The 143,012-nt window shown below is 44.2% G+C and overlaps 8 protein-coding genes and 1 non-coding gene across 16 annotated transcripts; 4 read left to right on the forward strand and 5 right to left on the reverse strand.

The window, feature by feature from the left end:
• The first annotated feature begins 865 nt into the window (after positions 1 to 865).
• Positions 866 to 5,958, forward strand: galr2b (galanin receptor 2b). Its single transcript, XM_056406856.1, has 2 exons — positions 866 to 1,239; positions 5,110 to 5,958. Exons 1-2 carry the CDS (start codon positions 866 to 868, stop codon positions 5,870 to 5,872), a joined length of 1,137 nt encoding a protein of 378 aa, XP_056262831.1. The 3' UTR covers positions 5,873 to 5,958.
• An 8,423-nt stretch (positions 5,959 to 14,381) lies between these two features.
• On the reverse strand, positions 14,382 to 40,151 carry axin1 (axin 1). Of its 3 annotated transcripts, none has more exons than XM_056406848.1 (11): positions 40,063 to 40,151; positions 34,581 to 35,549; positions 28,963 to 29,103; positions 27,851 to 27,947; positions 25,751 to 25,888; positions 20,939 to 21,348; positions 20,677 to 20,835; positions 20,098 to 20,292; positions 19,824 to 19,931; positions 18,724 to 18,873; positions 14,382 to 18,123 (listed from the first exon to the last, which is right to left on the reverse strand). In XM_056406848.1, exons 2-11 carry the CDS (start codon positions 35,477 to 35,479, stop codon positions 17,997 to 17,999), a joined length of 2,424 nt encoding a protein of 807 aa, XP_056262823.1. In that variant the 5' UTR covers positions 35,480 to 35,549; positions 40,063 to 40,151; the 3' UTR covers positions 14,382 to 17,996. The 3 variants fall into 3 exon arrangements, with proteins under 3 accessions (XP_056262823.1, XP_056262825.1, XP_056262824.1); XM_056406850.1 differs by lacking the exon at positions 40,063 to 40,151 and adding an exon at positions 36,430 to 36,692; XM_056406849.1 differs by lacking the exon at positions 40,063 to 40,151 and having other exon boundaries at positions 34,581 to 35,812.
• A 10,597-nt stretch (positions 40,152 to 50,748) lies between these two features.
• trnat-cgu (transfer RNA threonine (anticodon CGU)) lies at positions 50,749 to 50,820 on the forward strand. Its single transcript has one exon. It is a non-coding gene; the product is annotated as a tRNA-Thr (tRNA).
• A 5,752-nt stretch (positions 50,821 to 56,572) lies between these two features.
• On the reverse strand, positions 56,573 to 62,088 carry pla2g10 (phospholipase A2 group X). The gene is made up of 4 exons (XM_056406866.1): positions 62,025 to 62,088; positions 60,916 to 61,084; positions 60,397 to 60,503; positions 56,573 to 56,850 (listed from the first exon to the last, which is right to left on the reverse strand). Exons 1-4 carry the CDS (start codon positions 62,059 to 62,061, stop codon positions 56,702 to 56,704), a joined length of 462 nt encoding a protein of 153 aa, XP_056262841.1. The 5' UTR covers positions 62,062 to 62,088; the 3' UTR covers positions 56,573 to 56,701.
• A 2,508-nt stretch (positions 62,089 to 64,596) lies between these two features.
• Positions 64,597 to 76,744, forward strand: zc3h7a (zinc finger CCCH-type containing 7A). Of its 2 annotated transcripts, none has more exons than XM_056406846.1 (23): positions 64,597 to 64,703; positions 65,936 to 66,035; positions 67,191 to 67,230; positions 67,364 to 67,567; positions 68,754 to 68,912; positions 70,023 to 70,103; positions 70,279 to 70,332; positions 70,421 to 70,460; positions 70,553 to 70,890; positions 70,974 to 71,226; positions 71,335 to 71,363; positions 71,457 to 71,601; positions 72,517 to 72,675; positions 73,000 to 73,205; positions 73,300 to 73,400; positions 73,508 to 73,689; positions 73,813 to 73,886; positions 74,287 to 74,420; positions 74,505 to 74,610; positions 74,708 to 74,816; positions 74,893 to 75,026; positions 75,843 to 76,006; positions 76,090 to 76,744. In XM_056406846.1, exons 2-23 carry the CDS (start codon positions 65,968 to 65,970, stop codon positions 76,277 to 76,279), a joined length of 2,970 nt encoding a protein of 989 aa, XP_056262821.1. In that variant the 5' UTR covers positions 64,597 to 64,703; positions 65,936 to 65,967; the 3' UTR covers positions 76,280 to 76,744. The 2 variants fall into 2 exon arrangements, with proteins under 2 accessions (XP_056262821.1, XP_056262822.1); XM_056406847.1 differs by having other exon boundaries at positions 70,023 to 70,091.
• rmi2 (RecQ mediated genome instability 2) lies at positions 76,625 to 79,456 on the reverse strand. 3 transcript variants are annotated; one of them, XM_056406864.1, is made up of 4 exons: positions 79,106 to 79,456; positions 78,373 to 78,391; positions 77,495 to 77,620; positions 76,625 to 77,392 (listed from the first exon to the last, which is right to left on the reverse strand). In XM_056406864.1, the coding sequence occupies exons 1-4, from the start codon at positions 79,377 to 79,379 to the stop codon at positions 77,380 to 77,382; spliced, it is 432 nt and encodes a 143-aa protein (XP_056262839.1). In that variant the 5' UTR covers positions 79,380 to 79,456; the 3' UTR covers positions 76,625 to 77,379. The 3 variants fall into 3 exon arrangements, with proteins under 3 accessions (XP_056262839.1, XP_056262838.1, XP_056262840.1); XM_056406863.1 differs by having other exon boundaries at positions 76,625 to 77,620; XM_056406865.1 differs by lacking the exons at positions 76,625 to 77,392; positions 78,373 to 78,391 and having other exon boundaries at positions 77,467 to 77,816.
• A 758-nt stretch (positions 79,457 to 80,214) lies between these two features.
• Positions 80,215 to 86,174, reverse strand: ubfd1 (ubiquitin family domain containing 1). Of its 3 annotated transcripts, none has more exons than XM_056406858.1 (7): positions 86,107 to 86,174; positions 84,518 to 84,790; positions 84,201 to 84,409; positions 84,064 to 84,129; positions 83,827 to 83,932; positions 83,639 to 83,721; positions 80,215 to 80,625 (listed from the first exon to the last, which is right to left on the reverse strand). In XM_056406858.1, exons 1-7 carry the CDS (start codon positions 86,120 to 86,122, stop codon positions 80,515 to 80,517), a joined length of 864 nt encoding a protein of 287 aa, XP_056262833.1. In that variant the 5' UTR covers positions 86,123 to 86,174; the 3' UTR covers positions 80,215 to 80,514. The 3 variants fall into 3 exon arrangements, with proteins under 3 accessions (XP_056262833.1, XP_056262834.1, XP_056262832.1); XM_056406859.1 differs by lacking the exon at positions 86,107 to 86,174 and adding an exon at positions 85,031 to 86,077; XM_056406857.1 differs by lacking the exon at positions 86,107 to 86,174 and having other exon boundaries at positions 84,518 to 86,079.
• Positions 86,175 to 87,956: 1,782 nt separating this feature from the next.
• Positions 87,957 to 97,384, forward strand: LOC130188476 (UNC93-like protein MFSD11). Its single transcript, XM_056406853.1, has 13 exons — positions 87,957 to 88,323; positions 88,855 to 88,910; positions 89,022 to 89,129; positions 89,215 to 89,294; positions 90,737 to 90,833; positions 92,332 to 92,390; positions 92,564 to 92,708; positions 92,935 to 92,984; positions 94,420 to 94,485; positions 94,593 to 94,718; positions 95,677 to 95,851; positions 95,942 to 96,077; positions 96,667 to 97,384. Exons 1-13 carry the CDS (start codon positions 88,234 to 88,236, stop codon positions 96,817 to 96,819), a joined length of 1,341 nt encoding a protein of 446 aa, XP_056262828.1. The 5' UTR covers positions 87,957 to 88,233; the 3' UTR covers positions 96,820 to 97,384.
• A 1,518-nt stretch (positions 97,385 to 98,902) lies between these two features.
• On the reverse strand, positions 98,903 to 106,832 carry kdm8 (lysine (K)-specific demethylase 8). The gene is given in 9 exon segments (XM_056406855.1): positions 98,903 to 99,164; positions 99,791 to 99,883; positions 100,000 to 100,149; positions 102,040 to 102,084; positions 102,836 to 102,968; positions 103,071 to 103,243; positions 104,547 to 104,602; positions 104,605 to 105,026; positions 106,742 to 106,832. Coding segments are annotated over 8 exon segments (1,212 nt in total). The 5' UTR covers positions 105,002 to 105,026; positions 106,742 to 106,832; the 3' UTR covers positions 98,903 to 98,999.
• Between the last annotated feature and the right edge of the window lie 36,180 nt (positions 106,833 to 143,012).

Consider the following 143,012-nt stretch of genomic DNA (forward strand, 5'->3'; position numbering starts at 1 on the left):
AAACATCTCCGGGTAACGAGTATCGTCACACAACGTTCAAACAGCTCCAAATCCACAAAACCAACCTGTGAAGCGACTGAAAGCTGAAGTGATTGTTTGAAATGAGAACAGTCGGGAAGTTGTCGGACCCTGGTCATAGCTAGCTGGAGCTACGCTTTGATTGGCCGATCCAAATTTGAGGGCGGGACTTAGCAAAGGGTGCATTCACAGCCTATTTATTGCCTCCACACAGCTCTCAATATACAGCTAACAGCGCTAACAAGGCTAACAGTGTTATAGCCTACCTGAGGTTGAAACAGAGGGTGGCAGAGACAGCGTATATGTTTGAAAGGAACACATGTTTATTTTGCTGCTATATTAATACTCTGAATGTGTAATCAAGCTCCTTTCAAAGGGAATGATGCCGTTTGTTAATGTAAATATGATTGCACAGCAGTAGCCTACTGTCAGTTGATGGGATTGAAGATTTCCACCCACAAACTCTGAGATAGTGATCAGAAATTATAATCAGCAGATTACAGCTCATGTTAACCAAAGAACGGAAACATTTCTTAAGCACTGGCAAAAGTGGTGCAACTATGTCACAGATAAATGGCCTGACTGTATTTCTTTACTTGAAAGAAAATGATTTCTCCCTGCTTTATTTATTTATAGTTTTGTTACTATGGTATTGTTTTTGTTTCTTTATTTGCATATGTGTTTCTTTTTTTGTTTTTTACTTCTCTTTTAACAAAGAATCTGACATTTAAATATGTGTATGTGAGATTCTGAACACTAATAAAATAGAAATAAAAAAAAGTATTTAAAAAAATTATAATCATCACACACTCATTTTCTCTTTTTCCCCCATTTCCTTTTTCCAGAAATGTCTGACTTTGAGGACTACAGCTGGCCGGGCGGGCCGGCGAATGTCTCTGAAAGCTACCAGCTGAACCCGACCAGCGTGATCGTGTCGGTGGTCTTCTCCCTCATCTTCCTGCTGGGCACCATCGGCAACAGCCTGGTGCTCGCCGTGCTCCTGCGCAGCGGGCAGGTGGGGTACAACACCACCAATCTGTTCATACTCAACCTGAGCGTGGCCGACTTCTTCTTCATCATCTTCTGCGTTCCTTTCCAAGCCACCATCTACTCCCTGGAGGGCTGGGTGTTCGGCTCCTTCATGTGCAAAGTGGTCCACTTCCTCATCAACCTCACCATGTACGCCAGCAGCTTCACACTCGCTGCCGTCTCCGTGGACAGGTACTCATGATCCCATACGACGTGCACAATTAATACTCGGATCCATCTACCCACCAGGATAATTTTGTTGACATTTGAAACATCCATACACACTTTTCAAATTACCTTGAAATAATTGCTGGAAACAGATGAGAGAGCAGGGGGTGATTGTTACATTTCCCATGAAGCACTTTTCATCCGGTTTCAAAAGGTTGTGACTAGATTGCTGCAACTACAGCAATGATTATTTCCATTATCAGTTCATTCGTTTGAAATATTTTTTGAAAATCAACCAATTTATTGTTTCGTCTCTTTAAAATGCACCAAAATCACACGTTCCTGGTGTTTAAATGTGTGTCGGCGACCTTGAGTGCCTTGAAAGGCTCCTTGTAAATAAAATGTTTATTATTATTATACCTTTTGCAAGTAGTCCCAGTGACGTTTAGAAAAAAATGAGAATAAGTTGTTGTCATATTATTCAAACTATCACTATATTCTACTCTATATTACAAAAGACCACCTCAATGAATCAGTATGAACAATCTACATACGACCCTTTGAACAAATCTGAACATCAAGAACAAAAAGACCCCCGAGGTACGCAGTGATGTCAAAGACACATGACACCTCTCATGTGTAATCAACCGTCTGATGAGAGAATCGTGTATAATCCTTAAAATGATATCCCCCTCAGAGTCAGCGCTAAGCCGTCATTATAGCCGTCAGTCAATATGGACGTAGTGGGCAGCGGCCCCCCTGCGGTAACACCCGTTGCTTACACGGCTATATTAAGAATTTAGACAGTTCAATAGATTGTTCAGGCTGCCGGCGAGACGTTTCCTCCTCACACAGTCTGGAGAAGAGAGAGAGGGGACACCCGGGTCGGGATGTTAATGGCTTTCTGCTGTCTTCCCTCCTGAGATCCTGTGTAACCGGATTAAAAAAGAAGGCACAGCAGTTTACCGTTGCACTTTCGACCAGGAATCCCCAGCAGGAATTAAATCACAGTGCAGCCTGAATGAACAGCAGCACACACACACACACACACACACACACACACACACACACACACACACACACTTGTAATGGGAAATAGTTGCTGCTACAGTGAGCCGCCCAAAGGCAGATCATATGTTTACAGTGATTTTATGCCAGATAATAATCCCAAGTGAAAATTCTTCAACATAAAACAAAACAGTTTGCCAATATAGCTTCTAATCTTGGAGTTAATTTGCATAAATACTTGACTGGAGATAGTTTATCATTTCTGCTTCCGACTCCTAAAAATATGAAAATCGATTTCTAGATTTTCTTTCCCTCTTTGTTTGAACGAACATCAGTTGAGGCTGCGGTTACACATCATATAGCACCCCTCCATCATCATATACATCGTGTCATATGGGAATACTTTCACCATCAGCCATGGCTCAATTTCACAGACGATGTGGCGAGTTAATATTTGGTATCATAACAGGTGTTTTCCAGTCTGCTTCTCTACATATTAATTTGGTGTCTGATCATCGGTACATCTCTCAAAGCACTGAACGCTTCTTGTTCGTAATCATCAGACGGTTCATTGGCTCAGAAGTCAAACATTACATCTGAGTACCAGTTATTCAAGTCATCGAGCCTCCGAGTGCTTTTTTTAATCTCTCATATTGAAGGTGAAGTGGCTTTGGCCCCATTTCACTCAGGCTTCAAAGGCTGACGATGCCTCTGACTCTGGAGAGCCAGCTGCAGTGTGACTGTAAATGCAGATGTGGACGTCATGGATGGGCAGCGTCACCCAGAATCCTCGCTTCTGGAAAACAGAGAAGCTGCAACTTCTGAAACACTCCCACCCCCCCGAGAGAGAACCCGCGTTCGTGAAGCAGCATGTTCCTCGTCGCAAAATGATCTGCATCTCTCTTCGTGATGCGTGGCGGGATGCACGAGGCCCGGTCGTGTTCTCTGCCGGTTTCACCAGGCGACGCATGCGCCGTCCGATCCTATTGGAAAAAAATCCGACCAAAACCTTTACATGGATATTAAAGCAAACCTTGACATATTTCCCCGAGGAGTTTTTTTTATCAATAAAACCTACAAATGGCTGAGTTGCGACTGATTATCGTCCCACACAGGAGCCTCGTGTGAGCCACAGCCAGCGTGGAGGTGGCACGCTTCCTCAGTGGATATTCCTTTCGTATAATCAAATTAATGGAGGGAGTAAAACCAAAATCAATTGTCACGTTGTCTTCCGCCAGCCAATTCTCTCTGCATGCCACGTCACAATTCATTCATAATATGCCCGCTGAACCTTTGAACCCAGAACATTATTACCTTTTGAGTTTAACGATGAGAAATGTAAATACCGGAATCAACTTTCAACATTTAGTCTCAGCTTCATTTGTCCAAAATCTAATTATTACTGAGAACACACACACCTCAAAATGTTATACTCTTATTATACAGATTTTAGTGTCTTGTTAAAAGATTTTGAGGCCACGCCCCCTCTCTCCATCGACCTCTAGTTAAAACAATGAAACCAGCGGAGCCTGAACACAACTCAGTCGACGGCAGGTCAGCGGGTCCATCTTTCAATTGGCGGATCAATCTCTCCGAGTCGATGTCCCGAATTGCTCCCTGTAGCTGAGTCTACGGTGTATGGATTGATTGCGAGTCGCTTTTGTCAAGGTTGTTAAGGTTGATAAAACGATCAATGTTTGTTTTCTTTTAAATTAATAACGTTTTTTAAAAAAAAGGCGCTGTAAGCAGACTTTTTTATGCATGTTATGTAACAAGCATTAAGTCATCGTGCACTTGATCCACTCAGCTGATTAAATCATTGATTACTAACCTAGAAAAATATGTTGCTTTTTTTGCTTCTTCCGTAATATTGACAGTTATGCAAGTACAGATCGTTTGTACCGAGTTGAGCCGTAAATATGAAGCTCTGTTGCAGCCGGTGCTCGTTACCCCGCCCCACACGTGTCACGGGAGTGTTAGGGTGAACCCAATAGCATGACTCGGGAGAAAGAACTGCAAATAATGATCCTTTACTCAGAGTAACAGAACAGGCAGAAACACATGAACACGATGTGGAACGCTCGAGGGCTTGTTCGGAAAAACACAAAACAATCTGGCAGAGGACAAGTGAGGGGACCTGAGTAGACATGGACTAACGAGGGAATGGGCAACAGGTGAGATGGACAAGAGGACCAGGTGAAGGGAATGAGACAAACGAGGTGGGCGTGATCAGAGGCAGGTGAGAGAACAGGTGAAGGGAATGAGGGATTAACGAGGTGGGCGTGATCAGAGGCAGGTGAGAGAACAGGTGAAGGGAACGAGGGATTAACGAGGTGGGCGTGATCAGAGGCAGGTGAGAGAACAGGTGAAGGGAGTTGGACTGACGAGGTGGGAAGCAGGATCTGGAATGACGTGATCGAGAATTTAATAAAAACAACTAATAAAAGAAAGGTGTGAAGCTAAACTGTTCCAAACACACTTGAGAGACACAGGTTGAAGAGGAAGCTGGGAGTGGAGGAACTAAATCTAACAGATGCGTTAAATTTGGGGGCAGGACAGGTATTACAATATTTGAAAGAAACAGGATTAAGTAATAGAATTTAAAGCACTGACATTTTTGAATCTCCCTTTTGTTTTGTTTGTTTTATTGATTTTTTTTGTGGGTATTTTTTTGGGGGGGTTTGGTTTTGTTTGTTTGGTTTTATAAGGGGATAGGGTACTCTGGTCCACACTCCACTACAGCAGGTGGCGGAAATGCACCGTTCACTGGATGCCATCCGCCAAAAAAATTAAAAAGAAGAACAAGAAAGAAGAAGAAGAAACTGTTCCAACGCGGCGCTGCATCACGCCCGCGTATCACCGCGTTGTCTTCCTCTCTCTCCGCAGGTATTTGGCCATCCGCTACCCGCTGCGCTCCAGAGAGCTGCGGACTCCGTGCAACGCCGTGGTCGCCATGGTGATCATCTGGGGCCTCTCTCTGGTCTTCGCCGGCCCCTACCTCAGCTACTACGACCTGGTCGACTACGCCGACAGCACCGTGTGCATCCCCGGCTGGGATGAGCAGAACCGCAAGGTGCTGGACACGTGCACCTTCCTGGTCGGCTACGTCATCCCCGTGCTCATCGTGAGCCTCTCCTACACCCGCACCATCAAGTACCTGTGGACCGCCGTCGACCCTCTGGACGGCATGTCGGAGTCCAAGAGGGCCAAGCGCAAAGTCACCAAGATGATCATCATCGTCACGGTGCTCTTCTGCATCTGCTGGCTGCCGTACCACGTGGTGATCCTGTGCTACCTGTACGGCGACTTCCCGTTCAACCGGACCACGTACGCCTTCCGGCTGCTCTCGCACTGCATGGCCTACGCCAACTCCTGCGTCAACCCCATCGTGTACGCGCTGGTGTCCAAGCACTTCCGCAAAGGCTTCAAGAAGGTGTTCAGCTGCGTCCTCAGTAAAAACGGGAGGAACAAAGTGCACGTGGTCCACGTGGCCAACGCGGCGCCCGGGTTCGAAGCCGCGTCCACGGAGGTGTCGCAGATGCACGAGGAGAACGTGCGACAGAACGCCTGCGAGATGATCGACCGGCGGATCGGAGAGCCGAGGGACGCCACGGTGACGCTGAACTCGCCCTTTCAGCGGCAGACTTGACGAGCGATGCTCGCGGGCTCGTTAGGCGTGGGAAGGAATCCGCTTCGTGGCGGTCACGCGGGAAAAGGAGATCAAATGAAACGTGTTCACGCGGATAAATAGGAATAGCGTTGATGCAGTGAGTCAAATCTGTGTTTTCTCTCATCGTCTTTGTCAGATACTGTGCGCACTCTCATGATGTTCCACCGTACAGGCGGAAAGGTTTGCTCATAGGAACGAAGAAGGAAGAAAACTTCTCTGTTTCCACCGTTTGCCTTATTAACTGTGTTGCCTGAAGCTTCGCGATGTGTATCCAAAGGTCCAGTGTGTAGGAGGGTCTCGTCTCACAGAGACGCCGCAACCAAGTGGATGCTCGACCACAGCCGAGAAAAAACAACAACTCCGTTTGCAACCGCACAGAAATGTCGATATTCACGGCAACGGTATTAAAGTACGCGGGCATTTTGAGGACCAGCTCCAAAAGGGCTCATTCTAAACCGATAACATTCAACACGACACTTCTTCGAATCGGGTGGATTTATACGTCGATGAATACTTAGTTGTGATTACCTTTGCATTGAAAATGCGGAAGGTTATGTTTTGATCGCCGTGTATTTATTTATTTGTATGAGTGTTTGCGTGTTATTCGCATAAGTCAAAAAGTATTAAACCGAATCGCATGAAATTTGGTGGGATGATTGGTTATTGTCCGGGGACCATTTGATTAGATTTTGGGATCGATCGGGTCAAAGGTCAATGTCAAGGTCATGAAAAGGTCAAAATCTTCTTTTACCATAGCACGGTCAATTTTTATCCAATATCCAATTGGCATGCAACTAATACCAAAATGTTCATAATTCAATGCCCAATCTTGTGATATGCGAAGGTATGCGCTCTACCGAGTGCCCGTTCTAGTTCTATTATATTCCCCTCCTGCTAAAAGGTTTCCCTGAAGGCCACCCACGAGATATTGAAGTTGTTTCAGCGTTTGAGAATGAACCCAGCGACAGCAGAATGTGTCCCGGGACGTCACGGCGTGTTTCAGCTTTTCCAAAGATCGTTCAAAAGGTCGGAAACTATTTGACCTCCAGCCGGTTTAGAGACAGATTCAAGGTCATTGTCCCGCTCACGACGTCACGACATTGCAGCATGCTCGACTGGCTCTTTCGGCTCCTTTACGGAAATCTCTTCCGTCTCTTTCCTCATCTGTGGGTCTGGTCGTGTTTTAATCGCTCGCCTCTTATCGACATCGGAGGTTTCTTCTACACCGAGCAGATGTTCGCTTGAATCTTGCATGCAGATGCTGTTCCGTCTTGTTCGAGATATTACTGGAATATTGTAATTCTATCCTCTCTTCAACATTCACAACAACAAAATATGTAAATTATATTCAGATATATTTCATACCAGCCTTTTAAGAATCAGGTGTCAAATAAATCGGGTGAGACGTTTTTAGGTTTTGATGAAAAGAAAAAGACGTTTTGGACCCCCGATGAAAACTGGACACATGTTCTTGCTTAACTTGTATTTTTGCAACGATTGTAATCATGGCATGTTTCTCTATGGTGTGAAATAATATATATATTTAAATTATTATTACGTTTATCAATGAGTGCACTTAAGCAGTTTAGAGTAGCTTCTTTTAAAAGGTGTGTTCTGTGTACTTACATGCTGTGAAATGATGATCACGCTTTCCATGGTTAGTTTGGTTTCTTCTCTTTCTCTCCGTGTCTCTTTGGGAGCTTGTGTTCTACCTCCAAGCTGTACGCAGAAACTACAACGAAACATTCTCTTTTAGCCGCGTTCTGCTCAGATCGTGTAAAAAGCTATTTTACTCTTGAGAAACTTATTTTCAGACAGAAGATTCTCCTTTGTACTGACCAGTTATTGTTTGTTTGTTTGTTGTAAAGTTTAAGAATATATATATATATATTTATCAGAATGTTTTGCAAGACAATGTAATATGACTTTAAATGACCAAATAAAATATTTTCAGCTGTGAGATTTAAGTGATTTCTTATTCATCTATCGATACATATATCCATCTATCTATTTATATATCTATCCATCTAGCCATCCATCAATCTATTGATTTATCCATCTATTTATCCACCTATCCATCCAGCCAGGCACGTGCACAGACATTTTGGGGGGCAGGTGCTCAAACCCAAAAAAAGGGCACCCATTGCCAAAAAAAAATTCTGACAGAGTTGAAGCATTACACTGATGATGCTGTCCTCGACCTGCGTTTCCTCTGGGCAGCATTAGAAAGCTATCTTACATTTTCTTTATGAATAAAGATGAATTATTATATGGCCACAACAGTACAAGTGTTCTGATTGGCTAATGGGTCGTCATGCCAGCCACTATCGCCCTCCTCGCCGGTCTGATACAAATCCGTAATGCCCTCTGACGTCATTTTCAAAATGAGCGATATTGATCGTCGTCAACAGCCAAGAGGAAATTCAGAAGCAGTGAAAATGTGTTATTGAAAGTGAATACGAGAAACTATAGTTTGGATCACTTGTGATGTTACTTTACTGAAAATTTAAATGTATTTTTGCTGAGTCGTGTTGTCCATTTTCGACAAGATTGGTCGTTGTAAGACTGGAACAGACCAAGCAGAGAGATACATAACACATAAAATAATGAGGCACAAGGATAGCATGACACCGAGAGCTAGCATTGTTAGCATAGTCTAACTGCTATTTTCTAGCTGTGAATTCTCGTGACTTATAAACATACTTTCAACATACTTTCGAAATTGTCTAAACGGCATTTATACAACACAAAGAAGATGACTGGTGTGTGTATTTAAAAAAAAAAAAAATCCTGAAGGGTTATTTGGGAGTTTTTCCTGATCCGATGTGAGGTTTTGGGACAGGGATGTCTATGTGTACAGATTGTAAAGCACTCCGAGACTAATTTGTAATTTGTGAAAATAGGCTATTCAAATGAACAGAATCTCTCTCTCTCTCTCCATTAAACATGACGTCAGTAAAACGCTGCAAGGTTTTGAAATCACGGATTTCGTGAGTTTTTATTTGTTTTGGTTTTTTAGGAACCGTCGGACCAGTTGTGACGTCATGTTTTCAGCAGCGCTAATGTTGTGGTTGATTTATCACAAAACAACGTCAGGGGACAAACACCGTCATGACCTGTTGGTCTGATGCTGCTGGTCAGAGGAGAAGGAGGTGCAGCCGTTTGGTGGCGCGAGGAGCACTGCGCGGAGGAGGAAGTGGAGGAGGAGAAGGGAGGGGCGCGGCGAGGGGGGGGAGGGGGGTTGTGAGCGTCGCGGAGCATGTCGGGGCGAAATTCTCACTAGAACTCAAATAAATGCCCCGTCGGATATCAAAACACATTTGCGGGGAATTGATTACAGAGAGAGTAACTTTTATTCTTAAATACTGATGAATGAAAAAAATGTGGCTCCAGCAGAAAGGGCACCTTTCTCATCCAGGGCAAAAGGGCTGGTGCTTGAGCACCACTAGGGCTCTATCTGTGCACGTGCCTGCATCCAGCCATCTATCCATCTATCCATTTATATTTCTATCCATCTATCCATATTACATCTATCCATCTATCCATTTATATTTCTATCCATCTAGCCATCGATCTATCTATCCATCTATCCATTTATATATCTATCCATCTCACCATCTATCCACATATCCATCTATCCATCGATCTATCTATCCATCTATCCATTTATATATCTATCCATCTATCCATCTCGCCATCTATCCACATATCCATCTATCCATCTATCTATCTATCCATCTATCCATCGATCTATCTATCCATCTATCCATTTATATATCTATCCATCTCGCCATCTATCCACATATCCATCTATCCATCCATCCATCCATCTGATGATGAGCAGTCAGTTAACAGGACGCTGATGAATGAATCCTCCATTGTCCGAATACAATCGCACTAAATGACACGAAGACGTCTCGCCCCACGGGGCGAGACACGATCAATAACTTCAGCTGCCGACACGCCGACCTGAGAGATCTGTTCATAACTGACAGGTCGGAGATGAACGGCGGGTCATCACAACAACAACATCCATCACAAGATGCCGCGGCCTCTGCTCTGGTTTTCTGCCTGTTGCCCTGCTCTGATTGGTCCAGCCCGTGGGACTCAAATGTGTCTGTGTGAACTATTGAGAAGATTCACTGTAGATTTGACGAATGCGCACAAAGTTTCGAGTATCATCATTTTTCATTCGGCGACCGGAGCCCAGATCTGATTGGCTTATGAGACGACGGTCACTCTGTGATACGTGTGTGGTAGTTTTGTGTGTCGCTGTGGTTGTTTTATTTGTCTTTGTGGTTGTTTGGTGTCCCTTTGAGGTGGGTTTGCCCTTTTTTTGTAGTTGTGTCCCTTTAGGGTTGTTTTGCCATTTTGTGTAAAGATTTTACATTTCTATATAGATATGTTGCCTCTCTTAGTAGATATGTTGTGTCTCTTTGTGGTTGATTTGCTCTTTTGTGTAGATATTGTGTTTCTCTTGGGGTTGTTTTGCCATTTTGTGTAAATATGTTGTCTTTTTGTTGTTATTTTGTGTCTCTTTAAAGTTATTGTGTCTCTTGAGGTTATTTTGTGTCTTTGTTGTTATTTTGTGTCTCTTTGAGGTTATTTTGCCCTTTTGTGTATACATTTTGCATCTCTTTGAGGTTGTTTTGCTCTTTGCTGTAGATATTGTGTCTCTTTGTCGATATGTTGTGTCTCTTTCCGGCTGCTTGATGTCTTTCTGTAGTTTTCTTTTCGTGAAAGTCAGTAAATGCATCCATGAGCCATTTAAAAAAAATCTGTATTTGATTGTATTATTATTCCGATATTATGTGCTCTCTCTCTTTTGTCTATTATTGTGAAGTGCTCTGTGACGTCAGGTCTAAGAAGATGCTCAAATCAACACAACACACTTACTTTTATAACTAAGACCGTGAGCTCAAAACCTTGAGCTTGTGACCTTGGTGAGGAAGCATCCTGCACACTCAGCTCTTTACAGAGAGAAGAGCAGAACAATCACCCGGCTGTTGGAACGACAGGACTTCAGACGGCACGTTATGATGCAGGCACACAGGGTTGTTCTTCTTAAATAACAGCAGATGACACACACACACATTTCCATTATGAGAGTATAGCTCTTCTTCTGGAACACACTTATTGCAATTAGACTAAAAAATTCTACCACCAAGGTGCCGAAGGGAAATGAGGTTTCTATGTTAGGCTAAAAATGTCTGGCTGTTGCATCCGATGTGAATTGTTTTGTTTGTGTAAATAAAGGTGCGACTTCCTTGCATTTAGGCTGGCGGAGGTAAAAGATGTGAGAGGGAAAGAGAATCAGAGAAGCTCATCAGGCCAGTGGGAGGAACCCCGGAGGAGAGCAATCATTGCCTTTCAAGGACGCCTGAAGTTTCATTTGAAGTTACAGATGAAGGTTTATGAGACAGGAGCCACAACATGCTGCATTGATGTTCTCAAGGTTTTAAAAACATCTTTCCTTTTGAACATCTACAGAATAAAAGAAAGAAAAGGAGTGCACCATAGGCCGTCCAATCATTGTACCCGGGCTTAGTCGACAGGTGGCTTTGGTTTTTATAATTGTCAGAGCATTTTAATGAATTACTTCATGTGGAAGAGTCTTTGAGAAATTTCAGCAAGTATAACGACAACAAAAAGTGTCTTGAATACACGATTTAAGAGCTTTAGTCGTCGTGGCTCGTATAGCGTTAATGAATCATACACAGATTTGCACTTCAGTGGCACTTAAATAGCTCTTACTGATGGTACTTTTGTAGTTCGACGATGTTGAGGAAATGTTACTTCCTGTATTCTTGTTGTTCTTAGTTTGTACTCTAGGTTGAAATGCACTGATTGTAAGTCGCTTTGGATAAAAGCGTCTGCTAAATGACATGTAATGTAATGTGATAATCATATCATAACCAATAAACAGAGATCTCAGACATCGACAACAGCATCACTCTGAGGGTCGGGTGAGAACATCATGTTCTCTTCTCACAAACATTGTGTTCGGGAAGTCAGAGAATAACAATCTGCTGTCAGAGAAATATGCTATAAATGAACAATATTGACTCTAATGCCCAGAATGACACGCGGCTGGGGCGTTTTATTGGCGAGTGTATCTTTGACCTGACAGACATCTCCAGTAACTACACGTGTCTGTGAGGTGTGTGAGGCCACTCCTCTCACCCTGCTGCCCAGACAGCACACAGTCTATATCATACCTGCAAACTCATGAGGGGTGAAAAAGGTGACAACGGGGGGGGGGGGGGGGTGCAGGTGACTTTTTTTGTTTTGTTGTCACCACACCACATCCACGTTGTTTGAAGCCTCAAAGCTTTTAGAACCACAACTACAGTCATTTTATTGTTCTGACCACAAATCTAAATAATGATAATAAACAGTTTAAGAACAAAAGGTTCTCCGCTCTGACTCAGCCCTATAATGATAGTAATAACAAATATACATTGTCATTATATATAATATGGTTAAAGTCATTCATGAACCAACTTCCTTTCTTTTTGCCTGAACAGTCCTCATGGACTTCTCCCTGAATCTGTTCTGTCTCTACCTGTTTGTCACGATACTCATATTATAACTTCTATACATATTATATACCTGCCATAAATATCATGATACCCGATACCAGAATTCAATACACCATACAAACAATATGGTACCATAATTACGAGACTGGTATATTTATCTATAATAGTAATAAATAAAACATCTGTATGGTTCACTTTTACCAACTTTATCAACACTTAACAAATGACAGTAATATTAGTATTAATACAGCCAGATATGAATGAAACTACATGGTTCCATCATAGCATTGATTATACACTATGAGGCCGTTAGTCTCTGACCAGATGATCCACAGTTCATCAGGATGAGCAGCTGGAGAGTTACACAACTTTACAGACTGAAACATTTCACTTCTGGCATCTTTTTATTCTTTAAGCCGAAGTCTCTAAAGCTGCGCCACTTCTCTCGCTGTGAGCTGCGCAGCGCAGTGTGCGCAGACAGCTCGACACGGAGCAGCGCGTGCGCTCTGATCGCTCTCTTAATGAAGTATCGATACTAAAAATATGCTAAATCACATCGTGTTTAACGTACGGGTACTTTGTTAGCTTCGCTACACCGTGCAGCGTGACAGGAGTAGATGTAGCGGGTTAACATTCAAGCTAACCTGAACCCCCAAACGCTGTGGACATCTGAACGCTGATTGGCCGAGACGCGACACGTCCCATCAAAGATGTTTTATTGCGAAGAGCAACACTTCACACTTTTCTCCGCGTCTCACTGCAATCTCAACGGCAGCGGGCCAGGTGACCCCCCCCTCCCCCAAAACAAAAACTCTTCGGATCTCCACGATTCACGTGGATGACCTATTTTGAGTTCAAAAAGGTGAATTTCACCGAAAGGTGACAAGTTTGCAGGTATGCTATATGTTTATCCTGAACGGTGTATTTAGATGTTATTACTTTGGCTTGACTCTTAATTTGCTCATCTGAGCCTGTTAATCGATCAGCTGGTATCACATCACTGCATCCTCCTATTTGCCCTGAACAGGCGTCGTTGATGTTGGATGAGTCGAGGTGGAAGAAGCACAATTTCTGGTAATTTGCAGGAAATCATCATCGATTCTCCAATAAATGGATCGATGTGTAAACAGCCGGAGAAAGAGAGAGAGAGTAGAAGAGAGAAACAAAAAAAATCATCAACAACTCTCGTTTGAAAACCTATTGCATTCAAATATGAGGTAAACAGTGCCCTCTACAGGCCGAAAGCCAGCACTGCATACAGTATGACTGATTCTGGTTAAGTGGCAGTCTAGAGGATTTTCATTTGTGATTAATAAAAGTAAATATTCACACACACACACACAGTAAAGTTGAAGCGTGTGTATGAACAAAAAGACTGAACTCTGAAAACATTTCAATTGTTTTCACTCAAATGAAAAAATCTAAATCCACAAATAGTTTAAACAGTTCTTACACATGTTGACCAATGGATTTCCAGGACTTTTCCATGACTTTAAACCAAATTTCCACGACCAAACTGAAATCTCGGTATAAACATGAACATTTTAGTGAATGTTGCGTATTGAGAGCGTACGCCGGCTTATATTTTGAGCGTCTTTCTTTAAAAAAACATATTAATGATTTCAAACTCGGCGTAAATGATGTGATTATAACAAATTTCCATGACTTTTCTAAAACTTTTATGATTTAAGTTTTTTCCAGGACTTTTCCAGGCCTGGAAATGACCATTTAAAAATTCCATGACTTTTCCAGGTTTTCCATGACCGTACGGACCCCGTTTAAACTAGTGCAGCGATCCACAGCGTCACTTCTTGGCCTACGTTTACTCTAAAGAGAAAACCCAAAGAGCCACTTCGCATTCGGATCGACACAAAAACATTCAACAACATAACGAACTCCGTGGAGCGACTCAAAGTTTCTTCTCAATCACACTCAGAACTCCAGCGTTGGTTTTATTGCATGTATTTATTGTCCAGGCACCTCATTTTTTTTAAATGGTAACCATGCACGTGAGTGAACAGAAGCAGGTCCGTAGGGGCTGAGTGTGCTGACCTGGCTGCTGGTTGATGACGCACTTAAATTGTACATATTTACATAGAAAAGTCGGAATAGTGACAAACATTGAACAAAAAAAAGACAAAATAAAATGTGAAAAACAAAAAAATCGACACAAAAAACAACATAAAGCAAATCCTTCCGTCCCCACATCCGTCTGACCGTCACACAGCAGACAGTAGTAGCATAGTAATAAAGGCACTGATGTTTATTATTTACAGTTCATTAATCTTAAATAAGGTTCACAGTAAGAATCAGAACAGATACTCGAGAAGTATTTCAAAAAGAAACATACAATGAGAATCAAGATCGTACTTATAGCATTTAACTTGATCGCATACTCGACAAACGTATAATTTAACAAACGCAAAGGACCGCCGGAGGCAAACGCAGCAAATATATTAAAGCTAAACTAATTTAAGTTAGAAAAAAAAATGACATAAAAAATTAAGGGAACATCAAAACGCAGCATTTCGAGGAGATGCTCCGGTTTGGAGGTCCGCCGTCTCTCTGCCTCGACTTCCATCACAAAAACACTTTTGTTATGTTTCTTTTGAATCCCCTGCACAGTGAAGAGGAGGGGGGGGGGGGGGGAGACAAACATGTTCTTCTTGAATGTCAATGTTCCCCAGCTGGATTCTTTTGTTTCATTCCAGTTGGTGCTGTTCAGTGCATCCGTGTTTTCTTCTTCTCTACAATGCCAGATAGAGGGGACAGGAAGTACTCATGGCCAGGGAGCTTTAAATGAGACGCTTTCACAGCTGATGTTCACAACAACATGCATCAGAAAAAACTGATCACACACACACACACACAGAGTCCATTGCAAAGGACATTCTGCTCTTTTATGCGACGGCTTCGAATGATTTAAACCTTTTTCTTTTCTTTAAAATGAACAAAAGAGACCGAATAATAAGTGCTGCCAGCGGACCGGAGGGGCATATTCACGTAAAAGTGTCATTCAAAACAGCCGAGTCCTACTTTGTGTTTCTCTTTGGTGTCACGTGATGCTTTAGGAGTTCTGGACACGGCCTCCAGGAGGCGACAGGTGAGAGAGCAGCCCCACCCCCCCCCCCTCCTCGATCAGCTCAGTGGTTACAACTTATTATTTTGTTATTTTATAAACGTGATGAACTCAACATGTCAGTGTTTCGCCCTGTGACTGTGACATAAGAGCGTTGAACATGCCGTCATGTGACCTGCATTGCACCGACACATCAACGTGGGCTGGCCTTCTCATTCAGATGACCTCTGACCTCTGAGGAGTCGCGGGGCCTCTTCAACCCCCAGAAGCCGGAGGCGGGACGCGATTCACGACACTCGACCTCACACTGCGACACTCGGAGCTCAACGGGGAGACAATTCAAAAGGGGAATGGAGCAAACGCGGCCTCTTCAGGATAATCGTCGAAAATATTCATCGGCCCCGACTAATTTATGAAAAGTCAGATCACAGACGCGCAAACGTCTCTCATCGTGAGTGTTCAAACGTGAGCTCGTTGCCCTCGACCCAACTCGACCTGATTATAATCTCAACAAACGGCTCGATTAAGAGACGTTTAAAAGCCTTTAGAAGTCCGTTTGTTACGACACTTAGCCGCAAATAGGGCCGGGCGGCACGGAGAAGATCGAATATTGCAATATTTCTGACCATAAACCTCGATAATAATCTCGTATCTTGAACCTTTTGTGAAATATTGACATCCTTTTGATGAATAATCCTCAGTAATGAGTGGATGAAGGCAAATAACAGAACGGCTAAAGCCGCCCGCTAAGTTCAGAGGATGACATCACTTTACGGCGAGCCTGGAAAAGTCACCACTTATGTCATATTACGATATCCAAAATCTGAGAGGGGGTATCTAGTCTCATATCGATATATTGATTAAAATGGACCAAACCTTTTACAGAGTGAATAAATATAGGAGCCCTTTGCAGTGTTTTGGATTCGGGGAACCGACTTGCATAGATATTCACCTCCTGCTTTCCAATCATATCTTTAAAGAACGAAACATACATCTACTTAAGTTCCTCCTGTAGCCGATCGTCTTCACCTCCACCCCCCCCCGCCCCCCCGCAGCCATCAGCTACATTCACATGCATTCACGTGCACACTAAACATCCAGCAGCTAAACGCGGTAGTGCAACCCAATAAAAACAGCCCTATATTAATAATGACGTCGTGAAAAGTGGTTCTTGTATTCATATTATGCCGCTAAGTTTGAGCCTCCAAAAGAAAAAAAAGACCATAAAATCTTCTGCAGTGCCAACAAATGAAAAGTTCCATCTCCAGACTCTGGGCTGCAGACGGTGAACCTTTCAGGGTCGAATATTTCTGGCGCTTTAGAAATTAATGTTGCAGCCGGTGGCATTTAATAGGATGAAAGTGCAGTCTGGATGCCACGCGGTGCTACGAGCACGAAGGAGGCTCTGGAACTACAATCCAGACCTAAAAAAGGGATTTTGATCGTCTTCGACGCTCCGATAGGATTGAAAATGAGCATTTTAAATACTTAAATAGACATAAAATGTTGTTATCTTTCAACACAAACTGTACACATCTGTTACCAAGACTTATATAAAAAGAGGGAACACAAAGACAAGTGTGGTTACTTTAGAAACACTGGGATGCGTCTTATCAAAAATATGCAGCTTGAGCAGAACTTCTGTTCCTCCATTGTTCTAGAAAACATGACGATGCTACATCACACGACAAGGGAACGAGGGCTCTTCTCTTCTTGACTCCTCCCTCTTCCTCTTCACTCGCTGCACCGTCTTGACTCCTCCCTCTTCCTCTTCACTCGCTGCACCGTCTTGACTCCGTCCTCTTCCTCTTCACTCGCTGCACCGTCTTGACTCCTTCCTCATCACTCGCTGCACCGTCTTGACTCCTCCCTCTTCCTCTTCACTCGCTGCACCGTCTTGACTCCTTCCTCTTCCTCTTCACTCGCGGCACCGTCTTGACTCCTTCCTCTTCACTCGCTGCACCGTCTTGACTCCTTCCTCTTCCTCTTCACTCGCTGCACCGTCTTGACTCCTTCCTCTTCCTCTTCACTCGCTGCACCGTCTTGACTCCTTCCTCTTCCTCTTCATTCGCTGCACCGTCTTGACTCCTTCCTCTTCCTCTTCACTCGCTGCACCGTCTTGACTCCTTCCTCTTCACTCGCTGCACCGTCTTGACTCCTTCCTCTTCACTCGCTGCACCGTCTTGACTCCTTCCTCTTCCTCTTCACTCGCTGCACCGTCTTGATTACTCCCTCTTCCTCTTCACTCGCTGCACCGTCTTGACTCCTTCCTCTTCCTCTTCACTCGCTGCACCGTCTTGACTCCTCCCTCTTCCTCTTCACTCGCTGCACCGTCTTGACTCCTCCCTCTCTTCCTCTTCACTCGCTGCACCGTCTTGACTCCTCCCTCTCTTCCTCTTCACTCGCTGCACCGTCTTGACTCCTCCCTCTCTTCCTCTTCACTCGCTGCACCGTCTTGACTCCTCCCTCTTCGACGTCGCCTTCAATCGATTCTTTCGACCTTCCCGATGATCTTCTCCTCAAAGATGGGCAGGGCGGCCTCGTCTTCACGCACCTCTTCGAACACCACGCCACAGTCAAACTCGTCGCTTACCTTCTTGAAATAATATCTAGAGGAAAAAAGTAAAAAGGGGGCGAGGAGCAAAGTTCACTTTAAAGCCGTGACTTTAACTTAAACACTCTTACTGGGATATCTTCTTGTATACGGACAGAATCTACATCTGCATTTTATTTATATCAACGGTCTCAAAATAGAGGATTTAACTTAAACATTTGTTTAACGTATACTTCTTTAAAATAATTATTGTATAGAGTATTATGGTAATTTAAAGTAAATTAACACAACACTTCCACATCGAATTAGTAATAGCACCCCATGGATTTTAAATCACTACATCACGCATATTCATATCATTTTATTCGGCCTTTCAGAGGTTCAACTCAACTGCATTCACTCAAAGATGATCATGTCGTAATAAATACATGACCTTTGATCCCAATACCCTTCTACAAAGTCATCAACACATGAGTGGGATTATATGAATTATTTGAAGGCTTTAATAAAACCCAATCCTATATAAGCAGTGACATAATATTGAATACATTTTTATGTCATTTATTTTAACAGGGAGATATGCGAAAAATCCCATCTTAATCTAATCCTGGGTCCTGATGAGTGGAATAGACTCATGTTGTGGGCGTGGCCTCACCTGTAATTGCCTTTCTTGGTGAGCAGCTCTTTGAACTGGCCCAGGGTGACGAGCCGCCCTCTGACCGACGTCCTGTACGGGATCAGCTCCTCGCAGAAGTAGTACGCCACGGTGATGTTGTCACACGGCGGCTTCTTCGCGGCTCTGTGTCTGCAAATGGAAAAAAAGAGGGAAACTTAAGTACGTCTAGCCATTATTTAATCACGGTCACGAGGAAATAGAAGTCACGATTCTCAACTCCGTGACTTCCTGGCGTTAACAAGCAGCTGTCTCAAGAACTGCTGTTTACATCACCGTAATGTGAGTGAGCAACAGCTGAGGGATGATGTCGTGTCACACATCGCATCTTAAAAAGCCAAACTCTCTAATCAATACGAGCAATTACCGGCACCGGGAGGAGAGAGAAAAGCGACGGGCTGACTTCCTCTCGCCGACTAGCCGGTGAACAGAAAAACAGCGTCTACCGATAATCACTTCCGGGAAAAAAGAAACAACGGCGAGGCCCTCCGACGACAGCCGGCAGAGATCGAAAACTCAAATAACTTTGTGAACAAGGAACAGGACGAGCAGGGGAGAAAAATCCAGTCCAATCAAGTCGGTTATCGATGGAAAACACTGGTTTTTAAACAGATTTTTTAACCTTTGAGGCGCTGGTTGTCATGAGTGGCTGGCCCCACTCTGGTACTCATGGCTTCCTGTGCGGGGGAGAGGCCCCGAGATGATGACCTCACCAGCAGTGAGATAATGTTCTGCTTCGCCATGCCCAATGTTTGTAGCCCGACAACGTTTGTACCGACCGCATCACTGCATCCATTAAAGTCAATTAATCTGCGAGGACATAACTGGCTAAATGACGATTTGATCCTTTAAAGTTTCATTTATATTAGATGAGATTAGATATTCCTTTATTAGTCCCACAGTGGGGACATTTCAGGAAGTATGTGAATCTTTTTTAATTGTGTATCACTACGACGTGTGTTAAGTGATCCTGCTTCACGTCTAATATCTGACCTTTTCGTAAAAAATCTTTTTTTTCCATAAACAACGCAAAAAAAACCCAGTGTGTGAAAAGAGCTGCCGGTGAGACGCGGCGGACGTACTCGGGCTGGGAGAGCTCGCTGCCGGAGACGGCGGGCGCCGCGCCGAGCGGGGGGAACAGGGCGGGCCGGACCGCGGTGCGACCCCTCTGCATCACCTCCATCACATACCTGAGGGACAACAACAACAACAACAACAACAAGCCCAGGAGTTAGACACACAGCGGCCCCCAGGAGCTCACAGGCTGGAGAACCAAAAGGTTAAGATGGACGGATGGATCCGGCTTCTTCCTCCGCGGGTCAAGTTAAATACACTCGGTTGCTAACGACAACGTACCGCTGCTTGGGCTGCACCGTCCCAGACTTGATCTCCTCCTCCTCGAGCCGCCGGCGCACCTCCTCCAGCTGGATCAGGGGGCTGGGGGCCGGATTCGGGGGCATGGTGGGATCCTGGATGAACGGGTGCGACGGCTGCACCGTGTTCCACGGCGGCGCCTCGTGGCCGCCGGGCCTCTTGGACCCCGCGGCGCTCCTACAGGGTAAAGTCAGGGTTTAGTTTTGTTTTTAACCCTCCTGTTACCTTCACATTTACTAACATATTTTACCCTCGGGGTAAATTTGACCCCAGCAACTAAAACCTCCAGAAAATTATTAGAATTAATATTGTTTCCCAAGTTTAAGTGTGAGGTACTTTATGTTTGTTTGTTGACTCTAAATAGCCCTTTAAATATATAAACAAGTTGATATTTCTTATATGTTTGACACAGTGAAAAACAGCCTGGGGTCAAATTGACCCCAAAGAACACCGACGTTAAACATTGAATGGGGTCAAATTGACCCTAAAGGAAACAGGAGGGTTAAGAATGTCGGTAATCAAACTAAACAAAGCAAAAGCTTTTAAGGAAAGTCCGCTGACCCGTACGCGCTCCTCTTGTGCTGGACCATTTCTTTCTGTCCTTCCATCAGCCACAGCAGGATCTTCTGGTTCTTCTCCATCTCCTCCGCGGGCGCGTCACAGGGCCGCGCCTCCTCGCCTTTCTTGAACGCCCTCTTGCACTGCGGGCCCCCTTTGCTACTGTGGGCGATGGAGGGGAAACAGTTGGCGGTTAGAGGAAGACATTTTGGGGGGTGCGTTATGAGAAAGAGGAAGTGAGCGCGCGGCGCTGGCTGACCCGTACCCCGCGTGCTCCGCCGGGTTGGACCCCACGCCGTCGGCGTAGCTGCGAGACTTCGATCCGTACTGACCGGCCTCGTGTTTGTGGTGGTACAGGTGGCCGCCGTCTCCCTTGGGGCCGTGCCTGGACGGGTGCTTCCCGGGCGCCGCCGCCGCCGTCCCTTTCGACCCCGGGACGTCGTCCGGCGAGCGCGACTTGGGAGAGTGGCGGCCGGTGCCCGGCGACTGGCAGCCGGGAGTCTTCATGACCCGCCGGACGTGGTCGTCCAGGATGCTCTCGGGGTTCTCCTCGTGAGCGTCTCTCATCGGCGCCGGCCCGCCGTAGGTGTTGTCGGCGTAGCGCGAGTTGTAATTCTGCGGATAAGCGCCGGGGGGGAAGCGGTGGCTGGACGTCACTTCATCACCTTCCTCTTCCTGGAAGAAAATGGAGTCCAAGTTATAAAGACCGATGTAAATCAATTCATTACTAACAGCTAACTTCTGAACACACGCGAGTTGTTCTTCTCCTCACGAGGTGCAGCTGCTGTTTCTACTTCCACCAGCAGGGGGCAGCTTTCACCACGAGCTAAATACGCGTCCTCTGCTCCTCCTGCAGAGGTTTGGAGACGGGCGAAGGACTGCAGGTCAGATTCCAGGGAGCTGCGCACACACCGGTGTGGTTTCACGCAGCGCGCCGCTGATAGCAGCTTCGGCTCTGATTGACGAGGACGCGCTCCCGCTCTGACAGGACCGGCCCCTGGGGGCCCGCCGGGCGCTGCAGGGCTTCACAACAGTGTTTGATGAGGCTGCAGGAGCTGGAGGACGTGCAGCCATGAAATAAAACACAGCAGTGGATGGAGAGAAATATATATATATATATATATATATATACGACCTTGATATTGCCCTGTATGTTTACATGTGTGTTTGTTTACATGCATGTTTTTTATCACATATGAGTTTGTTTACATGTGTGTTTGTTTACATGTGTGTGTTGGTTACATGCATGTGTTGATAACATGTTTGTTTGTTTACATGTGTTTTTGTTTACATGTGTTTGATTACACGAGCGTGTTGTTTACATGTGTTTGTTTACATGCGTGTTTTGTCACATGTGTTTGATTACATGTGTGTTTTGTTTACATGTGTGTTTGTTTACATGCATGTTTTATCACATATGCATTTGTTTACATGTGTGTTTGTTTACATGTGTGTGTTGGTTACATGTGTGTGTTGATAACATGTGTGTTTGTTTACATGTGTTTGTTTACATGTGTGTGTTGGTTACATGCATGTGTTGATAACATGTGTGTTTGTTTACATGTGTGTGTTGGTTACATGCGTGTGTTGATAACATGTGTGTTTGTTTACATGTGTTTGTTTACATGTGTGTGTTGGTTACATGCATGTGTTGATAACATGTGTGTTTGTTTACATGTGTTTGTTTACATGTGTGTGTTGGTTACATGCATGTGTTGATAACGTGTGTTTGTTTACATGTGTGTTTGTTTACATGTGTGTGTTGTTACATGCATGTGTTGATAACGTGTGTTTGTTTACATGTGTGTTTGTTTACATGTGTGTGTTGGTTACATGCATGTGTTGATAACTTTTCGCCAACATGAAGCGAGAACGAGCAGCAGAGTTTAGCCGATCATTCAAATATTGTATTTATTGTTTTGGAGGTTATATTTTGTTTCTAATGTCCAATGTCTGAATTTTCTTTTGAAAGGCTGTATTCGCTTTATCATGCTATTATATTATCATTAAATGAGCATGAAATGGTTTTAAAATGACAACAATATAATCCATCACTATTATTTCTAGGGCAATATTTTGTCTGAATCATGGCACAAGGACCTCACACCACCCATCACTAAAATAAATAAATAAATGTCACAGTATTTTTTCTCAAAATGTCTCACTTTTGATTGAAAAAATTTGAGAAAATGATATTGGGCATTATTTCCCATCAGAAAAGAGACGAGAGAGAACAAAGGATGTGGCGGTGCAGTGGGCCGGGGGGTCGGGCTCCACTGGTATTTACTACGTCTGCCCATGCGCAGACGTGTTATGATAAAGTAAACCTCCACATGTCAAACCATAAGCCTTTTCTATTGTTCTGTGCTCGACATCCATTTCTTAACCGACTGCCGACACGACATGAACGGACCGCATTCTGAACTCCAGCTGCGACGTCAAAGACGTACGCAGACAAACATTTCCTGGCATGTTTTTAATAATTCATGCGTCTCTGTATCCCCTCGCACCAGATCCAGATATCCCCGTAAGCCGAGCCCGCCGAAAAGTTATTCATGTAACCATATTATGTCCCATTTGAGCTCGTTGTTCCCCCTCTTTTCTATCTGAAAATGGAAAATCACCGGCAAACAGCAGAAATCTGACATTACCCGAGTCGGCCGGCTGGATGGGGATTTACTGTCAATCTCCGTGAGCTCAAATCACACAAACATACGAGAATGAGTCCGTCTGGCATTGATTTTCTTTCATGAACAGCGCTGCTGCTGCTGCTGCTGCATGTGAATCATCCGGCTCATAACCGAGCCACACGCTCTATTGTTATTTTAAAAATGACGTTAAGTGAGGCTCTGTGGTCTCTGTGGGTCTCGTCCTCATACCAACATACATTTTTACCCCATTACATTTCGTGCATGATAACCACGTCATTTTATTGGCTCTGAGATTATGGTTGAAAAGCTCAAATCTGAGCCCACTCTCCTGCTCGAGGCGGACGTTTTAAAGGTTTTAATAAAATAAAACCAGGAGCTGTGTGATGGGAGCTTCTCTCTAAACCCACAGAACAGGTCTGTCTTGAGACTACGACACCCCCCTGTCTACTGAGGGATTTTTTTTTTATTTGGCAGCAGCAGCAGCAACCATTTCATCACCGCTCAAAAGCGGGCGGCGGGCCACGCCGGGCGGGGCGCATGGAAAGGGCTGGCGCTCCATCCGATTCATTTCAAAGACAATCGCCTGAATGCTCCGTTCCGTGATTCGGTTTTTTTTATTCCCCGTTCACACGGCTGGCCTCATTAATTTCATTAAACTTTAAGTTCTTTTGGTTTTGTTACACTTTTACTGACGACGGCGTCCGACGTCTCGCTTTCTGGCTCACGCGCGAGCTTCGGTGGTTCTACTAAATTCGTTCATTCTACATAAAATAAATTTATTAATTTATATTAGCCAACGGCAGAGACATCTGGTTTTTTTTCTGGTTTGGTTTTTGGGGATTATGGCTGATTATTATAAAAATGGCTTTGAAAAATAGACTGTTGGATAAATAAGTGTGATAGATATGTTAGAGAGAGAGTTCAAGAGAGTCAGAGAACACAGTGCTCTATTCATGCTTTTTACTGAATTAATTAAACACTTAGTCATTTTTCAACCACAAAACAAACATTCTCTGATTCAAGGTGGTCAACGTGTGAAGATCTGCTGCTTTTCTTTTGTTATATATCAAAGTAAAAGCAACAACTCATGTTGGTCATGAGATATAAGGAGTTTACATTTCATTTAGCGGAGGCGTTTACCCAAAACGACTAAAGGTGCGTTCGCACCAAAAGCGAAACTATTTTTTTGCGCTACCGAATCCCATGAAAAGTCAACGTACGGATGCGTGTGGCTGCGATAGACGCGATATTTTCTGGGGCGGCGCGTTTGGGCCCGAGTTGCGAGATGACCGCCTCAAAGTTGAAATATTTCATCATCTCGCAACTCGGGCCAATCAGCTCTTGAGTTCCGCTCTCGTAGCGCTGGAAGCGGAAGTCTTTCAGACGTAACAGTAACTTCATCGGTGAAAGTGACCGAGCTGAGTGAGCCTACGGGTGATGTCATGAACCCAAACACGAGGGCGTTAGTGTGTGAGACGTCCACAACAAATATAAAGCAGAACTAGTTGTTAGTTATTCTGGTGGATGAAGGAGATGATAACGGTCTTTACGGAGACGAGACACGGAGATAAGCCCCGCCCCTCGCGGGCCTCGACGCTCATGGTGAGAACACGGCGAATGGTCGAGCGAGTAAACTCACGCGTTTTGGGCGACGCGAAAAATAGTTTCGCTTTTGGTGTGAACGCACCTTAACAGACACAGACACAGCTACGCGGAGCAAGTGTCTTGCTCAAGGACACGTCGACTCGGGCGTGGAATCGAACCGCCGATCCTCTGATTGAAAGACGGACCTGGTAACCACCGACCCGCAGTCATCCGAATTAAAAGATACCGAGGACTCACAACGGGAAAGTTCCACGATGATATAATCAATCTGGAAAATAATTGGCAGACTAATTTGATGAAACTCAAATGAGTTGTTTTCCATCTAACAACTAGAACGGGCACTCGGTAGAGCGCATACCTTCGCATATCACAAGATTTGGCATTGAATTATGAACATGTTGGCATTAGTTGCATGCCAATTGGATACAAATTGACCGCGCTATGGTAAAAAGAAGATTTTGACCTTGTCATGACCTTGACCTTGACCCGATCGATCCCAAAATCTAATCAAATCGTCCCCGGATAATAACCAATCATCCCACCAAATTTCATGCGATTCGGTTTAATACTTTTTGACTTATGCGAATAACATGCATGCACGCACGGATACAAATACACGGCAATCAAAACATTACCTTCCGCATTTTCAATGCGAAGGTAATTGTGTCTTGTGAGCCAACATGGCCTCATACGACTTGATGGGGACTAAAAGCAGATTCACGACAATCGTAACACAACCGTACATTTCGACGGGTGGATCTGCTTCTGCTTTCCAGCAGAAGTCGACGGTTCGGTGAAAGAAGCGAAAACCGCCGACGTACCAATCGAACTCTCTTCAGCCGCTGCTCCAGCTCCTCCTGAGCCTCCCTCTCCCTCAGGACGCCCTCCAGTCGGCCGACCAGCTCCGCGGCGAATCTTTCCGGCTCCACGTGGATATCCTTGGGAATCCGGTTGGTGCGCTGCGGGGAAGAGATGTCAAAACTGTAAAGCCCCACCGTGTGGGCGGTGTCGTCACCCGGGCCCTGAACGCCCCGCCGGAGAGCATGAGAAGCGGGAAGCTCAAGGAGTCGTAACACATCAGAGAAGGGGAATGTTTTAATAAACCTGGAACAAGATTTCACCTAAGTATCGTGGGGCGGGGGACATTGTCATGATTCAATGTCCACGTTAGCGAGAATATCACAATACCCAGATTCTTATGTGTCTGTATCACTGAAGAGAAAAAAATATCCCTAAAAAGCAGGAATTATGTATTTAAATAACTTAAAACGATGCAATACAAAGTGGCTTAACCACTGATTTAAGCACTTTAACCTGCTGAAAATACACTTTGGTCACTGCCTTGTGTATGTATTTAGTTTACTCTGTATATTTAGTATTTTAGTCTTGTGTTTTATTTTTATCTTTTATTAATGCTCTAATGTGCACCCGCTACTGTGATCCTGCAATTTCCCCACTGTGGGACTAATAAAGGAATATCTGATCTAATCTAATCTAATCTAATTAGTCTCTCTTCAACGGCAACTTCATCATTTTAATGTTTAATAACCATAAACTGGCAAAAGGCCGAGCTGCCAAGGAGCAGAACTGTTAAATGAACTTAAAATGTTTAGAGGAATAATTCAAATCGGCGTCACAAAAAAACCCACATAAAATCTAAATAGATATCCCATCATGAGGCGTGAACGTCACGAGAAACTCATTTTGGACACATTTTGTGAAAAAGGCGAGGCCGGAGGTGCGCTTGAAGGTGAGCGGTTGCTATGGTTACCGCGCAGCGTTAGAAGTAAGCTCGGCAGATCGAGTGAGAGCGATACCTGCGAGCGCCCCGTAAGCATTTATAAATATAGAACTGGCCGGGTTATTAACTCACTCCATGTACCTGATATTGTTTTTAAGAACTGAAGGAAAATACGAACATTAGTATTTTTTTAATTTGTGTTATTTACGAGACCCAAGACTCAATTAAATAAAAAGATGGATATTCGGCGCCAGTACATCAATAACGTATCCCATGAGAAGGTGATATTATATATTATTATTATATATACAAAATATATATATATATAAAAGATTGAAATTTGCTGTTTGTGTATCGATACAATATTGCAAGGCAATAAATCGCTATACCATGAAAAAAAAGAAGGAAAAAAAAGAAAAAAAAGAGAAGGTGATATTATAAATCCCTGTTATTGTGATATGTTGTCACTGAAGCCGATCCTTTGTGATATGGAGATGTTTTTAATAATATCTTCCACAATGTGCAGTGTTCATGTTTATTAAATCACCTTGCAACATACATTGAACATAATGACATCCGCTTGAGCAAAAATAACTCAACCTAGATTTAAAGATGATTTTCTTCAGTCATTACACTGAAACCACGACGATACAAAGCGGTTAACTCCTGATTCTGAACCGGTTTATACGGAAAACAAAAAAAGGGACATGTCGACTAAACAGTAAATGTTCCTTATTGCCCAAGCGGTGGAGTCATGATTAATTTGTTGGGGCAGGGAAACCGTTGGAGTTGCGCTTGAGGGGTTTGTGCTCCGCTATCCAGTCAATCCATGCATCCTAATAGGATGCTACGAGGGGAGTTTTAATTTGACTCTTTACTCCGAGGCCCAATTAGGGCCGGGGTTTCTCCTCGCGAGAGACGGCGTAAGCTGCGGAGGGAGGCGTCGGGCTGTCAGGGGGGAGGACTCACAGCTTAGGAGGGCGCCGCGCTGCGTTTAGACAGCCTTCCCTTTCACCATCAGCTATTCTTACGCCGCCATCACAGGAGCCCGCGACGCGGCGCGGCTTAAATATGCACGTCTCCGGCGGAGAGAGAAACGAGGCAGAGACGAGACAGTCGAAGAGGAGGTTGTCGGGAGGCAGAAAGAGAAGGAGAAAAAAGGGGGGGGAGAATAACTCACCGGAATATGAGGTAGTGGCACTCGCCCGTTTGCTTTGGCGCTTTCGTGCATCTCCCGGCGATGCTGCTTGCGGTATCTGTAGGGTGGAACCCCATCTCTGGAATCAACAACAAAAGACATTTTGTTTTGCTCATGAATAAACAACAACAGACAGCTTTGAAGTTGAACCCTTTTCCACTGCATTTAGATTGTGTTGTTGTATTTGTCCGTGCCTAAAAACGACCACCTTGTAATTTCTGATGCATCGGTGCATTCTCACCGGCTTACCCCCCCCCCCCCTGCTGCACCACAAGTGGTCTGGCAGATTACGGTTACATGTTAACACGTCCATCAGTCAGGTTTTTTTTGGTCATGCTGGGTTTCACACTCTGCTACGCTGGGAGCTCCGGACCAATTAGCTGATAACGGCCTCTCATCCATTCGGCTTCAAACACTTTCTGCTTCTTCTTTTTTTTTTGGGGTCCAGTTGTGCGAGCTTTGAAGTTTATTCGGCATAAATTCCCCCGCGCCATCTTTGCACCAAGAAAAAATTATTTCTCAAATCCTAAAGCTTACCCAGCACATGCCTTGGTCTACACACAGACGCACACACACACACACAGCTGATATACAAGTGATCCCAGGTGGTACCAAACTTCACCTTCGGTCTCCTGTTTTGCGCCAAAACAAAGTTACAGTGAAAGGAGACTAACGGATCTCTGAGGCGCATTTAAAAAGGCTCGAGTGTACCATTTTTTATAAAGGAAGTCAGTAGGTGAATAGTGTAGTTTCTGTAATTTCTGAGTCTTTAGTATCACAAATGAACTTTAAAGATCAATTACGGCAGCTTAAATTCTCGGACTAATGAGCAGATGGGGCGACCGCTGCTTCTCCGATCAATTGATAAACAGATTCAACCCTTAATGTCCATTTTCTAAACAATGTTGAACACACATGGAATGCTTTACTTTTAAATAACGCCAAAGGATCCTTAGCTTAGCATTGAGTTTAGTCTTCCAAGCCAATAATGCCACCGCATGGTCTTTATGACTTGGTGTGACTACCCAAAGCCTGTATTGTGTGTACGTGTGTGTGTGTGTGTGTGTGTGTGTGCGAGGGGAGAAGATACGTACACACTGCTGTCCGTGAGCGAGGTGGTGTCGGCGTCGCTGGACATGCTCTGCTGCTCGCTGTCGTTGGCGCTGGTGGCCGGAGCCAGAGCGTATCCGGTGTTGACATAGTACGGGTTGATGGGCTCCCGACATGCAGCGTGCCTTGAGAAATAAAAGAATTGAAGAAGAAGAAGAAAAATAGAAGGAAATGCTGAGAAAGAGCAATGGATCGTTAAAAGTGATTGACGTGCTCGTTAAAACGCATTTGTAAAGAAAGGAAATTTGGGGTCACCCAGAAAATGTTGTGTTTTCCATGAAAACTCACTTTTATGAAATGAATAAAAAAATGAATAGAAAATATAGTAAAGACATTGATAAGGTTAGAAATAATGATTTTTATTAGAAATATTAATTTTGTTTTGACTTAAAGCTCAAAGGAAAAGGCCAGTTTTATAGCTTCTCTCACCAGCATAACTGTTTTCAGCTGCGCTCACATAAAAAGGTTTTCAAGGGTTTTCTAACCCTCCGGTCGTCTTCTAAGGCGATAACACAATGGACCATTAGAGCACTGGAGATGGGCCTAACAAACAAACAGTGCTTTTCTTTAAAAAATAAAAGACATTTCGACGTTTTTTTTCTTTTATTCAAAGTGACCCCAAACTTGTGAACGGTCGTGTACATCACGGTTTGTCGTGATCATTTTTGTTTAAGCGTGTCGGCGGTCGCGGGAGGTAAAAAGCCGACGTTTTGTGCTATAAACGAACCCCACGAGGCCTTTGAGGAAAACTAAACTGCATTTTTCCAACGTTTCAGCCGCTTCCCTCAGCCTCCCGCTTCCGTTTGGCGTAATCCAAAACGAACCCACGGCCAGAGAAGGAACACACGGCACCGTATTTTAATAGCATTACAGCCGCCTTTGTGAACGCACCAAATCCAATAAATAGCCGGTATTGAGCGGTGGAGGTTTTTATTCGGGAGGCAAACCCCTTGGAGAGCGCCGCCGGATGAATGGGGGAAAGCTCCATTCGTCCACCTCCTCCACCTCCTCCACTCTCAAGTCATTGACTCTAATGAACACACTTCTTGCAGGGCTTTGAACACATGAATTAAAGATGTTAGGCATCATCTCTCTTTCTTTTTTTAATTCAAATTGCAATTCCCTGCAGCTTTCTTTCTGCCTGTTTGGAATGCAGAAGCACCCAGAGTTCAAAATTAAACCTTTGTGACCAACCGGGTTTTTATTAGCATCTACATTCAGCAACGGTGAATAATTACAGCGGCGGGGGTCGGCGAGGAGCCGCGACACATACAAAAAAGAAAAGAGTGTGCGGCGCGCAGGAAGTGGGCTTTAAATGAGATTATGTGGGTGAAACAAGAAGAAGGATTTTTAAAAAAGGAAAAATTTAGATTATTCTGTTTGATGTTAGAAAACATTTATTTATCATAACCATAAATAATGAAAACAAGAGTGCAGGAAAGTTTAAAATCACAATTATTAAGAAAATTATGTAATGCTGATTCTGCATCATGTCTCTTACAAATGCTCATAATATAATACTGTGCATATATTTCTCTATTCCTACTGGTATACAATCTAACAGAAACAGAATAACAGTTTTCCAATCACCAAGAGAGCCTGAACACATCTTCCTTAAATTAACTTTGCAGTACAAATAATCTAAATAGCTGCGTTTAAGTTTAACACATTATAAAAGACACTGGCCAGGTGACATGAAAACGTCCACATGCCAACACACGCTCACTTTATGACTACACATCATGAGCAGGAACACAATCGTTGGTCCATATTTGTATTCCTCGTTCGTCTCAATTTCATTTCAGCCTCAAAAAAGTAAAACAACTTTAATTTTGATCTGACAAAGACGTTAAAGTCTCGTCTTTTGAAGTGCGCGACGTGCTGGAACGAGGACTAAACCGTGCCGTTCACATTTCAACATTAATGAGTGTTGAGGTCATTCTCTTTCAAGTCCTCCGATTGCTAAAAGTTGATCTGAGAGACTATTTAATGTCTTTTTGTCGCTCGTCTCTGACGAGATCGGCAGACACAAGTGATGTAAAATGTAGTCTCGTGAAAAACCTCACCGGGTGCTGCTAAAAGGCTTTTTTTTAAACGAAGCGTGCATTTCTGTTATTTACAGCCAAATGCTCGATTGCTGAAAAAAAATACTGGGAAAAAAATGCACAAAAAAAACATTGATCTCAAATTTAAAAAAATGTGCCTTTGGTTGTTTCTCAAAGAAAAAGAAAAAGAGGAATCAAACTCAAACAAGCATCTGGTTCATCGTGAAAATAAAGAGAAGGAGCGGGTCGTAAAGTCTGCAGCGGCCCAGTGAGCGCGGACTTCGGTTCAGTTTCAGCCGAACTGTCCTCGGGATGTTTTGGTCTCTGCGCCGTGTCCAGGGCTCCAGCCTCAGAGACGTTCTCATCTCCAACCGTCCGTCAGCGGACGGGACTTCCTGTCCCGCCTCGTGAAATATGAAAATATGACCACGCGTCTGACGGCAACTTTAGGATCTTGAATCCCTCTTTTGGGGTTCAACGATGCAACAACGACGGCACATATTAACCTCTCAGCGCCGACACCCAACATGCTATTTATTTACACTACCGTTCAAAAGTTTGGGGTCACTTAGAAATGTCTTTATTTTTCATAGAAAAGCACTGTTTTTTCAATAAAGATAACATGAATAAAAAATACACACTATACATTGTTAATGTGGTAAATGACTATTCTAGGTGGAAGTGTCTGGTTTCTAATGAAATATCTCCATAGGTGTATAGAGGCCCATTTCCATCAACGATCACTCCAGTGTTCTGATGGTACATTGTGTTTGCTAATCGCCTTAGAAGACTAATGTCTGATTAGAAAACCCTTGTGCAATTATGTTAGCACAGCTGAAAACAGTTATGCTGGTGATTTAAGCTATACAACTGGCCTTCCTTTGAACTTGAAGTTTGAAGAACAAAATTAATACTTCAACTATTAATCATTATTTCTAACCTTGTCAATGTCTTGACGATATTTTCTATTCAATTTTCAATTCATTTGATAAATAAAAGTGAGTTTTCATGGAAGACACGAAATTGTCTGGATGACCCCAAACTTTTGAACGGTCGTGTATTTATTTTCACTGCCTTAATCCTCAGTTGAAGATGTGACCGTAATATGTCATGAGCTTGAAGTTTTACATGTATATATAATGGACATTAGTTAAGTTGCGGAAGCGATCGATTACTTACGTTTTCATTTGATCCTTCGTTGTTACACTTTCATTTTTAATAGACGCTCGACCCGCATGGAACTGCTGCTAAGACCCTTTGTTTGTTTTACATGATTACAATATCTCATGCATGGATGCAAGAATGAAGCGGGATGAGCATCCAGTCAGATTACTGTGTGAGTGAGAGTGTGTGTGTGTGTGTGTGTGTGTGTCATTCTCACACTGTATGGATTAAGCTCAAATGTACCCCCAGCTCATTTTAGACTCTGCTTCCTGACAGATGGGTTGTCATGTGACGGGCAGTTTGAGGGGGGGGGGGGGGGTCACAACTCGTGATTAATTTCCACGAGAGCACGGATTTATGACATGTCGTAGATTTTTGGTCGGCCGTCTGATTTCCCGCATGGCGGCTGTCAAGAGAGCCGTTGTGATCCTTTTAACGTTATCCGAGGAGCATTCCACGCGATGAGGCTGAAACGAGAGTCTTGAGACGATAATAACAATATAAAACGATTGTCTCACACTTCCCTTCTTGCTTCAGCTGCTACCTTTGTTTCCAAACGTCAGACTCAACCAAAGTCAAGTGATACATTTAGTTTTGACATACACGGAGACAGCGTGCACAACACCAGGACCCTGAAGCTGACGCCATGCATCATTCATGTGAACGCCACATGTCCAAATATCTCCTGCGAATTTCGGCAAATGCAATAATCAGCAGAGACATTCACGTGGTTTGTGCTCGATGTCCTGAGAACGACCCGAGAGAGAAAAGCAGGGCATGTTCAGGCCAAACAAATCAAGGCTCCAATAAAAATATAACAACTCGGCATTGAATATAAAAATCAGAGTACAGGACTGTAATTATGCATCACACTGCAGATTTGGCATTGCTTAGATCATAAATCGACTTTGACCTCTCACATAAAGAATAAAAAGCATTTCAACACTGAGAGGCATCATTTCAACGCTGCTGTTACACACACACACACACACACACACACACACACAGCTGGCTGACACCCAACACAGTCACACTTTGCACTGCAGCCAATGAGTCACAGACATCCCAATGTTTCTAATTGACCTACTTGTATTGATCAGTTATTTGCTGAACCTGGGTATCGAGTTAAAGACAAATAAGCTCCACTTTTGTATCGATTCTGATCTAAAAGTGTATCAAATAAAATACAACACATGTCCACCTTAAGGAGCCCATTTGGGACTTTCACAAAGTGCATATCAATGTTCATGGATAATGTCAGAAAGAGAGCGCGCTCAATGTTAAACAACAATGTGAAGCATTTGTATGAATGAAGAATCTGAGAAACAGCTAATCAATATCCATGGCTGTGATTGGTCGACAAAACAAGTTTGGATCCTCTAGATCACAGGTGGCAAACACAAGGCCCGCGGGCCAAATGCGGCCCACCACGTCATTTTATGCGGCCCCCTGACGGCTTGAAAGACATATCATCACCTTTATATCATGTGCTTTTATTTTGAAGGTTTCAAATGAAATGGATTTGTGTTATATTAGAGAAATGTTCACGTGTAAAATATTTCTTTCTTTAAAGGGCCGGTGTAACTGAAGCCACGATGCCGATGTGGCCCACGGTGAAGATGAGTTTGAGGCCCCTGCTCTAGATCAAATAGTCAAACATAATAAATGTCATAATGTAAAAATAACTACCGGTACAACTTAACATTCAAAAGGAATAAGAACTAAATCTTGTTGAACTTTCTCCCCGCACAAAGAAAAAGAATCAAGGAGCTTCCTTCGACCTCCTCTCCCCGGTTCCCTCCTGCAGCCTCCGACATTTCCTCCCCACCTTCGGTGTAAACTCACCGCCTTCCTCTCATCTCAGCCGTCTCCCGCGCTACACACACACACCCCACGTTTATTTTTATTTTTTATATCTCGCACTTCAAGCGGCGCTCACGGTATTGTGGGGGTTTCAGGTTTATTACCTTCGCATTGAAAATGCGGAAGGTTATGTTTTGATCGCCGTGTATTTATTTATTTGTATGCGTGTTATTCGCATAACAAAAAAAGTTTTAAACCGAATCGCATGAAATTTGGTGGGATGATTGGTTATTATCCGGGAACCATTTGATTAGATTTTGGGATCAATCGGGTCAAAGGTCAAGGTCATGGATAGGTCAAAATCTTCTTTTTACCATAGCACAGTCAATTTGTATCCAATTGGCATGCAACTAATGCCAACATGTTCATAATTCAATGCCCAATCTTGTGATATGCGAAGGTATGTGCTCTACCGAGTGTCCGTTCTAGTTTCTAATTCAGTAGTTTGCAGAGAGAGAAAAAATAATAATAATTTTTTTAAAAAGTGACCTGAAGCAAAGCTTTTCTAGATTACCGGGGGGAGGATTTACCTGGACTCGTGACCGTCCTGGAACCCGGAGCTGTTGGCGACGCGCTGCGGCGCCGTCTCCATCAGCAGCTGCCGGGTAAGCCGGTTGCGCGGCACGGCGGGGTCGCACTCGGGCCGCTCCTCCGGCTCCCGGTCGCACCTCCACTCCTCGTCTTCCATTAAAGTGGGCAAATAACTCGCCGGGCCCTTTCCGGTCCCGGACACGGAGCTGTGATCGCTGTGCAGCTTCGGGCTCTCTCCCCCCGTCCGAGCGTATTCCAAATAGATGTCAGACTTCAGGAACACGGGGTAGGTGTTCTCCTCCATGGCGGTCTGTATCTCCGTCTGCGCCTGGTCGAACATCGCGGGATCCACGTGAAGCTTCGCGACGCAGTCTTTGATGAAGGACTTGGTGGCCGCTTTGATCTGCCGGGAAACAATCCCATTGTTGTCCAGGATGTATTTCTTATAGATGGCTTTCGCCAGCTTGACCTTCTTCTCCTCGTTGCCCTCGGCGGCTTCGAGTTTGCGGAAGCCGCTGCAAGCGAACCAGAAGTCCAGCACGTCGCCGCACTCCTCCTGCTTGAGGAACACCCGAAACAGGTGGATGCCCTCTTGGTCGTCCAGGAGGGAGTGGAGAGACTCCGCCCACTTCACGTAAGGCGGCGTCGGCGAGGCGCTGCCCTCCGGCTCGTAGCCGAGGTCCAAGTCCGGTCGCCGGGGCGTGGCCACCGACGCCTCGCATTTGAGGCTCTCGCTCTTCGAGGGGAAGCCCGCAACGCCGTACTGGCGTCCATCGCCGCACACCAGCTCACCCTCTTCCCCCGGGACGGGAGGTCTGGGAGCGTCCTCGGTGAAGCCGCCTCCCAGGTCTGCGGTGTAGTCCCTTTTGTCGCTTGTGCTCATGGTCCCGGCATCCATAAACCACGAGTCCGTGGCGCCCGCGCTGCACGACGATCAGACCGCTGCTCACGCCGCTGCAGAAAACGTCCTGAAATGAAAAAGGAGGAACGATATTTAATGAGACGCTTTATCGCTGACAGGTCGAGCGGCACGAGCCTCGACAGGGAAGAGATTTCAACACCCACTCAGATAAATTAAAAAAAGACATGCATGTAGCAATTTCTGAGAACCAAGTGCAAGTGCATTAACATTCGCATCTCTAGTGCTGAGAAAAGGTTGATTGATTACTTCATACCTCTCAGGGATTTACAACAACAAAAAAGATTCCACAGTGTGCATTTTAATAATGTGGCCGGTTTCCAGCTCGACGTTAAAATGAATGGAAATGTTGCGGAAATGCAGAGGAGTTGTAAATGTGGGAGGAGCTACTGGAACGCTCCAAAACCATGAGAGTCACCACCGGAGCATCTTTAAAAAAATTTAAACAATTAAATGCAGCTCAGTCTGCACAGCAGGCTGGTAATGTTTACAGTTGCCGCTCCGATATGATGAGTTCATGACTACTTTCTTGGCGGCTACAATGCAGTGAAATTGTATTTATTCATACAGGGAACCGATAAAATAGAGCAGCTGTGGAAATTAGCGACGAGAAAACAGCGAAACAGAATTCCCTGCACTCGAACGGTGACTGCAATGTCCTAAACCATTCGGCCTATGGCGTGTTTTTTTTCTCTCCATAAAGTGGTTCGACCGTCTATTATTGAGTCACATTCAGAGTTGTGCGTTATGAGTTGTAGTCATCCAAACCAAGAGTGGTGTCTTCGGTTCGGTGCCGTGAGACCCTGAAGGCAACACTCTACTGTATGAGGCATCAGTACAAATACAGTGTGGCGTTAAAGCAGTTTGCAGTAATTATCATGATTTATGTGCATAAGCATACATCATGACGGGTTCTCTCATTACATCACCGCAATAAGAGCGTTGCTGCGGCCCATGAGACTTTTTAAAATCGATCCTCGCATCGCGCTCTCTCCTCGTTTCCTTCCCTTGCCGTCCCAGCGCGGGCTCGGCTGCAGGGTAGCGGACCGACTGGTTTTGAAGGGATTTCCTATCTTCAAGGACACGTCCTTGTCCCCACCGAGTATCGTCCCCGAGCTTTCTCGCTGAGCAAAGACCCGCCGGCAGTGGCGGTGCGTCCATAGAGGGCGCCCCTCTTAAAATTTTGAGATGAAAAAAAAAAGAAGAAGAAAAAAATATTATATATCCTGTCAAAAAACATTATATCCCAAATCATTTAAATAGCAAATAAACCGTGTTGACGCGCTAAATGTGTGTGGGACACCGTAAGCCCCTGTCAACAACCACTTAAGTTAAATGTGACATAAATAATATATCGCCACTCATCCTCACGGAGAGAAGCCCCGCCCCATTTTCGGGGCTCCGGCCCAACGTGTGTGCGCGGCAGCGAGCAAACATTTCACGGTCGTTTCGGCAAGGACGGCTTCTCATTGGCGGATGAAACGTGAATCTTGGGGCGCAAACATGTGCGCCCTGGCCAATGACATCGTTTCTTATTTCACGTGACTGGACTATTCGGCCAATCAGAGACCGGTATCGTTCCCTCAGCCCAGAGAGCTCCATGGAGCTACGCGAGCAGGTTGCTAACGGAGCTGTTAGCTGGAGGCTCAGTGAGTAATGCGCTGTTTAGTTTCTCCTGTCTGTTGTTCCAAAGTCCTGGGACTGAAACTCTCTGGACTACAACGGGGGGAGGGATCTAAAGAGCTGCAGACAAGTGTAAAGCACGAATCTTGCCGCAGTTATCTAGGTAACAGCATGAAGCTAACTCGCTAACAGCATGAAGCTAACCCTGTCTGCAGAGCAGAGCAGCAGAAGGAGACTGAACGGGCATCGAAACACAACGAAGAAGTTCTGAAAAACAGACACATTCCCTCCAGAATAATGGAAACAGGCTGGTTACAGACATGATGGACTTTAACCAGAGAGTTATTGAGAAGTTTGCCAACTTTAAAGAGAGGAGGCTACTTGTCTTTACAGTAGTGGGTCTACTCTGTCAAACACCCAATGTAACATGTTGCTGCATCTCTTTCTGACTATTCTGAACTTCTTTCATGTGAGGGTGAAACTCTTTTATTTTGTAAACCTCTGAAACCCAACCCAATGTTTCTTAAAGCTGCTCTGAACCTCCCATGCCCAAAGTTACAGTGTGTTGATAGTTGTTATTGGACAGTGTTGAGCACACTGTGTTCTTGAAATAAAGCTTTGTTTTTTACAATATTCTACTCAAAACCTCTTTTCTTCTCATTGTTGAGTGCTATTTAAACCGCGTCGCCCAACTGCGCCCCCCCCCCCCCAACAAATTCACCAGCCGCCACTAGGGTTGGGTACCGAAACCCGGTGCCAATGTGGTACCGGTTCCAATACAACCGGTATTACCCGGACCGAAACGCAACGCACATTTCGGTGCTTCTTTCCGGTGCCTGAGCCGATTGAAATTGAAAAAAACTATTGTTGTGAACTTCTCTGGTGACTCCGCCCTGTCAGCAGGTTACGATAGCCTATCATTTAACTTTGACAGCGGAGGCTGCGCCGTGTGTGACTAGTGAACCCGTGTCGAGCACACCAGCGTCAGGCTGGGCGCGACGGGGAGGCCGTCACCGGTCCCCCTGAACACGTGGAGACCGATTATGACGAGCAGCCTGAACTCAGATTAGTACCGTATCGTTGATTGCAAGTCTTGCATTCATAAAAGTAGCCCAAGAAATAATAAATTAGCCATTATAACCATGTTTAAGCTAGCTCGTAGCTAGCGCTAGCTCGTAGCTAGCGCTAGCTACGAGCGTGACAGTCTGCTAGCAGATGTGTTGATGTCCAGCGGTCCCGGCTGTATACCCGGTGTTACCGGGAATATAATGACGGAGGAATAAAGACCGTGGGGCGTCACTTTGTTTCAGTGTAACTCGCTGTCAGAAGCAAAACTTTATTTGTCACGTGTCATCTTCAGTACCTCTGATTGGTTGTTCTCTTTGCCCATCAAAACAGTGACAGGATTAACCCTATAAAGTCTGCACATGACAATACATATCACATCATATAATGGAGAACATATATTGTGTATGTTAACAGTCTGATATCCGTTGTGTGTCAGTGCTCCATGATAACGGCTTCTACAGGGAATATGGCCAAAGAGGTTTTTAATGTCCTCATTGTGCGTTTTTTTTTAAAAAGTAGCGGTTCAGGCACCGTTTAGGCACCGGTATCGTTTTAAAAGTACCGGTTTGGCACCGGTATCGGAAAAAACCCAAACGATACCCATCCCTAGCCGCCACTGCCCGCCGGTGTTAGTGCGTATACATCTCCACCATTACGGACCGCTAAGCTTCCCCGGATACGGCGTCAGAAACCATTTTAGGGCCGATTCCCTCATTCAGCCACAGCTAGGAAAAAGAAAAGAGACAATTTTCTGTATTTAAATTCACACATCTGTGCAGCAGCTGATGCTTCTTGGCAGATGAGGAGGGCAGGACCGGTAACGGCCCGGACCAATCAAAACCCCTCTCTGCTGGGCACTTGTTAACATCTCATCATGATGTTGGCTGTTTTAAATAAAATACATCTATTACATCATAAAAGCCTGACAGCTCGGTTTACTCCAAACTGAGATTTCAAAAGAAATATTGTTTTAATGGTTGCCATCACGTTGCCTTCAGGGCCTCACCCACTCTCGTGTCTTTCCCAATACAGAAGACAATGGAGACTAAATTGGCCACAGTGCCTTCATCTTCCTCTTCATCGGCGCGGTCCTGGAGTGTGAGCGCCACGTGCTTAAGGACAGGTGTGCTGGACGGGGAGTGTACATTTAATACACATGTGGGCCGATTTTAATACAAAACTCACGTGCTACGCAACTAAAAATCAATCTCCCGGTCGACGAGCGGTTCGCCTCGCGAACGACGCCTGTGCGCGCGACGTGTTCGCGGTCATTGAGAACACGTAACGGGGTAACTAACGGGGCCGCGCGCGCACAGGTGTCTGCGTGTGTGTGTGTGCGCGCGCGTGGGGTTTGACAGGAATATGGAGAACGGAGCCAAAAGTCCCGAAACCGGGTCGGCGCGGTTCCGTTTTAAGTGAACCCCTCATCGCATTCATGTCTTGGCCTCTCCGGAACGAGCCGAACAGCAGCGGCGAGTGGGGGAGGGGAGGCCGAAACAAACTCCGTACACACGCACACACGCGCGCGAGCGAGCACGCACGCACACACACGCACAGGCCTTTCAGCAGCCGACCGACAAGTGCACAACTTTGTCACACTATTCACCTATTAATATCTGCACTGTCTCGGCGAACAGCTGCGAAACTAAACGGACTGAAAACAGGGCGACCGCGAACATTCCCCCCGACCGCCAGAAGACGCGGAGGGAACCCCGCACCGACTACATTTGACAAGCGGCAGCAGAAGCAGAAGCGATGGCACATATCTCTCTCTCACTCTCTCTCTCCCACCCCGACTACCGCAATCCCAATATGTGAGCTGCGCGAGGAGGAGGAGAGGACAAGAAGAATAAAAGTGACATATACTTAACCGGTGAGAATTGTCGGGCTGCTCGCGGGTCACCGCCGGCAGTGTCATAGTTGCGGAATTTGCAGGACTTTAAAAATAACAAAGGCAGCGGTCCGCCGCTCTCCACCTCTCCATGACTGCCTCTCGCGGTCTGTGCGGAGCGGAGCGCAGGCTCGCGCAGCAGAGGATGCACAGCGCCTCGCCCGTTCACTGCACACATTACCACCGGGGGGGGGGGGGGGGGGGGGTTGCATGTGGGACACGACGTTGCTCTCCCATCTTTCAATCATTTGAATATTATATCTGGAAAATGATATTCCCATTTCCCTTCCTGCTGCGTATAGCTTGCAACAATATCGATTAGTTGTATCTTATAATCATAGATATTGCCTGATGTTTATTAGTAACCCAAGTAAAACCTTTTATTTGGGGGAGAAATCAATACTTTACATAATTCATCCCCCTATTGTCAGCATTCAATGTCATTAAGTAGGTATACAGGTATCCTTTATATTTATATATATATATGAAGATGTTCATTTGTAAAATGTATTATGAATCATGATCTGCAGCACACATAACAATAAAGGTTTAGGCCACTCCAACTGTTGATAATATATTTCCATGCACTTGGTGGACCTGCAGGACAACGTTGATGCAGCAGAGGCAGAGTTTCCTGATTTGTAATCTCTAGTGTGGGTAACGCTGCAAAAATGCTGCATCCTACATTTCCCATAATGCAACTGAGCCCCTTTGATTAGATACACATATTATCATCATTAGACTTCAGAAAGCCACAGAAGACATTGTAAACGTGTTCGCTGAGACGTAAACTGAATCAATGTGTACAATACAATCCTCCAGATGGAGGAGCTAATTTCACATCATTTAACGGGTCCTTACACGATGCCATTGGCCCCAGAAATACTTCTTCCCACAGACTTTCATTGGGAAAAGAACTTCTGTAAATCCAGGGATAATCTTTAAAGGGAAATCAACTTAGTGCCAACACTTGAACATCTCTTATTAAAATCATTAGGTTCTAAAAGTTGAAGGGGGTAGAAGGGGGGGGGGGGGTTGGCCCTTGGATGCAGAAGATCGTCGAGGGGGTTGCGGGTAAATAATATTATATTTTTTGACCCTGAAGTTGAGCTTTTCTTGCTTCATGCGCCTCTGAGCAACCCTCAAAGGAACGAACGGTTCCTCGCCTCCAGGTCTCTTCAGACATCCATTGTGAACTCTGTTGAGCTTACAATGCTAACCCTAACCCCATTCAAGGTCCCACTGGTCATATAGATGCACTTTGGTTATTGGAGCGTTTCCAATGCAACGCAATGTTTCAAAGGGGAACGACTGCACCATGGTGACCTCCCTGGTTAGGTCACATGGGGGCTTTGATCAGTCCAATCAGCCACAAGTTCCACCTTGTGCATTCAGTCATGAATTACATCCCGAGGGAGTTTCCCTGGTCACATGCAGGGAACACAGGCGGTAAACTTCGGGAAGCTCCAGAGTTTGTGATATTTTACAGCAACACATGAACAGCTGGCCACAAATCAAACCACCGGTCGGTAGCACAGCAACGGCGTGATTAACAACTTTTCTTCAAACGACAAGCAAGCAGTGGGTTGAAAGAAATTTACACATTTATTGATCCCATGCAAGTTATTCTCTCCATTTGACCCATCCATAGTTACCTTCGCATTGAAAATGCGGAAGGTTATGTTTTGATCGCCGTGTAAATATTTATTTATTTATTTGTATGCGTGTTACTCGCATAACTCAAAAAGTATGAAACCGAATCGCATGAAATTTGGTGGGATGATTGGTTTTTATCCGGGGACCATTTGGTTAGATTTTGGGATCGATCGGGTCAAACGTCAAGGTCAAGGTTATGAAAAGGTCAACATCTTCTTTTTACCATTTGGCATGCAACTAATGCCAAAATGTTCATAATGCAATGCCCAATCCTGTGATATGCGAAGGTATGCGCTCTACCGAGTGCCCGTTCTAGTTATTAATGAGCAGTGGGCTGCAGTGAAGCGCCCGGGGAGCAACTGGGGGTTCAGTGTCTTGCTCATGGACATTTCAACATGCAACTAACGGGGAGGGCGAGAATCAAACCGGATACCTAGCAGTTGCAGGACGACCACTCCCCCCCATGAGCTACAGCCGACCCCAAACCATGGCTGGTTTCCAATACACACACACACACACTGCGGTGACCTTTGACCTGGTCAAATTTAAACGCCATATCTACCGGCGACACAAACACGAACGCTCGTGACGCATTGAGCGAGGTGTGTTTCCTGGCTGCAGCCTCCAGCGGAGACGTATCTATCCATCTTTTGGTGCGTTTATGAATAAAACCCAGAACATTCTCTGGGGTGAGAACCCAAACCACGCAGCGACGAAACCTCCTCCGTGCCCGACGCTTTGAAACCGACGCAGGTACGCTCGATCGTGTCATTACTCGTTACTCGTGTACAAAAGACCAAAAAAGGAACCAAGCGCAGCTGTAAGAGGCCGCTGTTAATTCCCACGCTGAGCGGTTTTACTGACTCTAAGATGAAAGGATGACGGGAGCAGGGATATGTACTTCACACCGTGTCTCATCGCATTACATGAGTTGCCTGCTCTAGCCTGTTTCCAGCGTACACAGGGCTTACAACACTTTCGCCGGCGAGATGAAACAGGAAAAAGGACCAGACGCACTTCAGCTTCCTCCAGGCTAAATTGATTTTGGGCGCCAACAATTTAAGCATCCTGATACTCACTAACACGAGCATCGATTTTTTTTCTTCCTCCGACCATCTCCTGTGTCTCTATCGTTGTTGTTATTTTCAAGAGCGTGTCAACATTCCAGCAACAGGTCCGATTTATTCCACTCGAGAGACATGCTGATGTGCGTGTCCTACCGTGAGTTTGACTGTCTTCCTCGCACGTCCTCCAGCGGTACATCCGTTTACCGAGGGTTCCATTGCGCGGCTGTCCGACGCGCGGGGCCGCGGTGACGGTGGCGTCCCGCTCGTCGTCGCCTCCGCGCGAGAAGGCCGGGCCGAAGCAGAAAGTCGCCATGGCAGTTTGTCTTTGCCATCCATTTGATCCTGAGGAAGAAGAAGAAGAAGAAGAAGAAGAAGAAGAAGAAGAAGAAGAAGAATTATTGAAAACTGATTATAGTGATTTACTCGGTGGAAAATGTTCAAATTTCTCCTCTTTTTAATCACTTTTGCAACCGCATGCTCAAATTAGGACAGAATCCACCCTGGAACAACACTCAGGGGGGTTCTATTGCATGGCAGTAAATGACCAGCACAGAGCAGGTGAATCACAAGTCACACAGCATCTAGTCCATCCCAGCTTTTCTGAAGGGCAGCACTGATCAGGAGGAATAAGGTGACGGATGTGGCTCAAAAGGCCTGATGTGACGACAGTCAGACTAATAAAGCAGACATGTATTAATACATGATCTTTTCTAAGGCCTTTATTCTGTGGCCTGTCGGGCCTTTGCTGACGTCTATAGATCCAACACCTTGAACTACAACTCGTGATCTGCACCCACTTGCTTGTTTGGTTTCAAAACTGGCACATTTCACTATTTCTTGATTAAAATATCTATTTTTTTAGGGCATTTGAGCTTTTTTCCTCATCAACCATGGAGGGAATGGTATCGATACAACACCAAGGACGATTGTAGGTCTTGTACATTTCACATCTGGTTTATCATAAATGACCTCTTCCCTCATGACAGAAACATATCGAGTACACAGACTTGAGTGACGAAACCAGCCTCGACGGTGCATAAAAAACATTCTGTAAAGCTTAGAAATGATAAATGCATTATCAAATGATAACGCATGTCTAAGCTGCTACAAAGCTCAACTTCTACTCGCATCCTATTTGAAAACTATCGAAACACATTTCTACAGAAAACTGCAGGAATGAAAAAGTTTGAGTGATGCAAGAGAAAGAGGTTGTGTGGCCAGAAATCCCTTGAACAGCTATAAAAGGACCGGGTGAGGAGGGTGAAGGAAAAATACTCTTCCTCAGAAACTACAAACAAGAAGCCCTTCAGCAACCGGCCCGAGTGGAGCAGACAAGACGAACAAAAGAAGATATTTCAGCTCTGTGACCGGGCTGATCGGCAAACTAGTATGTTGTGGCCGAAATGTTGAAGAAATGAAGTCGTTAGACACTTTCTATGAGAGTTTAATGATCAGTTATATACATTTCCGATGACTAATTCTCAAGCTTCTCAAAAGAGTTGTTATTATAATCACGGTTCCTCGAGAATGATGTTAGAAGGATTTCAGTTGCTTAAGAATCACACTGAATGCTCCGACATCCTGCTGCAGTTAAGTGTTACCAGAGGACAACTTCATGTTTCCCAATTCAGTCCTTTCACTTGTCTTTTGTTCCACCTGTCAGTGTGGATTTAGACTCCCTCGTAGGCCCGGGCTGAAATAGGCTTATCTCTGCTGAAGACCGTCTGATGAACAAAAGCCCATTAAGATGTGTAAATGAATGATCCCTTTCTGACTGCACACAATGGAGATTTTTGTTATTTCATTTCTTCTTCAAATGTGGCCGTCTTCAAAGAATTTAATAAAAGTAAAGAAGAACAAAAGAAACAACAAGCAAGCCGAGACGCGTCTTTTAAAGCCCCAGGAACTAAAAGTGGACCACGTGCACTAAATGGACTGAATTGAGACCATGTTGATACAGATAAAGAGGGTTTTAATGAAAATACGTCAGGCATAATAAAGTTATTCGCTGTCTGTTTTAAGTTCTGAAATGAAAGAGTAATATCAAAAGGCTTTTCAGAAAATGTATTCTGGGGTCCCGCTGATGTCCTTTGTCCTGGCTGAATATATCATGACTAACAAGCCTTGGAGTGGATTAGGCACAGAGGATTGAGCAATTTCAAGACGTGAGATTATTTTGCTGGATATTATAGCTCACAGAGCGCCATATTCCCACAAGAAGGGGGAAACAAATCGTATTAAAAAAAGGCCGATATTTCCCTGTGGTGATATAACACAAAGACATACATCCGTAACCATGTATCAAATGGCGAAAACAGCAAATTGCCAGACATCTGCCGGCTGGAATAAAAATTTAAAAAAATAATTTAAGCGTTCGGTCTTATCTGGGTCTTCGGTCGTCTGGTCATGGGATGCACATTGTCAAATCAAATGATGTGCTTCGGTTTTGATGAGAGGGAGGACACAACAAAAAAACCAGTGTGGCACGGACGCGAAAAAACGATAACAGACATAACGGAGCGAGAAACAACACAATGGAAAGTTACCGGTAGCCGTGGTTCTCGACGTCAGAGACTCAAAAGCAGACATCGTACCTGCTGGTTTACCTTACTGTGTGGTTCGTGGTTTCGTTGTGTTGGATCGCAGTCGACTCCCGCCGCTTTTCTATGGATCGAGGATCGTCTGCGGTGAAGACTGCCGCCATCTTTAATCACAACAGAGTCCATCTGTCGATGCCTCTTCCCTTTCTAGCCTCTCTTTCTCTGTTCCAGCCCTCTCTGTTTGTTGTGGGGGGGGGGGTTCTTATTTTCCATCCAACATCAAACCACCGTATCGACAGGCTCACGGGCCGCCCAGTAGGGGGGCAGCTCGAACATGCTGCATCGGCTGTTGTCCTTTTGCAAGCCGCAGATTAACTGACCGCTTTCATTTTTTTCTCTCAGAAGGATACGGATAGCCTGCAAAAAAAATGAAAAAAAACATTTCAGCTCTCGGGCCTTTGATTTTAACAAGCCTGGTCTCAAAGCTCCTCCACGATTGTCCCTGAACGCATCTTTGCCTCAGATGTTCTGATTGATGAGATTTGGGGGATCTCTTTGATTGAGGCCACATCTGTGTATCTAGTTCCACATTTATATGTTCATTTACGACAGATGCTGATCATTTAAAGCTAAACACTGATTCTCCTTTTTTTTCTCCTTTCCCCATCTTATACAATGTAAAAAAACAACACCTTCTTTTAAACAAAGAAGAGCTGCAAATCTTTGATCTCACCAATTGAAACTAACTGTGACCCAAGCAGCCTCGGACTACCTATATAAGTACAAGCAGACCGCCGGTTTGCATTCATCCAAATAATGCATTTCATTTAAAGTGACACTTCTTTTTGTGTTCCTCCTTGCATTCAAAGCCTGAATACAAAAGCATATCTTGTTTACTGTCCCTGTTTTGTTCCGCCAAACTCTTCCATTGAACAATAAGAGGAGTTGAATTTCAAAATGGTCGATGCTCTCACCTTCCTCTCCTGCTGTGCGGCTCGTCGGATCTCGTTTCTGTGGTCCGCCATGACTGGGCGCAGTCCCCCGCCTGCCACTCTGCAACACCTTCTCATACTCATGAACCTGTTTCTGATTCTTACTTGTGTGTTGCTGAAAGATGAGCATCTTTACTTTATATTGCTGCTTCAGCCGTGCGACCCTATTGGAGGAAACCGGGACCAGATGATTGTCTGCACAATCGTATTGTAGCTATGGTAACAGACCCAACAGGCATCAGTGGTGTGCACCTAATTGCTCCGTATACATTAAGCAGCAGAAAAAAAGAGAAACATAGATTGAGCAGGGCTTCGACATTACACATTTTAGACCCGAAGGATGTCCAATAAACTGCTTCACTTGGTGATATTTTATGACGAACTAACATCTATCTGCCGTTTGAGGTTTTGCAAATAGCCCAGTGAACGAGGAGATGAATGCAAAGAAAAGGAGGAGAAAGATGGATGAAAAGAAATTTTGGCGAGAGGGGGGAGAGATGATATTGCTTTTGTTATGTAGCTTCATCAGCTGCTTACCTTTCAACTGGATTTCACACTTGCATGTCTGGTGGTAGCCCGGGTCAGGCCCAGCAGACCCTCCTCACAATGACCAATTTTCTCCTCACACGGCACCAGCCAAGACCCTCAGTGTTTGGAAGCCACATTGTATAGGATTGTGATGCATTTAAACACATTTCATTTGCAGATTTTAACTTCTCGGCACACAAGAATGCAGGTGAATTGATATAAAAGAATATACTTTGACAAATTCAAAGAAGTTTCAAAAGACTAGCGACCGTGGGATCATAAGACACCCTGATGCCAAATGGATTAGCTCTTCATAACTTCATATAACAACTACAAATGCCTGATATGTTATTCATATGAATAAGGATTTTTTTTGTAAATTGCACAGGATGATAATACATATTTCTAACCATTTCTTTTAAATCGTATATTAAAAAAATAAATAATTTCAGTTGATAAATCCTTCATGTTCGTTAAGGAATTAGGAATTAGGAATGTAAACAGTAAATTAGCGACAGCAGCAACACTTTCCACTGACAGAATCCCAGGCTATTTAAATAATTCCCATTAAATTCAAGATGGTGTGTTAATCTTTGCCTCAGGATGGTCCAAAAAAAATGATGGTTAAGTGTCCTCCAATGCCAACATGTTGAACAAACATGTACAAATTGAGTTGTGCTAACATTAGCATTCTCTTTCTTAGCACTGCTAGCATTAGCATTGTCTTTCTTAGCACTTGAGTGACAACGGTCTTCTAACTTTCTAAAATAGTCAACAATAGTTTTTACTGTGTCGCTATGACAGTCAATGTGTGGTCGTCTGGTGTAGTCCAGGCTGTTTAGAGGAAGAACAGGTGGTAATGGAGCTAGTTACTGTATTGGTTAGCTGCTGTTACTCAATGCAGAACTAGTTAGCGAGCTAACATTAGCTACAAGTCAGGCTTATCTGTATCAAACTACATTAACCGCTGTACACATCCGGGGTCTATATACACACAAAAATATATATTAAAAGGTGTTGGTTCCACATTTTGGGGAAATACCGGTGCACGTATTTGCTTTCTCGCCGAGAGAAGATAAGCTAACGTTGTGACTTCACAGCGTTCATGTTTGTAACGTTTCGGTATATCTGACGCCAACTGACAGATGTAGCTTCACAACATCTGTTTACCAACACCCGGAAAACCAACTCACATTTTATATCTCGTAAATTAAATCTGCAAAAAAATTTAAAAAATGTAAAATCGACGATTTGCAGGTTTACTTTGGTCTTATGTGCCACATGCTCTCGGCCAAAGTCAGTTGCCATGTAATAGCCAACTGGTAAAATTGAAACTCGGGACAACTGAAACAATAATTGCTGCAATTTTAAAGTAATTTATACGATTTAGCAGCATTAGAGCGATTTCAACAGGACTACGGAGCATGTCAGGGGAGCGGCTGGTGATGTCATGTTATGAGCTATGTGGTCATTTCCATATTAGCTGACATTTGAATATGTGTGACTGTTTTAGCATATTTAACACCCCATAATCATAATCACTCAAGGGGACAGCGCTGACATGCGTAGAGAAAGCATAAAGCAGCTAGAGGAGGCTTGCTAGATAAATAAGTGCAGTATGTAATTTCCTTTTTTTCTGGTCAGTTATCAGAATTCAAACATTGAACATAATCGAGTCTCACTCTTGTTTACTTGAGAAAAGAGCAAGCAAAAAAATAAAGATATGTGTTAAACAAATCTATATTCTCACCCCTTCTGGGCACAGCGTTATTCACAAAAAAACAAGCAGATTTTTCAAAGCAATAGACCGATAAATAATTAAATAGATTGCTCCAGTAATGCTTTGTATTCTCTCAGGGAGCGGGGCTGCTTGGTGTTCCCCACATGAACACAAAATGCCCCAGATCCATGTAATCTCTGACTGGAACATATTGTATCTCTCAGTTTGTGATGTGGAAGAGGTTTATGATTTTTTTTCTTTTCTTTTTCAATAAAAAGAAAGCAGAGCTTTTCAGAAAAAAGTACTTTCATGTGACATCTTGAAATAAACAATAAGCACCGTTGGCTATTTCAAAATAATCAGATCCACTCAAGGCTGCTTATCATGGATATAACTTGCTTTTGAGACGGTTACATTTTTCTTGAAAAAGCTACGTCTCTAGGGCAGGAAGAGCCTAAATCCTTAATAACAGAGAAGAAATAAATATGCATTCCCTATAGGAATACAGCTCAACAGTCAGCATTCACACTCCTCCACCCCCCTCCCCTCCAAAAAACCTTTAGGACTTGGGAATGTAGCATGAATCAGCAAATCATCATCGCTGACTTGTGGGCGCAATAAGCATAAATGCTGTCAAAAAAATATTATTTCCGGTAGAAAGTTTCAAACAGATGGAACAATAAGCATTGGCTGAACTTTGAAAGTTAACTGTCACACTTCGAGGCGCTCTGAATTAGATCCACCTGTGCTGTTTATTCAAGAGAAGCCGCCATCTTTGTGTCTGCGCGCTGATGACTTGCTGTAAACAGGTCAAGGTGAACACTGCACATCTGTGATTTTCTCTGCTAACTCATTCCCAATGGAAATGAGTCTTATTCATTTTTCAAACAGCCTCTAGGATATCTGATTCCCCCCCCAAAAGAAAAAAAGAAAGAAAAAGAAAAGCCCCTCAGGCGAGCACTCATCTTTGATGTTTTGAAAAGAGAGACAGTGAAAAGCTGCAGTCTGGCTTCATGCATATTGTATTGTTCAGAGACAAGTTACAAGCAACCTCCTGGTTCTCATAGTTATTATCTATGCAAGTTGGTTCTCAGTCTGTTCAATACTCATTCAGAACTAAATACTTTGACATTTACATTTAGTTTGAGTTTAGTTTCAGCTTCCTGGTGATAATAGTGACCTGCTGACCTTTCCTCTCGCGCCCCTGCGAGACCACGAAATATCCCCTTGACAAAACCTTGACGTGCATTTATTGTTTTACGGTTGTGATCATAGATTACGGACGCATCATAAAAAAACGATGTAGATATCAAGTCCTCTGACATTTCCATCCTCTATCAGCCTTGTAGACGCCGCATGATGAGTGTAGATTCTCCCATGGAGATGAACTCTTCACCGAATTCTCACATTTGTCTGTTTTCCATCATGTGCAGATGACAACGGCGTTTCCTTCATTTCCTCCCTCAGGACACTACCTAAGTTTTAAAAAATAGCACAAGGGTATTCTGTCCATCCGATCCAATGTTTTGTTGTGGGTGTATTATGCAGCTGCGTCTCCGCATCTCACCACTGCATTTTATCTCTTAAACTTCACTGCAACTTTTGTTATATTTTTCGCTTTTTTACTTTTTTTAATGAATGTTTTTTAAATCTTCTTTTCTTTTGCATTATTTTTTGATGCTTTCACTTCGAATGGCCTTGTTGTTGAAATGTGCTATAGGCTACAATACTTGCCTTGTAGGAAGCGTTGCCTCCACCAGTTAGTTTCTCAATAGGTGAATTATAGGTCACTATTAATTAAAGTGTTTTTTAAAAAGCATGAAGAGTGAAGACTGCGAAGAGTTTGCTCTCACCTTCTGTATGCTTCTTTGGCGTGGACACCGGAAGCAGGAGAGCAGAGACCTCTGATTGCTGAAATCTGCACATGCTGTTCTCACACGGAAGATAGCAGCCCCCTCTTGTGGTCAAAGTGCAGTATTACATCTCAAGCCCAACAATAATCATATTTCCGCGGCACGTATGGTTCATGTGTATGTTCGGGGGACGAAGCCGAGTCTCGTGCATGTTAAAAGGAAACCGTAGTTTCCACCACATCCGCAACATGTGACATTATACATCGGCAAGGTGGTATACAAAAAAGATAGAGACTGTGGAGTCAGCGCAGGCGCGGTGGCCAAGTGGTAAGGCGTCGGTCTCGTAAACCGAAGATCGCGGGTTCGAACCCCGTCCGTGCCTTTTGTACGGTAGTCCGCTCGAGAGTAGGTTTATGTATAGATAATGTTGTGGAATTAAAGATTGCATCCGAGCTATCCTGCTGCTGGTCGCCGCCATTTCTCACTCCAAATATCTAATAGAGATCTATGTCATGTTATACATATTTTCTTCGCCGTATTTTCAACTGTAATTTTCTTTTTTCGTGCCGTTTACTTTGCAAACCAAATCAATAATAAAACAGCTTATGTGTGATTCTAATTTCGGATTCATAAATGTGTCATTAGATTTAAGACAGAACAATGAAGTTCAATTAAGTACATTTAGGTGGGCTTGATTTTTTTTTTTATGTGTGTATTAACTGTCCTATAAAGTCATGGGGATTATTACATTCAGTAATTCATGCTTAATATTTTCATAATACAATGATGATAATGATAATAATATTACAAATTGTACTTTTCCATTAAACCATTGAACCATATTTCTGTTATGTCATGAGAAGCTAAAGGACCAAATGTCAAACTGAAAAACTGTATCCTGAGCAGAGAGAGATCGGATCTTTGGATCTTTGGAATATATTTTAAACAAAGAACAGGTAAACCCACATGATTAAGTCTGCATCCATCAACAGTTTCTGTGAGCCCTTTTCAGAAAGCCATCTAATGTCATTTGATGATGTTTTTCTCGACAGATCCTGAGTCAGCAGCATCCACAGCCCTTCACTGGTGCATTATGTCCAACCTCCAATCACTATACAAGAAGTGCTGCATGTGGCACACAAATCACCACCTTTGTAAATAAGATCCAGATGTCAAAATTGCTGGTTCTGAAGTTTAATTCATAGTTATGGTGCAAAATGCTGTTTTCTTTTTTTTTACATTATAGCACAAACAAATGACTCATATACATCGTGCATTCAAGGCCATGCACCCTCGTTGACATCTAATAGTGAGCAGCTCATTTCCATGGTTACACTATAAATAGTGAGATAATCAAAGTACTTTTTTTTAATTCCCCAGGACGGTGAGCTGCCGTTGAGCTGTATCGATGACTTGATGGATTTACGGTTAAATATTGGTAAAAATCAACCAACCCTTGGCTGGTTTTAATATTTCGATAAAGTTGGTGAAACAGATCTCAGGAGAATTCAAACTTAAAGTAACATTTGATCCAGGGAAGCAATTATCCTTCTAAATAGTCTTGCTTTTCACAGCTTCTTTTTAAACTCCCAATTTATATAGGAAAAAAAACGTGTCTGCACTCCGTGTGTTTTCATGGCACATGGTGTGTGTTGGTGTGTGTGTGTGTGTGGGGGGGGGGGGGGGGGGGTGTCCTCGTTGAATCTATCTTTCTCCAAGCAGAATGGGAGCTGCCTTCCAATTAGGAAGACAACACATTGCAGTAAATGTGCCGTCCTCAGCAATAACACAACACTGTACCTGGGAAGTTGCAGCTAATTGGCCAGATGGTGTCACTACAAGCAAAAGTTTAAACTTTGCCAACTTCGTCTTCATTCTCAAAATATTTGAGTCCGTTTGACGATATTCCTCATATTTCTCATCATTTTCATGGCTGCTGATTTATTTATTTATTTTACTCATAGAAACCTGTAAATTCAGCTCCCTGGTGGAATCATAAGGTAATATACCATTCTCTATAAAACGATATTGTCCATCAGCATTGGTCTATACATCATTCATGTACATGTCAATGAGCCGCTGCGTTGATTTTGTGCAGCATATTTGTTACTGACACCAATTAAAGTGATGTGTTCAAGTGCATGTCTTCCCCTTGAAATATGCATGGTATAAAAATTGCATTATTATTCACTTCTGCATTTCCTTTGGAGAAGTAAAAAGAAGTTGGATGGGAGGGAGAGCTCCTTCACTCTCAGCTCAGATAGACATTACTTTACGACATATTTACATATGGTCGTTTGCTGCTTTATTTATGTTTCAAATGTATTTCAATACGCAGTCCTCAGGCATTCATACTCGTTGATATAGACTGTATTTGTTAATTATTATGTAATGTAACACAGAAATAGGCGCAGGAGGACAACAAAGTGTGTATGCAGTAAATAGTGGCAGCAGGTCTGGGGTCTGCTGTTGGCCGCACACACACTTCCTGGTTGTGTGGGCGGTGTATTCTGAACACAACATGGATTTTCATACAGTAAATGTGAGCGATTGTAGCCCATCAAAATCATGGAACAGCATTCATGCATAGTCGGTGCATAAGTTCACGAATATTCAATAATATGAGGCGGACTTGGGATCCAAACAGGATTTTCCCAGACCCACCTTAGGATAGCTCAACCAATGGCACACTAGCAATCAGTGGGCGGGAGAGATTTGGGGAAATGTTGGTGCTTTTTTATCCACATGCTCAATGACCTCTTTCACAGCCACTGGCAGTTGAACAGACAGTTATTTACAGTAGTTTCACGTTTTTTCCCCCAGTTCTACTCTGCCTCTGATTGGCTAATACTCATTGCTAATTACTGATGGAGATTAGGGATTATATCGTATTGATTTCTACTCAGATGTGGAAGTTTGGCTCTTATATAAAATTACGATGAATTGATTACAAGAGAGATGTGTGTGTTTTTAAAAAAAAATTGTTAATTTTTGCCCCCATATGAATGGAATAACATTAAATATATGTTACATTTCAATGTGGTGTCATACATAGATAAATAGATAGATGTTTATCTTGAAGTTGATATGTTACACGGAGAACATTTCAAAATGGCCCTTTTGCACTAGTTTAGCAACCCCAGATAGTTTATATTTATATCTCCGCATTATTTATAATCTGTATATCCTGTATTTATTACGATACTTTCTGTTGCACTTCTGGTTGGATGTACTTGTATATGTGTAATGACAATAAAGTTGAATCTAATCTAATCTTGTGAGAAAAAGGCCTAAACATCGTAGTCCGAACAGGCGTCCAGGTCTGCTGCTGGTAAGAAGTCAATCTTGGTTGTTATTACCTTCGCATTGAAAATGCGGAAGGTAATGTTTTGATCGCCGTGTATTTATTTATTTATTTGTATGCGTGTTATTCGCATAAGTAAAAAAGTATTAAACCGAATCGCATGAAATTTGGTGGGATGATTGGTTATTATCCGGGGACCATTTGATTAGATTTTGGGATCGATCGGGTCAAAGGTCAAGGTCATGAAAATGTCAAAATCTTCTTTTTACCATAGCGTGGTCAATTTGTATCCAATTGGCATGCAACTAATGCCAAAATGTTCATAATTCAATGCCCAATCTTGTGATATGCGAAGGTATGCGCTCTACCGAGTGCCCGTTCTAGTTGTTTATGTTTTGAGCTGTTTAAGCCAAAACTTCATCGTGGGCCATCTGGCTCTCGGCTGGGGAGCCAAGCAGTTGATTAAAGAACGTCTCGAAGGTTGGGAAAAGATGACCAGGACGGCAAAGTCAAATTCAAAACAAAGTGGATTTAATCAAGTGTGGTAGAACAAAAAGTCCGAAGACACAGAATATTTAACGTGCAGCACGGGCCTGGATGAAGTCAGCTAAAGGCATCGTTCGATAACAGACTCCCGTTCTCAAGGAGAACGTGACTCTTTCTAATCTTTAAGAGCCAGCGTGATTGGATAATATAGATGGAGACGTCACTCGGTTTAAACTTTGTCCGTCTCATCGTTGGAGCTCAGGGTGGTGCCACCCTCTGGGCTCACGACAGCAGCACTGGTTGGTTCAAACAGATGGAGGTGTTCCTGGTTTAGACTTTGAACACCTTCTGATGGAGCTCAGGGTGGAGCCATCCTCTGGGCTCACGATCTTCTCGCCATCGTCATCATCAGTGTGTCTGTATGTAAAGCGGTGGAAGGACTCAACAAAGACACCGTGTGTCCCACAGGGGCTCACTGGAGCGGGAACATCTGGGAGGGCTGTGTTTACTGGGCTGTGTTTACTGGGAACCTCTGGGAGGGCACTGGGAACATCCAGGAGGAGTGTAGGTACTGGCAACATCTGGGAGGGGAGTGGGAACATCTGGGAGGGCTGTGTTTACTGGGAATATCTGGGAGGGCAATAGGTACTGGGAACCTCTGGGAGGGCACTGGGAACATCCAGGAAGAGTGTAGGTACTGGCAACATCTGGGAGGGGAGTGGGAACATATGGGAGGGCTGTGTTTACTGGGAATATCTGGGAGGGCAATAGGTATTGGGAACATCTGGGAGGACTGTGTTTACTGGGAACATCTGGGAGGGCACTGGGAACATCTCGGTGGACTATATGTACTGGGAACATCTGGGAGGGCTGTGTTAACTGGGAACATCTGGGAGGGCACTGGGAACATCTGTGAGGACTATAGGTCCTGGGAACATCTGGGAGGGCTGTGTTTACTGGGAACATCTGTGAGGACTATAGGTACTGGAAACATCTGGGAGGACTGTGTTTACTGGGAACATTTGGGAGGGCACTGGGAACATCTAGGAGGACTATAGGTACTGGGAACATCTGGGAGGACTGTGTTTTCTGGGAACATCTGGGAGGGCACTGGGAACATCTCGGTGGACTATATGTACTGGGAACATCTGGGAGGGCACTGGGAACATCTCGGTGGACTATATGTACTGGGAACATCTGGGAGGGCTGTGTTTACTGGGAACATCTGTGAGGACTATAGGTACTGGGAACATCTGGGAGGGCACTGGGAACATCTGTGAGGACTATAGGTACTGGGAACATCTGGGAGGGCTGTGTTTACTGGGAACATCTGGTTGGCCTGTGTTTACTGGGCTCGCAGCCATGCCGGTGATCCCGTTCACTGGTTCTGACTTCCACTCATTCGATCTGAAGGAAGTTCCCTCGAGCCAAACCCCAAAACCAACAGCGGCGGACCCAAAATAGAGCCGTTTAACTGCATGGAAAACCTTCAGGGCCACGAAGTCAACAACAGGCCACGAGGAAACTTCAGCTCATGAAATCTGTTGTTTACGTACATCTAAATTCTAAAATCTGTTGTTTAGGCAAATCTAAATCAGTGAGTGGCAGTTCTTAAATTGTTTGGTTTTTGGCCCGTTAAAGCTCCGTTTGGTTTTGTGTGCTTCTAGTTTAGGATTTAGTGAATATGGCGCCATCTGCAGCCCAAAACGTAACATATTCAAAAAGGCCTCTCCCATTTCCCAGTCGTGTACAACGTTGTTCCTCATGAGTGACGTATATTTCATACATGCCACTCTTCATCCATGTATATGATCTATCTATACAGGCAGATTCATAGATAGCTATACAAATGGAGATAGATGAAATCAACCTCGCACCGCTTTATACTTTAGGAACACTGAATACACTTTACACTTCCTTTATTATTTAAATTCTTAAATATATTTGCTGCCCTGCTATTTTATTGTATATATATGTAAACATGTTTGATGCTGCTTCAAGAAATTACCCCCTGGGATTGAATAAAGTAATATCTTATCTTATATAAGATATTAAAGTGCCACCGCACCCTTTAAAAATGGAAAAGCAGGTTTTTTAATGACAGTGTATTTTTAAAAAACTAAACCTCAGAGTTATGAAGGTTTGTTTATACAATAAAGGATTGTTATGAGGGCTATCAGATCTTTGGAGGGAGTTTCCACTGAAGAACGCTTAAGTTCATTCCACTGCAGCTGTATACACCTTCCAGGAAGTCACCTGTGTGTGTGTGTGTGTGTCAAAATATAGGCATTGTTTTATTAGAACAATATAAAGATGTCTGCAAAAAAACTCCTCCCACAACTCGTGATTATTCCTTCACAAGTTTATTAAAAGAGCCTGATGGGGTACAAAAGAAAACACACAATACAAGTAAAAACCGTATCAACACAATTATTACTGTGACATGCTTTATTTATAAAAGGCATTTATTGTGTCAGTAAATATGACACATCGGGTGTTCGTGGCCACACAGGAAATCGGGCCACAGGGCGTATCTGGGGATGAACGGTGCTTTCCTCAAACACCTGGCGGCGTCTCGGTCACACTTGCACAGCATCTTTTCACACTTGTCCTCCAAATCATCTGAAAACACACACACAGATGCCTCGTTTCAGTGAGGATTGAGGTGTGTGTAATGTGTCTCACAAACGAGCGCAGCTTTATTCTTCATTTTGCCTCCTCGGGCTTCATTTGCTGCCGTTTCTCTGAAGATGAGAGACGTGATTGTGGTCATTACGAACTCATTTCACATCATAAGCAACCCACTGTTTGTGCTACTTAACTACGTAAACGTCTGTTGCTATGTACAGAAATGGCCGCGGGTTTACAGGGGGCTTAAAATATGATGAAATACGTGTTTGCAAACATAAATGCCTGTTTCGTGTCTTCGTGGATATTTGTAGATCCCTCAGCCCGATTGACGTCTCGCCGTCAGACCCGTAATGACGTGCTAAACGGTGCACGAAGCATCCAAGTGTGCAACCACTAAAGAAATAAACAACAACAACAACATCGCTAACATACACAGATTATGAGAGAATCCCCTCCCCCCCCATGAGACAGTAGACACACAGACTTTATAATTGTGTTCTGCGTCTTTAAATAATGACCCATCTCGACGTGGTTTTCTCTCTCTTTGCAACCTTTTTGTGTCTCTTTTTGGTCATGTTGTGTTTTAAAGTTGTCAAAGTCTTATTTTTGTATCTCTCTGTGTCTCCTCACAGCTGTTTTGCATCTCCTTGTGTTCTCTTTGTTACCTTGAGGTCGTTGTGAGTCTCTTCCCGGTTGCTTCTTGTCTCTTTGTCAACGCGGCTGGAGGTAATTGGTACTAACTTGGGCTCATAACCGGGTGGGGTTTTTTTCGCAGCTGCTGCGGCGTCGTGAGACTGGGAGGACAAGACATAGGAGTCTCCGTTGGAGTCTTCGGGGGGGTGAGCTATTATTTTATTTTTTTTTGTGTGTTGTGTTTCCATATGCGTATCTTCTCTCTACTATACGTAGTTTTATAGGACTCGCCGGAACCCTCCTCTGTTATCCTTCCCACCTACCCTACCCGTTCTCCAGCACCTGGTCACAGGAGGCACAGGAGCCTCTGTCAGCCAACCGCAAGGGCCAACATCATCTGACTTCATGCTGTGGTTTGTGACTTCCTGGCTCTCACTGAGACCTGATCACTGAGCACAAGCAGCCAACCCGGCTCACTCTCTCTCCTCTGCTCTCTCCTTCACCACACCCTCCCCACACACCCAGACCCTCAGGTTTACATGGTGTTCTGAGTTACTCATTCTCTCCTCTTTTATGCGGTGACGTTACTCATCCGGTTCAACTTCACATTGTGTTCTTCACCCCCTGGTTCTTTGGGGAGATTTCTTGGACTAGGGCTAGGCTCCCTCCTCGAACTCTCTAAACACCCCCCCGCCCATCTTCTCTGTGACTTTAACATCAGACAGAGAGTCATGTGATCTCTCTCTCTGTCTTCCTCCCTTTCTTCCTTCTCTCCTCCTCTCCTCCCACTCCTACTCCGGCAACCACCTCACAAGTACTTTTCACAATTTTCACAAGAAACTCCTCCTGACCTCTGATCTCCCTCTCCATGTCTCCTCCTCTTCTTCATTTCTCTCTCTCTCTCTCTCTGTGTCTGCACAACCCACATCCCTCTACAGACTGCACCTGTACGCACTCTCATACACCCTCCTGCCCCTCTCTGCTCTCCCTGTCCTTTTAAGACACGACGGTTAAAAATCTCTCGGCTCTCCCGTGGTGTCGGACTCGGTGGCGCGAGAGAGAGCCTCCCCAGCGGCGGCGAAAGAAAATAATCAATCAAGCGGAAGAGGGCTCTTCTTCTCTCTCTCTCTCCTCGATCCCCTGTCCCCTCCTCCTTCCACCCCTTTTTTTGAGCCACTTTGTTGTTACTTTACAAACAAGATAGACGACATACGCCTTTACATCTTCTATCACCTCACCAACACTAACTCTTCATCCCCCTCTTTCCTCTTTTCTCCCCCTTGTCTCCAAAGTTCTTTTTTTACTCCCCTCCTCGACCGACCCCCCTGCCTTGACCCGCCCGTCTCCTCCCATTCTCCAGGCTATGCTCCTGACCTTGACCTCTTCCTCACCCCCATTATCTTATTCTCTCTCAACTGGCTGTTTCCTCTCCTGAAGGAGGGAAGAGTCAACTCTCCTGAAGAAACCCACGCCCGACCCGTCTCCGTGTCATCAGCAACTAAGTCTCTCTTCTTCCTTCTTTCTCCAAAAAAACTCTGGGCGAGAGCTATCTTGAGCCCTCTCCCCCTCTCCACAGTAACACACTACCCTCTTGACCACCAGTCTGGTCTGAAAGCCCGCCGCAGAGACACCCCTCTCCCTGCTGTCTCTGATCACACTGCTAGAGCAGCCTCTCTCTCTGTCCCTTCCTTCTCTGACCTTTCTGCAGCATTGTTGACCGTGAACCACCATCAGATCCTCTCTTCTTCTCTTCAGACCTGGGGATCTCAGTCTTGCTCGCTTCTTTCTCTCTCTACTCCTTAAACCCCGCAAGGTAACTGGACTGATCTTGGATCTGTGTGTCTCGTCCTACCCTCCTCTCTCACCAACTCCTCCTCTCTCTCTCACCTCCCTCCTCTTCTCTCTCTGTCTCTATCTTCGCATGGCTTCTCCTACCATAGCTATGCTGCATGACACCCAACTGATCTTCTGATGATCTTCTCTCCAACACAGGTGGCCGTCCACAATCTCTGGCTGTCTGACTGCGATCTGACATCTCTCCTTCCAGGAAAAGGCCCCACCCCCGACCTGACTATCACCCCTCTGCTCTGTTGTGCCCCCCTACCCGGACTGCCAAAACCTGGGGTGACACACACACTCAACTCTCCTGCGGCCCAACATCGGCTGCGGCGACCAGTTCCTGGTTCCACATGCTGAATACGCCCTTTCTTACTCAGGCGGCGGCGGTTTCTGATCCAGGCCTGGTGGTTTCACACCGACCTCTGCAAACCCCTCCTGGCTGGTCTACCTGCCTAAGGCATCAGACCACGCTCGACTGGTCTTCAGCCTCCGAAAACCACACACCCACACTCCTCCGCTCCTCACTGGTTACCGTGGCTGCTCGCATCCGCTTCAAACATCTGTGGTGGCGACGTACTCTGCGCGGATCGGGCGGGGCCCATCTACATCGTGGATATGGTCACAATACCCCCACACGCACTCCGCCGGCAGCAGCCAAAAGCGACTGACTACTTGACTAGAGCTAATCACACAAAATCAGACTGTTGTGCTGTGTGGCTCCTCAGTGGTGGACGAGCTCCCCCACTGTCCCAGGGACAGCAGAGCAGCTCAGGTCTCCTTGAAAATATATCTGGATTAAAACAGATTAGCACTTCAGTGGCACACTTAGATAGCTTACTTATGGTACTTTTGTTAGTTCGACTGTGTTGAAGAAATGTTTACTTCCTGTATTTGTTGTGTTTGTTAGTTTGTACTCTGATGCACTTATTGTAAGTCGCTAGTCGCGCTTATAAAAAGCTATGAGTGATGTTTTGTCGGTGAAGGCCAGGAGGGGGGCGGGGCTTGTGTCCCCATAGGTCTATTTAGTAATCAACATGCCTACATAAGCATTTTAAAAAGCCTTACCGCAGTCCGCCTTCTTGTCCTCACACGTCCACTCGTACTGTTTTGTTTTGGTTTGGCAGCCGAGGCCTTCCGCATCTCCGTAGCAGCAATCGTGTCTGTGGCAACACCTTCATATGCAGAGAGAACGACAGCGGGGTCAATGTTGTTGTTTTTTAAATGTTCATCTCTCTACACGGTTCAGGAAGCAAGAGGCGGGCAGCCGCGGCACTGTGGGTTTGAATCCCACCGCGGCCATCTTAAACACAGGCGCCCGAGGTTTCCACAGCCCATAGTTAGAAGGTAACTGGGTTGAGGGGGTTCGGTCGCTCGCGGGGCGAAAGAGGAAAAAAGAAGGAGACGGCAATTAGGATTTGGGTGTGGAATTTTCTGGAACTATTTTGAGGCACTCTGAGCAATGCGAGAGCGCCTGAATTTGGATCTCAAACATCCCATCGCACGGCATCCGCTGTGTGTGTGTGTGTGTGTGTGTGTATACATGTACACACACACACACATTCTCGAGAGGTGATGGTGCCTCACCAGTCCGTCCGGTCCCGGGGCCAGCCTTGACCTCCCAGTCCACAGTAGCATCCGTACATCATGTAAGCAAAGGCCGATTTCCCCGTGCTGCATTTGATGACCCCCGCCAGCTCCAGTAATCCTCTCTTCGTCCGCGGGGCCCAGCGCGTGTTGACGGAGGCCACAGCCACTGAGAAGGGAAATAAAAAAACGCATGTCCATAACCTCGTCAACAATCCTCAGACTCCACACACTGACGGTCTGTTTTTGCACACAGCCTTGGTACAACATTACACTCGATTAAACTCTGAGAATTAACGAGCCACTTATGTAGAGAACATGTTATGCAGCCAAACCGGTTCAGTTCGTTTGTTTTAATTTGCATCCTTAGAATCACACACAAAGTGACACTGCACGCCTTAAAATGACTCAACATAACAGATCATACTAACTCCCCGTGCTGCATTGACCCTCATGAACAAAGCCCGGGTCCCACTGACCCTCAGACCCCGGGTCCCCCACTGACTGACTCCGTCATCCCCAGGACAATTTCCTTCCGCTCACTCCCCTGCACATCTGTGACGCTTCTCTGGCCGTCACCCGTGGGTTTCCCCCAAAAGCTCCAAGGATTATCAGAGCACAACGAGGTTCCGTTCGGAAACATATTTATTGTGCTCCACACGCAACACACAGCAGACCGCACGACAACGGGTCTGCTCACTTGCCTCCCTCCCTCCAGCTCTGCTGCCCTTTTATATGAGCAGCATCGGCTGCTGACCGATTGCCAATCAGCCAGCAGCCGAGGCCAGATTGGAGACAGCTGCCACAACATCACTTAATTATTCACTTAAATGCAATTAAATACACGTAACACGTCACTCTAAATACACTTTAAACTGATTTACACTGGTTAAAGTTCTGAAACCTGCCTGTCTGTGCACTTTATCTCATTGTTATATTCTTAATTATCACACTGTGTTGATTGTTGCTCATCTTATTGTCTATTGTCGCATCACCCGCCATGACAAATTCCGTGTATGTGAAAACATAAATGGCAATAAAAAGATTCTGGTTCTGATTCAAGAAAGTCCTCAGAGTATATGAATATTAAAATAAGAAGATCAATTTACCGGACAGCAGCAGAAGGATCCGGCAAAGAGCAGCCATGGCACGCAACAGGCAGCCGCACCAAGTGTTCCCTTCCACTCAAGGGAGGGAGGCATAGACTGGAGAGCTTTTTTTAGATGCTATTTAAATAATCTCCTGAGCATCACCATTGGCCGGCCGCAGGCTAATCCAGTGTTTCGTCAACCTGTGCGCCCCCTAGAGGACACATCCTGCAGGGCGGGGCCCGGAGGTGGAGCTGCCATAACGTCTGGTACCTTTTTTTAAATTTGTGTGTTTCCTTATGACCCTTCTTAGCCAGATGCATGGTTAATTTTTACTTTATTTTTATTTATTTTTATATTATTATGCATTCTTACTTTTCAAGGTAGTGTTTCTGTTAAAATACCTAAATAAAATAGCAAGTATAAAAAAAATAAAGAAATAATATCTGGTAGCAGATGACATTTTGAATATATGAAAATGAATCATGCAGCTATTTAAAACGCATGTTTCCATCATTTTAGACACTTTGAATAGGGTACAGACAAGATAAAGGGAAATGAATCAAACACATCCAAAACAATAGCGCTGTGTGAGTTGAGGCGCATCATTCGATGAGCTTCAGGGCTAATTGTTTAGTTTCTGTAAGCGACACAATGTGTGGTTCCACTTACTCACAACAAATACACCTTCCAGATTATGGCAAGCGCACCATAATGACAGACGTCTTCATATGATTATGGGGGACAGTGGGCCTCCCCCTGTAATCATATAAACACTCCATCCATCGTGTAGATAAACATGTCAGCGGGTGGATAGAAAAGACCTTCCTTCCATAAAACAAACGGTAGAGATCATTAGTGTCGGTATGAGTTACTGAGCCGCACTCCAAGAGTTTGAGTTAAAACAGCTGAGATTGGGTTTTTCTACACATTGCAGACCTGATCTGAAAATGCCATTAAACATGTCATATCTTTTGGGTTTCATCTTTTTTATTATGTGTTGTGAAAGTGTATTTACAGCACTGCAGACTCCATTGCCATTCATAAAGTGGTGGCATGCTGTATATCAGTGATGTCAGGGCAGATAGATCATGAGAGCCCACGCTTTTGGTTTAGATAACAGGGGACATACAAGTCAGTGTTTTGTGATTCACTTCCTCAGCCATGGGAGATAAGCGCCTCCTCCTGGCCGTCAGTGGAGCTGCCGGGGTGACCGCTCTTCATGAGAGGAGAGAGACACAGCCCTCCATCCCTGGGTATCGGATTATCGTTCAGCTCGGGATATCCATCGCCACGAAACATCCGCTGAATCCTGAGATCGTATCGAGCTATAAACACCTGAGTGGGAAGCCTGCTCGTGGGCAATGAGCCGGGCAGAGAAGCTGCTTCTTACTCTCATCCTGCCGGGAGGTTGAGGGTGAAATCCTGAAACCTGAATGAGCGATGATGAGATTATACTCAGATTAAATGAAGAAAACCATGTTGGCCACGCTGAGTTTCAGCCTTCGATCCATCCAGAGGAGGACAGTGGTGAGCATTGGGCCGTCGTCCTCCTCACACAGATCAATGGATATCTGCTAACTTGTTTTCAGAACTCTCATTGAACAACATGCAAACTCATAATTTCTACATTACAAAGTGAAAAAGAATAACAATTAATTCGGAGGAAGGAAGAGAAAAAAGAGTGTTTTTGAAAGAAGGATGATTTCTTATCTTATTCCTAATCCTGGTTTAATATTATAACACCAAACTACGTATACCTATTTTATGACTTAACTTCATCGGTGTGTTTTTATCCTTCACAAATGTGCAAATCGTATTAACAACCAAATCTACAAAGCCAGTCACAGTCTGAACTGTGACTGGCTTTGTAGATTGGGTTGAAGAGATGGACACAGGGGGTCTTAGCAGTGTCTATATTAGCAAAGGGCTTGAAGGATTTATATTTTCTTTTATTAAGAATGGATTTTCAAGGTTGCCATATTAATATATTGGCAAATGCACATAGAAAAGCGGGAAGTTATGTATAAATTAATTAATCATTATGGGATAAATCTATTGAAAAAGAATCATGGTGATTTATTGTCATATGATGGTCAACCTCTGCTGCAGCCTTATGCTTCTTAGTAAAATAAAAGGTTTATATTCCGTGAAGGCATCACTTTCAGCTCCATTTCCTTGATGTGGCAGTTCTCTGTTATTTGCCTGAAGAAAGTCATTATACATGTAAACTCACTCACCGGCAGACAACAAACCTAATGCACTCAATGTGGCTCAAAAGCCAAATTTGATCCACACATCCAAACGGACGCCAATCATATTACCCCCTCAAGGGAAATTAAAGCAATCTGCAGCTATGTAACAAATAAACATCAACGTAAATATATATTATACATGTGTTTCATATTCTGTCTTGTTATGATTACCAATAGAGACTCATTAGCTCATCGATCTATGCTTGGCGAGCTCGTGTTGTCATTTTCCATGTGGAACGTTGTCGTGTCCTTCCACTGCCTGCAGGGGGCAGCACTGCGCTGGAGTCCGTGTTCGCCCCACATTGACTCAAAGAAGAAGAAGAAGCCACGGGCGGCCTTCAGCGATACAGCACATCTAGCTAACTTATTTTGGCTAAAACGAAAACTAATTTCCCCTCTTTGGATAACCGACTCAAGGGGTTGTTTGGAATAAAGATACATTCATGTAAGTATGTTTACGGGACATTTGTTGGATAATTTATGTGACATTTACCGGGTCTCGGGCGGGAGCTAAACGTCTACTGCTCGCTATTGTTTGCGTTGGGGAACTAGTTTAACTTGACATGCCGATGCTTTGTCAGATCCAGAGGACTTCCGAGGAACTTGTCCCGGTAACGTCACGCAGCTCGGTTCGGCCGGAGGGCTCTCGGCACCGGGGGACGCTGTCGGGGTGTATCGGTTGAGGTGCTTAGTGCCGCGGGTAAAACTATGTGAGCAACATATTGCTACGAGTCGCTAGCAAACCGACGATTGCTAACGAGAAGTCTGCTTGCCCCGGCCGCGGGGGGGACACACGTGCGATGAACGCGATGCGTCCATTGTCGGACACGTCCCCTGTCCGAGGAGCTCCCTCGCTCCCCCGAAAACAACTTGAAGGATGTTTTTTCTTTCTTCCTTCCCAGTGAGCCCGCCGTCATCAAACTGACTTTGCTTTTTTTTTTTATATAGGCGGGCCACAAAAAATGTCCTGAGAACAAAGTTACTTTTCGCTTTGCTGAACAGGACATAACTTAAAGCTAAAGACTGTAAAGGAGAACTTATTTGATCAACATGCTCCTTTTTTTTTTCTTCAAGATCCACATTTGTTTAGAAAGTAGTTTTTAAAGACGTGTAAAAACAACAATGAGTCATTAAACACGGGCTTTGACGGGACTGGGTACTAATAAGGCGATAGATGACGTCATTTATGATCTAATACGACCCGATTGGGAAACCGAAGCGTCGCGTTTATTCTTCGTTTTCGTGACAGCTGAAGGATGAATCAGTGCTATCGAAGCGATGTCCGATAATGGACCTCCTGCGTTCGGATGCTCCGTTCAAACGGGCCAAAGAGTGCACCGTCCAGATGTGGACTTTTTTGTGTGTGTGTTCTACTGTTGATGAGACGGAGCTGTTAAGTTCACTTTAAGCTCACGTTATCTGCATGCAAGCTGACATGAAATATGTAGTTTTCTTTTTGACCGGAACTGCACGTGTGTCGTCATTACTAAATGCGGAAGTCATGCTCATTGCATGGAACATAATGCCTGTGAACTGTAAACCAGTTCGACAACCTGCTGGTGGGGACTTATGATGACTAAGGTGTGCTTTCGTGCTTGTCATGGTTGCTGTGTTTTTTGTTTGTTACACTAATGATTTAACCAGTAATAAAACCCCTTTTACATATCGTAATTCCAGGTGCTGACAAAGGAGCGTGTATTAATACAAACATGTCCGAAGCGTGTCAGGACAGAAGGAGTCGCTGGCAGGAGATTCAGAAAGGCCTGCAGTTCATCCAGTAAGTGTCACGATAAAGTTACGAGTCTGAAAGTGTCCCGACTTCCGAACGCCGCCGTGTCCGCGAGTCTTTCCTTTGCACAGGATGACGAGATGAAGACTCGTCTGCGGATGATTCGTCGGCCCCGCATCGCGCTTTGTTGTTCAGATTAGCCGGCTGTCGGCAAGACGGCTGATTTACGACCGGCTTCACGTGACTGTTTTTCATTGTGGGATATTCCTCCGATCTGATCTGAGCTCTGGACTCGTGCATCCGGAGTGTTTTTTAAGAGCCGTGCCAGACGGCGACGGGATGCGCTTTCTTCCGATTTGACAGCGCCTATTCATTTGTGTAACAATAGCGAGACTGAGAATGCTGCTCCGCGCGTCACCGCCGTCAACCTGAAACTTCACTGTGACGTCCTGATGCGTGAAGTTGACTTTGGACTCATGAACTAAACGTAACGATCTAAATTAAAGTGGCACACTGAGTGAACGGAACGGGGAAAGACGGCTTTCAATGCCAGGCAGCATCAAAACAACCTCTGTGATTGTTGCAACACAATGAACCAGCCACAGATCCTCCACCCACATTCACAATGCACCTCATGGTTCACAACCGTGGTTGGTCAGACACAGTAACTTTACTTTTACCCTTTTTAACAAAATCATGACGATCCGTGTTAATATCTTTTGCCTGTTTTTGTTTTTTTTGAATGCCAGCTTTATTTGCCCAGTTTTTACTATGTTTGTATAATTGGATTTTTAATGACGTCAGCACCTGCACACATAGCAACCTGTCTAACCACACACACACACACACACAAATTCAGATCTGTTTTTTTTCTTTTTTTATGACAATGCAGATCAGATTATTTCTTTATCAATGTATTTATTACTGTCGATATGACCTAATTAAACACACACTATAATTAACTTAATAAATATAATATAATTTAAAAAAAGAAATCATGCTGCTTCGCTCAATTTATTTATTTTTTATATGAAGAACAACGTGTGCAGGACGACCAGAAGAATAATTAATGTTAGTTGCACGCCGTCTGCTCTGAATGAGACTTATTCTGCTCTATTGAACTCTATTCTCATTCTAATGTATCTTCTTTTTGTTCTGCCGACACTTTAAAGGTGCGTAACATGAACTTTCTCTGGCTTTTAGGTCAACGCTTCCTTATCCTGGAAGTCAAGAGCAGTATGAGGTAAGCTATGTCACGTTTTGAAGTGGGGTTTTTCCGTCTTGCATCAACACTTGTATTGCAGCGTCTGATTGAAAAGACAAACCGGCTGTTTTCTGTTTTACTTTTGCTCTGATTTCTTACATTTTTTTTTCAGGTGTTCATTAAGGACCTCGTGTGGAATCTTTTCGGAGAAGGAAACGACGTGTTTAGAGAAGGGGAATGGACGAAATCCATCGAGATGTACACCGAAGCCTTGAGTATAGCGGAGTACGCCGACTCGGAAGACATCTGTGTCGCAATAGGTCTTCTGGAAAAGCTGTATGCAAACCGAGCGGCCGCGTACCTCAACATTGTTCCGGTAAGCGGGCGACCGTCCCGATCGCTTCCCTCTCCCAAAAACATTTTCCGCGTGCAGTTAAATAACACAAATAAAGTCCAAAATACAGCAAGCAGCTTTGTATCTCATAATATCGTCTCCAAATGTCACATTTGAGGGTCCAGGGTTCCCCAAAGCCGGGATCACTGGCTCAAATCGAGCTGTACCGAAAACACAATTCACCAAATGTCACAACAAATGTTTTTTTTAAATGTCACTGCAGCGCCAAAAGAAGAACTCTTGTTTCGTACCATTTTATTTTCCTCTGATTGAAGACTTTTTAGAAGGCTCCTCTGTTTCTGGTCCGTTAAGCAACAGTCGCCATTTGTGCTAGAATCTCCCATCACAAAGACCAAAAAGAGGAGCTTTAAATCTGCATTACTTCACAATGTCCCAGTTCTTCCTATGAAGGTATAAGGAAACACCTGAGAGGGTGAAGAGAGAAGAACATGAAGCATGTTTTTAGTTTTAGAACCCCTCACATTAAAACCCCGCTCCTCCAGATTAATGGTGTCGGTTAACCTGAGGACACGCAGGTTTTTACTAGTTAAAGAGACTAAATGGGGCGGAACTCCTTAGTGATGTTCTTTCGCAACGAGATTTGCCTTCTCTCGCTTTGAATCCACCTTGCATACGTCACAGGAGGTCTTTTCAGCTGGAGTGCATTGAACAGGACCAGCATGTGGCCGTGGCTTACAGGCCGCAACGCTAACATTTACACCTTTATGTGGCAGGATGGCGACATACATTTTTAAATGTCATATTTTGAGAAATTAAGCTGCCGTTCTGTCACATTAATAATAAAAATGTGACATAAAAGGAAAAAAAACGTTGTTTTATCTGATACGTGACATAATTTGAAACCTTAGTGTACGAAATAGCGTCTATAGCGTTAACTCTTTGGTGCTGCTTCCCACCACAGATCCACTGGCCCTTCAGAAATTGAAGTTTAGGAATGATGCTTTCAGAGAATCATTCGGGTCTCCTCTCCAGTCGCTGTCATTCTGCATTAAATGCTGTTCCATGGCAGTAAAAACCACTCGGCTGTCTTCAGGGGGAGACCACACCCACACCTGACTCGGCCCTCTGAACACGCAAAGTCGATTCCCGATCCAGCGCGATGGTTGAGTACAGCGTGTCTAACTCTGGGACTCGTCCTCTCTCTCAGGGCCTGTTTGACCAGGCGCTGGAAGACTGTGAAAAGGCTCTCCATCTGAACGAGGGCAACCACAAGGCGCTGTACAGGAAAGCGAAATCCTTGAAGGAGATGGGGAGACATCAAGAGGCCTATGAGGCGGTTGCCAAATGCTCCCTAGCAGTGCCTCAGGTGAGGTGCAGCACATGCGTGTGATACGTCGATTCATCTGAACGTGATCCAGCCCGCTTTTTATTGATTTTTTTGGTCTCGGCAAATTTGACCAAAACAAAATGAGCAAAATGGGAACGACACGCCGAGTGGACTCATGGTGGTTCTGGCGCGTTGCCCGGCCGGCACTCGGCTCACTGCCGCGTTTCTGCTACCTTTTTGTTTGAATGAAGACATTTGAGGTGACTCTGATGTCGGCCCTACTTCGGTGCAATTAGCAGCCACATTTAGTTTGAAGTGACCCCAAAAAAAACGAGGTTCAGGGTAGGAAAGTTACAACTTTTGCCCCCAGTGACTGATATCCAGGAGCATTTATTGGGGGCACTTTTTCAAACTTGTGTAATAGCATTTAACCCTTGTTCAAAAATAATAAATATAATTATTTAGGCTTATAGTATATGAACAATTGTCATGAAAATGGCAATAATAAGACTATTAAGCAGTCTACAGATTAAAAATGTTTTCTTAGATTTTTTTAACACAAAACAAACAGAAAACATGAATTATATTCAATGTTATTCTTGTTTCTTTGTCGTTATTTATTGTTATAACATTTTTTTAAACCACTATTAACGATTATAACTTATTTCTTTCTTTTTAAATTTAAAATTATATTTATTGATTTTTTTAGTGTGTACAGTACAGGCAATACAGATAGGACACACACAACAAAAACAAAAGGATATTCAATTATCATAATTATTAGAGGAGATTATGGGGGTGTTTGTTGCCCCTCTTCTAGTGATATCAGAAATTATATTTCTTAGGGGCAGTTTTGCCCTTTGCCCTGGTGTATTTCTGACGCTGCTGAGGTTTAAAGGCAATTTTCACCAAATCACAGGTCTGTAGATGTGGGCTGCACCTTAAAGGTTGCTGAAATCTGAGCATGGCTCAGTCTTGATGAATGAAAGCAACGATACAGTAAAAACGTTGAAAGCAACGATACAGTAAAAACGTTGCAGATGAGTGGAAAAAAAACCAACCTTTCCACCCCGCGTGTCCGAGAATAATTTGAAAATGAGTGTTTTGGCAGCGTGTTTGAATGAACACGGCCCGTTTGTGTCTTCCCAGGATACCAGCGTCACGGACCTGACTCAGGACCTTGCCAACATTTTGGGATTGAAAATCCGTAAAGCTTATGTAAGGAGTAAGGTATGTGTGTCTCTGAACAAGCTCACACCGTCAAAAGAAATGACGACCACAGAAAGTCCCACGAGTTCCTGATCCTCCATGTTCAGGCCAAACGTTTGAATTGATGTGCAGCGATTTCCAGCATTTCTGAAATCCATGTAGCTCTAATTCAATGACTCTCATTCCATTTCAACAGCCTGCCTTGAATGTAATGCGAGCATCAAGTTATCAAGATGCATCATGTGAGAAGGTACGCAACACAATGACCTAAATATGTATGTTTACGCTCCCAAGAAACATGTCGTTCACTGATGTTCTTCTGTTTTTTTGTTCCTTAGTTTTCCCACGGCTCGTCTTCAGTTGAAGATATAGAAATTGGTGAGTGTTGTATTAATGCAGCTTTTATTTTGTTAATTAAAACGCGAGAAAGGACTAAAGTCACCCCCCCCCCCCCTCTTGTTGTGTTTCAGAAGTGCCTCGGCTCACCCAGGAGAACAGTGTTTTGGCTCCGCCTCCAATCCAAGCTTCCGCGGCAGTGCTCCCGCCTCTAAATGACGCAATAGTGGATGAACTTCCTCCCAACAACATCATGTCGTCCGTCAGCCCGTCGGAGCCGCCGGGCTTCGAGTCCGTCTCCCTGGCGGCGGCGGCGCCCGCCTCGTCCCCCCTTCCCGTGCCCTCCTTCGTCAACGGGTGCCGACCCAGTAAGCCTTGCGCGATGCTCGAAACCAGTCAGGATTTCGACGCCGACATCATTGGGGACGACCTCGACGACCTGCTGGACCAAGCCGGCCCTGAGTCGACCATGGTCAGTGAGCAGGAGGCGAGGAGGGAGGTGTGCCGGCGCGTCCGTGTCGGAGCACCAGTGTGACTGTTTTTTTTGTCTCCCAGATCATACCCACCATGAAGGGGCCTCTTCCTCTGCCAACCAGTATTTCCTCTGGCGGCTCCATGTCCAGTCCGTTCCTGATGCCGTCTCACATCAACCCGTTCCTCCACAGCGGCGGCCAGCAGTGCACCGTCACCCTGCCCCCGCTCTACCACAAGTCGGGCTCGAGCGCGTACTTCAGGATGGACACGTTCGACGCCCTCCCCCCACCGCTGGACTCCCTGGATAGTCTCAGCATTAACGACTATAAAACAGGTGCGTTACCCGGCCCGCTCGAGTCACCCTGCGTGTCAAAATGTCCGATGAAAAATACGTAACCTGCGTCTTCAATTTTGTTTTCCTCCCCGTCTGGGATCATTTCAGATTACGCTCAGAGTCGATTCATCCCACAGGTAACTTTTGCATTATTACTCGTCTTCCATCGAGGCGTCGTCGCCGGCTTGTATTCGGTCTTGATTCCCGTTTCTGTTTCTGGTTATTTACAGATGAATAATATTGAAAGCCCGATGGGGATGGCCGTGGGGATGCCTGAAGTGAAGGGTCTTCCTGCTGCTGTGGAGTTAGCGAAGAACCCGTTGGCTGAAACGCACGAATTCAAACAAGCGTGTTCGAGCTGCTACGTCAAAACGGGTGAGGGTGTGTGTGTGTGAAAAAGGAGGTGTAGTGTGTGTGTGTGTGTGTGTGTGTGTGTGTGTGTGTGTGTGTGTGTGTGTGTGTGTGTGTGTGTGTGTGTGTGTGTGTGTGTGTGTGTGTGTGTGTGTGTGTGTGTGTGTGTGTGTGTGTGTGTGTGTGTGTGTGTGTGTGTGTGTGTGTGTGTGTGTGTGTGTGTGTGTGTGTGTGTGTGTGTGAAAAAGGAGGTGTAATGTGTGTGTGTGAAAAAGGAGGTGTAATGTGTGTGTGTGTGAAAAAGGAGGTGTTGTGTGTGTGTGTGTGTGAAAAAGGAGGTGTAATGTGTGTGTGAAAAAGGAGGTGTAATGTGTGTGTGTGTGTGTGTGAAAAAGGAGGTGTAATGTGTGTGGTTAAGGAAAAGGAGGTGTAATGTGTGTATGTGTAAGAAAAAGGAGGTGTAATGTGTGTAAGAAAAACGAGGTGTAATGTGTGTGTGGTTAAGGAAAAGGAGGTGTAATGTGTGTGTGGTTAAGGAAAAGGAGGTGTAGTGTGTGTGTGTAAGAAAAAGGAGGTGTAATGTGTGTGGTTAAGAAAAAGGAGGTGTAATGTGTGTGGTTAAGGAAAAGGAGGTGTAATGTGTGTGTGGTTAAGGAAAAGGAGGTGTAATGTGTGTGGTTAAGGAAAAGGAGGTGTAATGTGTGTGGTTAAGGAAAAGGAGGTGTAATGTGTGTGGTTAAGGAAAAGGAGGTGTAATGTGTGTGTGGTTAAGGAAAAGGAGGTGTAATGTGTGTGTGGTTAAGGAAAAGGAGGTGTAATGTGTGTGTGGTTAAGGAAAAGGAGGTGTAATGTGTGAGTGGTTAAGGAAAAGGAGGTGTAATGTGTGTGTGGTTAAGGAAAAGGAGGTGTAATGTGTGTTATTCACCTTGGCGTCCACAGGGCCCGGCGTGTTGGATTACACGCTTCATACAGAAGAGCATAAATGCAAAAAGGACGCTTTACTCGGAAGATTCAAACACTCGCTAGACAAGAAGTGGAAGCTCATTCGACCGAGACCAACAAAAACCCAATATGTTGGACCGTATTACATTTGTAAAGGTAATGTTTTTTTGACCCGACATTTCTCCATGTATGAAACCAGTTGTGTCGGTTTTTTGCGTACCTGCACAGCCGATTAGTTCGTTTCCCAGAGGGAAAAGAAAGAAATCCTAAATGTATTATTTAGTAACGCAGATTGTTAATAGAAAATAATATCCGTTCCCTCGGCATGTTGCGTTTTTCACCATTTCACTTATTTATTAGACATAAATATTGACATTATTCAATGAGCGCTTGTGGCAGCGTGTGTTTCTGTCCCTTTTCATAACGCGTATCTGTTGCCGTCCACACCGTCACGTGACCTCGTGACCTGTGTTGTTTCAGAGGTGGCTGTTGGGAAAGAGTGCCTGTACCCGGGCCACTGCACATTTGCATACTGCCAGGAAGAGATTGACGTTTGGACGCTGGAGCGGAAAGGCTTCATCTCCAGAGAGCTTCTGTTCGACCCCTACGGGCCCAACTCCAACATCCGGCTGACGGTCCCCAAGATCTTACAGGAGCATCATGGGATCTTCATGTTTCTCTGTGGGGCGAGTGTTTGCATGTCATGTTCGGAAAAAACTCGTACGAGCTCAGGGTGTCGTTCGACTCGTGTAATTTTAAATGTTTTACTTTTATTTGCAGGTGTGTTTTGACCACAAACCGCGAATAATCAGCAAAACCAACAAGGACGACCTTTCGCTTTGCTCTCATCCGGTGACGAAGCACGACTTTGAGGATCATAAGTACGTCATCGGGCCTTTCACACCGTTTGAGTGGATTTCATTCACAGTTGAGAGTTATCTGGAATTGTGCGAGGGTTCGAGACATTGTTGTCCCGTTTGTCTCGCAGGTGCCTGGTCCACATTTTGAAGGAGAATACGGTCCGTTATTCCAAAATCCGACCCTTGAGTCCTCACTGCCAGCTGGATCTTTGTCGGCATGAAGTCCGCTACGGCTGCGTGAGAGAGGACGACTGCTTCTACGCCCACAGCCTCATCGAGCTCAAGGTCTGGATGTTGCAGCACGGGCTCGGTGAGACGCCACACTTCTCCTAAAACACCTTTTGCAAAACTTGTCACAGGAAAATCTGATACAATTCAATTATTTCTCCTGATTTTCATTATATATATATTTCTTAAACCTTTTATCATGTAGGTATCACTCATGAAAGTATTGTCCAAGAGGCGAAGAAGTTTTGGAATTCAACAGCTTCGTTGCAGGGAGCCCAGGTAAGGCCAACGGAAGGACTTTGGTTGCCTTTAACACAGAGTTTTGACTTTGAGATATATATATTTATTTGTATATATATATATTTTTTATTTATATATATATTTTTTTATTTATAAATATATATATATATGTATTTATAAATATATTTATTTATAATTCTATTTATATATATATATATAATATCATGCTATTCATATATAATATATATAGCATGATATTCAAATGTAAATGGCACCATTAAACATTTGTCTGGTATTGAGTGTTTTTCTCTCATGTGATTGTAGATGTGTAACCATAGTTTCTTCCATTTCCTCGGATGATATGTACGCTTTTGGGCGTATGTTTTTGGCTCAACATATTTAGTCGCATCCCTGTTGCTTTGTGTTCCTTTCATCGCAGCTTTCCAACGCACAAAGGAGGTTTGGGCCTCCGAATCTGAAGATGATGTTTGTTTGTGGCCAGTGCTGGAGAAACGGCCAACTCAGCGAGGCTGACAAAAACAAGAAGTATTGCGCGGCGAAGGCGAGACACATGTGAGTCCTGGGAAGTGTTCCCGGCACACGGATACCTGTGGACCGCAGGCGACTCCATACGTGACTCCTGTTTCTGTCCCTCAGGTGGGCTAAAGACCGGCGGGTGGTGCTCGTAAGTTCCAACGAAAGGAAAAAGTGGACAACAGTAAGATCACTGCCAACCAAAAAACCCATTCCGTCTCAATTTGAGGTACGAGCCGAACACTTTTGACCTCTTTTGTATTTGTGATGACACCAAATCTCCCGCAAACGGTCCCCACATGTTGTTGCTTTCTCCCACTTCTTAGATTTGCATGCATGTGACTGCCGGCAAGAAGTGTCAGTACATTGGGAATTGCACGTTTGCCCACAGTCTAGAAGAGAGGGACCTTTGGACCTACATGAAGGAAAACAACAGTGAGTCCCGTCGCGATGGGATCTTTTTTATTCAATCATAAGTCACAAATACTCATTTGCCACGCCCCTCATTCAGTTCCAGACATGGATCAGCTTTATGAGCAGTGGCTCCAGTCTCAGAAGCCGGGCTGGGGGGACGAGGCCTCCAGTAACTTGGTGCGGGAGAACGGCAAACAGATCCACATGCCGACGGACTACGCCGAGGAAGTGGTGAGTTCACCGGCTGCTCGGCGGCACTCGGATTATTGTCCTCCGCGAGCAGGGAATCTCTCTTCATACAACCGTCTCCACTCATCAATTAGTTTCACACGTCTGTTGATTTTTAAATTAACCGAGTTTCGTTTCTCCGCAAAGAATCACACAAAAGCTCAACTTTAAAGTCCCAGTGGAACTGAAGTTGGTGTTTAGCTTCTGTTCTGTGAAGCATTCCTCCTGAAACGGAATATTTATATCGAATAGTATTGGGCCGCTAAAAGGGGGCGGGGCTTAGACTGCAGCACCACACACACTCACAGACACACACACTATATGTGTGTATTCTATGGCCTGCTCTTATCTTCTGTTTGTTTATGTTATTGCACCATCTTTCTACAGTGTATTGTACTTTGCTCTTTTAACTCTTTATGTTTTGGCCCCTTTTATTACCAAATTGTTTTAATTGACTGTCCTGCACTTTGACACTTTTACTTGCACACACAGACGGGAAGAAAACATTTTTTATATAAAACAATGTGATCTAAATAGATTTATAAGACTTTAACTCTCGTGTTCACCAGATATGCGTTCATACATTTCTGAGGAATATGTCATTCAGAAAAAGAAAAAAAAACAAATGTACCTAAAGAAATCCCAAACAAACTGACCAGTTATTCAACGGCCTGAGGAGCACACGGCATCTCTTGAGGGACGAGTTTTATCGAAACTCTAAATCTTAATCGAGTATTTACAGTCGTAGCTTTAAATGAATAAACGGGCGGTAATCCGTCATTCGTGTAAACGTGATCGTCTTCGTGTTTTTCTCCGCAGGCGGGAAACCACTGCTGGCTGTGTGGGAAGAACTGCAACAGCGAGAAGCAATGGCAGCAGCACATCACGTCGGAGAAGCACAAAGACCGAGTCTTCAACTCCGAGGACGATCAGAACTGCTGGCAGTACCGCTTCCCCACGGGCACCTTCAAAGTTTGCGAGAGGTAGGAACTTCCCGTACGTCGCCGGTTCGGAGTCCGGTGGATTCTGCGACGGTTGACCTTTTGACCTTTTGCGTTTCCCGTAGGTTCCTCAAAAGCTCGTGCACAGAGGACGAGCTGTGTAAGCTGGCCCACGGGGAGCAGGAACTAAAAGAGTGGATGGAGCGCCGGGAATTCCTTTTGATGAAACTTGCCAAAGCCAGAAAAGACCATCTTATAGCACCGAATGACAATGACTTTGGGAAATACAGTTTTCTGCTTAAAGACATTATTTAACGATGCGATGACGACGCTCATGACCCAGTTGCAACTAATGCAGTATTCAAACAGTCGACCCCAGGGCGACCCCTGAGGGCCCGCGAGGAAACAGCCTGATCACAGCATGATTTTAAAGGGGGCGCTCGGGACTGGCCCTCTGATTGGTGGCTGGTTTACTCTGAACTCCAGTAGTGTTATCTGAGCGGAGGCCGCGTTGCCGTGCGCCCGTTCGGCAGAACATCCGGAAAACGGCCGCGCTAACCCTCGACCCGAGACGGCACTTTCTTTTCACCCAAACAGTTTATATACGTTAACGACCTTTTACGGTTCCATGTGTTGAGAATGGGATACTTGAATCGAGAGTTCAGTTGACATTCTCTTATTTTAATCCATTACCATAGGTCATTTTCACTTTCCATTTATCTATTCATATACCAGTGTAATGGACACCACTCAAAATAAAGCTTCTTTTCGTAAACTGTTTTTAACTGCCGTGTGTTTTGTTAATCACGCGTGTATCTAGTCCTGTGAAGACGTCTTCCCATATTCTAAGAATACGTCGACAGTGTGGCGTTACTTCTATCTCAAGAAAGGCCTGGAAATTGAGAAGCAGCTAAATTAGAAATTCAGAGCATGTTTCTGAAGGTTTGATTGCCTCCTCGTGGCTCTCAGGATGACCGCTGAGCGCCGAGCCGCCAACGGGGGAAACGGCGCTCTGAAAATACTGGAGTAGATACACAGGGTTCAAACGATCATGGAAAACCTGGAAAAGTCATGGAATTTTAAAATGGTTATTTTTTTCAGGCCTGGAAAAGTTGTTGACAATTTTTTTATCCCAAAGAAATGTTAGATTTTATGTTCATTTATGCAGTTTGATTAAAGGAATAAACATTTATATATGTATTTTTTTAAATCAAACTATTGTCTCATTGAAGGGTCACTCGTGTATACGGCGAGATTTCACACTGGCCATGGGAATTTAAATTTATTGCTCAACATGTGTAAGAACCCTGAGAACAAGAACCTCATCGTTGTACGCTCCCTCACGTGTCGGCAGGCAGATTTTAAATGGATCAATATTTGCATTGAGATTTAATTTGTGGAAATCCAGATGGAATTTAATATTTCTGTCTGAAAAAAAGAAGAAAAAAAACGTCAGTCCTGTTGCAATATATAAACATCTGAATTGTGTTTCTACGAGAGGAAAAAGTAGAAGTCATCTTTATTTCGTACTCGTATGAACATCCTTGGAGTCGAGCCGAGAGGAAAAGCTTCACAAGGGAAACACTGACCGCTCCACGTTGTCCCTGCTGCATCACCTCGACATCGAGGAGCCTCCACCCTTCAGTCCATTTGAACGCCTCTCCCCCATGTGTCCAGAATCACCAGAGCGGGTTCTGCTCTCAGGCCAGCACCAGCTGCAGGTCCTCCACCTCCAGCTTCCACATCCTTCTGTGGAGCCCGGCGAGCTCCGAGAGGTCCGCCATCTTCACGGCGCGGATCACCGGCTCCGGGGAGACGGCCATGACGACGCCCATCACCATGACGTATTTGCCTGTAAAAAAAATAAATGGCTTCAAATAAAACTCAAGGACACAAGAGACGAGCCGGGCGGATGGGGTTTATTCTCAGTTAGAGATGTTCATGTGCCGTGACGACCAAAAGACAAACAACCTGCCTTTATATGGCAAACTATAGGAATGCTTCATATTCTAAGCTTGTGAATTGCAGTGTTAATATAAAGTAAGAATACAGTTAAAGCCTTAATAGACCTCCTGGCGTTGTGCATACAAGCTCAGTAATAAATATATTTTTTTGCTGTAGGAAGGGTTCAGGCGTGACGTATCTCTTGACGGTACGAAATGTACAGTTACTAAATATTATAAAAGGCTGCAGACAGAAAAAAATTTGAAATAAAAAAAGGGAATTTTCAATCGAGGCCCAATGTGATCTCAATGGAGAAAAACATTTTTAAATTTTAATTTCCTCAAACTAACTTTTTGTAACTAAATAAGATACAGAACTGTGTCTTCAATCTTACAGCCTCCATGGTCCAAAAACTGCTTTTGAAAAATCGACATGTACAGGACTCTCAGAAAATTAGAATATTGTGATGAAGTTCTTTATTTTCTGTAATGCAATTTAAAAAACAAAAATGTCATGCATTCTGGATTCATTACAAATCAACTGAAATATTGCAAGCCTTTTATTCTTTTAATATTGCTGATTATGGCTTACAGCTTAAGAAAACTCAAATATCCTATCTCTAAATATTAGAATATCATGAAAAAGTATACTAGTAGGGTATTAAACAAATCACTTGAATTGTCTAATTAACTCGAAACACCTGCAAGGGTTTCCTGAGCCTTGACAAACACTCAGCTGTTATAAATCTTTTTTTTTTACTTGGTCTGAGGAAATATTAAAATTTTATGAGATAGGATTTTAGAGTTTTCTTAAGCTGTAAGCCATAATCAGCAATATTAAAAGAATAAAAGGCTTGCAATATTTCAGTTGATTTGTAATGAATCCAGAATGCATGACATTTTTGTTTTTTTAATTGCATTACAGAAAATAAAGAACTTTATCACAATATTCTAATTTTCTGAGACAGTCCTGTATATTTGTACTCACTATTTTCTGACACTGTATATAAATGATTAATCATCGAATACTATCTATATCTACTATATGTATTACCAGAACACAGGGACATACACTGCTCCGGGCCCCGGGAGCAGTTTACATGTATATTTATGTATACATTAAGCCCTGTGAGTATTTTTTTTAAATAGAAAAGTGAAATAAACACCACCTCTGACATCAGTCACAAAGCAGCTTCACCTTGGGCCAGACACGGCTTCCCTCGCGGGATGTTGTTGACGCCGAGCACCGCGAACGTCCCCGTCTCGTCCAGCAGCATCGCGGTGCTCCTCTCCGGCTGGACCTCCAGCACCGTGCCCTGCATCCACACCAGCGACACCGGCAGAGAGCGACCCCCGCTCAGCCGGAGAGTCCAGCCGTCCCCGCTGTCGGCCGCGCCCCGGCCCTCCGCCGCCCGCAGCTGCCCGGACAGCACTTTGACCGGCGGGGGACGCTTCCTCTCCGCGGACGCCATCACCGACCGCCGCTCTGGTTTGACGGTGGCTCCCTCCACAAATTTTGCATTACCCGCGGTCCCGCCGTTCAGTCATACCGGAAGTTGCGGACGTGTTTTCCGGAAGCAACGACTTAACTTCCGGTCTGGAATCCTTCAGAGTAAAAGGCGTCTCCCGTCAACCGCTGCGCCGTAGAGATACGTCCTTTTCTGAGAATAATGATCGTATCTTGGATATATTTTGTATTGTATTATTTTACCATTTTCCTGCAAGAAAAGGCTCAACAGTTCTGTCCCTTCTGGTCATTTTACAACGTTTGCCATAAGTCAACATGTTGGCAGTTTTTCTATTAGAAATGTTATGAATTAAAATAAAAGGCTGTTTATTGATAACACACCTTCTTGAGATAATATACCAATTAATCCTGTAAGTTGTGAACATATTTATGATCTGTGAATTTGTCACATTCATTTTATTCACCACATTAAAGACCATTATAGTTTCCTCCGTGTTCTGCTAAATATAACACTTGGTAATTGGTACATGGCAACACAGATTCATGGGCTGAGACCAAGCATCTGGTCATCATAGTACAAGCTGCGTTAAATATAAGCCAAATGCCAAGAATTACCCAGCAGGACTGGAGTGGCAGAGAAACACAGAGAATCTCTTCAGGAAAATATGCCGTAGTCTGCAAAATTAACAGCTATTTGGGAGATGCATTTTTCAGTAAAAATAATAACCCTTTAAAAAAGGCCAATGTTAAAGACCTAAATCTACAACCCAAAGGAATCTCATCAAACAAGACCAAACGCAACATTTTGGATCCTAACCAAGTGAATAAAAAAACCCAAATGTATTTCATTAAATAAGTTTTATTTCTTTAAGAATAACTGAAGAAAAGTGTTAGCAATTTCTGTACAATTGTTTCATCATCTTCCCTTGGATTTGCTGAAAACCTTGAAAGATCAACAGGGCTGAGAATTGTTACGCTGCCACATAGTGCACTTTTAACCTAAAAACAATATGATTAGTCCACAGGCATCCGTCCGTTTCCTTTGGATGTATTCAAAGAAGTTCCGTAAGCCTTACTGTCGACTCCAGTTTCATTTTTTTCATTGGCTTCTCAATCCCAGTTCAAAAAAAAGAGGCACATTAGAAATACTGCCATTTTCCAAGGACTGTGTCTTTGATTGCATCGACAAACTGTGCAGGCACCCAGTAGACCCAGTATTGAGACGCTTCTGTCGGACCCAGCTGGAATGCCTGCGGAGGCGGGAAAGAGGACGGAAAGCTCGTCAAATGACACAAATGAAACTTTTAATACATACAAAGTGGTTTAGGACGCACATCTAAATGACATCTGCACATTTTAAACTAGAACGGGCACTCGGTAGAGCGCATACCTTCGCATATCAGAAGATTGGGCATTGAATTATGAACATTTTGGCATTAGTTGCATGCCAATTGGATAAAAATTGACCAAAATATGGTAAAAATACGATTTTGACCTTTTCATGACCTTGACCTTGACATTTGACCCGATGGATCCCAAAATCGAAACAAATGGTCCCCGGATAAAAACCAATCATCCCACCAAATTTAATGCGATTCGGTTTAATACTTTTTGACTTATGCGAATAACACGCACGCACACAAATGCAAAGGTAATGACATTTAAATATCTAAAATAAGATTTTCTGGAATGCACATCATTGGAGTATAATGCTTTTAACAGGGTTCATTCACATGTTGACCAATGGGTGTCCAGGACTTTCAACCAGATTCCCATGACCAAACATTTTGTGAAATATCGGAGTATAACGAGTTTATACCTTAAATGACACAAATGAATAAGAGACAATAGTTTGATTAAGAGAATACATATTTATAGAAATGTTTATTTTTCTAATCAAACTGCGGAAATGAAAATAATTTCAAGGATTATTCCAAAACTTTTGGGATTTCATTTTTTCCAACCCTGGATATAACCATTTAAAAAGATCCAAGACTTTTCCAGGTTTTCCATGACCGTACGAAGCCTGTTTAAAATAAATCAACACTCAAAGTTTGATGTCATAAACTGCCTCTCAGTTAAAGACAAATTAATATGCAGTCCTCCACTTACTCCCTCCAACAGAAACAATAATGAATGATGACTCCAGACCGCCTCCATTTAAGTAAAGAGGGCGGATCCCTAATATCAGCCACGGGCCTGGTGTTTCAGAGGGAAAGCTCCCTGCCCACTGGCATTTTAAATCCAGGGTTCTTACACATTTTGACCAATGCATTTCCTGGACTTTTCCATGACTTTAAACCAAATTTCCATGACCAAACTGAAATATCGGTATAAATATGAACAATTTAGAACATTTTGCGTATTGAGAGCGGACGCCGGCTTACATTATGATCGTCTTTCTTTAAAAAACATATTCATTATTTTTAAACTCCAATTCTCATTTCAAATTCAAACTCAAATTTCCATGACTTTTCCAAAACTTTCATGATTCATGTTTTTTCCGTGACTTTTCCAGGCCTGGAAATGACCATTTTAAAATTCCATGACTTTTCCTAGTTTTCCATGACCGCGGCGGCGGCGCGACTCCTTCTGCACTTTGAATCTCATTCTCGTGACCCGACTGTAATCCACATCATGGAATAAACACAAGGAATGAACTCCCACGCGTTTCATTGTCCGACACACGGGGACCCGAACCCACAAGGAAGTCGGGTTATCCGTAAATGACCTGAAAAGGTCACTCGCACAGCGGCCTGGACGCTTATGACTCGGGGTCGTCGCTTCAATCCGCTTGTGGCCGACTGCCAAGAAATCCCCTTTGTTTCGCCGCCAGTCGGCACCTTTAAATAAATCGCTTTTCTTGTTTACTTCCCATTAATCAAACGCATCGAGATCTAAAAGGCGTCCGCTATTCCGCTGACAGAAAGTGCGGCGCGCTGCTGAAAATGTGTCCGCTCTCCATATTGATGGCGCTCCGACATTCGGTTGCGTCGAGTCCGTCAGACCACCGGGTTCCATTAAGTTCCTCGTTCCGGGATCTCCGCCTCTCTCCGACGAAGAAGAACACGAGTGCCTTCAGAGCGAAAGGTTAATCTAGAGGAAGCGCTGACATTTCCCGCTCCGCCGCGGAGCGCCAGGCAGCGAGACGATGACCGCCGTCACTCCGATGCACACGCGCCGCCGCGTCCCCGCGTCCGCCTCGGAGCGTTTTTTGGGCGTTACGGCGTTTCGTAAAAAAAAACAGACGCCGGGATTTCAATTTTGGATGGGCCCCCCCAAAAAAATAATGTTGATTTGGGTTTGGCTCTTTTCAATTACAGACGTTAATACTCTCTGCTTCCGTTTGACGGTTTCAAGCTGGAAATCTCTCCGATGTCGCGCCGGAGGCAGAGGAGCGCGTCTGGTTGATTATGACACTTTAAAAAATAAAAAAAAAGCTGAAACAATTTCAATGCCAAGACGGCTCATGATTGACCCGGTCAGCTTGTGTTTCTCACAGGCAGCACACATCCCTCTCAAATTCAACACACTATCCCTCCTGCAGCCATCAGGTTGGCTTTTCCCTGTGGAACACCACATCCAATCATTTAAAACACTCCCATCCATTTTTTCGAGCCTGTGTCCATATTTCTCCACCTGCTCCTAATGAGAGCGTATTCGGCAGCTGGGGGGGGAAGAGGGGGGAACAAGCGCTGCACCCGGCATCGGTTTCCCTGAGCGCTCTGCATTGGTTGTTTGTTGTGAAGTGCTTCGGGTTTAAGAAAATGGGGCCGCAGCTCGGCGTGGCCACCAGATCGTCCTCCTAGCGTTACGGCTGTCAGACCCCCCCCCCCCGATGCGAGCCTATCGCGGTGGTTGGAGTGATGGCGCGTCCTCCAGATAGCGTTGTCGGAGAAACACACAGATAAACCCCGGGATGGAGCTCTTTCCAGTCAGAAACAGACGCTACATCCTATTTGAGGGAATACCATCTTGTTTGGATGATACGGCTCGGTCATCAAGTTGGTTGTAGAGAGAGAGAGAGAGAGAGAGAGAGAGAGAGAGCTCGACTGCTACTGGGTCAGCGCGGTTGACCTTTCACGAGAGAGGGAGCGGCGCACTGCGGAGATTTCACGCCCGATAGAAGCGGAATGAATACGGTTCATTTTGTCTTTGTGAATAAAGAAGAAGAAAAAGACAGAGTCATTCACGGGCGGGCGGGCCCAGGCTCGTAAGGCCCGCCCACAACGCCGGTTGGTCGGAAGCGGCGAGAACCCTTACCATCATGTAGTAGCCGTCCTGCTCTTCGATGGGTTCAGACACGACGTTTTTAATGGAGCCCATCGGGACTTTCTCCGTTCTCTCTGCGGAGACGAGCACGAAACACGGGAAACAAAAAGGACATTTAGTCACCGGCATCTTTGCGCTCCGCGTGAATTTAGAAAACGCGAGGCCGGCTGCCATCTCACCCTTTGTTCCGATCCACAACTGGTCCTGCTCCAGTTTGAACGTGAGTCTAACTTTTCCTCCGGACTTGTTGAACATCCCGGATAAAGGCACCGTCGGCAATCGTTCCTGTGAGCGCAGGAGGGGGGGGGGGGGGGGGGAGACGGTCAGTCTTTGTGTCCGGCACTTAAATCCTACAGTTCACCTGGAAGACAAGCAGCCACAGGGACCGCCCCTCCCCCCCCCGTCTTCTCTCTCACCTTTGTTCCTTTCACAGATGCCATTATGTCATCTGGTTTACCTTTGTCCAACACTTTCCTGTGTTGCTGAAATCACAGTGCCGGTTTAATAACAGAATAAAAACTCCTTAAATACTTGAGGCTGCTATTCGTCTTACCTTTTGGCTGCATAGAGGCTCCTTCTTGTCTTCCTCCGCTTTAACTTCCTGCTGGATGACCTCTTTGGGCGTATTGACAGCTAATACATCATTTATTGTAGAGCCTACCACCATTATTTTGGCACCGTTTGTAATCTTTATTTCACGTAGCGTCTTGTCCTCCGTCAGCAATCCTTTGTACATCACTTTCTGCATTGAAGGTGGAAGACCTAGGAGGACACGAGAGAGCAAGAGACGCGTTTTAGAAGATGGACGAATCCCTCTGAACAGCCACAGCAACACATGGGGGGGGGGGGGCGGGGCTACTGTGTTCCTACCGGTGAGGGAGTGGATCCTCTCTTTTAGTTGCGCTCCGGTGTTATCGACCGGAATTTTCAGATCATATTTATTCTTGTTCCAGATAATCTTCAAGTCGACCATCTCCCGGTCGCTGTCTGCGTCGTCCCCGTTGCTGATGCGAGAGTCCTGAGTTTTGGCGTCTCCCGCAACCGGGGAAGACGTGGAGTCCGTGTCACATTTTTCAGCCTCCTCAGCGACTTGCTCTGCTTCTTTTGGCTTGTCCTCAGTTTCCATTATGACTTCTTCACCTCCTAGAGGAGGAGGAAAGTATTCAGCGAAGTTCAGGAGCAGAGTTTGTCGTGCTCGATGTCGTATATCGGGCATTTTACCACATCGATGGAATGTATTCAGAAACACACAGCAGCTGTAACGTGCTACTTACCACGGAGATATTTAACATGCACGTATGTCTGGCAACAATTATATTTTAAGAGTGTATCCTACACGCAAAACAAAATCATTACTATTTTTTATTGTCTATTGGTACTCACGAGTGCTTCCTGCAGTGTTTAATACTAGAGATGGATCACCTTGTCGGAAAAAATAACCGCCTGCACTATAATGAAGAAATGCAAAATCTTTTTATGAAATAAAACAAAGTTGCTGTGCTATTTTACACAGGAAATGCCATATATTTAATGAGAGCAGCTGACGAACAAAAATACAAAATTGACCATGAGACAATATGTCTGCACCCTGATGGATAACCGAAATAAATAACTAAATAAATGACCTGGGTGGAAAACCAGCATTGCTATTGATTTCCTGTCCTGTGGGCCACATTGACATTCAAATTCATGATGTCACACATCATTATTTTTCATGATGTCACACATCATTATTTTACACATGTGTATCATTGGGAAATCTACCAAGTGACATCATAATAAACAGTGGGTTAGTTATTAATAAGTAGTTTATTTACAGCTGTCACGGTTCTCTTACTAAGTAAAAAAACAACTATACATTTGTTTCTAAATGTTTCCACAGAATAAGCAGCTATAGTGTGTCAATTTAACTAAAAAGGGTCTACTTTCGTTTCGTCTCTCTCTCATCTGAACATCCAGTCTAACTCGCCGGGTTGAAGATCAAACACAAGCCGAACCCTGGACCCGGTTCGTGACCGACATCGTGAGCCGTCCTGACCGACAGCCTGGAGCACACGGCTGGCCTTACTGGTCACTAAACTGGGAACGTGAACGCAACACCACTGTTTTGTTGCTACTTGGTCGTTACGGTTCCTAACCCGGCCACGTTCACTGAGCGTCTTGAACGCAGAAGTTATTCACTTCAAACCCAACACGAGTTAAAACCTCCCGACGTTAACTTTAGTCCTCCACACATCTAGAAACATTTGACTGCTGTTAGCGACCGTGAACGTTAGCTAGCTGCAGCACTGGACAACATTTAAAGAATGACGTTGTGGAGAGACGTACGTTTACATCACACGGCATTAACAGTGTCGCATCGTAACATGCCCGTGACTAATATATATTATTCCATAAACAATCATTAGCCTCAAAGTGAAGATATGAAGGAAATGCTGCTGTATTTTCTCAATACCCACCAGCCTGGGTCGCCATGATGATTGTGTACAATCTGTTGTACGTTGGAGCAAAGAGTACAGAGAGCAGGAGGATGTCGGATATTCGGAAAGGAAAAACTCGATCGCAACGAAAGTTGTGTCGAAGCGCGCACGCTACGCGTGACAGCTCATTAGACCGAAGAAATAGCAATATACTTGTTTAAATGACGTAACACGTGTATTTTTATGAACGGTTGCGACGTTTAAACCTTTGAGTTTGCCGGTGGACGGGAAGACGGAATGAAAATGCGCATGCGCATTCTAAAATAACTGCAAATAAAGTTGTATTGAGTCAAAAACTGTTCGATGGAAAATAATGTATCGAGCTAGAGTAGTTAAATGAATTAAGATGGTCGTAAAACAAAAAATGTCACTGCATAATATCGCAAAAAAGGCCAACGAGATTATTTTACAAACCCGGAAGTGACGGGCAGCGACGGCTCTCGCTTTGCTGAGCGTCTTTGTCTTTTGTGGCAGCAAACTGCAGACAACGAGAGGTGGCACTTCACTCAATGGCCATTGGATACTGTATTTCTTCTTCCTTCGTATTGTATGACGTTTGGTGTTTCAAATTAGGCATTATCGCCAACTATTGGAATAAATGAATAATTTTCAACTACGATAACTGAGATGTTGTTTAATTAACTGTGAAGACTTTAGTGTCACAGTGCAATAATAATAGTGTTTCCTGACATTACACACACAGTAAACAGTGGAAGATCTGCAACACTCATAATAGTGAATGCATCAAATACACTTGAAGTACCAAGAGTCATTTTAAAACTTAACAGCTCTTTTCGAAAGAATGCCTTTTTTTATTAACCTTTTGCAAGGCGGTAATTATAATACACATATTGCTTGGGACAGAATTAGTGACTCCACCTTTAATATGTACATTATGTTAATGTTTCAGCAGCAAATGTTTGACAGTATATGCATATTCTATAAAAGGTGTTTTGAAAGAGGGCAGGTGTCAAACTTGAGGACAGTTCAAACAAGAATACAAATTAATTGTGTCAAAGGCGAGTTTAGAAAATACCAATTGAGGTGCAGGGGCTTGATGGTAATCATGAAATTGGGGTTTCTGTTGTAATTTATAGATGGAAGAGATACTTTAAAGATCTTTTCTCCTGGACAGCAATACCTCAAATATTGTTGAAAGGTATTATAAGGAAGTGTGTTTCACGAAAAAAGAGAAATTACAGCTTTACATTATGGAATGAGGTATACATATTCTTTTGTATGCAGATAACTGTATTTTTATATCACCATCTGAAGAAACACTGCAACAAATGCTTTCATACACTCACACGATGATGTGGTTATAAAAAAGAAAGACAAGATAGCTGTGTTGAGATGCGTGGGGCTCACTGGTAGATATGTATAACCCGGTTATGGATTTAATTACTTATATGTATGACCTATATACTGCACATAAGTTTGGCAATTTTATCAATGGATCAATAAAGTCTTATACTAGACGAATACATCATTTTTTGTCGATGATATTTTTGCATTATCGATCTGAATCTGCTAGCAAATAAATGTATAATAATAAAAATAAGTGTAAACACGTTTAAAGTTTTAGTGAAATAGACTTATGAAGTAGCAAAGTACCTCAGTATCTGTCAGTAGAATACTGGAGTAAAAGCAGCTCAAACATCTTCACTGGGAATGTTTAGCTTTTTTCATGGGAGAATATTCCTCCTGGAAACCTCTGGAAGGCAGCAGAGCTAAACAAGTGGAAAAGACAATAATTTCCAAAGAAGAAGAAGAAGAAGAATCAGGAGAGAGAGAGAGAGGGGGGGGGGGGAGACACGGATGTAGAAGTTGGAGAACAAGGAAGACCGCAATTGAAAATGCCTACAATTAAAGTCACAAGTTGTGATGTCATAATAGGCTCCTCATGACCGAGGGAAGTGTCCTTACCAGTGCTCCCTTGTTCCTGCCCGGTCCCTCTTTCTGCGGCACACTGTTGCTAAACTGAAAAAGTGAACTTTAGTCGCGCGACTTTGTTCTAATGGATTTATCCGAGTCCGTGAGGGAGTTCACAACATTACCAGTTTAACGTTTGAAATGCGCGCGTGCTGGGACCAGTAACGACACACCATGGCGGACAGAAGGACCATCAACGTGCTGGTTTTGGGTGTCGGGTTTCTGTTCATTTTTACCGCTTTCACCACCTGTGGAAACGTTGCGGTAAGTCCCACTTTACCACGGTCCTTTAACGCACCACAACCCGGGGTCTCACGCGCGTTTGCTGCTGATGCCTCTTGACGCGCAAACAGAGGTTGGGATATCCCCACACATCTGTAACTATACGTTCAATTAGAAATACATTTTATATATCATAAATATATTATAGGCCATTTAATAAAAAAGATGTATCCCGAATAATTATTAGGTTTATGCAAATCACAATAAAACCATAAAACTAATGCTTTTGGTTTTGTACAAACATGTTCATAAAACGTTGAATCTTAATAAAAACAACTTAGAGAAAAAAAAAGAAAGACAGGTGTCTCGTGGCGGGAGGAAACCAGCTAATGTTTGGCGCACCTCGTGCTTCTAATTGTCTTCAATGTTCCGAGAATTCATCAAACCGGATGAATGAATTAGGGACATGTGACCCATCGGTCCAGTCTAACCTCACGTGACCCACCTCGGTCCAGTCTAACCTCACGTGACCCATCGGTCCAGTCTAACCTCACACTTTCATCTTATTTTCAGCAAACTGTCGTGAAAAGCCTGAGGAATGACACGTTCAGTGGGAGCGGGTACCACAGGTAGGTCACACAGGTTCACATCCTCACCTCAGGATGGAGAGAAGATAATATTATTGTTCCTCTTTTTAAAAAAAACATGTCTGTCCATCCCCCCACCTCCACCAATCACAGTCTCGGAATCATCTATGGAGTCTTTTCATTCGCCAACTTACTCGCACCGATGGTCGTTGCAGTCATCGGACCAAAGATCGCCATGTTTCTGAGCGGCCTACTCTACAGGTAAACGTCGCCACGGTAACCATACATACAGAGGAGGTCGGTGGAGACGTTGCTCATCGCCGTTCTCCACGCTGTCTCTCCCCAGCGGGTACATCGCCGTGTTCATCGTCCCGTCAACGTGGTCCTTCTACTTGACCTCGGTACTCATCGGCGTTGCAGCCGCCAGTAAGTTTTTCTTTGTGAAATGTGTTTTTTCTATTATGGTTTCAAAGGAAAACCTGGAGAAGTCATGGAATTTTTAAATGGTTATTTCCAGTCCTTGAAAAAAGTTTTGGAAAAGTCATGGAAATTGTTTACCATGGAAGTTTGATTAAAAGAATAAACATTTATAAAAATATATATTCTTTTAATCAAATTATTTTCTCTCATTTGTGTCATTTAAGGTACACATACTCGTGTCTACAGCGAGAATTCACAAAATGTTTGGTCATGTAAACTTATTTTAAGGTCCTGGAAATCCAACATGTCAACACGTGTATGAACCCTGAGTAATGAAGCTGCCATCTGTAATAATATAAAAAAATGTTTGCGTCATCATGCGGATTATAGTTGAGTCTATAAAAGGCCAGAAAATAGTGACAACATGTTCCTTAGAGTTCCCCAGAGATGTAGAAGACATCCTCAAGAGCCTCCTTTTGTCTCCTTAACCCACAAATCCTCACATTTGAGAAGTTGAATCTGGGAAATGATTTGACCATTTTTGCTTGAAGAATGACAGAAATAATCGTCACAAATTGGTTAATCAACTAATCATTTTAGTTCTCGACTACATACTGAATCACATCCTTCAAAAAAACTAGAATGGGCACTCGGTAGAGCGCATACCTTCACATATCACAAGATTGGGCATTGAATTATGAAGATTTTGGCATTAGTTGCATGCCAATTGGATAAAAATTATGGTAACTATGGTAAAAATAAGATATTGACCTTTTCATGACCTTGACCTTTGACCCGATCAATCCCAAAATCTAATCAAATGGTCCCCGGATAATAACCAATCATCCCACTAAATTTCATGCGATTCGGTTTAATACTTTTTGAGTTATGCGAGTAACACGCATACAAATAAATAAATAAATACACGGCGATCAAAACACAACCTTCCGCATTTTCAATGCGAAGGTAATAAGCCATGAATAATCAATATTACGTCACAATAAAACCTTAATACAAATGTCAAATTAAATAGCTCCGACACATTGGTTAAACCACGAATCATTTCGGTTCTAGACTACATACTAAATCACGTCCCTTTAAAACTACAAATGAATACTTCAGCTAGCGGCCTATTCAAGCTCAGTTTCTGTTTTCAATCATGCATACGGGGGATTATCATGACTGGGAATGTGTTGCAGAGGAGAAACGGTACATCCCAAATTCCACCGTAAATGGGTTTAGGAGTTTATTTTGCCGAATAAGCGAGAGCAGCTAATGTGGCTCTGTTTAGAATTCAGCCTCAAATCATCGCGCCGTGATGGATTTTGTTCTCATGTCCCGGGGCGACCGTGCGGCGAAACGCATCACTCGGCAAACAGAGAGATAATGCTTCACAAAATGAAGCGACTGGATACATGTTTCCTCACGGCGACCTCACTTCCTCACAGTGCTCTGGACGGCTCAAGGTCACTTCCTGGTGGAGAACTCGGACGCTTCCACCATCAACAGGAACACCGGGATGTTCTGGGCTCTCCTGCAGTGCAGGTATACACACGCTTTATGTTACCAATATTATGAATTATTATATCTGGATCGCACGATATGAGATTCTCTGCAAATGATCCAACGAAGGCCTTTCGCTAATTAGTTTTCTAAACATCCTCCTCCTCCTCCCCAATTGCTTCTCAAAGACACTCAAGGTTGCACATAGTGTAGCCTGCATTGTATATTTAATTCCCTTTTATTATTACATTTGTTTGCACAACGCACAATTCATCACAATGTGTCGTGTTTATTTATTCCTCTTTTAGTTTGATGCAACTAATCCAGTTGATCAGAGACGGAGTAAACGCAACTCTGCCAGTGTATTTTTAGCTTGGCGGGATATTAGCGTACGCTTTATTTCATAACACATTTATTAAATCACTTTACACATTGTCATATCTGTCAGCGAGTCATTATTTTCTCTGCACAATGTAAAAAAACAAGAACCCTGTTTAACCCGCCTGTTACCTTTACATTTACTAACATATTTTACCCTCGGGGTCAATTTGACCGCAGCAATTAAAACCTCCAGAAAATTATTAGAATTAATATTGTTTCCCAAGTTGAAGTGTGAGGTACTTTATGTTTGTTTGTTGACTACCTAAACAGCCCTTTAAATATATAAACAAGTTGATATTTCTTATATGTTTGACACAGTGAAAAACAGCCTGGGGCCAAATTGACCCCAAAGAACACCGACATTAAACATTGAATGGGGTCAAATTGACCCTAAAGGTCACAGGAGGGTCAAACAGAGTTCTGCAGGTGAGCGTTCTGGCCTCCTCCGTCTCTGGTGTTCGGCCCGCTGCTCTCGCACGCCGGAAAACTCGTTGGTGTTTGTTAAAATATGCAAATTGAATTAGTATAATAATTACATTGGCTGTCATCTGCTCCGAAGGACGCTATTCTGCCTGTTGCAGTTGTGATCCCTGCCACAGTAAACATACACACACACGCACACACACACACACACACACACACACACACACACACACACACACACACACACAATGCAGTTCCTGTTGTCTTTCATGAAGAAGCCCTGTTCTCCCTCGCTGAGGCTTTGGGACAGACTAATTGCTCATTTACATATAAAAAAAATTTGGGTAGTAATATGCAATTACAGACGGAAATAGATCACAGCATTATGCAGGACTGCCCCGTTCACCATCAAAGGCAGATCGACGGCTTAGAAAGAGAAGAAAGAAATGCAGATGATGGCGTTTAGAAAGGCAGCGTTTGAACCCCCCCCCCCCCCCAGCCCAAAAAAAAAAGTCGGGTCCCCCTTCGATCCCGTTCCCGTCCGTCAAACGTGATTTCTCAGAAGACGTTTAAATAGCAGCGTACGGCCGTTTGTCTTCTTTATTGACACTGACACCTCTTTTGTCAAATTGCCCAACTAGTTTAAAAATAGATTGAATGAGGCGGAGAACAATGGATAATTTAATATTTTTACCGTGTTGCCAACCCGCCTGCTTCACCTACTTTTCTCTTACAGCATGCTCTTTGGCAATCTTTACATCTATTTGGACTGGAATGGAAGGACAGAGATACCAGGTAGGGGTTAAAGCACTGCGGCGGATATCATAATAACACCGTGCCTGATGATGAAAGCGAGGAAGAGGATTAAATGACCGCTCGGTTATTCCGAGTACGCTCCGAGTTTAATGTTGTTCATATATCTCTTTGTGTTTTCATTAAGCTCTTTATTTTAATCTCCCGCTCTCCAGACAGCAGCAGGAGGAACATTTTTCTCAGCCTGCTGGTCGCCTCGGTCCTCGGCACGCTCAGCTTCCTCCTGTTGAGGAAGAGCCGCGACGAAGAGGAGCTGCTCTCCGAAGAGGAAGGGCAGTCGCTGCTCTCGACCGGCGTGACGTAAACCAACAGTTTTAAATCCCTCTCGTCTACTGCTCTCTCTCTCTCTCTCTCTCTCTCTGCAGTGTGTGGAGAACGTCTTACAGGAGTCGAGTTTATAAATCCTTTCTCCTGCTTGTCCCATGAAATTATGTCACAACGTTTGTGTGCAGGAAACAACTTTATGTATTTATTCATATATTTCAGCTTCGTCAAAGTGAAACTTGCTTTGTTTTCTCTTGTCCAGGTATCGGAGCCGGGCGAGCTCTGCTCTGCAGGAGGCCAAGTCAGAATGCAGTAAGTTGTATTATTCACAAATACATATGTAATATACTAATATACTCATATAAGACTATATACTAATACAATACTGTATACTAGACTCATTTTAAACCGGTGCATAGCATGTATCCCATGATGCAACACACAGATCATTGAGGAGCTGCAGTCGAGGAACACATTCAGCAAATTGTCAGGGATCAGGAGACAGAAACCTCTAGTTCTCTGACCTCTATGTCTCTGACCTCTAGCTCTCTGATTTCTATCTCTCTGACCTCTAGCTCTCTGACCTCTATGTCTCTGACCTCTAGCTCTCTGACCTCTATCTCTCTGACCTCTAGCGTTCTGACCTCTAGCTCTCTGACCTCTAGATCTGACCTCTAGCTCTCTGACCTCTAGCTCTCTGACCTCTAGCTCTCTGACCTCTAGCTCTCTGACCTCTAGCTCTCTGACCTCTATCTCTCTGACCTCTAGCACTCTGACCTGTAGCTTTCTGACTTCTAGCTCTCTGACCTCTATCTCTCTGACCTCTAGCTCTCTGACCTCTAGCTCTCTGACTTCTAGCTCTCTGACCTCTAGCACTCTGACCTCTAGCTCTCTGACCTCTAGCTCTCTAACCTCTGGCGCTGTGACCTCTAGCTCTCACTTGACTCTCGGTCTGGAACCAGGAGGCGCTTTTCCTTTTCATCTCAAAGTGTCTCTCCGCGTGGGTAGAACTCGTCCGGCGCGACGAGAGGACAGAGACATCCGGCTCGTTGCAGATTCCATCGGTTGTCGCGGCCCGGACGGTCACATCGCTCGTATCTCGTCTGCATGGAGACTCGTGTACGGCGGCCTCGAAGGCATCGGGTTTATCAAAGATGCTCACGGATTCCTGTCTAGAGGGGCATCCGGGCATAAATAAACACACGAGTGGGATTTACTCTTGAGATCTGTATTCCCCGTCACCTCTCCCGGTTAAATTCTCTCCATGGGTGTTTTTTTCTTCTCACATCTGCATTTAAATGTGAATTGTGTGGCTTAGTTTAGGAACAGAATTTCCTTTCACGTCTTTTATCTGCATTAAATGTAATTGTCAGAGGGTAATGGGGCCCTCAACGTCTGCATTTCAGAAAATATGAGCTCAATCCACTTGTCATCCTCAAGTTTCAAGGTTTTATTTGCCATTGGAAATCTAGAGCAGGGCTCTCCCAGTCAACAGTTTAGAAATAACACGATAATAAGAAAGAAAAAATATAAAATAAAACACTCCACAGGAGGCGGTAATATGGATGAGAACAAGAAGGTGCTAGTATGTACAGTTTTTAATTATAGATAGTGCACACAGTGCAATTTATAAGTGTAGCAAGGTGGTGTCGGGTTACTGCACATCACTAGAACATTCATCTATTAGCATTATTAAAAGGCGTGTGTGTGTGTGTGTGTGTGTGTGTGTGTGTGTCCTCCCGTCCAGAGACGATCCTGCAGCTCCTGAGGACCAAAACGATCCTGTTGCTGAGTCCCTGCATGGCCTACAGCGGTAAGTTCACACTCGCAAGTCGACCTCACACCTCCAGTGATGCTGAGCAGCCGCAGCGTGACCCCCCCCCCCCCCCCCCCCACACACACACACACTTTGCTCTGCAGGCCTGGAGCTGTCGTTCTACAGCGGCGTGTACGGGACGTGTCTCGGTGCCACCGCTCAGTTTGGAGATTCGGCCAAAGGCCTGATCGGGATCTCTGGCATCGTGGTCGGCATCGGAGAAATCGTGGGTGAGTTCCCCCCCTCTCTCCCAGACAGGCTTCATAAACATGTTGCCCAATGGATTTCCAGGACTTTAAACCAAATTTCCATGACAATTTTTTTGTTTTTAGCTTAAATGTCATATTTAAACTAACAATGAGAATTCCAAAGCATACAGTATAAAACCTTAAATGACACAAATGAATGAAGAAAAAAAAGAATAAACATGCATGTCTAAGCCGCCTTATATTTTTAGCGTCATTCATTTAAAAGTATATTTAAAACTCAGCGTAAATGCACATATATGAATAGATCACATTGACATGACTTTTCCAAAACTTTGGCGATTTTAGTTTTTTCCATGACTTTTCCAGGCCTGGCAATAACACGTGAGGGGGTGTACAACGTCGAGGTACTTGTACTCAGGGTTCACACACATGTTGAGCAATAGATTTAAAATGTAGTTTGATTCAAAGAATAAATATGTACAGAAATGTTTATTCCTTTAATCAAAGTGCGTGAATGAACACATGAATACAACATTTCTTTGGGATTTTAATTTGTTTTCAGGGACTTTTCCAGGCCTGGAAATATACATTTTAAAATGCCCTGACTTTTCCGGGTTTTCCATGACCGTACGAACCCTGCCAGAGGTCGTTTAGGTGATTTGAAAAGCCATGTGTATGTGTGTGTATGTATGTGTGTATATGTATATATGTGTGTGTGAATATGTATGTATATGCAGGTACATGTGTATATGTATATATGTTTATGTATATATATAGGTATCTGTATATGGTTCTCTGAAATAAGTCTTTTCGTGAATTTATAGGTTAGGGCACTTATAAGCTTGATAGCTTCAGCCTTGACCCTTTCGGTTAGCCACTTTCTTCTTTTGCTGAATTTTGATTTTTGTATATTTTGCTGATCAAAATAAACTAAACTAAACTAAACTGCATTCCTCAATCCGCTCTTCTTCCTCTCCAGGGGGGGGCTTGTTTGGTCTGCTGTGCCAGAACAACCGCTTCCGACGCACCTCCGTGGTGTTCCTGGGAATGCTCGTCCACTTTGTCGCCATCTATTTGATCTTCCTCAACATCCCGGACGACGCCCCCGTCGTCTTTCACGGCGGCACCCAGAGCCAACCCTTCCTCTCACCCAGGTCGGCCGACCCCCTCTCTCGCAAATGAACAGATGAAGAAGAGGGGGCGGGCCCCGCTGTGTCTTTAACGAGCTCCGTTTCCTCTCCCAGCGTGTCCGTCGCCCTGCTGTGCAGCTTCCTGCTGGGCCTCGGGGACAGCTGCTTCAACACGCAGCTCTACAGCGTGTTGGGCTGCGTTTACGCCGAACGCAGCACGCCCGCCTTCGCCATCTTCAAGTTCATCCAGGTGAATCCCAGAGTCGACAATTCTTCCGGGCGTTGTTAGCGGAGACGTGCGCAAAGCTGGGTTCAAATGTAGTCGAGGATGAAATAAATGCACCCGGGGCCCCGTTTAAAAAAAAAAAAAAATAAACAAAGAGAGGAAAGAACGAGACCCTCGCTCGTCTCTTAACCCCCCCACCCTCTAAATTAACCCTCGGACATCGTGTGCCATTTTATATTCAACAGGATTTAAATAGCATTTTTAAGGGTCTTTTTTTACAGTAAATCACTGTTTTATTCCAAAAGAGAGAAATTACATCTTATATCTATTGGTTTTCCTCCAAGATCTGCAATAATTTGACGGTCTACAGAGTTCTCATTTGCATACAGCCAATCAACTATATGAATAAAAACAATTAACAGTACAATTAACAGATTGACCTCATTGTTTTACTCCAAAAAGGAGGAATACATTGCGATTTCAGTCGTGAACGTAACCCGTGAATAAAGTTATTTCCAACACAAACAATGGGGTCTAATACACAGAGGAAGCCTTTGGAGAGGTCTGCACAATGACCATGTGGGCGGGGCCTAACCATCTCCTCCGCTGTCAGTCTGTCTTCGCAGCGGTGGCGTTCTTCTACAGCGGCGCCCTGCTGCTGAAGTGGCAGCTGCTCGTCATGGTGGTCCTGGGCTTCGTGGGGACGCTCTGCTTCTTCGCCGTGGAGCGCATGCAAGGCTTCATAACAGATTTGCAGGAATATTAGAACCGAGACATTTCGTCATTTGTGGGAGGAGCTTCTGTATGAAAACACTTTGCAGGGGTCGTATGTGGGTTCAAAATGGTGAACTGAAACGTTTTGATTCCACCTTGCACCGTCTGTACTCATAACCCCACACGGCATCATCATTAATCTTGATTTTATAGGGTTTTAAAATAACCACTCGCCTTATTTCGTTATTAATTGCATCGCTTCAAGCTCAGGTTGTTTTTATTAAAAGGCAGTGTTATCCGAAAAAATTGTATGTCTCAAAAAAATCAAATGTTTTATTTGAAAGCTGTTCATAGTTTTCCAGAATGATTGACAGTTTGACAATAGATGAGAGAAAATAATGCCATTTTGTTGATGTCATGTTTCAGAAAAATATTAAGCGATTAATGCCTGACAATCATTGTTCTTAACCTTTTTTGCGTGTGTAAATTATGCATCTTGTCAATGTTGTCCTCCCAATTTTTTAAATTCTTGCACGTTTTTCCAGTGCCGAGCAAAGCCGTGTCCTGTTTTGTTGCATTTTTTTCTTGTAATAAACAGGTTCAGATGATGCAACACACATCGCCTCTGGAGTGAAAGATTGGCTCAGTAAATAAATGCGACTGTGGAGGGATCTTACTGAGGTCACGCTTATTAAGTTACATTTGACCTGTGAATTGAACAAATGGAGGGATGTCACGCTGCCTGACTGAGCCCAGTTGGACAACAGATTAAATGCCCCCCCCCCCAGAAGGGAAACACAGTTAGTTTATTTCTACTCGCCGCCGCCGCCGATGTGAGTCCGGTTTATCGGAGCACCAAACAAGATAAATCTACCGGCTTCAATCCTGATTCGCCGGATTTATTTGAAACACCACGAGGCCGTTAATAAAAAAAGAAAAGAGGAGCAGCAGGACGGAGCGTCCCGGCTGGAGGAGAAGAGGCTTTATAGGCCCACATTGCTTCACTGGTAATTGAGTATTGATTACACTATAATGAGCGTAAGCAGTTTTGTGTGATCTTAAGTCTCCTTGACAACAGCAAAGAGCTGATGGGCTAAGTGAAGAAAACAGCGTTTACTCACAGAATTAAACTCCGGCAGGGTTCACGTTATTAGTTTAGATAACCTCGCCGGGAAAAGGTTGGGATAAGTCTATGACCTGAGCACTGGGTGATGCATCAGCTGGAACACACACAACCTGACACTCCTGCAGCACGACGTTAAGATGAGCACTTTATTAGCTATGTATTCTTAAAATGCATCACTGTGCTATTTACGCCCATTTGATGTTTATTTGCAGCAAATTATCGCCACTTTCTTGTTTAATATTGTACTTAATTTCTCACAATTATTTCTAAATTAGAGAACATTTTTATATAATTCATTCCATTTTCTTGAGCTATTGTTTACAATCCCCTAAATCCTTCACAACTCTGTGAGTTTGGCTGACACGTTGACGTCAAAGCCGACCTCCTTCGTTTGGCCACGCCCCTTTTGATCGGAACGACCGGGGCTCGTGAGCGATATCGGGAAAACGGTTGAAAAGAAGCGCCGGCGTCGTCATAGTTTTGTGTTTTTGAAGCTCGACTCGGGGGCCCCGGGGGGATCGATTCAGTTAATTTATTTGTTTTCTCCGTCCGCGACCTGCTTGATTGTCTGCGACTGTCGGTTCAGCCGGAGCGCCGCGCGTGTTGACGACCACGTCCGCGCACCTGCAGCTCACCGGGTTATTCCGTTCTGAAGACGTGCCTCATTTCCATGAATTATGGAAATCGCACATCTGAGGAGAGTTGTACGACGACGGTTCACAACACAATTAAATATTGCAATTTGAAGAGAGAAACGGATCCCATCGAGTGAGATGACTAGCGACTCTCCGTAATTACATGCGGGATGAGACGAGCACAAACAATCTTAACTGCTCATTTGTTTAGCACCCCCCCCGCCTCCCGCTAGCTTTCCACACAATGGATGCCGTCGCAATCATCATCACCGCAATTAAACTAATCACTCAGCGGTGAGTGTTCATTGCTCACGGATCAAAAGGTTTGTGCGATCAGCGGTTGTCCTTCGATTTATGAGAATTAGCCTCGCATTAGTTTAAAAAACAAATCCCTCCACAGAAAAACAAGCTCCACTCAAGTTAAAAACAAACCAAACTTTTTGTTGTTGTTGTTGTTGTTGTTTTCCGCAGTCACGACCACCAGAAGCTGACGGAGAAGCTGAGCTCCAAGGAGCGGACGTAGTGCCAGTGTCGGACGGGGATGAACAGCACGTCTCCGGGCTGCAGCACGCAGTCCAGGTACGGAGCGCGGGCGAACTCCGGGAAGCGCCCGGCGTCCGGATTCTCCACCTCCACCTGCGAGAGAGGGAGAGAGTCGGAGATTGGGGGGGAAATGCTGCATATACACTACCGCTCAAAAGTTTGGGGTCATCCAGACAATTTCGTGTCTTCCATGAAAACTCACTTTTATTTATCAAATGAATTGAAAATTGAATAGAAAATATAGTCAAGACATTGACAAGGTTAGAAATAATGATTAATATTTGAAGTATTAATTTTGTTCTTCAAACTTCAAGCTCAAAGGAAGGCCAGTTGTATAGCTTATATCACCAGCAGAACTGTTTTCAGCTGTGCTAACATAATTGCACAAGGGTTTTCTAATCAGACATTAGTCTTCTAAGGCGATTAGCAAACACAATGTACCATCAGAACACTGGAGTGATAGTTGATGGAAATGGGCCTCTATACACCTATGGAGATATTTCATTAGAAACCAGACGTTTCCACCTAGAATAGTCATTTACCACATTAACAATCTATAGTGTGTATTTTTGATTAATGTTATCTTTATTGAAAAAACAGTGCTTTTCTTTGAAAAATAAAGACATTTCTAAGTGACCCCAAACTTTTGAACGGTAGTGTATATACACGTTTTAGCAGGCTCCACACATGCACCGTCTCCCGAGGACCGTCGACCCCACCTGACTGGTGTTGTGAAGGAGCTTTGATTGATGAGGGTACAGCTTGTCGGTGTCCTCTGGGGAATAGAGGCGAATGTATTTGCTTCCCACCACCTGGTGAATAAAAAAATTAGTGGAGGGGAGGTGGGGGGGGGGATCCCACGTGGTAAACACACAGCGGTCCCTTTGACACTGAACCACATCCGTAAAAACAGCCTGGATACGTCCACCTGCGCCAGGAAGTTCTGCTGAGGGTCCTGGTGGAGAGGAGACACCGTCCCTCCGGGCCCGAACCACGCGTTCACCGTGATGTCGTCCTCGTCTCCTTCGCCCAGGCAGCAGTAATCCGGAAGGCGGATGTCGTCCTTCAGCTCGGGTACCTGAAGGCGACGGAGAAATAACAAAAATCACTTCGACGGGGGGTGCGTGTACCACTCGATCACTAGATTATACCGAACGTGAAAAATATAGAGGCGTCTTTTTTTCTCCACTTTCTGAAGGTTGCCCTTCATGTTACACACGCGTAGAACACATAGACACTTTCTTTGTATTAGAATAGAATAAAATGGAGAGAAAAAATATCATCCCGTATACACATATACATGTAGAGAGACTTTGTGTTTACAATTATTTAACCCTCCTGTTACCTTCACATTTACTAACATATTTTACCCGTGGGGTCAATTTGACCCCAGCAATTAAAACCTCCAGAAAATGATTAGAATTAATATTGTTTCCCAAGTTTAAGTGTGAGGTACTTTATGTTTGTTTGTTGACTACCTAAATAGCCCTTTAAATAAATAAAAAAGTTGATATTTCTTATATGTTTGACACAGTGAAAAACAGCCTGGGGTCAAATTGACCCCAAAGAACACCGACGCTAAACATTGAATGGGGTCAAATTGACCCAAAAGGTAACAGGAGGGTTAAGACCAGACTCATGACCTCGGCTGCACTTTCTGTTTTATGCTCATTAGCAAACGTTATCATGCTGACATTTTAAAACGTGCTTAATATGAACATCTAAATGGTAAATGGACCTGTGACTCCTGTGAATATGTCCTCAAAGCAAAGAGAAGCTAACATCACACACACACACACAGCGAGAGCATCTTCACTCTCTGCACGGCGACATCACTCTCTATCTTTATATACATAATAGTCGTGTGCTGCAATATTAATGCTCTGGATGTGAAGAATGGAGGGAAGATGGAGCTGGTGAGGCACCATGAAGCCAGACGTTACGGCCCCGCTGAAGTAATAACGGAGTCAAGAAATCAATACTGCAAACGATTCAGTTCACAGGACGGTGACATCATGTACTCCAAAGATGATCTGCACGTAATCATTATCATAAGTGTTTATTTGAATTGATTTGTTTAAGTACGCTGCTCATACAAGGAATATGACGGGTTGAAATATCGCTTTTTGCTCCTTATTGGTAGATCCTAAAAGTGAGACAAGATGACAAAATATAATAAAGATGTTAATTATCTGAAGGAAAACATTTTGTCTTCCTGTCAGTTTCTAGATTCATGTAATTAAGGACGAGAAAAAACCAGCGTCTGGCCTCATTCTGTTCCATCAGACGGACCAAAATACATAACTTTTAGCTTGACAAGGTGCCCTTTTTGCAAAGTTCAAACCAGACAATTTATTGACTTATTTGGTGTAATTAGGACTAAAAGTCAATAGCGTCCAGGGCGATGCGGTGGGAGGACGACAGCTGGAGAATATGGAGGATTCCATTCTTCATCGTGCCAAAAAATATACGCTGAATAATCAACTAGTGAACTGACAGAGTGAATGGGATGTTATCTGGACAATGAAAAAAGGGGTTTGTACGGTCAGGGAAAAATCTGGAAAAGTCATGGCATTATAAAATGGTTATTTCCATGCCTGGAAGAAGAAGAAAAAATGTGGAAGTTTGGGAAAAGTTATGGAATTTTTTTATATTCATATGTGCATTTACATTGAGTTTTAAAAGAATGAAGCAAAATATAAGCGGCCATACGCTCTCATACTCGAAATAAATATCCACGCTGCAAGTGAACGCACCGTAACTGAGAAGACGTGCACGTTTATTCTTTTAATCGAACTATTGTCTCTTATTCATTTGTGTCATTAATTCTCTTTGTTAGTTTAAATACGACATTTTCTCACTTTGTCATGTATGCACCGAGATTTAAAAAAAAGTTTGGTCATGGAAATTTGGTTTAAAGTCCTGGACACCCATCGACATGTGTATGAACCGTGAGAAAAGCCCATACCTGATCAAACAGCTGGTGTTGAGCGAGGTAACCCTTCACTCCCTCCTAAAAAGGAAAACAAATAAATAAAAAACTAGAATGGGCACTCGGTAGAGCGCATACCATCGCATATCACAAGATTGGGCATTGAATTATGAACATTTTGGCATTAGTTGCATGCCAATTGGACAAAAATGTATCGTGCAATGGTAAAAAAAGAGTTTGACCTTTCCATGACCTTGACCTTTGACCCGATTGATCCCAAAATCTAATCAAATGGTCCCCGGATAATAACCAATCATCCCACCAAATTTCATGCGATTCAAGAACATTTTGACCTGTTCATGACCCTTGACCTTTGACCCGATCGATCCCAAAATCGAATCAACTGGTCCCCGGATAATAAACAATCATCCCACCAAATTTCATGCGATTCGGTTCAATACTTTTTGAGTTCTGCGAAAGATTTTGACCTGTTCATGACCTTTGACCTTGACCTTTGACCCGAACGATCCCAAAATCTAATCAACTGGTCCCCGGATAATAAACAATCATCCCACCAAATTTCATGCGATTCGGTTCAATACTTTTTGAGTTTTGCGAATAACACGCATACAAATAAATAAATAAATAAATAAATACACGGCGATCAAAACATAACCTTCCGGCATTTTCAATGCGAAGGTAATAAATTCACGGCGATCAAAACATTACCTTCCGCATTTTCAATGCGAAGGTAATAACGCGTGACAAACCACACAGAGATCTTTCTTTCAGTGCATCGAGGGGGGGGGGGGGGGGGGGAGGACGCGCTCACCGTATTGGAGATGTATCGATCGATGAACTGGTCGACCGTGAGCAGCGTCTGGGACCACCCCTCGTCCGTGTACCTGGAGCCCACCTCCACGGGAACCGTCCGACAGCCGGCCACGGACCTCAAGTAGCCGATGCTTTGGAGGAAACAAATAATTACTCAACTGTAAAAACAACAACAACAACAACAACGTGAGTCACAAATGTGGTTATTTGGTAAATTGAACAAACAAACAAACCTCCAGGGGTGTTGGTTGAGGGCGGGCCAGTGCCCAATGGTCCCCTCCAGAACCACTGGTTTGAGTGGGAGCAGGTAGTTGGTTCTAAAGCTCTCCAGCGAAGGACACTTTATCCGGGGAATCGCCGTCTCCTCGTTGATCACGGGAACACGAGGGATCTCCGTCTTCATTCTCTAAATGACGCCGAAAAACAACGACGGTTCCGTCACGTCTTTTAATTCAAAGGTAAAGATAAAGAGCCTTAAGAGGGGAAACCGTCTTCGCATTTCTCTGTAAGAGCTGAAAGGATTCGTCAAGATAAAGCCGAGACGGTTGAACATGTGGTAGTTTGTGCTTGTTAGATTCTTTATGTGGTAATAAATTCGATAGAATTTGATTTTGGACTGTTGTTGGGGGCAAAAGAAGCTTTTTGAAGATATCGTCCTTCTCCGCGGGCTTTAGGAAACTGTGATGGGGATTTGTCACTCGCTTTCTTTTGAGAGAATGAATTGACTGAAGAAGAAAAGATAACGAAAGCAGCACTGCAGCTCCACTCCAGAGACCAAATAGACGTTTATATTCAATGTGGGGGATTTTATGCTTTTCGAAAAAAAGAGAAACAAACACGATGTTCAGAAAAACATCCGCTAACCTTCCTCTAAAACTCTCCTGACGTGATCTGACATGCGAGTGTTCGTCGGCTTTTATCTTCGGTGACATCTGATGGGGAGCGACACGAGAGACACGAGAGACACGAGAGAGGGCGCCGGGGGAACGCTCGTCTCGAACTTCAGAGACGCTCATCCCGAAGAGTCGCGCGCGGATTCTCGTGCGTGGCCGCAGCCCACGACGCTACTGTTCCGGGTGGGTTGCCATGACAACGGCGAATCCATTAAAGCAGCAGAACACATCGGCTTTTATCACCGTGACGATATCCTTCCTTTTATTTTTACCTTCGCATTGAAAATGCGGAAGGTGATGTTTTGATCGCCGTGTATTCATTTATTTATTTGTATGCGTGTTATTCGCATAACTCAAAAAGTATTAAACCGAATCGCATGAAATTTGGTGGGATGATTGGTTATTATCCGGGGACCATTTGATTAGATTTTGGGATCGATCGGGTCAAAGGTCAAAATCTTCTTTTTTACCATAGCACGGTCAATTTATATCCAATTGGCATGCAACTAATGCCAAAATGTTCATAATGCAATGCCCAATCTTGTGATATGCGAAGGTATGCGCTCTACCGAGTGCCCATTTTAGTTGTAAATGTGATACAACATATGCTTTAGCGGTCAGTTTTAAAGCTCAAGAATGTTAAGAGTAAAAGTTGCATTCAACTAAAATCTTACCAAAGCGTCACGTGACTATTCCCACTTCTTTGCGTGACGTCACCGCCGATGTCTTTATTGAGTGAACTAATAATTACGATGAACTAAAGTGGCACGGCTCACATGAAGCATGCGTGTTTAGAATTTAAAAAAAAGGACTGACCTTGATGTCGGCGTGTTCACTTTCTTCTTCTGATTCCGTGGGTTTCCTGACCTCCCTTGCAGGATCCGGACAATGACCTGAAGTACGTCGTCCATGATGGCCGCGCCCATGAGCAAACCCATGTCACAGGCCCTCACGGCCCGCTGGACCTCGTCCGCCGACGGGTCGTCGCGGCACAGCGCGGCCGCTTTGAACAGGCAGCCGCAGGAATAGACGCGTCTCCACTCTTTGTCCACGTGGCGCCACGTTCCCGTGTTGAGCTTCTCCCACGAAACGTCCACGACGATCTGAGCGTTGAGCGCGCGGCCGGCGGCGTCGGCGTCGCCGTAGAGCTGCCGCCGACACCGCTTCAGCATCTCCACCACGCTGGAATCCACGTTGTCGCCGAACTGCAGCGGAAACTCGTCCTCCTCGCGAGGCAGGGCGGCAGAGATCTTGGACCACAGCGTGGCCATTCGGCGAGACGGGCTCCGGGCGGCGCTGCGGGACGCACGGGGACGGTGAGTTCGGGGCTGAATCGCTCGTGATGACGCTGCGTTTACATGCACGCCGTTTGTGGAATACTTCAACAATTCAACGGAATATTCAGAGGCAACGGTTGTCAGCATTGATGACGCATCATAAGTAACGGTTAATGGGGACGAGTTTTTTTGTTTTGTTTATTGTTTTATGTAAATATGTATGTGTGTATTTATGTGTGTGTGTGTGTGTGTATATGTATATATGTGTGTGTGAATATGTATGTACACTACCGTTCAAAAGTTTGGGGTCACTTAGAAATTTCTTTATTTTTCAAAGAAAAGCACTGTTTTTTCAATAAAGATAACATTAATCAAAAATACACACTATACATTGTTAATGTGGTAAATGACTATTCTAGGTGGAAACGTCTGGTTTCTAATGAAATATCTCCATAGTTGTATAGAGGCCCATTTCCATCAACTATCACTCCAGTATTCTAATGGTACATTGTGTTTGCTAATCGCCTTAGAAGACTAATGTCTGATTAGAAAACCCTTGTGCAATTATGTTAGCACAGCTGAAAACAGTTATGCTGGTGATATAAGCTATACAACTGGCCTTCCTTTGAGCTTGAAGTTTGAAGAACAAAATTAATACTTCAAATATTAATCATTATTTCTAACCTTGTCAATGTCTTGACTATATGTTCTATGAAATGTTCAATTCATTTGATAAATAAAAGTGAGTTTTCATGGAAGACACGAAATTGTCTGGATGACCCCAAACTTTTGAACGGTAGTGGATGTGTATGTATATGTATGTACATGTGTATATATGTTTATGTATATATATAGGTATATGTATATGGTTCTCTGAAATAAGTTTTTTTTCGTGAAATCATAGGTTAGGGCACTTATAAGCTTGATAGCTTCAGCCTCGACCCTTTCGGTTCGCCACTTTCTTCTTTTGTTGAATTTTGATTTTTGTATATTTTGCTGATCGAAATAAACTAAACTAAACTATTTAATTGCTCCTTCTGTGTTCAGCTATTGGCTGAAGCTGCCCACCATCGTTACACACAAACACACACACACACGATAAACTGAAAAGTTTGAGCGATCTTTGACTTTTTTGCAATAAACATACAATAAAAGCAGTAATAATTTGGGATATTACACCCAAATAATATTATGGAAGTCATTGCAGATGAGTTAACCTCAACTTCTGTCATTATTTTCTTCAAAACCTTAGGAGTTGTACTCTCGTGGCATTTCTAGATAACCCTCGTTGGTCATCTAAAAAACCCACAACATAAAGATGAATTGATGTCAAATGCGTTGCTGCATATAGTTGGATGCAAATAAGTTATATGAGACCTAAACATGAAGATTTGTATACATGCCAATATGGCTTCATCATTACATCATTTAATTATATCGTCTATCTTATTTGGTAAAGCATCCCCAAAGTCTCCACTGTGTAAAGTTATATCAGCCTTAATGACGTAATATTATAAAATATTACACATTGTGAATAAGAGATTCAGAGACATGACTATGTAAAGCTAGGAAATACAAACTAGCTTCGCTATCGATTAAAAGTCTGACATTTAAGTTGGTTTAACTAATATGCGCGCGCACTTTAAATTCAGGAAACCGGCGCATTTTTTAACGGTAACGTTACGTTTACTTTGTCTCTGAAGAGGAACTCATCGCGCGACATAGTATATTTACCTGTAATCACGACATTTACACCGTTAATCCATTACTATCTGTCATAAGGGGATTGTAACCAGTGCACGCGCGGCTTTAACTACCGACACCCACAACTTTACTGCCTGTGCTACATCAAAAACAGACCGGATGGAAACTCGGACAGCGGGACACATTGGTTCCGCGATAAATTCAAAGTGTCTGAGACGAGAATTAAAAAGCTTTTTTAAATACTGCAAAAATACGTGCACTTTTCAAGGATGGGGACGTTTTTATTTATTATTTATTTTTCTCAGCACAAACTTTGATCTGCATACATATATGTGCTCCAGTAGAGGGGAGTAACCTCTGCACTCTAAATTTATAAAATGTAGACTATCAGACATTGATTGAACTATAATATGAGTGACCCATCTTCCCAACACACACACGGTTGCACAAACACACACAGATACACACATTGCTCCGACACTGTCACATCTGTCCACACAGTCCCTCAGCCTGGCAGCTGCACACACATCTGTATTTCTTTTTTAGATGATCAACCACCTCTAGTGTAGCTCTGTCATTTAAAATAAAAGAGTGGTCTTGTAAAGAGTCCAGTCATAAAGGTATAAAGACAACACTTCTCCCAACATAATGCAATTGTTTCACGAACATTTAGTTTCCCTCTCTTTTCATTTCTCCTGCTACTCAGAATGTAAATACAGATATTCCTAGAAGGCTGATTGAAATGTATCAGAACAAACCCGATAGGGAACCTTCTGTGGGAAAGTCTATCTATAAACACGCGGCACCATTATCAAATGTCAAACACTCTATGAAATTCAAATAATCTCAGTGCAAACCGTGAAGCCGTTCCTGTATGTAAAGCAGATGGAGACGAGAGCAAGGCAGCTCGCCTTTCTGGGAATCACAGGGGATTGTAAAATGTTTCATGCATTTCTGTTCATTCTCACTGTGTACACAGCAGACATCTCGAGGCTCGAGCTATTGTTCAAACACACACACAGACACACACACACACACACACACACGTCCATTGTTCACTTACATGCATGGAGGTGAGGAATTACTGTGGAGGCCACAGCATTGTGTTGATTTCTCTGTATTTCAAGCCTTTGCTATTGCTTTTAGAAAAAGGCACTAAAAGTAAAAAATAAGTTTTAAAAATAAGTAAAATCAAAATAAAATTTAAATGGAAGGATGGAGAGCAGACAAAGTATTAATAAACTGAAGGTTTGAAACTGAATTTGGGATAAATGGTTGATACTGATCTATTATAATACACTGTGGGGTAAACAAAAAAACAGTTCTCACCCATTGGAGCAAAAGAAGAAGCACTTTGATAACATATGTCCCTCTATAAACATATCGTGGGACTTGGGAGCCGGTCAAACACACTGTGGTCATTATTGTATGGATTGCTGTGGGATACAGACCTGAGGTGTTCCTCTGCTTGTGTGAGTGGGGAGGGGGGGCCACGTTAGATGTTTCAATGTTTTATTTGTAAACGCCATGTCTTTTTTTAAAATAATTTCTTTTTACATGAGATTTAATTCTCAACTATAAACTATGATGAAACCTGATATTAAACACTCCTGGCGTCCTCGCCAAGGACACCGCTTTGTAAAAGCAAGGTGTTTGGGGCGAGCTGAGGAAGTAAGAATAGGTTTTCTGAATATCAAACAGAATTTGAACACATCATTTAATGAGAAGTTCTCTACATCTTAAAGAAATTGTTGAGAGACATTTTGTGAAATACACTGAATTGCTTTCCTGCAAAAAAGTTGCCACTTTCAGATTAGATTATTTAAATTGAGCATAACTACAGGAAGCAGGGGCGAACCAACTAAATCCACCTTCCAACACAACTAAAGCTAACAAATAAACACATTTGATAAGAGTTTTTAATACTCTGTCAATCTGAACAAAACAGTGCTCCGGGAGCCTGTCGTCCCTGTGAGTTCTTGAGGAAGATTGTTTGTTACGATAGAAAGCTGCAGCACAGCATCTGAAAAATATACATTTGTGTTTATTTCTAATACTTTATTTATATATTACATATTTTTTCTCCAAGAAAAATAACTTGCATATTTAAATCCCTATTAATTGGACAGTTTACATATTTATATTTAATATATATTATAGCAATCAAATACATTCTAGTGCACGAATGTATAATCTCAAGATTTTAATTTCTCAATTTAAATATCGGTTATAAATGTACGGAAGTATATAAATATTACATATTTATATTTAATATATATTATAGCAATCAAATACATTCTAGTGCACAAATGTATAATCTCAAGATTTTAATTTCTCAATTTAAATATCGGTGATAAATGTGCGGAAGTATATAAATATGACATATTTATATTTAATATATATTATAGCAATCAAATACAATCTAGTGCACAAATGTATAATCTCAAGATTTCAATTTCTCACTTTATTTCTATTTCTATTTATTTCTATTCAATATATATTATAGCGATCAAATACATTCTAGTGCACGAATGTATAATCTCAAGATTTTAATTTCTCACTTTAAATATCGGTTATAAATGTGCGGAAGTGGATTTGTGAAATGTCTCCCCATCTACTCGTGTTACTACTTGCATGTAATTAGTACCACTATGAGGGATACATTCTAACATAATATTTTTCAACAAAAATAACATCAGAGGCTATCCAGACAAATGTATGCAGTTAAAAGTCTGATTTATTGCGACAAATGTTTTCCAATCCCAGGGTTTCATTAGCTCCGCTGCATTAATAAAACATGTGAGTAAATAAATGAATAAATAACACATATTGTACCCTGGGCACACGACTTAAAAAACAAGTGAAAATTAATTTTTTCAGTTCCAATTCAAAACTAAATGAAACATGAATAAACCAAATGGTGTTTAAATGTAAAATGCCATCAGCAGAGTCACAGCTCTCACAGAGAACCCTTTGGTTCAAGCCTCGCCACGTGTTGCAGGAGACGCATTTCATGAGACAATCATCACATGTGACCGTTTACCCTGAACGCACTTCGCCGACTGGCCAGAAAGTAAACATGTGAACATACTTATTCACTCAGCAGATTAGTTAAATTAGAACTTGTATGACATACACTACCGTTCAAAAGTTTGGGGTCACTTAGAAATGTCTTTATTTTTCAAAGAAAAGCACTGTTTTTTCAATAAATATAACATTAAATTAATCAAAGATACACTCTATACATTGTTAATGTGGTAAATTAATATTCAAGGTGGAAGTGTCTGGTTTCTAATGAAATATCTCCAGAGGTGTATAGAGGCCCATTTCCATCAACTATCACTCCAGTGTTCTAATGGTACATTGTGTTTGCTAATCGCCTTAGAAGACTAATGTCTGATTAGAAAACCCTTGTGCAATTATGCTAGCACAGCTGAAAACAGTTATGCTGGTGATATAAACTATACAACTGGCCTTCCTTTGAGCTTGAAGTTTGTAGAACAAAATTAATACTTCAAATATTAATCATTATTTCTAACCTTGTCAATGTCTTGACTATATTTTCTATTCAATTCTCAATTCATTTGATAAATAAAAGTGAGTTTTCATGGAAGACACGAAATTGTCTGGGTGACCCTAAACTTTTGAACGGTAGTGTATATGGCGCATCAAGAGCAATCGTGCAACAGTTTTTTTTTTACGTAGCGCCCTCTGGTGTTGGCGATATATCAAACGTGACGAGATGCTCCCTTTTACTCGAAAAAAACAAGAATGTTTCATTGCTATGATTCCCTTTGAACCTTGTCTGTTCAGTGTGACAGAGCCTCTCCGCAGCAGCAGCAGCTCGGCGTCTGCCGGCAGCCAAACGGGGCACCGGGGCAGCATGGACCGTGACTGCGTGTAGCAGCGTATATTCCCCCGGGCCTGCGAAAACCTGAACCACTGGGACACCCACAGCAGGGATGTAATCACCACCATTACGCTCCAGGTGCTGCTGAAATAATGAATATGAAAAAAAGGATGGAAACAAGTCTTCCGCCGGTGTTGCCATGGATCAGAACCCAATCAAACACTGTTTAGCTGCACACGAGCTGCCAGCCGCAGCCTGTTGACTCATGAAATGAATCTATTGTTGCGGCACAAAAGAAAGCGCCGCGACGGAGAGAGAGAGAGCGGCGTGACCCCGAGTCCGCTGCTGCGCTGCTGGCCCGCGCCCGCCGCCCCGCCCGGTCGAGAGAGAAGAGACGCGACATCGATGACGCCACAATCTGGCCAGTTTGGTTTAATCGCCATTGGTTTTGAAGGTCATCCGTGCAGTGTCAGGAAGGAAGGAAGGATGGAAGGAAGCCAGGCAAGGAAGGAAGGAAGGAAGCAAGGAAGGGAGGAAGCGAGGGGAGGAAGTGAAGGAAGGAAGGAAGTAAGGAAGAAAAGAAGCCGGGAAAGGAGGAAAGGAAGGAAAAAAGGAAATAAGCCAGGCAAGGAAGAAAGGAGGCAAGGAAGGAAGGAGGCAAGGAAGGAAGGAAGGGAGGGAGGAATTGAAGGAAGGAATGAAAGAAGGAAGGAAGAAAGGAAGAGAAGTAAGGAAGTAATGAAGGAAAGAAGCCAGGAAAGGAGGCAAGGAAGGAAAAAAGGAAATAAGCCAGGCAAAGAAAGAAGCCAGGCAAGGAAGAAAGGAGGCAAGGAAGGAAGGAAGGAAGGGAGGGAGGAAGCGAAGGAAGTGACGGAAGGAATGAAAGAAGGAAGGAAGAAAGGAGGAAGAAAGGAAGGAAGTAAGGAAGTAATGAAGGAAAGAAGCCGGGAAAGGAGGCAAGGAAGGAAAGAAGCCAGGCAAGGAGGCACGGAAGAAAGGAAGGATGCAAGGAAGGAAGGAAAGAGGCAAGGAAGGAAAGAAGGGAGGAAGCGAAGGAAGGAAAGAAGGGAGGAAGCAAAGGAAGGAAGGAAGGTATATACCTCCAAATGCAGTGTCCCATTTATCCCCCGGGCAATTTATGCATAAGCATAAAAGCCAGTGGCGGTTACGGGGTGGCCCCGTTCCCATGGTGAACCTGGTAATGGGATATGTGGAAGAGTAACGAATGAGAGGCGTAAAGTTCAATGTCCTGTGAAATCATCAGGAGATCGGAAACAAGCGCCTCGAGTCTGCAGCCCAGTTTTATCCACATAGGCAATTATCTCGAGGCACACACACACGGCCGCGGTGTGACTGCAGGTCTGCGGATGTTGCATGTGAGTCAGAGGAGTGGGACCCTCCCCTGTGACCGCCCCCCCCCCCTGGGTTTACCGCAAAGACACAGCTCGCCGTGACTGGAGCGCTCCCGAGCTCGCGCTCCAAGCCCATGCTCGGGTTCCGGTGGCTCCATGCGGGAACGCCAGAGTTCAGGCAGTCCGTCAAAACCACCTTGCATCAAATTAATGCCACCAGGTGTGCCCCCGTGCAGTTCGGGGACACACCTGGTAATTCCCTTTAATTAGAGCTCGACCAGCTGTTTGGGGTCCCCGGGTTAGACCGCCGCCTCGGCCACCAGCTCGATGCCGTCGGTCACATTGGATTCATTGGATACATAAATCAATACCTGGATGAGGGTTTTAGGTGGCGAATAAAGAAAAAGTAAAAATGACATTGAAGGCGTGAATAATCAATCCCCCCCCCCCCTCTGTACGAAGTCGCTTGCTTAAGTGAGGTGGAGATAAAAGGCGGTCTCCATCTCGTTGCTGGGAAGAATCCTCGGGGGCCGGCGAGCTCGGAGAGTGCTCCAGGTAGCTTTGATCTTTCTTGGCTGCAGTAATAAGCATCGAGCGGATGAAGAGGGAGGGCATCCATCTTGGAAACATGATTTCCCTTTGGTTCTGTAACAAGCTGATCGGAGGTGGGCGGTCAGCTCCGGGGCGCTCACGACAAGGTGAGCTCATACATATGACGGTCGGAGCTGAACAAAGTGATATTACTCCAAATGTTCGAGAGGGCCCTGCAGCCAGGGATCCTTTACCCCCACACACACACACACACACACACACACACACACACACACGTCTGTAAATCACAGCGTGGACGATCTGTGCCATGAACCTACACGAGGAGATGACAGAATATTTCTACATCCGCCTGAACACAACATGCCCAATGGGCTCCGAGGTACAGGGAAGGAAGGAAGGAAGGGAGGAAGGGAAGGAAGTGACGGAAAGAACGAGGCAAGAAAGGAAGGGAAGGAAGGAAGGAAGTGAAGGAAGGAAGAAAAGGAAGGAATGGAGAACGTGAAGGAAGGGAGAAAGTAAGGTAGGAGGTAGGAAAGGAGACAAGAAATGAAGGGAAGGGAGGAAGTGAAGGAAGGAAGCAAAGGAAGGAATGGAGAACGTGAAGGAAGGAAGGGAGGAAGTAAGGTAGGAGGTAGGAAAGGAGGCAAGAAATGAAGGGAAGGGAGGAAGTGACGGAAGGAAGAAAGCCATGGAAGGCGGGAAGGAGGCAAGGAAGGAGAGAAGAAAAGGAAGGCGGCTGGAAGGAAAGAAGGAGGCAAGAAATGAAGGAAGGGAGGAAGCAAAGGAAGGGAGGAAAGAAGGGTGGAAGCGAAGGAAGGAAGGGAGGAAGGAAGCCAGGCAAGGAGGCAGGGAAGGAAGGAAGAAAGAAAGAGAGGAAGCGAAGGAAGAAAGGGAGGAAGCAAAGGAAGGAAGGAGAGAAGGGAGGAAGCGAAGGAAGGAAGCCAGGCAAGGAGGAAAGGAAGGAAGGTATAAAAAAAACCTGAATGACACTCGTTTGATGATTGCTCTCTTCCTGCACGTGCACATATTAGAGTTTATGCACTTTAAAAAATAATATGACAAAAGTGTTCACTCATCCAGAGATTTGAATCAGAATGAAAATAAATCTTTTTTGGAGGACCGGCACAAAAAAAAAGAAATTATTTCTTTTCACGAATGGAAACCGATGTCCCACTCAGAGGCCGGTGCGCCAGCAGAGAGCAGTGTTGTGGCAGTGAAGTCGTCCCCCAGCAGAGCTCATCGTTATGCAAAGAGGAGCCACACGGGATCTCAGGCTGGCTCACAGCGCTTTGACTCCAGAGGCTTTTCATCAGGTCACAAGTGTGAATGACATCACCGGCACCACAGAGAGAGAGGCGGAACAACCCATATTAAGGCTTCAAAATTACATATTTTTGAGAGGCAGGAGCGGTAATATTAATATGTGCTCTGCAGCTTCACTCCCAGAATGTGCTTTTCTTCCCATTATGAAGCCGTTCTGATGATTACTCTGTGTGAGTACACAGCTGGAGTTAGACGTCAACAGGACACGGTGAATAGAAAAACTCCTTGTTGACAGAAAGGGACTAAAACACGCTGAATACGTGGGATGTGAGAACCCCATATTTGTTGAATAAAAAAGAGAAAAAAGTGATGTTTAAAAAAAGAAAAGAAATGGAAGAAAATCTGTTTGTGTACCGGTACAGCTCCACAGGGAAGCTGTTTTATTCTTTTCTCTGTGTTGCGCTGCTCACAAAAGGTGACAGAAGACCAGAGAGACACCCAGAATGGAAAATGAACACACACACACACACACACACACACACACACACATCCATAAGGGTGAATACATCGGAGTCCAGGATGCCTTTTGGCGGCTTTGTGAACACATAGAAGCTGTGGGTGTCTGACCTTGGCTCACGTTGCCAGCTTCAAACTGGGCCGGCAGTCACCTCCACGCTGGAGTGGAAGTCTATTCTTCACGTCGTGGGCACGTTCAGATCCGGTGCCGCGCCCGGACGCGCCCGCAGAGACGCCCGGCCCGGGATGTGTTCGCACCGGTTTGCCCTCGGAGGAGAAGAAGACGGTTATATTCGGTGGCAACTGTGACCCGCCGCCACCGCTACGCTGTCACAAACAACTGCCTCGGTGGATAAGGAGGGAGGGAGGGAGGGGAGGGAGAGAGGGAGGGTGAGAGGGAGAGAGGGAGCAAGGGAGAGAGGGAGCGAGGCAGAGAGGGAGCGAGGGAGAGAGAGAGAGGGCACGAGGGAGAGTGAGGGAGGGAGCAAGGGAGAGAGGAAGTTAGGGAGAGAGTGAGAGAGGGAGCTAGGGAGAGAGGGAGAGAGGGAGCAAGGGAGAGAGGGAGCGAGGGAGCTAGGCAGAGAGGGAGAGCGAGGGAGAGAGGGAGCGAGGGAGAGAGAGAGAGAATGAGGGAGCGAGGGAGAGAGTGAGGGAGGGAGCAAGGGAGAGAGGAAGTTAGGGAGAGAGTGAGAGAGGGAGCTAGGGAGAGAAGGAGCTATAAGTAGAGAGGGATAGAGAGAGCGAGGGAGAGGGAGCAAGGGAGAGAGGGAGAGAAGTAGAAAGGAAGAGAGGGAGAGAAAGGGAGAGAGGAAGCAAGGGAGAGAGGGAGCGAGGGAGCTAGACAGAGAGGGAGCGAGTGAGAGAGGCAGTGAGGGAGTGAGGGAGAGAGGGAGAGAGGGAGATAGGGAGAGAGTGAGGGAGCGAGGGAGAGAGGGAGCGAGGGAGAGAGGGAGCGAGGGAGAGAGAGAGAGGGCACGAGGGAGCGAGGGAGAGAGTGAGGGAGCAAGGGAGAGAGGAAGTTAGGGAGAGAGTGAGAGAGGGAGAGGGAGCAAGGGAGAGGGATAGAGGGAGAGAAGGAGAAAGGAAGAGAGGAAGCAAGGGAGAGAGGGAGCGAGGGAGCTAGGCAGAGAGGGAGCGAGTGAGAGAGGGAGAGAGAGAACGAGGGAGAGAGGAAGTTAGGGAGAGAGTGAGAGAGGGAGCTAGGGAGAGGGATAGAGGGAGAGAAGGAGCTATAAGTAGAGAGGGAGAGAGAGACGGAGAGAGGGAGAGGGAGCAAGGGAGAGAGAGAGAGGGAGCGAGGGAGAGAGGGAGCAAGGGAGAGGGATAGAGGGAGAGAAGGAGAAAGGAAGAGAGGGAGAGAGAGGGAGAGGAAGAGAGGAAGCAAGGGAGAGGGAGAGAGGGAGAGGGATAGAGGGAGAGAAGGAGCTATAAGTAGAGAGGGAGAGAGAGAGGGAGAGGGAGCAAGGGAGAGAGAGAGGGAGCGAGGGAGCAAGGGAGAGGGATAGAGGGAGAGAAGGAGAAAGGAAGAGAGGGAGAGAGAGGGAGAGAGGAAGAGAGGAAGCAAGGGAGAGAGGGAGCGAGTGAGAGAGGGAGAGAGAGAACGAGGGAGCGAGGAAGTTAGGGAGAGAGTGAGAGAGGGAGCTAGGGAGAGGGATAGAGGGAGAGAAGGAGCTATAAGTAGAGAGGGAGAGTTTGGGAGAGAGGGAGCAAGGGAGAGAGAGAGGGAGCGAGGGAGCAAGGGAGAGGGATAGAGGGAGAGAAGGAGAAAGGAAGAGAGGGAGAGAGGAAGAGAGGAAGCAAGGGAGAGAGGGAGCGAGTGAGAGAGGGAGAGAACGAGGGAGAGAGTGAGGGAGCGAGGGAGAGAGTGAGAGAGGGAGTGTAAGGTATTCTCAAAACTGGGGCACTACGCAGATGGTGGAGAAACAGGCTTCCGGACGCGCATGGATTAAGTTATCAACATTTAATGGCAGAAAGTGAATCAAACATTCAACGCGCTCTATCCTCGTGTCCAGGCTGCCGGCTCCCGGTGTTACACCCCTACTGGTTTTCAAACCTACTGGTTTCCCTACGCGTGCGTGTGTTGTGTTCTCTTCCAGTATAACACGGAGTCATGCCATCTGCAGAAGTACTCTGATGACTCTGCAGTGGTCGGGTGTATTAGGGATGGACGGGAGGAGGAGTACAGGGCAGTGGTGAGCGACTTTGTAAAGTGGGCCGATGAGAACCACCTGCGGCTGAACGTGGCCAAGACCAGAGAGATGGTGGTGGACTTCAGGAGGAAGGCGACAGCTCCTCCACCTCTGAGTGTCCTGGGAGTGGACGTGGACATGGTGGAGGAGTACAAGTACCTGGGCGTCTCCATCGACAGCCGACTGAACTGGAAGGCCAACATCAACGCTGTGTACAAGAAGGGGATGAGTCGACTTTTTCCTGAGAAAGCTTGATCCTTCAACGTGTGCAGCAAGATGCTGGAGTTATTCTACCAGTCGGTTGTGGCCAGTGTGCTGCACTTTGCCATTGTCTGCTGGGGGAGCAGCATCGGAGCCGGTGACACCAGCCGTCTCAACAAACTGGTTAGGAAGGCTGGCTCCATCATCGGCTGCCAGCTGGAGCACCTGGAACAGGTGGTGGAGAGGAGGACGTTGAAGAAACGTGTGTCCATATTGGACCACCCGGACCACCCTCTCCACCACCTCCTACAGGGACAGAGGAGGACTTTCTCCAGACGTCTCCTCACGCTCCGCTGCCACAAGGACAGAGACAGGAGAACATTCCTGCCGACGGCTATGAGGCTCTATAACAGTTCACCTCTTGCCAGATCACCCTAACCCTTCATTTCATTTGCTCTGCACTCATACACACACTTTGCTTTTTGCACTCTGTCTATATTTAATATTTTTGTATTTGATTTGTCAGTGTTGTTGTGTGTTGTGTATGCATGTGTGTTGTATATTTACATATATATTTTGTTTTGTATTTTACTTTATCTTACTTGTACACTTATATATCTTTCATCCCTGTTTCTTATATTTTGTGTTTTGTTTTTTATTCTTGTGTGTTGCTGCTACTGTCTCGACAAATTTCCCCTTGGGGATTAATAAAGTATATATCTATCTATCTATCTATCTTCACATCTGCAGCGGGGCTCTGTCTCGCTCACCAGATTCGTCATACATTCACAAACATATTGCTGGAGATCTTCAAGCCTCCGTTCATATCCATTTCGGCGATTACGATTGTATAAGTGAGCAGTGCATCACAGCCACGTAGGAAAAATACATTTAATAAAAAATAAAAATAAAAAGATCGCCCGACCTGGTTTCGATCTCTGTCACGCAAAATGAAACTGCACTCTAAGCCACGCAGTCTGTGCACTGTGCCACCAGATATTAGTTTCAACTCAAGTAATTGATATATTCAACCATTACGTCACATCTTTTGTTTCATGGGAACAGTTTGGCGGAGGGGATCTGAAACAACTGGTTACCTTGTTCGGATATTTACACTTTGAAACATGTTTAGCGATGCTTGTTCGCAACGCAACAGCCACACAATACCGACAACAACTAATTGACTTTCGTGACGAGTATATAATGACGATGGTACTGTGAACAGAGATTAGAAACATTGGGAACACTGAACAACAGGAAGAATGGAATACTAGTAATGTTCCATCTACAAAACAATGATGAACATATTGCTGGAGCTCTTGAAGCCACATGTCACATCTATTTACGATTGTACAAGTGAGCACTACACGTCACACATGAAGAAACACATATTTTTATAAAAAGATCGCAACGACCTGGTTTCGATCTCCTTCAAGCAACATTTGGCGACTCTATAGCGCAGCAGTCTATGCGCTACGCCACTAGATATTAACTGCAAGTCAAGTAATTTTGATATTCATCCATTACGTCACAACTCGTATGCGTCATGGGAACAGTTTGGTCGAGGCAACCTGAAACAATTGGTTACCTTGGGCGGATATTCAAATACTTCCAAACATGTTTTGTGATGCTTTTATAAATAATATTCAGACATCATTTTTTTGGAAATGTGAAGGGAATGCATTTGTTAGCTTGAACTGAAGCAATTCTTGCACCATAAGTGGATCCATCGAAGCTTCTTGTCTTTTTTCCCTTCCGTTTGTTTGTCTGACACAGTTTCCTTTTATACAGATGTTGCTAATTATGTCCTTGCTTGATTGGAATTGTGATTGCAAGATGTGACAGCTGTGCAGCATTTTCTAAACTCTTGAATTATGTCAATACAGTTTATCAATATTATTTTTGTATCATGATGCGATCTTTTTATAAAAATATGTGTTTCTTCATGTGTGATGTGTATACAATTATACAATCGTAATCGCCGAAATGGATATGAACAGAGGCTTGAAGATCTCCAGCAACATGTTTGTGAATGTGTGACGAATCTGGTGAGCGAGACAGAGCCCCGCTGCAGATGTGAAGAGAACACAACACACACACGCGTAGGGAAACCAGTAGGTTTGAAAACCAGTAGGGGTGTAACACCGGCACCTTCCGGGAGCACAACCTTCCCTTCGGGGCTTACCTGAGAAAAGAGCAAGTTCCCTCTACAAACACGCTGTCTCATAATCCTCTCTTGCGCCGGTCGAAACGTCACTTCCGGTTCCGACGCTTTCACAATAAGAATCCCGTCTTGTTAAAGTCACCTTCACAATAAAAGTCTCTTGTTATTGAGTCACTTCACGGATTTCAACCGGCTTCGTCAATCTATAATACTAACGTAGTCACTCTCATGCAATATACATTAATTCTTGCCATTTACATTTGCATAGAGTAAACATTACCCCTATGCTTCATAATACATTAATAACAATATCAATATTCTCCTTAATATTGTCTATTATAATATCTTTCTATATGTATTAATTTAAAACATAAGACCTCTGCAGATGTTATCAAAATAAACTATTACAACTTAACAGGAGCTAGGGAGAGGGAGAGAGGGAGAGAAGGAGCTATAAGTAGAGAGGGAGGGAGGGAGCGAGGGAGGGAGGTGCCTGGTGGCGTCAGAGTCTGGTGCCTCCTCCCGCGGCCTCCAGGCAGAGCGACCGCCTGAGTGTCATCTCGAGTATCGATTGAGGAAACCTCAGCAGCTGATTGGTGGTTTCCACTCTGAGCATTGTTCATCGCATGGGAAACAATGGCTCCATGTTGGGGGTGGAGGTGGTGCTGGGGGGTGCCACCACATCCTCCCGTTGTTTTCCATAACATTCGTCGTCATTTCAAACCTCTCAGCTACACTTTTGCTTTTCCTTTGATTTCGTCTCCCCGGCGCGCCGCCAGGACACAGAAGAAGCGGCGAGAAGTAATTCCGTCCTTCAAGCCCCCCCCCCCCCCCCCACCCGATGGAACGGATACACCGGCCCGTCCCCGAACACGCCCGGGGGCTCTCCTCTCGCGTCCTGCTGTCACACGGGGCGCTGATCCTCATCCAGAGTTCCGTGTTCACGCCGGCGACACTTTGACCTCTCGGAATAAATCTCTCATGCGTCTGAATAAGTTGGATGCTCAGTGATTCTCGGATGTACCTCCACGCTTCTTCCTTTAAGTATCCAACACACCTACTGTGCACGGTGTGTGGCTATGAGTGTGTACATGTCGGCCTTCATGCAGGTGTGTATTGTCTCGTTGAGACACACACACGGACACATCGTGGCCAGCTGGTGGCAGTTAACAAAATATATATTTTCATCCCCAGCAGACTTCCAGATTCTTCTTCTTCTTCTTCGTCTGCTGCTTCTTCTTCTTCTTTTTCTTCGTCTGATTATTCTTCTTCTTCTTTTTCTTCTTCTCCCTCTTCTTCTTCTTCTTCGTCTTCTTCTTCCTCCACATTAAACACAAATTGTGATCTATTCCCAAAGTCCCGCTAGCTAAAAACAACGAAGCCGCTTTACCGGTTACCTTGGAAACTGCAGCCATTTTTTAAAAGGCCGGAGCAGTGTCCCCCCCAAAATATCACATTATTCAACCATCATCAACAATGTACCAAATTCCCATCATTCGATTGTGTGTGTGTGTGTGTTTTTTTTACATTGACAATCGAAATATGAAACAACAACATCGTTGTAAACGGGTTTTAGAAATAATATTTCCGTTGTTCCGCGGTAACACACCGATGATTCCAACACACTTCGTGGACCATGAAGAACAGTTGAAATGTGAGTGGGAGGAGCCTTTGATTCTCTGTCTGGCCACTGAAAACATTTCCAGTCGGCATATTTTCCCCGCTGTTAAAACATCGAGATGAATCCTTTCCTCGCAGGAAGTGGACGATCCCGCTGCAGGCGGACTTGGCGAGCCTCGCGAGTCTATGCGCCGTAGCTGGTGTAATGAAATCAAGCCTCTCCTCTGGTGTGGGCCCCTCTAATCTCGAAAAGGAGGAACATGGAAATATTGTGATCCATTATGGTAATACTGAAGCGTGAGTGTGAAATCATGAAAGATAATTCAAGCTGTTACACACAGACACTCGCACTGTATATTCATACACACGTGTGCATGCTCGCACATATCACCCTATATAGAAAATCATTTAAATATAACAATACCAATAACACATATCCCCTATATAGAAAATCATTTAAACATAACAATACCCATAACACATATCCCTCTATATAGAAAATCATTTAAACATAACAATACCAATAACCAGGCACGTGCACAGATAGAGCCCTAGTGGTGCTCAAGCACCAGCCCTTTTGCCCTGGATGAGTAAAGTGCCCTTTTTGCTGGAGACACTTTTTTTTTATTCATCCGTATTTAAGAATAAAAGTTACTCTTTCTGTCATCAAGTCAGATGTGTTTTAATATCCGACGGGGCATTTATTTGAGTTCTTGTGAGAATTTCGCCCCGACATGCTCCGCGGCGCTCACGAGCCTCCCCTCCTCTCCCTCCCCCCCCGCGCCCCTCCCTCCTCCACTTCCTCCTCCACTTGGTGCTCGCGCAGTGCTCCTCGCGCCACCAAACGGCTGCACCTCCTTCTCCTCTGACGCGCAGCACCAGACAAACAGGTCATGACGGTGTTTGTCCCCTGACGTTGTTTTGTGATAAATCAACCACAACATTAGCGCTGCTGAAAACATGACGTCACAACTGGTCCGACGTTTCCTAAACAAATAAACAAACAAAAACTTCGTGATTTCAAAGCCTCGTCCAGCTGTTTACTGACGTTAGTTATGTTTCGAGAATAGAGAGAGGGAGAGAGAGAGAGAGAGAGAAGAGAGAGAAGAGAGAGAAGAGAGAGAGAGAAGAGAGAGAAAAGAGAGAGAGAAAAGAGAGAGAGGGAGAATTCTTAGGTTGGGAAGGCTGGCTCCATCATCGGCTGCAAGCTGGAGCACCTGGAACAGGTGGTGGAGAGGAGGACGTTGAAGAAACTGCTGTCCATATTGGACAACCCAGACCACCCTCTCCACCCGGACCTCCTACAGAGGAGGACTTTCTCCAGACGTCTCCTCATGCTCCGCTGCCACAAGGACAGATACAGGAGAACATTCCTGCCGGCGGCTATGAGGCTCTACAACAGATCACCTCTTGCCAGATCATAGTGCAATAACTACACACATTTCATTTATTTACACTACACACATACACACACATTTCATTTACACTACACACATACACACACTTTGTATTTTGCACACTGTCTATATTTAATATTTTTATATTTAATTTGTCATTAGTATTGTGTATTGTGTATGCATATATGTTGGATATATACATTTATATTTTACTTTGTATACTTCTTGTATATATCTATATCTTTCATCCCTGTTTTTTATATTTTGTTTTATATTTTATTTTGTATTCTTGTGTGTTTAGTTTATTGGTGCTGCTACTGCTACAACAAATTTCCCCTTGGGGATTAATAAAGTATATATCTATCTATCTATCTATCTTATTTCGTTCTATTTAACAGGGGCTAGTCTAGGATTTGCGTGGCCAGACTGAAAAAAAATCATAAGATAGATATATACTTTTATTAATCCCCAAGGGGAAATTAGTTAGTTCATGAGGCCTCTCTTGTTCAGAGGGCCGGGCCAAATGTGGAGGCGGGCCGTGTCCGGCCCGCGGGCCTTAGTTTGAGGACCACTGCTCTTGGCTGTTGATGTCTATCAATATCGCTCATTTTGAAAATGACGTAAGAGGGCAATACGGATCCGTATCAGACCGGCGAGGAGGGCGATACGTGGCTGGCATGACGACCCATGAGCCAATCAGAACGCTTGTACTGTTGTTGCTGTATAATAATTCATCTTTATTCATAAAAAAAATGTAAGCTAGCGGTCTGATGCTGCCAGAGGAAACGCAGGTCGAGGACAGCATCATCAGTGTATTGCTGCTTATGCTTCAACTCTGTCCGAATTTTTTTTTGACATTGGGTGCCCTTTTTTTGGGTTTGAGCACCTGCCCCCCAAAATCTCTGTGCACGTGCCTGCCAATAACACATATCCCTCTATATAGAAAATCATTTAAACATAACAATACCAATAACACATATCCCCCTATATAGAAAATCATTTAAACATAACAATACCTGCAGGTAATTTTAAAGGGGAATGCCACATATGAGAGAAAACAATGAAATAAATAATCAGACCCTCCAACCATATAATATAATTATATGTATTCATGTTGCTTAATCACCATTAATTTAAAATGGCTATTGACGCTGTTGTTCAACAATATCAATTTCCTAAATGATCTTGCCTGATTTGAATCTTTCCCGCTGCTTAGTTTAAAGTCATATCTTCTTTATTTCATCTCACCCCATTTTTCTTGTTTCTAGCGTGTTTTTTTCTCCTTTTGCTGCCGACGCCGTAAAAATTCATAAACTTTCCTTTATGGATCTGTGAATGTGGCGGGACGCATCGTTATACACGTGGTTATCACGCACGAGTCCAATCTTTCACAGATAAAGCCCGTGTGTTACGTTTATCAATCACGTGCACCCAGAATGCACCTGTGAAAACACCTGGAACCAATGGACGCCAAGTTCGGAGAGAGACGGCGTCTCTCAATCAGCGTACTTGTGCGTACTTGTGCGTACTTTCCTCTACTCGTGTCCTCGTGACTCGTGAAACGTCATCAGTCGCAACCCGAGGACATGTTCCAATTCAAAGTTCGCTTCTCGCAAAGCACGGACAAAATGCCCGGATGTGACTTGATCCTCCCACTTTCCGGAGGATGCATCAGAGGAGACTTGTGCGTACTCTGGCCAGCCGATATCCCAGAATGCATTTCACCAGCAACCGGAAACAGTAGCGGAGGAGAAAATAAACAACTGACAGTTGACTTTTTATAAATACTACTGTTGTTGAGTCACGGAATGTAATTTTAGGATGTTTTGTTTATTTGACTGCAAAAAATACTTTACAGTGAATAATTAGAGTAAACTCAGCAGCAAGAACAGCTGATGTGGTGACGTCATCAAGTCAGCTGCTGTTCCAATCGCAGAAAGACCGTCCTCCGGAGTCTGGACTCCCAAGACCAGACTCCCAAAGAACACAAGTCTGTAGTCGTGTACTTTGAATTGAGAAACGCCGAGAGTTACAGGACTGAAATATACAATAATATGTTCAACGGCATCTTCAGTTAAAGTATGACTCTGAGCCTGTTGGTTTTATACGAGTATTGTTTCCCCACTGCATTTCTACAACGATATTTTTTTATATTTGGTTCTTCGGGGAGCAATTAGTGAGATATGTATTTAGTGTTTGTGTGTAAAGATGTGATGCAAAAAACAACAACCACATTTTTTATCTTTTCTTTGTATTTTTTCGTGTGCGTCAAACAGAGCTCTAGTTTAATAATATATTGTGTCTTAGCAATGATTTTTTTTAAATTGTCAACAGACCCCATTAACTATTAACCGGATGAATGTTTTGCTAAATTCACATCCCCTCAGAGACTACACAAAAGATTGAGCTCAACAACAAAAATAATGGCGCTCGTCAACTTTTCAGAACATAATATCACCGATAAAAACACACGTAACATTTTCCATCCCCGCTAGTCATTTATGCCATTTTAAAACACAATGTGCTCTTCAATGACTGAAACTCACTAACCGGGTTAGTTTAAGGTTCATCGCGACACGGGATTTAGCTGAACGATGTCATGGCGGTTCTCAGATCTCCCTCTGAAGACCCGGAGCTTTACAAAGGGCTCATGAATGCATCGTTTCATAATTTAAAAGCAAGACTTCAGGCTTCCTCAAACAGCTGGGCGCCGTAATGTTCCGACCCAAACAGCAGCATTGCGTATACGAGAAGCATCGTGTGATTTGGCTTTCCTTGTTGAGGAATAATTAGCAGCGTTATCTATTTTGAATAATATATACAATGTTTACCGTACAATAAATGGTATTTTTCTCTCCTATAAGACCATTTTCTCGCATTTTCTCTCACCACAGCCGTGTTTACCCCGCTCACCATCTGCTCCACGCCACATCCTCACCTAGAATACTCCGGCCCACAGACACAAACTAGATATTATTTACGCCGCGGCGCGCTGCCCCATCTCGGCCCACAGATCTGATCACAGGCTTTTCCCGCCTCTCTTTCAATTTATAAGCTCTGGCGCCGCGCAGCCATCCATTTCTTTCTGTTTCTTTCCCAGAGTACAGTACACGGGGGCATGATTACCTCTCCACCTGCGTGATGGAGACATTTCCTCCATGACTTGGGGTCCCTCTGTGCTTTCATCACAACACAACCATACATCTTCCCCCTGGTATCTTGATGGTGTTCAGGACAGGGGGGGGGGGGGTGCAGAAGGCAACTGGGGAAGCATACAGACGTCGCAACACTGTATTATTTGTGGCAACCTATCACCGGCAACCTCACTTTAAGAAGAAAAAAAAACATAATTCTGATTTAGAGGGAGAAGCGAGCGGTCGGGGGGGCGGAAGGCGCCGACGATGCTACGCCGAGGCCACGGAAAACAAAAAGACACCGCGGAGACGCGCGAATCGTCTCCGACAAGGCTCCTCCCCCTCGAGGTGTCGCCGCCACGAATTAGCCACCTCTGTTAAGGCCTTGATCAATTAGTCGACCGCCTCAATTAACGAGGTGATTCCCAACGCCGATTGAAGCGAGCGCTCCCCCCCCCCAGTGCTCCAGAGCAACACACCACTACCCTAAGTCCACTCCAGTAGACCGTTACTTGTGTCAAGGGGACTCTGGTGCGTGAGGCTTGCTGTAATTGGAGCAATCTGCTCCCTTGGCCCTCGGAGCTGCAGAGGCTGTTACATGTTTTTTGAAGTCATAACCCTGGCAAGATGTCCCCCCCCCCCACGCCGCTGACTGTTCGAGAAGCACCGACCTCCCTCCCCGCGTGCTCTTCACTTGCACCGCGACGCCCCTTTTGACCTTTGCACTCGTGTTTTCACGCTCGGTCGATCGCGGCTCCACGTCTCCGTCTGTGAGAAAGACGATCTCAATAAAGTGCGGTCGCCGCCGCAGAGCTCGAAGCCACGTGTGTCGAGTTTATTACCGAAGCCAACGTGCGGCTTTCTTAAAGGTTAATGTTCTAGCGGTGATTTTGAATCGCTATACGGCATTAGATAATAAAACTTTGGCGTTTCCCCCTGTTTTTCCAGTCGTTGTGCTAAGCTAGGCGACCCGGCTGTTTTACATATTTAGAGAGTTATGAGCTATGAGCTTATTTTGTCAAATGCAGAACTATTATTTACATTTTTCTAGACCAAAAAAAAGTTAAATAAACTGCTCATCTCTACTGTTTCGACCCAGAAAATATCCCCATATTTCTTGGGGGGTTAAACCAACTCTTGTGAGACCATGTCTCCAAATCAGCGGCCATGAAAGAGCTCCGCAGTCGGCCTCTGGATGCTCATAAGTGGAGCAGATAACACACAATGCATCGGTCATTTCCCGGCTGGTCTCATCTGCATGTACCGTCGACGTCTTCGGAGGGGAAAGCAGTCCAGCGGGTCTCAGGTGATCTCCGTTGAAGTGCTAATCCATGTAATGGAACAACTGTGTCGCCTCTCGGCTCGAAAGCACAACACATGAATTGCCCTCTCCAATTCTCGCATTAATATCAGGAGTTGATGGACTCCCATCAAAGCTGCTGGGACAGATGCATTATATTTCCTGGCTCATTGAAATCACTCCTCCTCCCCCGACAGTTTTCTTTTTTTCCCTTCAAATTAGACACGCTTTTGTTGTCGAAGTGTTTTCCTCAGAAGAGAGACGAGGGCCGCAGATATTTTTTCCCGAGCCAATCCCCGCTCCCGCCGTGTAAATCATCCGCCTCCGTCTCCAGGTGGTTGTGTTTCCTTTAAAAAAAAAAAAAAACACACACGTGTGATTATTTTTTGTTAAATTGGCCGTATGGGAAAAACAAACAACCGGGAAGAATCTAAACCCGGCCACGTTCGTCTCAGTCGCTGCGATCCGCACGCCGCCTGAACGCATCGCGTTCACTTTCTAAATGCGTCAAAATCTTTTGGGCTTTTTGACCCCAGCAATTAAAACCTCCAGAAAATTATTAGAATTAATATTGTTTCCCAAGTTTAAGTGTGAGGTACTTTATGTTTGTTTGTTGACTACCTAAATAGCCCTTTAAATATATAAAAAAGTTGATATTTCTTATATGTTTGACACAGTGAAAAACAGCCTGGGGTCAAATTGACCCCAAAGAACACCGACGTTAAACATTGAATGGGGTCAAATTGACCCGAAAGGTAACAGGAGGGGTAAACATTCCATCCTTAGTGAGTCGTGCTGCTCGGCGAACAGGAATGCCGCCCGCCGCCGCCTGCAATCCAACATCATCCGAGGCGGTCGACGTCGGCGTGAGGACCATCTCAATCGTGTATCTCCGCGTGCCCTGAATCCGATCTGACAGGCTGCGTAATTGCACGACTCGCGCAGGTCCTGATAAAAAAAAAAGGGAGGGGGGGCAGTCGGGAACCGGTTCCTCAGTAGCTGCAGATGTTTTTCTAATCAAAAAGAGAATATTGCAGCAGCGATGAGAATAATTAAACGTAATTAGCGCCCCGCTGCTTTTCGAGCTACAAGCGTACGGTCGTGGCTCCAATCAGGACATCGCCACTCTGCCTTTTTTAAAATTGTTGTATCCGTGTGCCCCCCCCCCAACAGCAAGCTACACGCACACACGTCACCTCGTCATATCCATCTTATTACCAGAAGAAAAACAAAAGCTCGGGAGCAAATGTCAAAAAGAAATCGTCAACATCTTCATGCACTCACGAGCTGTTGATGCCACGCGGCGGGAGAATAACCGAGAAGAGGGAAAGAATATGTGTGTTGATAAGGTGAAGTGCATCGTTTCCTTGGCTTGTTGATGTGGAAGTATGTTTCAAGGCTAATTTAATCGTTTTTTTCTTCTTCTCTCGACTATTTCACAATAAGATTTGTGTCCAGATGAATATCTTACGCTGGCTCTGTTGTCATGACAGCGAACCTCGAGTAAAGCCATTGTGTTTGTTGTTTTAGATTATCTGGCGGGCTATTTGTGAATAACTGCCACATTTCTTTACACTAAAAACCGCCGTGCTGGGGGGCTCACTTGCTCTCATTTCCTGTGCGTGTTTCCTCCAGCTGTGTGAGAAGACAGCGTTGATTACACAGCGGGACATTAACAACGTACAGATGATGTTTGCGTCTAGTGCTGCCGGTCCAGAGTCACAGAGGTTCCTTATGAACACAGATTACACGTAAATTATGTACAACTAATTTTAGCCTGAAATTTCTATTGGGGCAATTTTGTATGATGTCATGTCACGTCACAAAAATAGGGGTAGCTGATTATTATAACAGTAGGCCTATATAGACCAGTCAGATATACTATGGGCTGCATTTTAACTAACCCGTAACTGGTATTGATCTGACTGTATGTTTTTTTTTCTTAGTCACGGGGGTACAGGTCTCGCGGTTTTCGCATTATTCCAGTCTAGTTGCCAGGCAGATTTCGTGGGGCACATCGAAATCTGTGCTCCGCCGCTCAATGTTAACTTTGGCCCGCGTGGTTCACGCTCATTGGTGTTTCCATGGTAACGTTGGGGGCCGTTGCCCCACCGGAAAGGGAGGGACAGCAGAGAGCAGCGTTTAACAGAGCACACAGACAGAAAAACACACCAATCAAATTACTCCAAAACAAGACTATAATGCTTGTGAGTCAAGTTTATTCACACACATATTCACGCTACTTTGCATTAAAAAAAAAATATATATTTTGCCGCGAAGCACGAATGTATTGAGCTTTCTGCACAACAGCGCCATCTGGATCTGGTGGGGCAGTGCCCCTAATGTAGAAACGCCACTGTGGGTTTGAAATACTAAAAGTGTTGTGTTTTCAAAGTTGAGAATACTTACATATTGGTCAAAGGTGAAATGTGGTCTGGAATACAATGTGAAGAGTCATTAAGAACAAACATGTACCAATCGACTTTGTTTTAAAGTCATCAGACACCACGAGACGTTCAGTGTCGTAACCTGATAACCCATTACCACGCGGATCAGTTTTTAATTTTTTTTAAAGACCACACAGACAGGAAATTATACGGTTGTCTGATTTACTGATTCTTGATGAAGAAAAGCCTCATAAATCACTTTTACAAAATGGGCATAATCACCGCAGAGCGGGGGCAATCAAATGTTGATAACTGCAGTCTTTTTACCGTCACGTCATTACGTAACATCCACGCAAGTCGGGGTTCAGGTTGCTGAACATTTCATTTCTGCATTGCCAATAATTAACTCCTCAAACTTTTTTCTGAGCCCCACTTTTCTTCACTTATCTTTTTATTGAGTTCTTCCCTCTTTTTTTCTGCTTTATCTCGGGCCGTGTTGGGAACAGACGCCGCCGTGGAGCCCGTAAAACCCATCGACACATTTTTAAGTGTTATGGAGTCGTACGAATAAACTTGACTTGGCTTCACGAGGCTTCTCCTCTGGGTGCTCTAGTTACCTTCGCATTGAAAATGCGGAAGGTTATGTTTTGATCGCCGTGTATTTATTTATTTATTTATTTATTTATTTGTATGCGTGTTATTCGCATAACACAAAAAGTTTTAAACCGAATCGCATGAAATTTGGTGGGATGATTGGTTATTATCCGGGGACCATTTGATTAGATTTTGGGATCGATCGGGTCAAAGGTCAAGGTCAAGGTCATGAAAAGGTCAACATCCTCTTGAATCGCATGACATTTGGTGGGATGATTGTTTATTATCCAGGGACCATTTGATTAGATTTTGGGATCAATTGGGTCAAAGGTCAAGGTCATGGATAGGTCAAAATCTTCTTTTTACCATAGCACGGTCAATTTATATCCAATTGGCATGCAACTAATGCCAACATGTTCATAATTCAATGCCCAATCTTGTGATATGCGAAGGTATGCGCTCTACCGAGTGCCCGTTCTAGTTTCCTCCTGCAGTGCAAAGACAAATACGGGTCAGGCTGACTGCAGCGTCTTCATTCCACCACATGTGAAGGTGTGATAGGCGGCTGACCCCGTCCCAGATGTTTCCCCTCCCTTCCTCCTACGGCACGCAGCCCCATTTAGAGCCTGAATAAAGAGTCAAATCAGGTATCGACAATGGAGGGATGGATGGATGGATAAACGGGGTGGGGGGTGCCATGTTTCCTGTAGCAGATGGTCAGACATAATGAAGAGTCTGTGAGCCGCAGAGCAAACGGATTCATTTGGGTTTCAATGAAACGAGGGAACAGATCCAACTCACCGACTCACTGGTTTGGCTTATTGGACTTTTGGTCTTCACGGCCGTCGTAGTTCTCATTTAAATACCTCCAGTGTTGTTTTGAGCGTTGCATAATTCACACACAGGAGATTTGTCGGGCGATACGTCCAACAGCCGGTCTGAACACAGAGCCCAACATCATTTATACCCTGCACATGATCCCAGATATTACATGCAGTTTTTATATAATTAGCAACTGGAAATATATTTGGAAGGACGTGTAAAAGAGTGCTGCAGGTTCTCTCGTCTTGAAGACAATGGCTTTTTGGTGAGATGTAAAAAAGATCGGTTGTTAACATAAGTTTTATGTCTGCAACTTGAAATATGTCGGTAGATATTCCTTTATATAAGCTTTCTGTGTCTTAAAAAGAGTGCTTGCGAACAAGTAGCGAAATTAAACTATAAAACATCATGACACCAACTGCAGTGTTCGTTAGTGAAAATTACAAAATGTGTAAATATCATGAATGCTTGTTTGCAACAGAGTTTATTTTCTGCAATAATTACCTTTGCATTGAAAATGCGGAAGGTTATGTTTTGATCGCCGTGTATTTATTTAATTATTTATTTATTTATTTGTATGCGTGTTTTTCGCATAACTAAAAAAGTATTTAACCGAATCGCATGAAATTTGGTGGGATGATTGGTTATTATCCGGGGACCATTTGATTAGATTTTGGGATCGCTCGGGTCAAAGGTCAAGGTCATGAAAAGGTCAAAATGTTCTTTGTACCATAGCACGGTCAATTTTTATCCAATTGGCATGCAACTAATGCCAACATGTTCATAATGCAATGCCCAATCTTGTGATATGCGAAGGTATGCACTCTACCGAGTGCCCATTCTAGTTCAAAATGCAATGGAAGAATCCCATTGGTGTTTTTTGTAAGGAAAAATAAAAGAGCGCTGTAGAGTCCTAAAATTGAATTGTTGGACATCCGGTTCCCTCATCTCGAAGACAATGGGTTTTTGGTGAGACGCCTTCACACAAGTCTTATATCTACAACATTAAATATATCGCTAGATATTCCTGTATTTGTAGGTGTCTTAAAAAGAGCAAAATTAAACTATTCAAAATCGTGACACCAAACTGGAGTCCACAGGAAGTCATGTGACTGTGGTGTCGTTTGTACAGCTGGACGTTTTCACTGCTGCCGACTGCAGTGTTTGTTTGTGAAGATTATCTCACTGTAAATATCAGGATTTTTGCAACAGAGTTTTCATTTTCTGCAATAATACACAATTCAATGGAAGAATCCAATCGGTCATTTTTGGTCGAGGGAACCAGTGTGATGCTGACTTCCGGGTTACACGTCATCCCTGCAGAACTCTAAGCCTCCAGGTTTATATCTTCTATTAACATAATGAGTTTTGACAAGATTGTCGACGGCTTCAACTGAACGATTCAGTCAAATGTTCACTGGCTGAAACATCTCATCTTGCAATACAATATCCAATAATTATTGTAGCTTTGCTTAAAAAACACCATTAATTATTCATTTAGCGTAACTGATGTTTTCAATTTCAATCATGTTTCCTTTCATAATATTCATAATTTCAAGTTAAATGTTGAATTCCACCCTTTTATTTGTAAATGTCATCCCTTTTAATCTTTATGTTTACTGATAATTCACACTTGTGCCTGCATGTATTTATATAGATGAGACATGAGAAATGAGTCCGAGGAGGATCGTGACATCATCATATAAATCATCATATATATCATCATATCCTGCAATGTCCCCACTGTGGGACTAATACAGGAATATCTAAACTAATCTAATAAACAAGTTGAATTTGTGAGAACATGTTTACTGACATTAACAGATACAACCGCATTTAGTTGCCTCTGGAGAAAAAAAAAGCAGGCTGGCCTCTCCCTACTTTAAGGTTAAGGACACAGCAAATGGATTTATATCTTCAACTATTATCCTGAACATGAATTTGTCTTATGAAAGGATGACTCATTGTGCTGGCAGCAGCCGCGTGCCCCGAGCAGCGGGATCAGTCCGGATCAGCAGCTCTCGTTCACATTCCTGAGGTGGAAAGCTCCTCTAATAGCCGCCGCCTCCACACCTGCATACCAAAAGAGACGGCGCTCTTATTCTCCCAAATTACCGCGCGGAGGAATCGCATAGCTCAAATATACAGCGAGTGATGATACGCCAACCAAGACACAGCCGATTTATCAATAATCCATGAAACGAGCCGGACAAGGTTCAAGATACTGGATGGCATGACAAACCTGCCCCGATAAGGAACGAGTGCTCCATCTTTGTCTAAATATGCAGACATGGTGTATTTAACCCTCCTGTTACCTTTACATTTACTAACATATTTTACCCTCGGGGTCAATTTGACCCCAGCAATTAAAACCTCCAGAAAATTATTAGAATTAATATTGTTTCCCAAGTTTAAGTGTGAAGTACTTTATGTTTGTTTGTTGACTACCTAAATAGCCCTTTAAATATATAAAAAAGTTGATATTTCTTATATGTTTGACACAGTGAAAAACAGCCTGGGGTCAAATTGACCCAAAGAACACCGACGTTAAACATTGAATGGGGTCAAATTGACCCGAAAGGTAACAGGAGGGTTAAATTTGGCAAAGAAAGCAAAGCTCTTAGCTTTAGTCAAATTCCACTTCTTGCAGGAGGTGAGCTCTTTTTTTTCTGACATGTGTGCAACATGAGTGCTTTATTTTAATTCTAAGTTCTCACTGTTTTGTGTCGCTTCCCTTTTGTTCCTACTTCCTTTTCATGGTCATTACCTATAAAAGGTACATGTTGAAGCATTTCAAAGGGGCTCTATGAGCAGAATAATAGCCGTGTCGTATTTCTTTGCGTTACCTGAACGCCACCGTAGCGGCCCTATTGTGAGCTGCAAAAGCACCAGTGTGACCACACTGCAGGGCGCCACGCGGTCCAACGCTGGCCCTTCAATTATTTTATTCTACACTTGAATGTGAAATTGGACCAAGCAGCTGCAATCCTGGCCAATGTCAACCTTTTTTCTAGTTTTCTCTTCTTTCAATATCTGTATTTTTGCACTGAAATATAGTGCTTATTGAGTGTTTTCTCAAGGCTTAATTGATCTCTGTGCATAATTTTAAGCATCAAAGTGTGTAAACAGGAAATATGTGGAGCAACACACTTTTACTGGCACCAAACTACAACTTTCAACAATTGTTTTCATTGTTTTACTTTTATTATTCAGAGCTTATTGCTTACTTTATTAATGCAATGTGTTCCTTTTATGGTGTTACGCTGAGCTTGTGCACTTCTGATTATTAATGTATGAATTCTCTGTTGTTTGCTTGCTGCTGTTTTGTGACTGCATATCTTTCATGTTCCTTCATGGAATTGTTCAATTTTAATTTATTGTCGGCAGCCTCAGTATAAAAAATGAACACAATTTGCCAAAACAACAACAACAACAAATAAAAACGGCGTGGCTGTTTATTTAAAAAAGCATGAGTCCCATATGTACTTGCAGCTTTGAAAACAACACAGTTTAGAGTATTATTTACAGGCCACGAAGCCTGCACGCCGGGCATGAATAATAATAACAATCGACACCATCTGGGGAACTTCAAAGTTTTACATGAGCCAGTAATGAACATTAGTGTTATAAAGAGGGTCGCTGAGTAAATCTAACTCACGCAGAATGCTCCTTCATGCAATGCAGCCTTCGAGAAAGCAGCAAGTGCTGCAATAAACCGGTGAGTGAGAGCCAACTTCCCAGCATGTGGATGCGCCTCATCCCTTATGCACTCTGTGGACGTGGCTACCTGAGCTGCTGCGTGGAAGCACCTGCACAACACGTGACCTATTGACCTCTGGTTTGGACCCAAAGAAAACCTAACAGAGGAAATATTGTATATGTGTGTATATGTTGGGAAGTTGCAGATGAAGAGAGGTAAGGTAAGGCAGTTTATTGTCAGCGTAAAAGAAAACATACAACGAAATGAAGTTGGCGACTCATCATTCACAGCAGCACCAGTACAAATATGTATAAACACATTTAAGACAGGACATTTCTAATTTAAAAATAAAACCACTTAAAAATAAACACACACACACGCACATATACACATGTACACATGCATCTTTCTTTCTTTCCTCTTCTTCTTTTTTTTTCTTTGTTTCTTTTATCTTATTTCACAATACTCTGACTTTATGATGTTATGTCCATTGTTTCGTCGTCCTCTAGGTGTTATGTCTATGAATTGTCTTTTGTCTTATAAAAAAACAAAAAAATAAACACAAATAAGAAGAAACAAAACATAAAACACAGGCATCAATGGTTTAAAAGTGTCATGTAAAAGAGTATTTTGGTCCCCCCGCAGCACAGTTCGGTGATAGCTGGGTGGGGTGCTGGGTGTGGGGGTGATGGAGAAAACCAAGAAAGACAAAAGTACTCCACCAAGACCACCAGGAGGCCCAAGGTGGTACCTAGAGGTACACCTCCTTGTCCAGGCGCTCGTTTCCTCCGAATCTGTCCATGGCTATATTTAATGTTACAAATGACTATCCGTGTATAGCATTACATATTCTCACATTTAAAGTAATGTTTTTCATTCCACTGAAAAAAAATCAATGTAAGTATTATTAGTATAGTTTATCATCTCCGGAAAACCAGAGATTTAAAAATGCGAGTTATTTTCTACCTTCTCTAAATCTGTGCTCACCTGTGTGGCTTCTAAACCATCTCCTGGTCATAAACAGGCGATCGACATTTACACCCAACCGATGGCGTGTTTCTGCCTCATGAATGTATTATATTTATGTTTTTTTCACACCGACAAGTGCTGACTGGAGGAGTATTGATTCGGACGTCGAGGCATGCACATCCTGGCGAGGTGAGAAACGGGAAGAGCCTCCTCCGTCGGTGAATTCACTTGGACGCCGTCCGTCGGACTGGCCCCTTTAGAACCGGTTCGCCTGGACGCGTTTTGGTCTCACGACTCCGACAGAATCGTCTCCGTGTTGCGAGAGGCGAGCGAGAACGAGTACCAACCGGAATCTTTCTGATATGTCACGTTTGCTCTCCTCTCCTCTCGCCGAGTGCTCCGAAACAACCATAAACATGCATTATTTATGCGTATGTGATTTTCCTTTCCCCCCTCTGTCTCTCGAAGAAGAAAGATGACTTGTATTCTAACACTTCGTGTATTCTAACACTTCTTCCTCACACATGCAAAGGGGGGAAATGTAGAAATGTAATGAAAGTAGAGATGTGGGTTTAGAAGCAAGGTGGAAAAATGCAGCACAAATATCGATAATAGACTCAATTGCTCTTCCCTGGTTTTGGTAAACTGAGGGAATGGTGAATTGTTACCTGCTCATATAAAAAAAGAGATTTAATAGTGATTAGGCTTAAGAAAACCTGTGATCTAGAATCTCCAGATCCACATTTTCTCAGGGGGGGGGGGGGGGGCTCTGCGCTGTTGAAGATGCAAATTGTTTTCACTGATTTCATCCATCATGCGATCCATGCTTTGGCTGCAACCTGAAGGGTGCAGCATCCGCCGTGCCGATTAGTTTTGGTTGTTGCACACTATTGGCGGGCGGCAGTGAGGAAAAAATCCGGTGCTTCAAGACCTGGATGCGTCTGCGATGGATCCTGCGGTTGATCGAACACGGGAACAAAGTAAAGCTGCGTTTGGTGTTTTTGGTAGACGGTGCCGACAGGAAGCTACATGCAGCTCCGCTGACAACTGGTCCAGGAGGAAGTGGCGGCAGTGCAAGAGTCACACCCCAACGTGGTGATGGGACGACAGCAGCAACGAGACAGGACGGCAGCAGGCAGTGGACCATTGGATCTCTGAGTTTTCGCTCTGATGGGCCACGCCTCATTGTGTGAACTTCCCCAACTCAGCCAGTTCATATCGTCTCGTCCCTCCAACCTTCCCGTGCCGAGCCAATAGTGTGCCCTCTGCGTCTCAAAAGACTGTCACACATGTTGAGCTCGAAGCACTGGGAGGAGAGAGCCATCACTTGTGGGACAGCCAGGTGCTGAAGGCGAGACACTCCAGCCGGCATGGCGGAGGTGGGGGAGGGGGCGGGGGTCAACTGAGACAGCTCAGACCGCCGCAGTGTTTTCAGTTTAAATGCTCACCACTGTGCCCGTATAGCTTAGTCACAAACAATGTGCCGCTGTCAAAAAATAAATAATAATCAGCACAAGTCCTGAAAGAGAGCCGACTGCGTCCGGGGAGGAGACCTCGGTGACAGAGTACCGAGGGCTCGGAAGGTCACAGTTGTCTTTCCACAAACCCGGCGGTCTCCTGGCAGGGAAGGGATTAACCGAGAGGACACATCTCTCTGGGGAGCCGGACCACCGAGAGGGTGACGGGTGCGCGAGGCAGATATGCTAGAGAGGTTCATGACATTTATGTTCGCTTTCTCTCATTCCAGGCTTCCTGATTGTGTTCACCTGTCATCACACCTGTCTCCTATGCTCATCAGTGTCAGCCCCGCCCCTGATTGGTCCCACCTGTGTCTTGTTACCATGTGCTTAAATTCCCCTGTCTCCCAGTGTTCCTTGTCAGTTCGTCTGGTCTTTGCCATGATCAGGTCGGGTTATGTTGTGCTCTTGATTTTTGATCCTCACTACGTGGCGCTTTCATTTGTTCACGGCAGAACCGAAAAATAAAGTACTTACAAATACTTTATCTCTGTCTCCCGGTCGTGCAATTGGGTCCTACTTCCTAAGTGTCTGAGATCGTAACAGAACAGACCACATTATGGACCCAGCCGAAAAGAACGCTTCACGCCGCTCTGTCGGTACAGGGCGTGACGATTTTCATCACGAGGAAAAACTGGACAAAGTCAGCCGGGAAATACAAGAGCTGAGAGGACACCAGCCGGGGGTTCAGGAAGAATTATCTACACAGATGCAACAACTGGTTGCCTAACTGAATCTTTTTTTCACTCATCAACAGACTGCTCCTCCGGTGACGTCATCCACAGCTGAGAATTTGCCTGTCAATACTCCAGCTGACGACCCAGGTCAGGCTGTTTCCTCCCGTTCTGGCTGGCTCTTCCGGAGAGATTTTCCGGAGACTCTTCGATTGCAGAGCCTTTCTGGTACAGCGTGATCTGCATTTTCAACACAACCCAGCAGCTTTTTATCTGAGCATGGTAAAGTGGCGTTTATTGTGTCTCATTTAACGGGAAGAGCTGCAGCCTGGGCTACTGCAGAATGGTCTAGAGACACCGAACTATGTTACTCATTGGCCGATTTCATAGAGACTATGAGGCGCATTTTGACCACTCATCGCCTGCTACGGAGGCCAGCAGAAGACTGTTTCAAATCGTCAGCTCAACCGTCAGGTGGTTGATTATGCCATCGAGTTTCGTACAGCAGCAGCGGACAGCGGATGGAATGTTCCGGCTCTTACACGCCTTCATGACAGGACTTTCGAACCGATAAAGGACCAGCTGGCTCCACTGGAGAACCCCGATCTGGAATCCTCATCGCTGTAGCCATCCGGATCGATAACCGTCTTCGGGAAGAGAGAGGAGCGCCGAGATGTTATTCCCAGCTTCCAGAATTCGCCTCGGGCGCCGCGCCAGCGGAGGATTTCCAGCTCATGTTACCGGACCATCAGAGGACTACACTTCCGAATGACTCCGGTGAACCCATGCAGCTTGGAAGAACCAGGCTTTCTCTGGAGGAGAGGCAGCGCCGTCTGGAGAGGTTGCTGTTTCTACTGCGGCCCGGTCATCAACTCGCTTCATGCCGGGAAAGATCGTGCTCACCAGTCAAAAGGAGGCGCTGGTGAGCAAGTTTCCGCAGACTTCCCTCCTCGACCTGTTACTCAGGTAGACATTTGTATTAACAATCAGACCATTGACCAGGGTGTGTTAATAGACTCAGGGCTGACGAAAGCCTTATAGACTGGGGCCTAGTCAAACAGCTAAAAATAAAAACTGTCCGCTATCTCATCCTGTTAGTGCCAGTGCCTTAGACGGCCGCTTGTTGTTCACAGTTACCCATTGCACTGAGCCCATACGGATTACTATAAATAAGGACCATACCGAGAGCATGCAATTTCATATTTTGAGTCGACTCAGCACCCGATTATTTTGGGGTTTCCTTGGCTGAAGATCCACAATCCTCACATAGACTGGCCTTCAGGAAAGTTAAGGAATGGGGAGAGGATTGTAAGGGCAGGTGTAAACTTTCGCAACCTGTTAATGCACCAACAGACTCTAGTAGGATCATTATAGATCACCCTGACTATCCTGATCTACACAAGGTACCTTCCTGTTACCATGATTTAAAGAAGCGTTTAACAAGTCTAAAGCCTTGTCGCTACCTCCTCACCGAGATTTTGACTGTCCCATTGATCTCTTACAGGGCTTTACCGCCCCATTCCCAAGGAGACTTTACTCGATTTCGAGACCTGAGAGAACAGCAATGGATGAATACATCTCCTCTTCACTCAAATCAGGGATTATCCGCCCTTCATCGTCTCCAGCCGAGCGGATTCTTTGTGGGAAAGAAAGACGGGTCTCTGAGACCTGCATAGACTACAGTCCACTAAATGACATTACGGTGAAGAACCGCTATCCTCTGCCACTCATGTCATCTGCTTTTGAACTGCTTCAACGGGCCAAGATATTCACCAAGTTGGATTTAAGAAATGCATATCACTTGGTTAGAATAAAACAAGGGATGAGTGGAAGACTGGATTCAACACTCAGAATGGTCACTATGAGTACTTGGTAATGCCTTTTGGACTGTGCAATGCACCGCTGTTTTCAAGCTTTTGTGAATGAGGTTTTGCGGAATTCTTGAATATTTCAGTGTTTGTGTATCTGGATGACATACTGATTTTCTCCCCAGACGCTAAATCTCATGTTAACCATGTCCGCCAAGTTTTGCAGAAACTACTGGATAATCAGCTATATGTCAAGGCAGAGAAGTGCGAGTTCCACACAGAAGAGGTGTCTTTCTTAGGATACATAGTCTCACCTAATCATATCCAAATGGATCCTGCGAAAGTCAGTGCAGTATCCCAGTGGCCCACACCAGACTCCAGGAAAAGGTTCAGCAGTTCCTAGGATTTGCTAACTTCTATAGGAAGTTTATTAGAATTTCAGTTCTGTTGCTGCTCCTCTGCATGTTCTGACTTCTCCTAAGGTTCCTTCAAGTGGACCCCCCAGGCGGATCTTGCTTTCAAACTTCTCAGAGATAGATTCACCTCAGCTCCCATACTCACCATTCCAGATCCCCAGCGCCAGTTTATGGTCGAGGTGGATGCTTCCAATGAGGGAATTGGAGGAGTACTGTCTCAACGTTCTGCAGAAGACAACAAGATGCATCCATGTGCTTACCTGTCGCGGAAGTTGACAACGGCAGAGCGGAATTATGACGTGGGAAACAAGGAATTGTTAGCTGTAAAAGCTGCCCTCGAGGAATGGAGACACTGGCTAGAGGGTGCAGAACAACCGTTTTTAGTCTGGACAGATCACAAGAATATATAAGAAAGGCTAAGCGTCTCAACTCCCGTCAGGCCAGGTGGACACTTTTCTTTAGTAGATTCAACTTCACACTCTTTTAGTCCGGGTCTCAGAATCAAAACCCGATGCTTTGTCTCGTCTTTACGATCCCGAACCACTTGCGGTGAGCCCAAAACCATCCTTCCACTTAACGGGGTGATCGGAGCCTTTTCCTGGCAAGTGGAGTCAGACGTTAAAGAGGCAAATGTCATGAATCCAGCGCCTAGCGAGTGTCCCAACAATCTGCTGTTTGTTCCTGAGGCTCTTCACTCCAAGGTCATCCACTGGGCTCACTCATCTGTGCTTTCGTGCCATCCGGGAGTAGCAAGAACAATGTTCAGGATTCAACAACGTTTCTGGTGGCCATCCATGAAGAAAAATGTGGCCGAGTATGTAGTGGCTTGTCCGGTGTGTGTAATAAGACCTCATCTCAAGTTAAGATGGGCTTGCTCCAGCCGCTGCCGATTCCCCATCGTCCTTGGTCACACATTTCGATGGATTTTGTGACAGGATTTCCTCATCCAGAGGCAAGACTACGGTTCTAACAGTGGTTGATCGATTTTCAAAGATGGCTCACTTCATCCCATTGACCAAGCTTCCTCTGCCAAAGTCAGAGGTCATGATGAATCACGTATTCAGGATCCATGGATTCCCTAATGACATTGTTTCCGACAGGGTCCACAATTCATTTCCGCCTTCTGGAAAGAGTTTTGTCGACTCATAGGTGCCACCGTCAGCCTGTCATCAGGATATCACCCTCAGTCAAATGGACAGTCGGAGCGTCTGAACCAAGAACTAGAGACTACGCCACGCTGTCTCCCGCTCGTTTGTCTCTCAGAACCAGACCACCTGGAGTGACCACCTCACATGGGCCCAGGTTGCGCACAATACCCTTCCTACGGCGGCCGTCTCTCCATTCCATTGTGTCAATGGTTTCCAGCCTCCACTTCCTAACAACGAGGAAGAGGTGATGGTTCCATCGGCACATGCCATGATCAGCGTTGTCGCAGAGTTTGGACTCGTGCTCGCCAGTCGCTTCTGCGTAGTTCAGCGGGGATGAAGGCTGTTGCGGCGTTCATCATGCAGGTGGCTCCTCCTACAGTCCAGGCCAAGGTTTGGCTCTCTACCAAAGACTTACCCATGTCGCCTCAAAGAAACTGGCTCCGAGATTTGGGTCCGTTTCCAGTGTCCAGAGTCATCAACCCGGCGTCGATGCGCTTGCAACTCCCTAGGGAGAGTGCACCCAACGCGTCACGTTTTAGTAAACTGCCGTGTGTGCAGACACTTGTTCCCGCCCGCCCCCTCCACGCCCCAGTTCTTTGAAGGGTAGCGTTACAAAGGTCCGTAAGCTACTGGAGGTCCGTAATAGGGAGGGTAGACTGGAAGGGTTATGGTCCTGAGGCTAGAAGCTGGATAGCTGCTTCATTTATCGTAGACAAGACTCTTATCCACGACTTTTACAATCAGCCTGGGCCATCAGGAGTTGGCCCTAGAGGTACTGTTGTGCACCGACAGATATGCTAGAGAGGTTCATGACATTTATGTTCGCTTTCTCATTCCAGGCTTCCTGATTGTGTTCACCTGTCATCACACCTGTCTCCTATGCTCATCAGTGTCAGCCCGCCCTGATTGGTCCCACCTGTGTCTTGTTACCATGTGCTTAAATTCCCCTGTCTCCCAGTGTTCCTTGTCAGTTCGTCTGGTCTTTTGCCATGATCAGGTCGGGTTATGTTGTGCTCTTGAAAAGTTTTTGATCCCTCACTACGTGAGCGCTTTCATTTTGTTCACGGCAGAACCGAAAAATAAAGTACTTACAAATACTTTATCTCTGTCTCCCGGGTCGTGCAATTGGGTCCTACTTCCTAAGTGTCTGAGATCGTAACACAGGGTCGTCGCTGAGCGTCGCCGATGTGCACATGCTGCAACACAGGCTGCAGGGCTGGGCTCCACGATGTGGATTAAGAGGAGTCCTCCGTGGATTATACATGAGTCCTCCGTGGATTATACATGGGGCCTGGACACGTTCCAAGGCCTGATCCATCTAGTCTGGTTTAGATGTGATGGGACACTGATCCTCAGATAACATCCCTGATTATGTGCTCAACAGGGAACGTGCAGAGCAAATGAGTCACTTCTGTACGCTGGAAAAAAACCTGTAAAAAAAAATGAATTTGTAATTTTAATATTATGATCAGAAATTAATTGAAATGCAGGAAGAAAAAGCTCTCTGTTCTTTGTGGTAGAATGTGACTCAAGAATTGCACAAATATACATTTCCAAAAGAAAATATGAATTTGAATAAAGATCAACAGGATAGTTATGAAATATAATGAATATTAAATGGAAATTGTAGTACCTAAATATAGAATAGGTCAAATAAACTCAATCAACTACATGTAAAATGCTGAGCATTCATTAATGCATCCATAATAATAACACTCACACACTTTTTGCCCTACGTTAAGTTCAAATTTCTGCTATACTTTAAGTATATTTAACTAATAATACTTGTACTTTATCATTTTCTGGTCATACATAATTTAACAAGGTGGTATTGCTACTTATGCTTCCATCTGAATACTTATTCCACCACTAAATTAAACTTAAGTACACTTCAAACTGTTTTCTGGCCGTGAGTTACAACTCATCAACATTTAAGAAAATGCCTTTATGTCCACATCGTGATTCAAGGGTGGAGAGGCCTCAACTTTCTGCACGCTGCCAAAGCTTCTGGCAGCTGGAGCTCTAATGCCGTCTTTACAATGAAAGACAGGAAAACCTACGTTAAGCTCAACAACAGTCATAACAGTGTTATTAAATACATTATGGATGCATTTTCATCTCTCTATTGCACATTATTAACTCTGCTTCCTCCCCGGAGTCCATCGGACCTGGCTGGGTCTGATGCCATGGCCCTGCTGATGCCCCGCCCACTCCTCCTCTCTACCTCCACCTGCCTGATGGATCACGGAGGTCTGGATCGTGGTCCATGCCTCCTACCAACTATTCATACACTCTATCATATTCATTGAATGTGTTGTAACTCTAATCTGTCCTTCTGGTCACATGACATCTATTGTTCTGTCCATCCTGGAGAGGGATCCTCCTCTGTTGCTCTCCTGAAGGTTTCTTCCCTTTTTTCTCTGTGAACGATTTTTTTTCTTCTATTTTTTGGGAGTTTTTCCTGATCCGATGTGAGGTCAAAGGTCAGGGATGTCTTTTGTTTGCAGATTACAAAGCCCTTTTAGGCAAATTAGTAATTTGTGATATTGGGCCATACGAAATAAACTGAATTAAAAATGTTGTTATTGTATTTTGTCCTCTGCGTTCGTGGGATTCGTAGAAATAACGGGCGGACGTAACCCGACAAAAGATGATTGTTACACACGATTACGCTCAGATTATCTTTCGGCACTCTTATACTTCACGCCGAAATAAACCTGTAAGGGTC

This window comes from Pseudoliparis swirei, chromosome 23 (assembly GCF_029220125.1).
Source record: "Pseudoliparis swirei isolate HS2019 ecotype Mariana Trench chromosome 23, NWPU_hadal_v1, whole genome shotgun sequence".
Classification (NCBI taxonomy): domain Eukaryota; kingdom Metazoa; phylum Chordata; class Actinopteri; order Perciformes; family Liparidae; genus Pseudoliparis; species Pseudoliparis swirei.

Coding starts and splice junctions, on each gene's coding strand:
- galr2b (XM_056406856.1), top strand. CDS start 866: ATGTCTGACTTTGAGGACTACAGCTGGCCGGGCGGGCCGGCGAATGTC. Junction 1,240..5,109: donor GCTGCCGTCTCCGTGGACAG/GTACTCATGATC, acceptor CTCTCTCCGCAG/GTATTTGGCCATCCGCTACC.
- axin1 (XM_056406848.1), bottom strand. CDS start 35,479: ATGGATGCCGGGACCATGAGCACAAGCGACAAAAGGGACTACACCGCA. Junction 29,104..34,580: donor CAGGACGGTCACGAGTCCAG/GTAAATCCTCCC, acceptor TTATTTCTCAAG/GCACGCTGCATGTCGGGAGC. Junction 19,932..20,097: donor ACGGTGCAGCCCAAGCAGCG/GTACGTTGTCGT, acceptor GTTGTCCCTCAG/GTATGTGATGGAGGTGATGC.
- pla2g10 (XM_056406866.1), bottom strand. CDS start 62,061: ATGGCTGCTCTTTGCCGGATCCTTCTGCTGCTGTCCG. Junction 61,085..62,024: donor GATCCTTCTGCTGCTGTCCG/GTAAATTGATCT, acceptor TTCCCTTCTCAG/TGGCTGTGGCCTCCGTCAAC. Junction 60,504..60,915: donor CCCCGGGACCGGACGGACTG/GTGAGGCACCAT, acceptor CTGCATATGAAG/GTGTTGCCACAGACACGATT.
- zc3h7a (XM_056406846.1), top strand. CDS start 65,968: ATGTCCGAAGCGTGTCAGGACAGAAGGAGTCGCTGGCAGGAGATTCAG. Junction 67,568..68,753: donor CGTACCTCAACATTGTTCCG/GTAAGCGGGCGA, acceptor CCTCTCTCTCAG/GGCCTGTTTGACCAGGCGCT. Junction 71,602..72,516: donor GAGCTGCTACGTCAAAACGG/GTGAGGGTGTGT, acceptor TGGCGTCCACAG/GGCCCGGCGTGTTGGATTAC.
- rmi2 (XM_056406863.1), bottom strand. CDS start 79,379: ATGGCGTCCGCGGAGAGGAAGCGTCCCCCGCCGGTCAAAGTGCTGTCC.
- ubfd1 (XM_056406857.1), bottom strand. CDS start 84,863: ATGCCCGATATACGACATCGAGCACGACAAACTCTGCTCCTGAACTTC. Junction 83,933..84,063: donor CATCTGTGAAAGGAACAAAG/GTGAGAGAGAAG, acceptor CTGCGCTCACAG/GAACGATTGCCGACGGTGCC. Junction 83,722..83,826: donor GTTGTGGATCGGAACAAAGG/GTGAGATGGCAG, acceptor TCGTCTCCGCAG/AGAGAACGGAGAAAGTCCCG.
- LOC130188476 (XM_056406853.1), top strand. CDS start 88,234: ATGGCGGACAGAAGGACCATCAACGTGCTGGTTTTGGGTGTCGGGTTT. Junction 89,130..89,214: donor CTGAGCGGCCTACTCTACAG/GTAAACGTCGCC, acceptor GTCTCTCCCCAG/CGGGTACATCGCCGTGTTCA. Junction 94,719..95,676: donor CGGCATCGGAGAAATCGTGG/GTGAGTTCCCCC, acceptor CTTCCTCTCCAG/GGGGGGGCTTGTTTGGTCTG.